Source organism: Papaver somniferum, chromosome 2 (assembly GCF_003573695.1).
Source record: "Papaver somniferum cultivar HN1 chromosome 2, ASM357369v1, whole genome shotgun sequence".
Classification (NCBI taxonomy): Eukaryota; Viridiplantae; Streptophyta; class Magnoliopsida; order Ranunculales; family Papaveraceae; genus Papaver; species Papaver somniferum.
In genome coordinates this window covers 148245440-148389618 of record NC_039359.1, presented here as the reverse complement: position 1 = coordinate 148389618, position 144179 = coordinate 148245440, and the positions used below count along the sequence as shown (strand labels likewise).

The window sequence follows — 144179 nt, the reverse complement described above, 5'->3', positions numbered from 1 at the left end:
TTAGATGTCCAAGGTTACGATTGTTTTGGAGTATGCTTACAGGAAAGTATACGAGCTCATTTACATTTTTTAATTCAAGACTTGTGAGAGAGGTCTGGTTTCTCCCAACTGAGTTTACCACCTGATGACCAATATTAATTAACCTCAACGACTTCAGACAAGGAATCAGATGAATTTCTGCCAATTTTCTACCGTCTTCGATGTATAGATTCTGAAATCTTGGACAAGGATCGGAAGTACAACACATATCTTCTAGCGAGGGTATACGAGAAAGATAGAGATCCTTTGAAGAAGGAAATCCGCCGATATCCAAACTCTTTAATTGTTCTAATCCTCCAAGTTCAACCAACGTAAGATGTTGGAGTTGCCCAATAGCTGCTGGAAGTTGCTGCATTCCATTGCAGTTTTGAAGTATCAAAGATTTCAGACGAGGAAGAGCATGCATCCAAGTTGGTAGATTAGACCCTATGAAGTTGATGATTTCCAAGTGCCTCAGACCAGAATGAGGCTGGAGAGGCACTTGTACCTGGAAACCACATGAATTCTTCTGTTCCGACATCATGTCGGATGATGACTCTTCTTGTACGTGTCTCCAGCTCCAACATAGTCTCAACATAAGAAGGCTACGTTTTCCCATCATATTTGCTCTCTTAGCATCTGTTGGGTCTTTGACGTTCTGAAGATTCATAATGCTTAGATCCTCAAGCCTGTTCAGGTTTCGTAACTCTTCGACACCCTCAGTGCCGTTCGCTAGTTTTTCCCTCACTCCGTACATCAATTCTTCAAGGCAAACTAGTTTCCCCAGACCCATTGGTGTTTCCGTCTTATACTTGTCAAATCTTCTCACCTTGGTCCAGTTACTTACCTCTTTGGGAACCTCACAATCAAAAAGATGCACGAACTCAAGATTGATGAGTTTAGTACAAGAATCTGGTAATACTTTGATGCCTGTACCACCTAAGCTAAGATATCTTAACTGAGTTAATGCGCCAAAATCTTCTGGTAATTCTTCTGGCAATGGGCAGTCATCGAAATCAAACATCTTCAAATTATCAAGATCTTTCACAGACTCGGGTAGAGATTTTAGTTTCATACAGTTATTGACATCTAAGGTCTGCAAACTGCCAAGTTTAGTGATGAAACCAGGTGGTTCTTCAATAGGGTTATGAGAAACATCAAGAAATCTTAGCTTCTTCAAACTTGTGACTGATTCAGGTAAAGATTTTAATCTGCAATGATTGATATCCAACGTTTGCAAATTACAAAGACTTGTAATAGAATCAGGTAGCTCTTCCATTTCGGTCTATGAGATGCTGTTGAGAGATATATATATTTAAAAACATAGTTTTGTAATATTATATCAAACTTAGAGAAATAGTGTGGTGGTATTATTTTGGGCTCCCACACTATAGACTTGTGTTCAAGTCTCACCCCTTGCATTTGACTAGGTATATTATTTATATCTATATTATTTATCAAAAGTCCGGGAGAGCGGGTCCTTGGGAGGTCTGGTGACTTATTTTCATTAAACTTAATTGATTCTCTTAAGTTGTTATAAGGCTGATTTTCTGAAAAGAGAAAGTGATTTGTTTTTGTGATTCTGAGCAAGTGTTAGAAAGAGTATTGTGATTCGATTTCTCATAGTGCAGAGAAATCGAACAAGAGAGTATCAGTTGTTTTATCCCATAAGTTTTCGACAATTTTTAACTGTTAGCACAATCAAAGAGGCAGAGTCGCGAAATACCTTAAAGATAGCGACCTAATCCCCGACTCAGCTGTTTGAGATTCAGTTTCATTATTTGTTCACTGTTTCCAACGGATGCTAAGATATCTTAATTTTTTCAAAGATTGAATGTTTCTGGCAAGATTTTGAAGACTACCTTTGATGTTATTCAATTGTAAAGTTTATTGATGGACGGATCACTCACTACTTGGCTAAGATCAAGACATGTAAGATGGAGGTACCTTAAGTGCCTCAGTTTAGAACTCAAACAAGGCATCTTTCGAAAAGTCCAATCCGGTGAACGACCTACATGGAGCAGGGCCGGCCCTGGCATTTTGATGCCCTAAAGCTTACCCAAAAATGTTTCCCCTTACATACAACAAACTACAGTCAGGAGCATAAGGTGGTGTACAAACTATGTTAGCCTCATTCTCTGTCATATTTAAGCATATAAATACATATATTAAGTTCCCAAATGTTTCCACAAGATTGTCAAATATCTCAATGGAACATATATTCAAAAACCAATAATAATAAAAGTTCATTCGATTCGAATAATAACACAGATTACCATCTATTCGAAAATGACCCTTCTTACATTCCTGGATGCGAAATCAGAAAGTACAATTTTAAAATCAACTTGCATAGCCATGTCATTTTCAATTGCTAACATAGATAATCCTACTAGTCTTTCCTGCGACATAGTTGATCGAAGATACGAGAAAATCAACTTTAGCTTAGAAAAACTTCTTTCCGCGGAGGCGACTGTGACTGGAATCGTAAGCAATATCCTATAAGCAATCCATGCATTAGGGTAACAACCACCCATTCTTAGTAAAAATTGTAAGACATCGATTGGCTTACTACACGAACTAGGTAGTACAATTCGCATGATGATTAGTTCCATACATAATTCCCTGCCATCAATATCACTAGATCTACCATGCTTCAAATAAGCTTCAAGTGCAACACATGCACTCATCAATTCATCCTCACTCATATATTTCAACTTGTTCAAGTCATAAAAAAACCCAAATATTTCTTCGTACATTTGAAATTGTTCAAATCTGGTTCGGAATAAAGACATAGCACTGTCTACTATATATAATAAGTAATTTTTTTCTAAAAAACTCCTCACCTGATGTTGGTTCGGTAGTACGGGTGGTACGAACTTCACAAAATGTAGGTTCAGTTCCCATCGCTCTTGCAATCTCCTTAGCTTCATCCATTTCCTTTTGAAACCCATTTACTCTAAAGTCTTTAAAAAACTCAATAAGACCTTTCATTTGTTGTATAGCAACACCGATGTCCATATCTTTAGATTACAATGACTTACTCACAGTATTAAAAACAAAAATAAGTCTATACCAGATAGTCAAGCTAAGATAAAATTCAAAATTATGCAAGTCAAAACTTACTAAGCTGTCGGCAGTGCTGACTTCTTGAGAGATAGGGGATGAATCTCGCAATCTCTCTAAAGCATTTCGAATTTTTGGAGCTTGGTATCTTATTGCTTTGACACTTACGACACAGATTTCCCACCGTGTGTCTGACAAAAGTTTAAGTGTCCATCCCTTCTTTCCAATCTCCTCTTTAAATACATCCCACTGGTTGGTTGAAGCTGAAAAAAGTGTATAAATACGTTGTATGGATCCAAAAAAAGAACTTGCTTTAGGACAATACTTGGTCATATCTAAAAGTATGAGATTAAGACTATGACAAGCACATGGTGTGTATAAAGCTCTTGGATTGATCTCGAGTAATCTTGCCTGCACACCTTTATGTTTTTCTTTCATGTTTGCTCCATTGTCATACCCTTGTCCTCTTATATCATCAATGTTTAACCCAAGATTGATTAATGCATCTTCAAGTTCAAAAAATAAACCTTCTCCTGTTTTATCTTCCACTCGCAAAAACCCAAGATAATACTCTTCGATTATTGCTGTTGAAACATCTACGCATCAGATGATAATAGACATTTGTTCCCTGCGAGAAACATCAGGAGTACAATCAAGAATAACTGAAAAGTAGTTGGCTTCGTGGATTTTCTTGACAATAAGCTTTCTCGTTGCATCGGCAAGCATTGAAATAAGTTCGTCTTGAATCTTGTGGCTGAGATAATGAGTACGCATTTCATTCTTTTCAATGCTCTCCAGATGATACTTTAACACGGGATCATATTTTCCAAGTGTCTATATGAAGCTTAAGAAGTTACCATTGTTTTTTGTATAAGATTTCTCATTATAGCCACGAAATGCTAAACCATTCTTCGCTAGAAACAACGCTCCATCCTTCATCCTCTCCGATACTTCTTTATAATGTTTTCTCTCTTTGTTGATCTGTTTTTGTATTCTTTTGTCGATAGTTTTTTCCTTTCTCAATCTTAATTCCAACTCAAGCCAATCATACATAAAACGATGATGCACTCCACAGTTTTCATGACTTGCGAGTCTTCCACTTAGGTTATTCCAATCATTAAACTCAGTACTGCACAACTGATAATTACTTTCCCTTTTCATGAACAGTTTACAACAAAAACAGAATACCTTGTCCAAAGTTTTCTAATATACTAACCATCTTCTATCTTGTTTCTCAAAATTGCTCAATTTTCGAAAGTAATGATAGCTAGAGAAACAATCGTTCTTGTCATCTCTAGGGAATATGATATTGTCAACTCTTACCGGACCCTTCTCTACCAAAAAATCAACAAGTTTTTTATCAATTGTTTCCCAATTACCTGGATCAAGCATGTCTCTATCTGTTAACTTATCACCAGAATTTCCAACTTCATTATTTTTTGTTGTTGTGTTTAAATCATCCTCATTTATATCTCTATTATCACCATCATCACCTTCATTCTCATTATTCACCTCATAGCCACCATCATTCATACCGTTAGTAGCACTTTCATAATTCTCATTGTCATTAACACCATTATCAGCAACACCAACATTCACATTCCCATTAATCCCCTCATTAACACCATTATTAGCAACACCAACATTCACATTATCCTCCTCAATCCCATTATCAGCAGCCTCATCACTTACATTCCCCTCATTCATGCCATTATCAGCAATACCATTGTTCTCATTCCCCTCATTCACACCCTTATCAGCTGTAGCATCATCTTCATTGGTGGCGTTCCCAACTATTGGTTGATTCCTAATCAAAAACTTATCAAAAGAACCTGCAAGAGATTTAGTAGATACCAATCTCTTTTTTTGGTTCTTCCTATTTTGACATCCAGATGATTGTTTTCTTTTCAGAGGCATACCTGCCATTGATTCAACAAAGAAAAATTCTCAGCAAACAAGAACAACAAACAAAAAAATTTCACTAAAAATTGGGGGTTCAATTAAAAAAAAATTGCCATAAAATATACAATTAAGTAATGCTAACTGAGAATCAAAAGATAACATTTAAAATCAATCATAGAACATACATGATAATCTATTCTTATGATTGAACTGGGGGTTTAAAACTTTTTGCCCTAAAAATACTCTTAAGTTATACTAACTGAAAACCAAAGATTAGATGCAAAATCAATTATAATATATAAATGTCAATCTATCTTATGCTTCATGATTGAATTGGGGTTTTGATTCTACTTACCGAGGAGATGGTGGTGTCGCAAAAATGGCTCAAGTGAAAGAGCCAGAGGAGCAGGGAAGGAAATAAGGAAGAAGACGAGATTTTGATAAAAAAATCGAGAGAAAAAAATCTATCTGTAATATATGATATTTATTATATATTTAGCAATAAGCCTTTAAAGTAAGTCCTTGTTCATAATATGCCCCCACTTTTCTTTATATACATTCTTTTTACTTTCTGTACTCACATTTCAAACCTTCATTTTCATTTTTTTTATCACAAACCCCCTAGATAAAATTCTATTTTTGCTGCCCCTTTCGCTGCTGCCTCAAAGTCAATCTTCGTTGACTTTGCCTCAGTGCCGGCCCTGACATGGAGTATACGTAAGTGCTTATATCCTAACAATATAATATCAGGGTAGAGATTTGAACCTTCAGGAATATCCGCAACTTCTTTGCGGTGGTTAAGCTTTTCAGAAATGTCGATGATAAATCTACTTCCATATCAACCGTAAACGGCGTATTTCAGAAGTATCTTTAAGCTCACTCACCTTGAGAGACGCCAGTTCGTGATCCCCAGCGGCAATTTGTGCAAGATCGTGCACAAGATCATGCATTTTGCAGGTCCTTATGTCATCCAATACACTCTTTTGCACAACATCCAAAAATGAACTCCATGCCAAACTCTCAAAGTAATCATCCCCAACGTCTTCAATCGATCTTCCATTTCCCACGTTAAAAGTGTCGATAAATCCTTCTGCTATCCACAGCTGAACTAGTGTTACTCTATCAATCTCCCAACCTTTTGGAAATATAGAGCAGTAAAAGAAACACTGTTTCAACTGGGGCGACAAGTTATCGTAGCTCAGTTTTAGTATTGCTATGACTTTGTTTTGACTTTCCGGTGTGTTCCAAATATCATTTTCTTGAATGGACAACCAATCGACTTCTTGATTTCGTGTGCGCATTAGACTACCGAGGAATTTTGCTGCAAGTGGTAAACCATAACATTTTTTTGCTATTTCCGATCCAATGATTATCGTCTTTCTTGTCTTTTGCGCTCCACCGGAGAAAATGCTTTCTTCTCAATAATGGACCAACATTCGTTATCCTGTAATTTGCCCAATTTGTAAAGAGGAATATGCCCCTTGACAACATCTGCAACCTGGGTTTTACGAGTAGTGATTAAGATTTTACTCCCTTGAGCACCGACAAGCAATGGACTGCAGAGTCTCTCCCATTGCTCATCACTCTCATTCCATAAATCGTCAAGCACTAGCAAATATTTCTTCCCGTTTAATTGTTCTCGAACTTTACTTGCCAGTACATCGAAGTTTGATAAAGAATCAAACGTACTTTGAGTTGCGGACTCCATAATTTTTGTTAAGAGCTTTTCCACATCAAAATATTCGGATACATGAACCCACATTTTCAGGTTGAACTGCTCATTTACCAACTTATCATTGTAGACGAGTTGGGCTAGGGTTGTTTTTCCCAGTCCCCCCATTCCCACCATGGAAACGACGGAGACCTTTTCAGATGATGGGATTAACAAATTTATTATTTTTTCTTTATCATCCTCCCGTCCCATAATGCTGGATTCATCTATAGATGACTCGGTTTGTCGGCTCCGTTGCTCAGTGCTACTTTCACCATAAGAAATACTAGTATTGCTAGAGGCGTAATTTGCAACTGAAACCTACTCATATCTTTGGTAATTTCATCCAACCTCTGGTTGATATGTTTGATCTCTCTGGCCATCTTGAAGCGAAATACAAGTGGGTTGGAAGATGAAAGAAAATCACAGACCTTTTTTTTCATGTTGTTCCCCCTTACGGACCGACGCATGGTTTCGTAAGAAAACTCATCCATCATATCATCCGCATCATAAGAAAGTTCTTTAAGCCTTCTTAACCAAAGCCCTACAGCTTCTTCAGTCACTTGTCTCCTCCCGGCGTCCGATATGACGGCAAGAATCATCTCTAAAGTGTCTTGAAGCTTTTTCAGTTCATCTTTTACTCCCCATGCCAAATTAATCTCCTGAGCAACAACATGAACCAGTTTATTTAATGTTTCTGTTGCACCATTAGTAAGGATCCCTTCACCAGTCGACATAGCTAGTAAGTATATTTGCTGAAGATTTAGAAATAACTATTAGCACAAGTTTCAGAACAGTGTATATATATCTAATGAGTGACCTGAAAGGAATACAAGGCCTGCTATATAAGAAATACTTGGTCGTACGTAATTCAATCAAGACTCATTGGTGGAATATTTACTTTTACTTTACAGCAATAAAGTAAAATCTTTAATCGAAAACACTTGGGATATATGCTGCGAGGAGATATATATGGTCTCAATCTTACGCTCAGAATCCACATGACATTGCTAAAGTTGGTTACAGCAATAACGATGCTTAAAGTTAGTGATTAAACAGGCTCAAGTTCTTGACTCGACTACCACTCAAGAATCACTTAACTAGTTGGTGTAATAGTTTCAACGAGTATCGGCTGCAAGCAGATGAGATGAGTATCAGTGGATTTGTCTTGTCTCAAGAAAATATAATAACTTTTTTCGGGATTTTAGTGGGTATGAATTGTGATTAAGAGCTATGTTGTGGACGGCGAGCGCCTACGCGCACGAGTCGCTCAAGAGGAGTAAAAAAGATAAAGCGCTAGCCGCAAAACTGTTAACAAATTATTATTTTTTTAAATTTTTTTCCTGGGCGCCTTAGGTACTACGCGAGGCGAGGGTCAAGACCCTGGCCTCGCGCCTAACACAACATAGATTAAGAGTAACTTAAGGCGTATTTTAGAACCTCTTATGATAGTATTTTAGAGTGTTGCTTTGTTTTGTTTAGTATGATTACCTTGCATTTTAGGGGCGACCTTGAAAGAATTAGGGACGAGTAATAAGACAAAAACAGGTCATCCAAACTTAAAATGAAGCCACCCTTTTATTTCTGAATTTTTGAATGGCTAATATGCCCTTCAATAATTGGTAGGAAATGAAAATAATCGGTAGATAATATTATAATCGGTATTAATGTATATATAATGTTTGGAATTTTTCAGGAGGAGGACTATTTTTTTTTTTAAACCAACAAAAAACATGGATGGGTATGAAGAAGAAGGGGAAGAATTTAATGTTGAAGGTTCACTACCATTTAGAGAAGACGATTTTGAATATTTGTTGAATGATCCAAAATTTTGTGGAGAGGAAGCCCTAGACGACGATTTCATGGAAGAAAACGAAGAATCACATGAAATCGAAGTTAATAATGGATCAAATATACATGTATTGTGTTAAGAAACTCTAATACCCATGTTGTGTGCGTTTGTATGCGTTTTTAAACGACAAAATTCGATTTCTGCATGCATTGAATGCCATGAACTTCCCATAATCGGTAGATAATGGAGTACCATATCTACCGATTATAAGATACTGCATCCAAAATATCTACAATCGGTAATTTTGTGGATGTATAAAACTACCGATTATGAAAAACCCTCAAATTGAAAGTTTTAATTTTTCATAATCGGTAGTTGTTAAAATTACTTAACTACCGATTGTCACAATTGCCCCAAAAATGAATTTCTCCTAAATAATAAAACTTCAGTTTGTTTCATCTTTTACAATCGGTAGTTCAGAAAAATGATTTACCTTCCGATTACAGTTGTCGCCCCAAAATGAAATTTCTCCAAACTTATAATACTTGGTTCGTTTCATCTTTTACAATCGGTAGATCAGGAAAAAAAATTAACCTCCGATTATGTTAGTCACCCCAAAAGCAAGTTTCTCCAAAATTTAAAAATTTATAATTCTTCATATTTCATAATCGGTAGTAGATAAATTCATTTATCCCCTGATTATAGTTGTCACCCCAGAAAAATATTTACTTAAAATTTTTGATTTGGACAACCTATAATCGGTTCTACTGTATTCATATTTATCTATCGATTTGTTTGTAATCGGGTGTTGGGGAACGAATAATACCTCTGATTATTCAAGTTTTATATACAGAATCCAGTGAACTTTTCTATATTAAAATCGGTAGTCTAGGGTCGTATATTATTACCGATTATGTCGTAATCAGTTGTCTGGGGTCGTATTTTATTACTGATTATATAACAATCGCTAGTAAACATTGTATATCATTCTTCCGATTATTGTTGCCTAGCTTGTTGTTATCGTATGTTGTCCGTTATAGCGTTTGATGATGATTTTTATTTGAGGCTTGATACTTCCCTACACTATGCAAACGATTTGGTATACTCATGACTACTCTTTTCATTTCTTCAAATAATGTATGTTTAATGCTTATGCTTATGAGGTTTGTTTTGTTATATTCGCATTTAGTCATTTGGAAGTAAGGTGGTGGCAAAGGAATGACTCATCAACAAGGAAAAAGAGAAGATGTGTGTGGTAGTTCAGAACCGTTGCGTTAAGCCCATTCGGTTTGAAATGATCTGTGAACGAGGTGGGGAGAAAGAGTCACGACGGAAAGGATCATAAGTACGTAAGGAAGACGAATATGAAATACCGAAGCCATACAAAAAAGATTTGATGCCCATTTAAGGTTGTCTTCTATAAGCCCGGCGGTAGGGAAGGTAAAGAGCGGAAAATGTTTAAAGTTGCTAATGGTTGTCAGAACCACGATGATCCGAAAAGTCTTGTCGGGCATGTAATGGTTGCAAAGTTAAAACCACATCAAATGGATTTGGTGAGGTCTATGAGGATTTGTAAAGCGAGTTGATGAGTGCCAAATATTGTATATATTTATCCCTTTTTGTTGGCATTTAACTCATCTTTTGATCATTAATTCTACATTTTATCCCATATTCTGTATTTTCATTGTTTTCAAGAATAAATATTTTTCTTACTTAATTTTGCATTTTTAGGTAATAAATAAAGTCTGGATGACTTGCAGAGCGGAAAAGAGCAGAAAAGTAGTGAAAAGCCGGGAGAAATCACGCAAGGAAGCCGCGAAGAATGGTGCGCACAACCTCATTTTCTACACACAAAAACGCCTTCGTTCTCAGCCATCAGATCAGTTCTCAGAAGCATCCGATGGTCGCTCCTTCATAGAGCATCAAAATCTGAAGTCTCTGCCAAGCACCACAGCGCTGAAATTCCAAGCCTTCAGATTAGATGGTAGTTGAATCCAACGGTTGCTCCCTTGCTGTTCATCAAAGTTTGATATCTCCGCCTTACACTACAGCACCTAACCCCATCTGGATCCGTCTATTTAGTTGTACCAAAAAAATCCTACGGTCGCTTCCATCCCCTTCCTTAAAGCCGTTCGATTCCATCTGAATTTAATGATCCGATGGCCCAGCTCGTGAAACATCATCTCTTGATGAACCCGACTCACACCAGAACATCCCATACCCTAAAAAAACCCATCGAGAACTACCCATTCCATTTCTCTTCTTCTCTTTCTTCTTCTTCCCATCTTCACCGACAGTTGCAGAGCTGCAACTGCAACTCCTGCCTCCACCGTACCAGCCTTCACTTCACCTCCATTTCCACTGCCAAACCACCCTCTTCCCCGACATCACAGACGCCACCATCTCTCCTAACTGTCAAGTTAGTTCATCCATTTCACGCCTCTCACTGATGGCATGTGAACTCGAGGAACTAGGTTGATAGCTATGATTCGACGCATCAGAAGAATGGAGAGGAGCATAGGGAACAATTGCAGAGCATGGGTCAGCGTCGAATTGGGTAATTTTTAATTGGGTGAAAACCCTAATTTGTAATTTGGGGGAAACCCTAATTTTAATGCTTTTGTATAAATAGAAGAGATGGGTATGGTGTAGAAGTTGTTCTTGGACTAGCCAAGTTACCAATTAGGTTTAATTTCATTTTTTGGTTCCAATTTTAATTGCACTGTTAATTTTTAGGGTTCTCGTTTGGCAATTTTAATTCTCTGTTTAGTAGTTCAAATGTTTGTTATGTTCTTGTTAATTTCATGTTTTAATTTCCTGTTTAATGTGTTCCTGTTTAATTTTAATTTGTCATGTTAGTGCCATGTCTAGCTCAACTGTTGTTTTTAATTCACTGTTAGTTTGATGGAATGCTAGGCTAGATGCCTTTGAAGCACTGAATTGATTGAGTAATGGAAGAAATCAGTGCTCATAGCAAGCTGATTATCTTGCCATTCCATTTTTGTATGCTTAGGATGCAATGTGTTGATTGAGCATTGTGAGAAATTAGTGCTCATAGCAAGCTAATTCTCTTCCCATTCTATTTGTTTGCCTGTATTCTTCCCTTGGCCTTGCATTGTCACCATTTTAGCTTCACCATCTCCCTTGCCCTTGGCTTAGGCCTTGGTTCACTTGCACTGCTCTCTGATTGTTGTTGTTTAGTTTCTTCATTGTTTTATTGCCTTGTTTTCCCACTGTTTGCTTCCCCTACTGCTGTTTTCTTCCTTGCTTGTGCTATTGCTGCTACTTCTTTTCTTGTTACTTCCCTTGGCTTGCTGCAACTCTGTTGCTGCTGCTGTTTTCTTGGCCTTGCTGTGCACTTGCCTCTGCCTTGCTGTTCTTGTGCTGCTACTACTTGCATTGCCTTGTGCTGCTGCCACTTCTTCTCCTGCATCTGAGTTTCTGCAGCTGTTGCTGCCACTCCACTTCCCTTGCAGCTGTCTGCTACCCTGCTGCTGCTGCTTCCTCTCCAAAGCCCAGCCACAGTTCACTAAGCCCAAAGGCCTAGCTAAACCAAGCCAACTGAGCCCAAAGCTCACTTCAAAAGCTGAGCCCAATTCAGTTCATTGAAACCAAAGGTTTAAAGCCCAAGGCCCAGTGTAATTCCAAAGGTACAAAGCCCAAGGTTTAGTTCACAACCAAAGGCCCAGAAATAGGTTCAGAACAAGAAAAGGCCTAGCTCCCAAAAGCCTGTGAGGCCCAGTTCAGCCCAAGCCTAAGTTTAAGGCCAAAGCCTAGTGTACTGATAGGCTAAAGCTAAAGCCCAGTTCATTCCCAAAGAACTCAAAGGCCCAAAGCACAATCATAACCCTTTGGTTACCAAAATCCATTCCTATCCAAAGCCCAACAATAGCAATTTAGAACCCAAAATAGCTAGAAACTACAAAACACACCCAGTCTCTATGGATCGACCCGTACTTGCACGAGCTACAACTGACGACCGTGCACTTGCGGTATTACTGTAGGCCCCCGTTTTTATTGCGCTTAATTTTATACATATCTCAGGGCCCACCAAGTTTTTGGCCGGGGATAATTTTTAGGACCTTTTAGAAGCCTACCACGAGTGTGATCTTAAGTAAGATAAATGCGGACGACCCTAACAACTTGTCCTCTTTTGCTACGATCAAGTCGGTACTAGATATGATCAAAAGGACGGAATGGGATGATATAATGGTTACGAAACAATCAGAGTGGTTAGCGGAATTAAATGACTACACGTTGCAAAAGAAAGAAAAGGATGGTAAAGTGGCTCGTATTTTCTTGGCACATCCTTATATGATCTAATTGGCACAATGCTTTCATCAAATTTTGTTGATAGATGCTATAGAATGCAATCAACGAATGAACTTTTCTTATCAAGGAAGACCAATTCCTCAAAACATCCATGTTATATTAGCTTCAACTGATGCTCTTGGTGAGAATCCTTGCTACTGTGATTCAGGAGCAACAACTCATATTACCTCAGATCTTCAAGAATTTCATTCCTATACTTGTATTGAGAAGATAACAACTGCAAATGGTGAAGGTATGCAAATTTTTGACTTATGTACATCTACTAATTTCTTGATGACAAATACTATTAATTTGCCTAAAATTTTCATGTTCCAACTGCTTCTCATAAACTGCTGTCAGTCCATAAGTTTATTAGAGAAAATAATTTCAGTATAAAATTTGAGGGTGCTAATTACTTTGTGAAGGATCTCAAATCTGGGAAGAACGTTTTCCAAGGTAATAGTAACAATGGTTTATATCCACTACATCTAGCATCTACACCAACAACTACTTCAGAAGCTACTTCTTCAATTACTACTACTTTGTCATCTATGGAAATTACACCACTTCTACTTCATAAGAGGCTTGGATATCCATCATATCAATCTATGAAAAGATTTTAGGTTATTTATTATCTTTCAAAAATATGTTATCTCATCATTCTTTTGGTTGTAGGGATTGTTAGTTAGGAAGAGCTCATAAGCTTCCTTTCTCTTTCTATTTTTGTATCAAATAAACCACTGCAACTTTTGTATAGATTTATGGGGACCATCTCTTGTTAATTCTTGTAATGGTTTCACTTACTACTGTAATATCATTGATGACTACAGTAAGAATCGTTAGATATTTTCTTTAATAATAAAATCAGATTTCATTTCGATATTCAACTCTTTTAAGTTGCAAGTTCAGAACTATTTTGATCTGAAGATTAAGGTAATAAGAACCGATGGAGGAGGAGAATTTATTAATAATGAACTAGGAAAATTATTATCTACAATGGAGTTATATATCAATACAGTTATGCATATACACCTGAGCCGAATGGTGTAGCTTAGAGTAAACAGAAACACCTAATTGGATTGTGCGAAATATTACTAATTCAGGAAAATCTAGCAGATTGTTATTGGGTAGATGTTTTACAGACAACTAACAACTTAGTCAACGGATTACTACAACCTATATTTCTTAATGTCACCTTATGCGAAGTTATATGGCATCTCTCCTAACTATACTTCTTTAAGAATGTTTGATTTTGCATGATATCTACGGCTCAAACCATATACTCACTCTAAACTAGAGCCAAGAAGTAAAGTCTGTATTTTTCTTGGTTACTCATCTTCTCAAAAGGGTTACTGACGCCGTGAACCTTGTTCAGGCAGAATGTTCATCTCCAGATATGTCACATTTCATGAAGACCAATTTCCTGCATTGACATTCAAGCTTGATCAGTTTTCCAACGCTGCATCTCAGTTATCTAAGCTACATTCTTCACAGTTGGATTCTTCTCCAGATTCTACAACAATCTCTGCCTATACTTCTGATACATCTTCTGTCATTAATGCTTCAACACCTGTTTCAGTTACTTCTCCGTCAATAATCCCTGCTGCTCAACTGATTCTTCAGTTCCATTATCAGTCATGGATCCTGAAAATGCGGGAGTCTAGCAACCACACCCAACAATTCATTTGGCAATCTGAGAGGACTTACTCCAATATACTTTCTAGAGAATCAACTAGACAGTCAGACTCAATCTATGGAAAAGTATATCATCGAGTTTAATATCTCTGTTTCACAATGTAATCAGCAAATCAAAAAGATAGAAATCCGCGAGCCTGATTATTATGTGAAACAACTTGAACGGTACCAAAGACCAATGTTCAAGTGTCAATCAATTTAAACCAACAACCAAAGGTTGGATTATCTAATTAATTGATCTTAACGCACAACCTGTGATATTTCCATTATATAACAAAATATTATGCGGAAAAGAAATAACACAGACACCATAATTTTGTTAACGAGGAAAATCGCAAATGCAGAAAAACCCCGGGACCTAGTCCAGTTTGAAAACCACATTGTATTAAGACGCTACATACACTAGTCTACTACCAATGAACTTCGGAATGGACTTTAGTTGAACCCTAATTAATCTCTCATTGATTCAAGGTACAATTGTGTTCCTTACGTCTCTGATCCCAGCAGGATAATACACACTTGATTCCCTTAGCTGATCTCACCCACAACCAAGAGTTTCTACGACCCAGAGTCGAAGACTTGATAAACAAATCTGTCTCACACGGAAAAGCCTATAAATTGAATAAATCTGTCTCCCACAGAAATACCCAAGAGTTTTTGTTCCGTCTTTTGATAAATCAAGGTGAACAAGAACCAATTGATAAACCGGACTTATATTCCCGAAGAACATCCTAGTATTATCAATAACCTCACAATAATCTTAATCGACTAGTGAAACAAGATGTTGTGGAATCACAAACGATGAGACGAAGATGTTTGTGATTACTTTTATCTTCCCTATTGGATATATTAATCTCGAGATAATTATTTCAATTGTACTCAACACGATAGAATCGGGCAAGATCAGAACACGCAAATACAAAGAAAATAGTTGGGTCTGGCTTCACAATCCCAAAGAAGTCTTTGAAGTCGTTAACCTACAAGATCTCGGTAGAAACCTAAGGTTAAAGGAGAATCGTCTCTAGTTGATGCAACTAGTAACACACAGGAGGTGTGGGGATTAGGTTTCCCAGTTGCTAGAGTTCTCCTTTATATAGTTTTCAAATCAGGGTTTGCAATCCAAGTTACCTTGGTAACAAATCATTCAATATTCATCGTTAGATGAAAAACCTGATTCGACAAAGCTAATATCTTTCAACCGTTATATCGAACTTAGCTTGTTACACACAAATGAAATGTACCCTCATTTAGGTTTATGTAATCGTACCCAAACGTGTACACCATGTTGGCTCACAAATAGTTAACCGAAGTTAGCCATATGATTACTCTCATATCAACCTTATTCATCTTAACCATAACTAGTTCAAATGACTCAAATGAAACTAGTTAAAGAGCCATTCAATTGCTATATTCTCATGGAAGTATAAAAGAACACAATTGAAACAAAATCGGTTTGATTCACTCGAATCAATACGTGAACATTATAGCCACGGTTTGCAAACATTGCATTCCTTATTTTATAAATGTTTAAGTTCATGTACACAACCGATTTTAGAAAGTAACGAACTCACGTATGTAAACGGGTACGCATACTTAAGTAGCCGGACCGAGTTTGGTTACACCAGTACGCGTACGGGTGCAGATACCAACTTACATTCCAAACTCCAGCAGAAATTCACGGAGGTGATACTTCCACCAGTATGCGTACGGGTACGCATACTTGCCCAGGCATCCAACAACCTCCAGTACGCGTACGGGTACGCATACTTCAGGTTCCCGGTTTTGGACTTATACATAAATGTGATAGCACACTATGTTTATATCCAAACATGGTTACATGATTCTAAACTCTTTATTTCAATCATTGAAACTTTCTTAGAGGATGAGAATATCCGTTTTCACACACTATTAGCATCAAAGAAATTTTCAAGATATTGAAATAATCATAACGAAACATTCCAAGTCTACACCAAATGATTGTATCACACAAACCATGTAAGATGTTACTCGAAAATTTTCACATGATATAAGATGAACTTAGTCGAAGCGAAAGCTTGCCAACACATATTTCGAGAAATATGTAAGCGAGATAAACTCAGCTCGAAATCTCAAATGTGTATATAGAAAATTATATCGTAATACGACTTATGTCTCAATATAGGAGATAGAGGAGAAATAGACTTTCTAAGTGATAGATGAGTTTAGTTTCCACATACCTTTTGTCGATGAAGTTCCACAAGCTTCTCTTAGTAGTTCTTCGTCTTCAAATGATGAACGTCGTGAAATCTAATGCTCAAGTACACAATCTATGTCCTAGTCCAAGACATATATAAATAGGCTAGAAATCAAGACTTATAGTTTTGATCACTAACATTGAAAAACATGCTTGAGATAGCAACGCATGCGAGTTCGACCGAGCAGTGCTCTAACAGATCCTCCAACTACTCCAGTCAACAATGCTCATTCAATGAACACAAGGAGTAAAATGGGCATTTTTAAGACTAAACCACCTAAAGATCTCTTCTGCACTAAATATACCATTTCAGCAGCTCTTCTAGCCTCAATTGAAGACACTATTACTAAATCTATTGCTCAAGCTAAGAAGAATCCTAAATGGGTTATTTCTCTAGTTAATGAATGCTCTTCTCCCAAGTCATCTGTCACTTGGTCACTTGAGCCGCCCCATCCTCACAAAATTTATTTGGCTGCAAATGGTTTTTTTTTAAAATCAAGCATAACCCAAATGGGAGTATTAAAATATATAAATCAAGACTGGTAGCCAAAGACTATCCCTAACAAGTGCGTATAAACTATCAAGAAGCTTTCATTCATGTTGCTAAACCTTCTAACATAAGAATAGTTTTTCTCTTGCAGTTCATCATAATTGGCCTGTCAAGCAGCTTGACACCATTAATGCCTTTCTTCATGGTGATCTTATATAGAATGTTTTCATGACTCAACCTCCAGGATTTGAGGATCCTGACAAGCCTTATTATGTTTGTAGATTACACAAATCTATTTATGGACTCAAGCAAGCTCCTAGAGCCTGGTTTGAAAAGCTTATGAAGTCTTTACTTTTTCTTGGCTTTGAGGCCTCTGAAGCTGATACTTCCTTGTTTACATTCAAAAATGGTTTCATCATCATTATTATACTCATATATATAGATGATATTCTTATCACAGGATCTTCATTATCAGCTTGTGATCAGGTAATCATTCAACTCTCTACCATATTTATTGTCAAAGATTTAGGGCCAATTCATTACTTTTTTGGACTAAAAATGAAGAGAAATAACACAGCTATGCACCTCTCTCAAACCATGTACATTCTTGATGAAAAAGACAAATATGCATGGTGGATACCAAACCATGTACTTCTCCAGCTATTACAGATTCCAAGATGAGAAACTTGGTGGTGAGTTACTAGCTGATGTCTCATGCTATATATCACTTGTTGGAACTCTTCAGTATGTTACATGGACTAGAACCGACATCTATTATGCTGACAAACAAGTTTGTCAACATATGAGCAATCCTACTTCTGTTCACTTAGTTGTTGCTAAAAGAATTTTGATGTATTTAAAAGGCACTCTGGATTATGGCATTATTATTCTGCTACAAGGTTCTCACTCAGAATGGGCAGAAAATCCAAATGATAGACGTTCTACTAGTGGTTACTGTGTCTTTTTTGGTCCTAATCCTATTTTTTGGTCTTCTAAAATGCAACCCACTATTGCTATAAGATCTACAGAAGTTGAGTACAGATCATTAGCACATATTGTAGATGAAGTTTTATGGGTTTGTCAGATTCTCAAAGATCTCAATGTGTTTCTTTGTTCTTCTTTTATGTTGGATTGTGACAAAAGAAGTTCCATTTATGTTGCTTCTAATCTTACTCTTCCTGGTAGAATGAAACATGTATCCATCGACTTCCACTTCATGAGAGAATTGATACAATCAAAGGTGCTCCATTTTTTACTATGTGTCCACTGATTCTCTTGTGGCAGATGTCTTCACCAAAGGTCTCTATGCATCAAGATTTAAATTTTTGCGTGACAAGTTGAAAGTTCAACCACTTCAGCTTGACGGGGGATAATACAAGTGTACCAATCACTCAATGTCTGCTTCTATCTTCTCTGTGTGTGTTATTAGTTAGTCTGTTTACAGTTGACAGTTTCTGTTAGTGTCCATATGTTTCTTTCCTTTCCGTTATCTACAACAGCTGGCTATGACAACCTGTCTCTGTAACAAACTCAGCCTTCTTTATAAGGCTTGTAATCTTGTTGTTTTATTTGTGTGAAATCAATTCATTCCTCTCCACTCATTTCTCTACTGGGTTCAAAGTATAGATCATCGTTCTGCCAAGGCAAACAATTGTCTTGTGGTGTTAATACTTTCAATATTATTAATGTAAATCAGGCATTACACAAGTAGGATTTCTATGAGAATCTACAATGCTTGTGGTCAAGGTTATCATATGTGGAGGTCTTATTAACACCTTCTTTTAGTGGGTCATTGCTAAAAGAAATGAATAAATAAATTAAAGATAAAAAAATTCGCCTGAAGTTCATCTCCAATCATCAAGGTATTATCTAACAAACTTAGTTTAAATTCAAAAACGAATGATATTGTGGACTTAAAACCCAAGGTCATAATGATCTTTAGTATCATTAATATTCAGACTAAAATAATTTGATCAATTGGAACAAACTTTGAAGATTGAGGTAGCAACAAGCTAAGAATTTCATGATAAAGTTGTCTAATTTCCTTCCCAAGTGTTAGATAAACGTGCAAGATTCATTAGAAACAAGGTTTTCAAGTGATTGCAATTCTTTGAAGTACAGGTTTCTCAAAAGAATGCGAAATAAGTATTGGGAATGAAGATCTTCGTAGTGTTATCAGTACCGTGAACATTACAAGTGGTAATGAGAATTTTGCGAAAAATTTTGAACTCAAAGATGTTATTGTGGCAAAAAAAAATGAAGAACGCCTTATGTGAGATAGGTAAAAGGGTGTCTCATCGTAGCAAGCATTTGCCTCCTATGTGAGATTGGTGTAAGATTAAAGTAAATCCGAAGGAGGTGGCGCTAGTTAAGATGCCACTTAAATAAAAGGTATCTCCAGGTAATGATATCTATAATCTTAATTCGAAATCTAAATGCACTCTATTTTCAACTGACGCGTTTCAAGAATTGATTCATGGGTGGCGAACTACCGATAATGTTTTTGAATGAGACGTTGAGTTATGGTATGGTCCTAACTCGAGTTCATTATCATCGACCAAAAGTCTCAATTAAGGTTAGCACATACTTTAGAGTTTAGATGTAACTAAATAACGTCATAACACTACTTTTGTGGACAATGTAACATGTTGCATTTCTTTAGACATACTTCCCTCACTTCATAGACCTGGGTCGTATGTATATAGTCTATGGATATGTCTTGAACCAACTAACAATGTTGTGACCACAAAACCGTGTAGTAGTAAGTAGTTGTTGAATAGAATAGAAGGAAATTCAAACTCTACTACTTGGCAAGACATTGTTCACACAGTTTCAAAACACTTATCCAAAACCTTTGAATGATTCTAAAGAACCGGTTAGAAATCAAATTGGGCAACTATGTCTTGATGATCGAAAAGACATACTTACGCGTTATGCCTAACCAAGAACACTAAGAACGCCAACATTGTGTACCGGCCCTGCACGACATCATGGTGGAGTCATCTAATAGTCTTCTGCTGAAGGAGTAGTTACAAAGCCTGGAGGGCCGGAGGGAGAGTTTGATGATATTTTTTTTGATTCAGCCAATGACTAAGCGAAGTTGATGAAGTCGATTTTGTATTTGAGTCGATTCCGAAGTTGGTTGCATCTCCAAAATTCACATTATGTTATGATGCACTTCATGGAGTTGCAGGAGCTTATGCAAACTGCATTTCTTGTTCAAGAGCTTGGTACCCAAGGAAGACCCATGACCTCTCTGTCTACTCTGGACTCTAACCTAAGTTGAAAAAGACCTCGCTTAGAGATCGTGCACAGTTGCACACGCAACCTGCATGGAAATGTGGAACTTAACATTTAATCCCATTTTTCCTGGGTTTTGGACGCTCCAGTCCTATCTCTTCCATCCCAGTATTCTTTAGTCCAAAATTCACCCGTCTTAGACAATTTGGTCGAAATTTAAACGAGTTAATCCAAACTCTCATCGATTCAAAAATTCCCTAACTTTCTCACTACCAAATTTACCCTTAAGAGTCATAATCATTCTGAATTCATTTGATTGTGGATCTCAGATTTCTGGAGAGCGAGAGCGATAGAGAGAGATCGAGAGAAATTCTTCTTTTCTTCCTTCAATTTTCTTTAATTATCCATTCTTTTCTTTGATGCAGGTACTGCAACTCATGCATGATAACTATGAAAACATATGGTGAATTAGATGAATAGAGGAAGGTATTGTTAGTTCCGTTGATTTGTTTGGGTTAGGGCTTCTGGAGAAAAGGTGAAACAGAATCAGAGTTAGGGTTTCCTGATTTGAAATCTAAGTGGAGCGGGTGATGATTTGATTTCTTAGAGTTGTGATGAAGAATTAGATCGTGGTGATGTTGCTGATAGATGAAAACTATCTTAACATTTTTTACGTCTTTGATCGGAACAGGTAAACACAAATCATATCTAATCTCTTATTGATTGTATTTAGCTTGATCTTTGTGTGTATTTTAGTTTCTTTTCAAGATTAATTCGTCATCCAATTGATTAGTTTGATTCATTTGATTGTTGTTGTTCTGCGATTGGTGAGCATTGCTGAGCTATCATAAGTTTACTTAGGTTCTGCTTGTGTATTTTCACGTTTATGATTTATGTGCTGCTGCCTCTTACTAACTCAACGAGCTTTCATATTGAATCCTTGTTTTGTGCTCACAAGTCAGATTCTGTTATCTACATTCTATGAATAGTATTGTACTTATGTATTACATTGAACTGGTATTTGTAGAATTTGGAGACTGGAATGCTAAATTAAATTGTACCAGGAGATGCAAATCTTTCTACAACGGCCTTCGCAATAAAAGCTAAACACGAGTGAAAGCTTTCTAAACATGAGAAAGCATTAAAAATACCAGATACAACTAGAAGCAAAAGTGGTACAAGATCTGGTACATGACAAGCTATAATCCTCAAGAAGCTAGGCTTGGTAAAATCTGGGTACTATTTATCTTCCATGTGAACAACCAAATCTTTCTACAACAGCCTGCAAAAACCTTCGCAATACTATGCATGTCATTCCAGGAACAATCGATTTTTTTTTTTTGCTAGATAACATAATACTATTGGGTGTCTATTTACATTTCAGCAAATCACATGTCATATAGAATTCACACAACAGTTTAGGCTAAATTAAATATTGTGGAAGTTTTGGTAAGTGGAGTAATCTCAGTGGGTGGACATGTTAAAACAAGATGATTGTCATTTTGATTTTTGGTGTTAATTATGTGAACCCAGTGGGAAGACAAATCAAACAAAATAGTTTTCGTTGTGATTAGGCTGTAAACTTTAGAACTTGTCTATAACCCCATACGAACATTACCAGTTCATTTTTTGTCGGCAAATTACATAGATTGGTAACACCTCATGGAAGGCAACAAGCCAACAACAAAAAATAAAACATAGTCTCTCATTTGGGGGTTGTGATATCAGATATAACTTCATACATAGATGCACATATTATGTTTACATATACTATATATGTTCATGTTGTTTCCTCTGTTTGATCTTTGTATTATTTTTGGTATATCTAGTATTTATATTCTGTGACAGAAGTATATTGGGAAATTTCGTCATAGTTGTTATGAATTGTGGTATTTCAGGTGGACTATGTGTGTACCCAGCAGTATTTTCAATCAAGTGGAACAGTAAACAGAGTGACTATTTTGACCGACAAGGCTCTGCTTTTTAAATGAATCGGAGTTGCATGGGCGTCAACTGAAGGTGCCTCATTTTCGGATGACGTTAGAGGATGTTTTGGAGAAGAAAGTATTGTAGTTAGAGAGTGAAAAAAATTATTGGCTTCAGAAGGAGGTAATGTCTTCTGTTTCAGAAGTTTCATTTTGTTTTTGAATTATTAATGTGTACATATTTAGAGAGATTTATCAAATGTTAAGGAGACCACTAGTCCAAGTTTTTTTCTGGCTCTCTACAATCCATGGATGCTTTAAAAACTTGTTGTACTAGGTTGTACACATTTTGTTTTTGAATTATTAATGTGTACATATTTGTACGCATGTTAATTATTTAGGTGTACATAGTTGTACACATGTTATTCATTTTGAAGTCTAAAAAATGAGGGAACACACTAGTGTACATAGTTGTACACACATATTATATTAATATTAGGAAAAGCACCAATGTGTAAGGGTGTTGGATTTTTTATAGGTGTGTACATAGTCGTACACCATTGTGTTATCTATACAATATATGCATGTTTTGGGTCTAGGTGATGGATTTAATGTGCACATAGTTGTACACCAAGTAACTGATTCTTTGACTGAGTATTTTATTGAAAATATCTGTTTGATGACGGCATCTAACTTATCTTATTGTAGGATAACCGGAAAAACTTGCTAATAGGATCATACTTGGCCTCTTAGTGTTATGATCTTTGCTCGTTCTATTGCTATGGTCACAAAGCCTATTTCTTAATAACTGCATTTTACCTTTGCTTTTACGGATTACCTTTTGATTGTCTCTTGAATAGCAGGCAATTGCTAAAAGGTTGGCAGAGCTAAATGGAAAGGGAATGATAATAATAATCATCGCAGCGGTAGAAAAAGCTGGTTTTGTTGACAAAAAGGTATACATGCTGGTTTTTAATGTGTATATAATTGTACACCTGTTTATTTTTAATGTGTACATAATTGTACACCTGTTAATTGTTAATGTACACGTAGTTGTTATGATTTATTGTTGTAATGATTTTGCAGGGTTTAGACGAGGTGCAGCGGTATGTTACTGTTTAAAGGACTGTAGGCGAGGGAATATTCAAATGATATTAAAGCACAAGAACTTCTTCATTTGGTTAGTAATTTCATTCCGAACTTCAGTTGATTTTTGTAGGTGTGTACATAGTTGTGTACCATGGTAATTACTAGAAAAACTTCCGAAATGTCACATGTATACTCTGTTTGACAACATCCCTCATGTCACAAGAAGGAAAAACCACATATTTATGTCCGATTTATAAATAATGACTATATGCCTTTATAAATTGTTAGTTATGCACAATACACACTTTAGAATCGTGAGTGCCTGAAGTAGTAGATTATTAGATTCAAGAGTAAGCAATTTGTTAGAATCGTGAGTGCCTGAAATAGTAGGTTATTAGATTCAGGGGGTGTTGGACAGTGTCTGCTAAAAGTTAATTTTGGCATAAAACATCTTAATTATCGATATTACCTTATTTTACTTTTGTTTCATATGATATCTAGCAAAATCATTTGTACATTATCGTACACTGCAATTGTCCTTGGTAATTGTTTATGGGCACATAGTTGTACACATATTGGTTGATAATGTCCTTGGATATGGACTTGTACATATGGGTATACATGTTTTTGGTACACATGTTATTTGTTATTGTGGGCATGTTGATTCTTTTTATTGTTTATGTTTAAGGACTCATAAGCTTAAAATGGTAGAGCGCCCAAGCCTATCACAAGGTTTGCGGAGGTTGATGGTTCAAATCCATTTGAGTTTCCATGTTATGTTTATTTAATATGGATAGCGTTATTGGTGCTTAGATGGACGATTCAAGTTATCTGTGGTGTACAAACTAGTGCACCTTTGCACCTTGTCTTGTCTTTTCGATTTTCTGGATTTTTGTAGATGTGTACATGTTTGTACACCAATGTAAATCTAGATTTTTAAAAAATGAGAATTATATAGTCATATCGGTACTCTTTTTGTAACTCTCGGAAAAAGCTTTCCGAAAATATAAAATTTGTGAATTTTGGAGTAACGATTCGAAAGATAAATTGTTTTTAATTTTTCATATATTATTTAAAATTGCTGACATCATCATGAGTCATTTTGGACTAAATTGCAAATATTTGGACTGAATTGTAAATAAGGACGGTTATATGTATATTTTTCATATTTTAAATAACTTTTGGACTAAATTGTACCTAATTAACTCGGGATGGACTAATCAGTATTTTTTGACGCGTTTTTGGACTAAACCGTTTTTTTCCCCCATGAAAATTGCATTCTAAACGGCAGTCCACTTATCCATTTGCCACAGGGATGCCTTTGTCATGACTTTTGGATCCCATTTTGCTTGCACTTTTTATAGTGCACAAGGTGACCTACAGATCATTTTTGCAACTGAAGTTTGGTATACACCAGTAGATGATAAATTTTATTCTTTTTATAAAAGAGAAAATGAGCCACAAGAAGGGTGGGTGAGCAATTAACTAGCTTCCAAGCCCAATTTTGCTTATTTTGTAAGTGGAATTGGTTTATATCCTGCGATTGTTATTTATAGATGTAGGTACACATTTTATCTTCCGCCACGTGTCTACAAAGACACACGTGGAGGACATGCGGCTGAGAACATCAAGATATGATATCACACGTGGACAACCAAGAGACGCGCCATATCAAGATAGCGTCGCCACCCACCAGATCCAACGGTAGAGGATCGAAGAAGACGGACATTGAGAAGCACTGAAGGATAACCCAAAATTCACTTTATCCTATCCCCAGAAAGATCTAAGATCTACGGCTGAGGATAGTCAGACTGACGCAGACAAGACAGGGGCAGAGGACAACTGTCTACCGCGGACAGACATCTCAACTACCCGCATTAAATACCCTCAAACAACATATGTGTCAGTCAGCATGTGGAGGAAGCGCAGATAGCACTGAATATTCAAACGGAACACGCAGAGAAGACCAATAACACGAAGACCTCTGCGTAAGCGGCACAAGACACAAGAGGATAAGGTTATAACGGGCCTCAGAAGTGGACCCCATGTAACCACCCTAGATATACCCCTCTCTCCTAAGTGAAGGGGGGGGGGGGGGGGAAGAAACATTGAGAAGAGAATAGGAGAGAGACAGAGAAATAGAGAAAGTGTAAGTGAGGTTCCTCCTGCTACGCAGGCTTATATTGGTCTCAAAGTCATTCGACTATTTCTGTAACCCTCACACATATAATGAAAAATCCAGTCCCGGAGACAGAGATCTGAGTGAGAATCATATAAGTTAATCGTTTCGTCTGTGTTCATACATCTATACTTTATATATTCAATTCGTTACTTATGGAATATCATGTTCGTACATTTTCCACTATTTATCTTATTGTATGAGCCAAGGACAATGATTGTAGTTGATGAGACGAGGAAGAGTATTATAACTCTGAGTCAAGGATTCGACATAACCAATCCATTCCCTTCAGGCGCAGCCTATTTACTGTATTATCATGAGTCTGCGCGCATTGTTTGTGAATACTCAGAAGACATTAATCTGCGTGTTCACAATCTGGCGCTAGAAACAGGGACATTCATCCCGGTAAAAGATTTATCTTCTCTTGTGACTTGTTTCAGGCTTCGTTTTCTGAAAATAACGATGTATGGAACACTACGGTTTTTTCCGTTCATGATTTCAAAAACCAAAATTATGAACAGATTCGTGTTTATCTAAGTAGATCTGATTTTTCATGCATTTTCTAAGTTTTCACACCTTTGAAAACTAAATTTATGAACAGATCCGCGTTTATCTAAGTGGATCTTATTTTTCATGCATTTTCTAAGTTTTCACACCTTTGAAAACTAAAATTATGAACAAATCCGCGTTTATCTAAGTAGATTTGATTTTTCAAGCATTTTCTAAGTTTTCACGTCCTTGAAAATCAAAACTTCGAACAGATCTGCGGTGATCTACATAGATGGGTGCCTTTCGTATCTTCAAGATCTTACACCTTTGAGAACTCAAAACGCTAATAAACATCACGTGGGACCCATTGTCTTCGTGATTTTTTCTCTATTTTTCAGGAAAATATTAAAAGATGGAGAAAAACAAAGATATCGGGAAGGCAAAAGCTTCGTCAAAAGAGATGCCAAGGACAACCCCAGTGATAACTAGGAGTAAGCAGAGAGGTGAAAAGCTGAAGGCAGCGGATAGGGCGCAGGATAATGCGGAAAGCATGGCCCCCATCAATGCCAACATCATCGCAGCAAATGCAGTAAATGCCGCGGCAGCCAAAGCAGGAGCTTCAAGAGCCGGCGGATCCAAGGTTTGAGCTCCAAGAATAACCAATGCTCAACTACATGAACATCAGGAAGTCGTAGCAGAGTCAGGAATACAACAACCCCTCTATGTGATGCCCCTAACCAATGAACAGAACATACCTTTCCCGACCAAGCAACCGCTTCTAATAGCAGGTCAACCCTCACAACAACCGTCGGGGTCCCAGGGTGCACGGTTAGATTCACCAGGGCCAGTAATACAAATCGTGGATGAGGAACAGACCATAGCCGCCGATGAGCGATTACGGGCAGGAACACCAAATCAAGGGTCAAATCATTCCGCTCAGATGATGGCCGAGCTGGCAGAATTAAGGAAGAACCAGAAGGCATACGCAGATGCTGTGGCGATATTAGCACAAGAGAACCAAACACTCAAGGAAAGAATCATTCATAGCGCAGAGATAGAAAACCAACGCGACGAAGCTAACTCCAAGGATGTAGCACCTAATCAAGATAGAAGAATGGTGACAACAAACCACCCGATTCCATTGAACCGAAGAGGAGCAAGGAGCAGCCAAAGATCAGACCCTGAGTACAATCCCGATAACTCGGACTACTACGACGGTACCACCCTCCTAAGAGAAAAATCTACCATTCGTGAAGAGCACCAGATCGCAATGGAAAATATGCGTGCTGAGATGCTGGCAGAAATCAAGGAGCTAAAAACTAGGCAGGGAGACAGAAGACTAGAGCAAGTGATGAAGGAAGCAAACACTACCCCGCTGACGCCACACTTGGCCAGGGCTTCCATACCGCAGAAATGTTCGGTTCCTGCTTTCGATTGCTATGACGGGTCAGCTGATCCTGCGGCTCATCTTCGATATTATAATCGAATGATGTCCCGTTGGGATAATGAAGACTCCATACTGTGCAGATACTTCCCATCAAGTCTAAAAGGGTCCGCGTTATCATGGTTCGATAACCTGCCGTCAAACTCCATCGATTCCTACGACCAACTCACAGAAAAATTTCTGGAAACATACATGTACAACAAGGTTGTCAATACTGGCATGGACAAGCTATTCTCGCTGGAGATGAAATACAAAGAGACCATCAGAGAATACACTGATAGATGACACAAGATTTGCCAAGCTATTGGCAACGTAGATCCTATGGTTAGTATCAACTGCTACAAATGGGGGATGGACATGATGAGTCCTTTGTTTGTGGATATCCACGGGACCATCCCTACCATCGAATAAGATCTCCGGATAATCATAGAAAAGCATGAAAGGTTAGAGGAAATTCAGCGTGAAAATCCCAGAGCTCATACTCAACGTCCCACACGCACAAATTCCTTGGATCAAGCCAGCGGGTCCAAAAGAGGAACCACAGAAGAGCATTCCAACACAGAAAGGAAAGAACGAAGGGATAATAGACGAAGAGATGATCGAAAATTTGAAGATCAAGTCTATACCAAGCTGAATACCAGTTATTCGCGCATCCTGAGAGAGATCAAAGGGAGGGAAAACTTCGATTGGCCATGGTCCAAGGGAAAGCATCCTCCTAGATCAGAAAAATCCAAGGAATACTGTGAATACCACTGTTTCAACGGTCATCAAATAGAAAAGTGCAAAAATCTCAAGATAATGATTCAAAAACTAATCGACGCAGGAGACCTGAAGCAATATATACAAAAGATTGATAACGAAGATAGAACCAAGAGAGGCAAGCAGGTTCAATTACCGAAAGGCAACCGCACCCTCAACACGATTTCACGTTCAGATATTCAAGGACCATCTCTAACCGCCAAGATTGGGAAGAGATTGAGAAAACAATTCGAAGATTATTGTAAGCTTTATAAGATCGATGGGAAAGAGGTAAATGAGAACGAACAATGGATGGACGCCCCCATGACCTTCGACGCAGACGATGTGGAAGAAGACATGGAAGACCATAATGATCCTCTAGTCCTCACACTCCCAATAGAAGGATGCAATGTCAATAAAATTCTCATCGATGGAGGAAGCTCAGTCAACGTCCTGTTCTATGACACGTTCAAACGTATGGAACTCAACAACGAGCAACTGCTGTCATCTTACTACACCATCTACGGATTCAACGGCGCAACTACAAATCCCCTAGGGGACATTATCTTACAAGTAGACGCAGGGCCCATGAAAGTGGACACTCGATTCAGCGTCGTAGATGCACCTTCACCTTACAACGCCATCATCGGAAGAAGATGGGTTCACAAGCTCAAAGGAGTAGCTGCAACTTACCATCAATATCTCAGATTCCCAACACCCCAGGGAGTCATGGAAATTAAAGGAGACCAAGTAACTGCGCGGGAATGTCAGACCTTACAGAATCAGATCAATAACGAGCGGGAAGAAAACCACCAGTCCCGAAGAGCCAAAAATAAGGAAATAACCATAGATACATATCTGGAAGAAATCTCCGGAAAAACCTTCTGAACGTGAGCACCACTGGCAGCGCAGAAGCCAGCACCTCCGCGACAAAAGAACGGAGAGCACACCAAATAGCAATCAAAGAATGTTCCTCTCTTGGGGGAACCAAAACCCACGTTTACGCCTGTCGAAGCAGCTAAAGAAATCAACATAGGTACTGAGGGAAATCCGAAGATTATCAGAATAGGCACCTTGATGGATGAAGAAAGAGAAGCCGCGCTAATCAAACTTCTAAAGGAATACGCGGACATCTTTGCTTGGAAATTAGGGGACATGCCGGGAATTGACCCAAAGTTAGTTCATCACGAACTTCGAATAAAACCAGGTACCCCCCCCCTTTTAGGCAGAAGGTGCGCAAAGTAGCTCCAGAATACCATCGAGCAGTTGAAGTGGAACTCCGCAAACTACTGGACGCAGGATTCATCAAAGAAGTTAAGTACCCAACATGGATCTCTAACATGGTCATCGTACCGAAGAAAAATGGCGGAGTAAGGATATGCATCGACTTCACCAACCTCAATAAGGCTTGCCCTAAAGATAGCTATCCACTGCCAAGCATTGACCAACTTGTTGAGGCAGTTGAAGGATACGAAGAAATGTCATTCATGGATGGATACTCTGGATACAATCAATTATTCCTAGCAGAAGAAGATCAACAACATACAATTCTATACACCACACGACCTCTATTGCTACGTAAGAATGCCCTTTGGATTGCGAAACGCAGGGGAACCTACCAAAGAATGGTGGATGCAATTTTCAAACCATGGATTGGAAGTACGCTGGAAGTATATGTGGATGATATGCTCGTTAAAAGCAAGCTGCGCAAAGATCATCACCAAGACCTAAAAGATATTTTCCAAGCAATGAGTGCACAACATGAAGGTAAACCCAGAGAAGTGCACTTTTGGTGTCACTTCCGGAAAGTTCCTCGGATATTTGGTGACGAAGAGGGGCATTGAAGTCGATCCCGCTAAAATTGAAGCCATCGTAAGAATGCCATCCCCAAAGATTTAAAAGAGGTTCAGAAACTCAATGGTTCGCTGGCTGCGCTGGGGAGGTTCATATCCAGGTCCTCGGACAGATGTAAGCACTTTTTTTCATTCTCGGAAGCAAATTCGAATGGACGGCAGAGTGCGAGGAAGCTTTTCGAAATATCAAAGAATACCTGGCTGAGATCCCTATATTACAAAAACCAGACCCTGATGAAGTGTTGGCACTATACATAGCAGCAACAGAAGATGCAGTCAGCGCAGTATTGGTTAAAACCAACACGAAGATAGAGCAGCCCATCTATTACATCAGCAAGACTCTGAACGCAGCAGAAAGAAACTACACGAAGATCGAGCAGCTCATCTTGGCGTTAGTATGGGCAACCCTGAAACTCAGAACTTACTTTTTGACTCACTACGTCCGCGTCCCATGCAAAGCTCCGCTAGAAGCAGTCCTTAAAAACGCAGGAAAAGTAGGCAGAATTGCAAAATGGAATACTCACCTAGATCAATTCAATATCATCCATGAACTACAACACTCTCAGAAGTCACAAGTATTAGCAGATTTCCTAGCAGACTTACCATTGGATAACTGCGAAGAAGTCATCATCGAAGGACGAAAGGCAGCAGGACTACCAGAAATGGACGAAGGTAAAGACCCTATAGACATCTTGGAACCAAAAAATCCTAGGCAATGGGAAGTCTTCGTAGATGGGTCGAAAAATAAAGAAGGGGCGGGGATAGGCATCGTAATCACCACCCCAACAGGAGACAGGATCATACATGCTTTCAGGTTAGAATTCAAGGGGCATACCAACAACATAGTTGAATATGAAGCAGTGGTGCATGCCCTTCAGTTGATAATAGAAATGGGCATAACTGACGTGCGTCTGACAAGCGATTCACAGCTGGTCATCCGACAAATAGGGTTGCAATATAATGTTTATGACAGAACATTGTCAGCATACATGGAATTGGTGCAAACACTGGCATCACAAATCCCAAACATCAAATTCCGACACCTGGCAAGGAAGGAACTCAGGCACGCGGATGCCCTGGCCTACATATCATCGATGCTCAGAAACGAGGACGTCAAAGCAATCAAAGTAACCAGGATTTACGAGCCTTCAATTGATATTCAAGAACTCTGCGCTGCACAGCAGAGGAACCACGCAGAAGAAGATATTGCAGATGATGACGTGGGAGAATTCATCGCGGATGATTTCCAAGAAGACGACATCATGGCTAAGGCAGATCAAGATGAAGACTTCAGCAAAGAAGAAGATTGGAGATCTGAGATTCATCTTTTCCTAAAAGAAAGAATTCTACCCTCAGATCTAAAGCAAGCCAGAAAAATACAGTCAAAGGCAGGAAGATATGATCTGAGAAAAGAAATTTTGTACAAAAAATCTTTTCTCGGACCATTATTACGTTGCCTATCCAGATCCGAAGGACATTTGATTTTGAAAGACATACACCGCGGCGACGCAGGCAATCACAGCGGAATGAGATCCCTAGCAGATAAGGCGAAAACTCAAGGATATTACTGGCCAACAATGATACGAGACGCTGCAAGAATGTCACGAAGATGCGAAGAATGCCAGCGTTTCGCCAAAAAAATCCACGCACCCGCAACAATGTTAAACCCAGTAGACAGCCCTTGGCCATTCTCAAAATGGGGCATAGACATCGTGGGTCCCCTAATCGAAGGATCAGGGAAGAGAAGATTCTTGATAGTGGCCACACTATTTCAGCAAATGGGTAGAGGCTAAAGCCCTGGCAAGGATTCGAGACGCAGATGTCTTCACATTCATTTTTCAAAACATCATTTGCAGGTTTGGCATACCAGCTGAGATTGTATCTGACAATGGCAAGCAATTCCAGGGAAAAAACATCGACTTACTCTTCGATACTTTCAAAATTCGAAAGAACAAGTCAACACCAATTTACCCTCAAAGCAATGGTCAGGCAGAAGCCACAAACAAAACCCTCGCACTCATCCTCAAAAAGCAGTTGGACGAATACAAGAAGCGTTGGTGTGAGCAACTACACAACGTTTTGTGGGCTTATAGGACAACTCGAAGATCAGCCACGGGAGAATCCCCATTCTTACTCACCTATGGAGCCGAAGCTATTATCCCAACAGAAATAATCATGCCAACTACGAAGACTGAAGCATGGGAAAAGAACCTCACAGCGGACATGATGTTGGAAAGGTTGGATGATCTAGAAGAGAGGAGGGAGGCAGCACTACAAAAAATGGAAAACTATCAAAGGAAACTAGCAAGGGAGTATAATAAGAGGGTTAAGCTTAGAAATTTCGTAGAAGGGCAGTATGTGCTGAGGACCATTCCCCAATACCAACGAGAAAAGAAGTGGGGCAAATTAGCACCAACATGGGGGGACCCTTCGTCATACATGATGTTGCAGGAAATGGGTCTTATTATCTGCGCAACCTAAAAGGGGAGATCCTCAAACACCCATGGAATGCAAAATATCTCAAGCCATACTACCCGTAGAGGGCAACGCAGACCTGCATCTACGTGAAGAGCGCCAGAAGAAGAAAACGACGCTTGCGATCGACATGTTTCTATCTCTGAGAGAGGAATAGCAAACCTCAACCTATCAATCAAGCAAACTTTTGGCAAAAAATAGTCAATACATGGAGCAACATAGTAACAAGACGACTGCGTGTAAATATAACACCTCACGAGAACCCTACACCTGTAAATACAGCCTCCGCGTCAATACTTCATCCTCCTGTTTTTTACTATTTGCTACCTCAGAGGTTCCATCAATGGAATTCTTTAAATGTAACTCAACAAACTGAATAGACACTTTAACCCTCTTTCACCCGTGGACGTAGACACTCTGCTGTCGAACCACGTAAACACTGGTGTTAATTGTTTTCTATTTTACTTGGGGAAAGTAGTCACCTACAATCTCTCGGGACTCCCCTATCAGCGTCTATAAGTGTAGGACCATGGGGAAGGCATCCAGCAGAAAGAGATACCCAACCAATCTTATGGCAGCGGGTTGACGGAATGAACGTACATTCCAAACAACTCATATCCTAGAACGCTGCCCCGACCCCACCGTCTGGGAATCCTCTGGCCCAGGATTAGCCAGCGGGGTGACAGGTCTCAAGACGTTCACGAAGATACACATATCTTCGGGTTCGCACTCAAACACTTCACTTACACTTATGGCAGCGGTCGGCGGAATGAACGTACACATTCCAAACAACTCATATCCTAGAACGCTGCCCCGACCCCCACCGTCTGGGAATCCTCTGCCCAGGATTAGCCAGCGGGGTGACAGGTCTCAAGACGTTCACGAAGATACACATCTTCGGGTTCGCACCCAAACACTTCACTATCCCTGATTACAGTCAGTTATATTCCAAATTAACTATAACAGTTATCAATTCATTAAAAGTTGATTACAGGCTTGGCAATGGTACGCGGAAACAAGAAAATACAAAAGGAATCTCACGAAGCCTCATAATCAACAAAGATCAACTCTCTACAAAAATCTACTTGGATGGTTCAACCCCACCAGCAGGTTTAGCAATCTTCCCCTTCTGCGTTGAAGGTACGCTCCCACCCGAGGAAGGGCCTGAAGAACCAGATGTAGGGGGAGGGGGTTTCTCACGGCGCGGATAGCTCCTGATAAGTCCATGCTCGGTCTTCAGATCATACTCAATGCTATCCAGAATTTTGTTGGTCTCTTCCACTAGTTGACACCGAGCCTTGTACGCAATAACAGTATTCATCATCTCAGCCTTTGACAACAACGAGGAAAGGCGACTCACTTCCTTCGAAGCGGCTTGGGCAGCCTCGTCCCTTGCTGTAGCTAAACCTTTATGATAATTAATCTGACTTTCCTGATGCACTAATTGAGATTGAGCCTCCGCAAGCTCTTCATTTGCAGTACGAAGCTGTCCCTGGAGCTCTGCAAGGAAAAGAAAAACGCAGATGGTTAGGTCCAGGAAATTGCAGAATCACACTCGATAATAAGCATATACCTTCGACTCTCGCCGAAGCTATTTCATATTCGTTAACAGCAGCATCACGGGCTTCACCAAGAAAATCATACTCATCTGACAACTTCTTATAATCCGCTTGAAGGGTTGAAAGGGCGTACTGACTCGCATCTAATTCTACCTGTTTCATTGAATCCAAGTGACGAAGATGATTGACCTCATTGTTTAAACCCTCCAGACCCTTGTTGAGCCGATACATATTTACTTCAAGATTCCTCTCAGCCTCAGCTTGGCGTACCACATCAGCCCTAGACGCAGCTAAAGCTTTGCTAGAGCACCAGCCTCAGCCCTAGCGTCATCTCTCTCCCTAGCAAGACGCTGAAGGTAATCTTTAACATCAGAAGACTGAGAAGAACGAGCTTGACGCAATTCTTCTTCCAAGAGATTGATTTTAGCTTCCAATGATGAGACCTGTTCTCGGGATTCACGAAGATTATCACGCGTCCACAACAACGTTCCATCAAACAAACGACGATCATTGTTATATTGGTTCTGCAAATCAATCATTTGGACTCGTCTGACCCGCCACTTCTCTGCCAGAGCATTATGTTCATCGGCACGAGCATTCCACTTATCAGCCTCGCTCTTTATCTTCTCTACCAACTCTGCGATGCGAGATTTCTGACGCTGCCGCTCTTTCCGAAGCCATACTAACTCAGGAACTCCACCCACTGAAGATAGGGTGGGGGAGGGAGACTCAGACAGAACACTAATTACGGTAAAGGACAACAGCAAGGAAGAGAACAGATAATCAAACCTGTAACAGCCGAAGAATTCTTCTTGGCCTCCTCCAACTCACTACGAACCATAGCAAGATCCATACGAAGCTTCTCCTCCTCCTCCTTGTTGCTCCTTAGCCTTGAGGAGACTCTTCAACTCACATATCTCCCTATCCCTATCAGCGATGACAGTCTCAGCCGCAGTAAGCTCCTCTTCCCGAAGACGAAGCTTAGCCTCCAACTTAAGGGATTTGGCCTTAAAAAACTGGTACAACATGTGATTGCAATGCTCACTCCTCATCATCTGCGAATCAGAAGATTAGAACACCCTGACTCTAAAAATTGCTAAAAATGATACCAGGCAAAATGATAAGAGAACTCACCTCTAACATCCGTTGTTGGGGAAATCCATACTGATACCCATCAGCCAACGCCATCATATCGCAACAGTCGAGGGAGCGTCGACTACTAGAGCAGCCTCCGAGGCCCGAAGATTCTTATCCCACGCTACTGCAACCTGGTCCTCGGGAGACAATTGCATCATCTTACGGGTATAGGCATCAGATTTCTTCTCACCCTCCACCACAGGAGCTGGATTGGGTACGAACATCAAGTTCTTCTTCTTAAACCAAGCTAAGATGGCATCATCACCCTCCAGGATCAGTGACTGAGGAAAATCATCTCCAGAAGACCCAACCGAGGCCTTACCCATCCGTGAATTTAGCACCCGAAGAGTTCGAGGCTACTCTTGCGTCCAAATCTGGAAGGTCTCTAGCACCGCTCCCCTCTGGAACATCACTAGCATCCACGACTCCCTTACCCTTCCCGTCCACCTTGTTAGAATTACCAAGCACATCCCAATCATCGTTGGGGGAAAGCAGGTTGAACTCAGAAGCCAGGCCCAGGGCAGCGTTTATGTCAAAACCATCCTCCGCAGAATAAATCCGACCAAAGGAAAACTCCTGAGACATAGCAGGAATTTCACACCACAGCACCCTCATCACCAAGGCCAGTGCTATCATCACCCATCACTGCAACCCGCAGGATTAGCTTCGGCACCAGCATCATACACCCTGCGGGATTAATCTCACCACCAATACCGCTGCCACCACGGTAGTATTCCCTTCAACAAATTCATCATCATCATGACCGGGAGGGGATGTATCAGTACGCTCTTCTATGTCAGACACATCTTCATCCTCGCCAAGCTCAGTCACAGGACTGTTAACTTCTTCATAAACCTCCGCCTCCTCGATTGTTGCGGTGGTGGACTGCTTGGGATTTATCCTCCTCTTCTTCGTCGCCTAAAAACAAGGCACAAGAATAAAATCCCTGACTTTGAAAAGAATTAAAACTGCCTCAACTAAAGGACAAGGCATATAAAATCTTACCTTGACAACCGCAGCATTCTTCGCCTGAAGATCAGCATCGGAACTCTCTTCGTCATCTCCATCAACAACATCGAGGGCATATTGGAAATTCATGCCCTCAAAATTCAAATGCCAAGGACGGAAATTCCCATAACGAGCAGGAGGAGCCGTACGTATCTGGCTATCTGCGGTAGGACGCCATCCTTGCGGACCTGGAACCCACCCCCAAGCCCAGGGACCAACAACCTCAATAACAGTTGTGCCATTCATAGTCATGATCACGCTTGATCCGCTCACGAGTAGGAAACACCAGTTTGTTAGTAGAATTCTCTGTACCCGGGACGTACTTCACCTTAGCACCACTTACTTCACTCAGAAGGCGGATCTCACCACGAGGAGCGGCAATATTCCGAAGACTCACACTCCACGGTTTACGATTCCTACTGTTAACATAGTCACCGAAAGACTTGTTAAAATTCTCAGGCGTATACCACTCCCTTTCCTCAGGGTTGGGAACATAAAGATCATCATTGTCTCTCCTTTGCTCCGAAGATAACACTCCCTCAGTGCACGAAGATAATTCCCATGAAGTTGGGAAATAGAGCGACATGTGTGTTCTTCGAAGAACCCTCTCGACCAGCCAGCACATCATAATAAAAAGAATCCCCAGACTTGTACAAAGGCAACATAAGACCCGCTTCAAAGGCCCCCACCGTGGTCAGCAGATGAAATTCATCAAACTTATACGTCGATATCATCTCATAAGTAATATCATCATCAGCAGCGTAAAAACGAACATCGAATAGTTGAAGACCATGTTTTTCCTTGAAAACCTCCAGATCAATATGTTTGAAGGTCACTTTCTTCTCCCCAACAGCGACGCTGCGTATCTCCTGAGAAATATCCTCCTCCTCCACGGGATCAGGCGCAGAATCCTTCGAAGGGTTTCTATCGGAAGCTTTTCTCTTAGGCTGAACCTTAGATGCATCAGTCTTCGAAATCACTTCTTTCGAAGACCTCCCCTTGGGTTGAGACACTGGAGGGGAGGTAGAGGATGTTGGTGAGACGCGGAAGGAGGCGCCACTGACCGAAGAGGTAGGACATCCCGCGTTCTCTTAGGATCATCACGCGGATTAGCTGAGGGACGAGAAACAGCATACCGGGAGCCAGGAGTCTCTTTTGGCCGGTCCCCCTTCTGCGTATTCCCTCTATGCGACTCACTCCTCTTAGAAGTTAAGCGCCTCTGACCAGAAGAAGACGAAACCCTATGAACGCGGGCATCACCTTGGGAAGATTTAGACGAACCTCCACCAGGCGGAGAAACATCAGGATCCCTACGCGGAGGAGATCTACGCGGACTAGGCGGTGGAGTTTGATAAGAAACCCGCGGATGATCAGCCATGTCTGCGTAGTACACAAACAAGTTTCAGATTTCCGCGGATACAAAACGAAAATCAAAAAACCAATTTATCCAGTTCTTCATAATCATGAACCAGATGGAAAATAAGAACAAAACCTAAATAAAAAGAGGAAATAACAAATAGGGGCAACCATGCACGAAGGACGATATCATTACTGTTTATAATGACGAACAGGGCAATCATACACACATCTATATACATGTTCTTCATCACAAACATATAGCAGCAACAGAAAACGAATATTTTTCAAAAGATAATCAACACAGTAGAACCACTTACCTATAAAGGAAAAATCAGGGTCGTAAAGAAAGCTTCGAGGAACAACAACAACAACAACAGAAAAGCTCCGAGGAACGACAACAGCAGCAGCAACAAAGACAAAAACAACAGCAGCAGCAACAATTAATAACAAGGAAACAAAAGTTCTGAGGAAAGAAAGGAATGAAATTTATGACTAGAGAATTTCATATTCCTTCTCATATATATATACAAAGAGAAATAAAACCGCCCCACTACCCAAGAAGAAGTTATTGCAAATAGTGGGGAACGTGCCCTAAAATCTAGGAAATAATAAAGAGAAGATGAAGAGAGTAACACGTTTTTTTCCCACTTCGACTAACCGCCCAGTAGGATGAAAAGGGGAAATTGTAGGTACACATTTCATCTTCCGCCACGTGTCCACAAAGACACACGTGGAGGACATGCGGCTGAGAACATCAAGATATGATATCACACGTGGACAGCCAAGAGCCTTATCAAGATAGCGTCGCCACCCACCAGATCCAACGGTAGAGGATCGAGGAAGACGGAAGCACTAGAACACTGCGAAGCACTGAAGGATAACCCAGATTCACTTTATCCTATCCCCAGAAAATCTAAGATCTACGGCTGGGATAGTCAGACTGACGCAGACAAGACAGGGGCAGAGGACAACTGTCTACCGCGGACAGACATCTCAACTACCCGCATTAAATACCCTCAAACAGCATACGTGTCAGTCAGCCTGTGGAGGAAGCGCAGATAGCACTGAATATTCAAACGGAACACGCAGAGAAGACCAAGAACACGAAGACCTCTGCGTAAGCGGCACAAGACACAAGAGGATAAGGTTATAACGGGCTCAGAAGTGAACCCCATGTAACCACCCTATATACCCCTCTCTCCCAAGTGAAGGGGGGGGGGGGGGGAGAGAAGAAACATTGAGAAGAGAATAGGAGAGAGACAGAGAAATAGAGAAAGTGTAAGTGAGGTTCCTCCTGCTACGCAGGCTTATATTGGTCTCAAAGTCATTCGACTATTTCTGTAACCCTCACACATATAATGAAAAACCCAATCCCGGAGACAGAGATCTGAGTGAGAATCATATAAGTTAATCGTTTCGTCTGTGTTCATACATCTATACTTTATATATTCTATTCGTTATTTATGGCATATCGTGTTCGTACATTTTCCACTATTTATCTTATTGTATGAGCCAAGGACAATGATTGTAGTTGATGAGATGAGGAAGAGTATTAGAACTCTGAGTCAAGGATTCGACATAACCAATTCATTCCCTTCAGGCGCAGCCTATTTACTGTATTATCATGAGTCTGCGCGCATTGTTTGTGAATACTCAGATGACATTAATCTGCGTGTTCACAATAAAAAAGTTATTGAAGTGGTTGATCATCAAGGATCGTCAAGAAAGAAGTAGATGCGTGAGCAAAGAAGAAGATGTTCTCAACGGGGGTTACGCAGATCCTTGGTACGACAAGATTGAGTCTCTTGTTGTCTTGGGTATGCTAGATACGCGATTGGTGCGAATGGGGGTTACGCAGATCCTCTTGATTCGGACTGGTAAAAGACTTGGTGTAGAGAAGAGGTCAACAATCTGTAGGAGGACTAGCCAGTCAAAGTCAAACTAGTGATGTGAGGCCGGACCTTTTTTCCGTATTTTCTTTGTTTAGTCACCTAACCTGCTCTATCACAGGTTTTGCGCAATGCAGAAGGGTCGTCTATAGGAGGAGATTACAGTGTTTCCATCATTGGTTTGGGGGATGTGCCATCTGTTGATTTTGTTTGGCATCGGTACAATTAGTTAGGAATCTTTGTTGCTGTATTTTGGTTGTTTGATCTTTTACTGTAATCTCCATCAGTGCATTTAGCAAAGCTGAAGATTTTTCACGGTACGTAATGGATTTTTCGCGGAACTTAATTCAGAACGGGGTAATTAATGAACCTTTTAGTTAATAACGATCTTCATTGGTCTTTATAAGTCCAGATTCTTTGAGACTCCACATTTTTCTTTACTTCAAATTGTGCACTGCCATCTACAAATAGGCAAAAGAGATCAATAAATGGCCAAATTAAATAAATGGATATTTTTCACTACAGTTAGAATCATAAACCGCTGCCTGAAGGAGTCAGTCAAACTGTTCTTCATTAATTTTCACTATCGTGTGTGAAAAAGAAACAATGAATCAGAAATCCGAAAAAGAAACTCAAGGTTGAGGAACGTCTAAGTTATCTCCTAGATAATCTAAGGATCCAACGTCTAAGGTTTCTCTCATACAAACAAGGGAGTGCAACGGTCATCAAGAAGTGGTTTACACTTTACACATCATCACCGATCCGACTCAACAGCTAACACGGTTTTTGGGTCGTCTGGATAGTTAAAAGAGGAAATCTATGGATTTTAATGCATTTTTCTCACAATTATTAGGATAGATATTTCTCATAATGACTATATATTACAATGGATATTTTAGGTGAGCCTATATATTCGTGGGTATCGTTAGTAGGTAAATTATTTTAACATTGTAACCCATATTCTATATATAAATAAATTGTAATGGATATTCCCTCCGTCCCACTATTAAGTGACCTAATTTAAGTTTGCACAATTTTTAAGGCAAGCAAGGAAAAGAGTATATTTAAGCATTTTTTACAATTATACCATTATAGACAATAACTAGTGAAATTTTGAAATGATTTATCTCTCAAATTATACCACGGATGTTCGCAAACTTCATACCGTTGAAAAACATTTTAAAACACCTATGTAACGAATATAAACATGCCTATCAAATTATGCATATTTCTTATATTTCTTATAATCAATTAAAAGGATAATTTTAGAAATATTTTTTGTTTAGTGATATAGATCACTTAATGGTGGGACAAAATATAAAAGTAAATAGATCATTTAATGGTGGGAGGGAGGGAGTATTTTTTTTGTGAAGATACATATAGTGGGTAAATTATTTTACCGATATAAGAAAGGAAAATAATTAATACTCCATATGTATTGGTAGTAATATGACATAATCGATGTCACCCATATAAATCCACCTCCCATGTCTTTTATGGAGCAGTTGAGTTTTTGTTGGTTTCGTCTACAATTATTAGACTAATAATGTCTAAATTCATGACCTCGATCTGTTGGTCACTCATTCTAGCAATATCGGTGTTTCTGGGGTTAGTTTCAAAAGAATTAGTCGATGGAAGAATAGTTTCAGATGTCATGAACAGATCAATAATCAAATCCATTCTGGTAAAATAGTTCACATTCGTTTTCACAATAATCTCATGTTTCTTGACACACTCATCATTGATTGATTCTTATGGTGTAGGTTGATAAAGATGAAATCATCGATTGTTATGATATCTACAAACAACCTTCGCTTAATCATCATTTGCTTCGTAATCATACAATACAGGTTTAGTAATACCTTTTCACATAATTACGTGATTTTTCTTACTTGAAGCTCTAAAGAGAATTACTTTGTATTTATTGATATATATTGAACAGGTTAAACCTAGTATGAGCCCGACGAATATGAAATTAGATAATTTGGGGACACTTCAGATTACACAGACTTGGCATAAGTATGGAAGATGTCCACAAGGAACTATCCCTATACGTAGGAATATAAAAAATTCTCGTCCAATACTTTCGCACAAATATCGTCGTCCGAAATTTTCTCATTATAAGATGCCTATTACAGTACATTCAAACGGTGATAGGAGCGGCCGTGATAAGAGCGGCCATGAGGTATATTTATAATTATCTTTTTATGAAAAGTTTTATTAGTTTTTTTCGTATTGGTTGTACTAATTTGAAAAACATGTTTTCTAGTACGCGGTAATCAGGGTGTTCGGGAATTTTCTAGGAGCACAAGCAAAAATAAATCTTTGGAATCCGGTTGTGGAAACACCACTTGAGATAAGTGTATCTCAAATATGGGTTAGAGCCGGTGAAAATGATGACCTCAATACTATTGAAGCTGGATGGGAAGTGAGTTGTCCATCCAAGGTTATACTTACATAGTTCAAATTTTTTTCCGTGTGCCACAAAATTTTAATTTATTTTTTTAACAGGTGTATATGGTGATAACCAGACCAGATTCTTTATAATGTGGACAGTAAGTGTTACTACTGTGCAGGATGCCGTCTGATATTCTTTTATTTTAAACATTAAACCATTATTATAATATGTTAAACTTCCTGGACTAGGACGAATATTAGTTACACGTTCCCCGTAAGATTTTTTGTATTTTGAATCGACTGTAATTTAGTATGATTCGATGTTTTTGTTTTGTATCGTCTAATTTTTATTAATTTTTTGTTAGCCCGATAATTACAGAACTGGTTGCTACAACCTCAACTGTGAAGGTTTTGTGCATACATCCTCAGATATCGCCATTGGTTGCAATTTCACAGAACTTTCCGCTTTCAAAGGAGATCAAAAAGATGTCACCTTTAGTATACACAAGGTAGTAAAATAAAAGTAATTAATATCTTAAATTTTTTCGCCAATTTTGCCGTGAAGATTTGACACTAAATTAATTTGCAGGACCAAAATAGTGGAAATTGGTGGGTGCAAGTACAAGGTATTCCTGTGGGATATTATCCAAGTTCTCTTTTTACCCAATTATCAAAGACAGCCACAGGAATAGATTTCGGTGGAGAAATCTTTAATCAAAGATGGAAAAATCGACATACTACGACTCAGATGGGTAGCGGTCATTTCCCTTCAGAAGGAGGTTTAGGAATATCCAGTTATTTTAATTATGTCCAAGTAGTCGATGAAAACAACGAAGCCAGAAACCCCAAAGATGTTATGTCGGTTGTATCGAATCCAAATTGCTATGATTTAAAAATTGATGAAAACCATAAAAACGGTTACGGTTTCTATTATGGAGGTTCTGGTAATAATGATAATTGTCAGTAATAAAGTCCGGATGTATCTCTTAGCTATCCCTTAAAACTTATGAGAACTATTCTTGCTTCTGGTTGTTAAGTTATTTAGTATTATTGGGCACGCCAAGCAATAATATAGCTATGGAATTATGGTGTTACACTACTTGTAGCCATGGAATATTATTATGGTGTTAGACTATTGATTAGTTGTTTGGATCTTGTGTCGTTTGGTAAGTTTTGTTTTCTTTCGGATCCTACTCTTTGTCTTCGTGAAATCTTTTTATTTCAAAAAGAGAATAAAAAAAAATAAGGAAATTATGAAAGAAATGTCCCAGCCAATTAATGATGAAACCAAAATTAATAAAATTATGAAAAAGAGAAATTTCAGTAATCAATTCCATCTCTAAAAGTGTCAAACAGGCCGGCCTAGCGTGGCCCGGTTTGTGTTTTGTCAGCCTAGCCTGGCATGTGGCCTAGCCTGGGTTGGCGTGTTATATAAGAATGCCTGGCCTGAAAAGCCTATAAGGGAGCCCAGCCTGGGCCTGTGCCAGGCCTGCGTTAAACTGGGCCTTACCAGGCCCCGCCGGGCTAGCCTGCGATAGATACTGTCAGTTATTTTTGAAGTGTGAAAAGGTGCTATAACAAAGACTCGAACAAATAATATAAACTTGTTCTGTCGATGTACAGAATCTATCAAAAAGATTAAGAATATTTGGTTATTAATGCGAGAATATTTTATTCCGAATTTCAATTAGGGACATTCAACCTCGACTGTAAATATGTAAAGTTATGAGCGATCCATGCTTTTTATAAATAAGTTAATGAAAGATAAATAATATAAATTTGTGTCAAACTTATACGGTCAAATTTGTGTTGTGATCGGGGGTGAGCATGGGCAGGTACGGATCGGTTTTCGTTTGTTTCGCATCCAATCCATTGCACTACGGATTTCAAATTTGGCATCCCATCCAATCCAGATCCAATGGATGCACGGACAGACGGATTTGATGCGGATAATCAATGGATTTGTTTTAGTTAAAATTTATAGTAAAGAAAAAAAATCGAACACAAATGACTCCTTATAAAACCAACATATCCTATATATGTATACAAATATAAAAATATCATCTACAACACCCCAAGCAAACACCTTATAAATTCCTAGATGATCCGTAATATTTTCTGGAACCATATAAATCCCCTTAATTTAACGGATATGGATGTCAAACGGATTTTCTAGATTGAATCCGGACACGATCCGTAATGTTAGATTTCAAAAATCCATCCGCATCCAACCCATTAACAAACGGTCCGGGCATCCATCCGCAAAAGAACGGGTGGTCCCGGTTAAATCTGCGGATTACAGGCCAAATGCTCACCCCTAGTTGTGACCATATATACTTTAAAAGCTAAACAGCTAGCACAATCTGGAAGATCTAATCTGGTTCAACATACTTTAAAAGCTTCTTCCAACTATCACATGAATTCTTTTCTCCTTCCAGACACCATTATTGACAAAATGGAGCAGTCTCAAAGGGACTTTGGTGGGGTAAGAATGGTCATAGGGGTTATTATTTTAAGAAGTGGGAAAAAGTGTGTACCCATAAATTACAGGGAGGTTTAGGATTTAGAAATATGAAAAAAATGAACTTAGCTCTATTAACTAAAACTGCCTGGCTTTTAATCCATTCCCCCAATGATCTGTGGGTTCAAATTCTTAGGTGCAAGTACTTTAAGGACTGTCATCCTCTTCACTATAAAAAGCCTTGGTATATGTCTTGGGTTTGGTCTAGTATGTGTCATGGTCTAGAAATCTTAAAACAACATGCTATTTGGGACATTAGAGATGGTAGTGTTGCTAATGTTTTTTCTGATAACTGGATCTTAAATCCTTCTCAACCTTTGTGTGTTAGCTATCCTAATCCTAACTACAAAGTCTCTGAATTCATAAACCATGACTCCAAGACCTGGAATGTAGCTTTAATTGAGGATTTCTTCACTAGGGAAAACTGTCAAAAGATTTGCAGCATGAGAATTCCAATTTCATGTTGTGATACTTTAATTTGGACTTATAATAGAAATGGTATCTTAACTGTCAAATCTGTCTTAAACTGCTAGCATATGAACTACCTCATAATTCTATACAAAACCCTGACTTGGAAATTCACAAGGCTCTATGGAAGTCCCCATTGTTGCCCAAAACTCAACTTTTTGTTTGGAAGTGTGTTGAGAATATTCTACCAACTGGTAGTAAATTAGCTAGATTCAACCATACTCATGATGACAGGTGTAAATCGTGCAACTCTGGTGCTAGTGAAACTCCATAGCATATGATACTTCACTGTCCATTTGTTAAAAATGTCTGGTCCAATATATCTGTTGTCAGTCACTCTGTTTTTCAGGATTCAGATACCAATATCAGTATCAAGGACTGGGTCTCCAAATGGCTCACTTCAAAACCCCTCCAAGACAAATCAGCTATTGTTCTTACTACTGCTTGGTGCATTTGGAAAGAAAGATGCTCTAAAGTTTTTGATAACAAATCTTTAAACCCACAGAGTACAACTAGTAATGTTCTAAGAATAGTTGATGAAACTAGAAATTCTTTAGCCACTACACCTGTCACTTGTGTCTCTCATGCTGCTTCTACTAATGAGTCTAATTTTCTTGAAATTGTCCCACAAGATAGTCTTCTTATTTTATGTGATGCTTCCTTTGACAAAGACACTAACAATTCTGGTGTCGGCATTGTGGCTATAAAATCTGCAGGTGAATTCCAGGGATGCAAATTAGTCTCAGGAAGAAATGGAAGTCCTGAAGGAGCTGAAAGTGCAGCAATTCTGGAGGCTGCAATTTGGATTAGACAGAAGAATTTTCAGGACCTTTACCTTATAAGTGATGCCAAGAATGTTATGGATTATCTCAATAATAACAGGGGCCAAACTAGTTGGAGCTCATGCTCGGTTTTAGATGATTGCTTATTCCTTTTAAAAGATATTCATGCTATTAGATTTATTCATCTCAAAAGAGAGTTAAATGGCATAGCATACATAGCTGCTAAACACAGCAAAACTTTAAATGTAACATGAGAATGGGATGAAACCAACTTTCCCTATTTTCTCCAAAATGCTGTAATCTCTCATTAATTAATGAATTCTTTTTTCCTAGCAAAAAAAAGTTGTGACCATATGTACAGGCCATGGAAGGCTAGCCAGGCAGGCTTATACAGGCCCAGGCTAAAGCAGGCCTGGGCATAACAGGCCAACATGTTGAAAAATTGAGCCTAGCCTGGCCTATTTTGAGCCTGGGCATGGCCAGATTTATCTACTTCCGGGCCAGACCAGGCTTTGGCCTGCTAATACAGGCCTGGCCAGACCAGGCTTGGGCCGACCTGACCTTTTTGACACCTCTACGTCTATCTTGAAATCTTTGTGGCTTCAAGATGTAGGGTACGAAGGAGCGTCATTCACATGGCAAAAAAACAGAGAAGGTGATGCCAATATATGTGAAAACATTGACAGAGCTTTAACATCCTCCCAATGAGCATAGAAATTTCCGGACACAAAGATGAGTCATCTGCATAGAGTTGGTTTTGATCATTCTCTGCTCCTTCTTGGTTCAAATCCAGAAAAACAAGAATTACAAAAACCATTTAGATGCATTAGATCTTGGGTGTCTCATCCTACTTTAGCTTAGATAGTTGCCAACTCTTAGAATTTTCACTCCAGCACTACCCAGGATAGGAACATCTATTCGAAGCTCAAACTATTATCCTAGGATTTATCTCAATGGAATTCAGATGTGTTTGGAAACATCCATAAAAATATTAAATCCCTAAATAATAGGATTGAAAGCCTTCTTTGATCTGGGAATTTCGCCGAGATAAAATTAGAAAACTCCAAGCGGAATTAGACAAATGGTACAAAATCAAAAATAATAACTATCATCAAATTTCAAGAGATAATTTTTTAAGGAATATGACCAAAACACAGAATACTATCATGCTATAACTTTCAATAGAAAAAGAATCCATTCCATAAACTCTCTTAGAGAACCACCATGCCTTTGGTTTACATACATAGACACATCGCAAAACGTCCATAGGTTATCATTTTCGGAGATTCTTTAGCCACATGGGCCGTGCATTGGTTCTTTTATCAACAGCTAAGCCAACACGTCGCATCGGGGGCAGATTAGCCGAAATTTTATTCAAGTAACCAAATCTGCCACCTAACCTCAGGCGATGCATCCATGTGCCAGAAACGCGTCCGAAGCAGCCAGACACGCAACTCTTACAAGGAAACAAACACCGATAAACTTCAACAGTTCTTCTGAACTACCATCCACGAGGGAGAAGTTCAACTACGGATCAAGGTATTCAACTATAGAAACCCGAACTTTTAATTTCTGTAATCCATCATATCATTTTTCGTTTCCATTTTTAGATTGAAATCACTATTTGGGTTTTTGCAGGAGAAATGGAGAACAAGGGGCTATTGCAAAGTAAAGAATTGTATCAGGTATTGGTTTTTTCACATTTGATTTTGGTTCTTTACATCATTTTGATGATTGGGTTTGGGTATTTTGTTCTGTAATGCTTTATTGATGTCTATTTGAATTTGGTATTCTGAAATCATGGTTTAGTTCTAATTTCAAGAACACTTTTTTTTGTTAGTATATCTTGAATACTAGTGTGTACCCACGAGAATCAGAGTTTCTCAAGGAGTTGAGAGATGCTACTGCGGATTATCCAGGGTAATTCATTTCATCTTCTCCGCTTTCGTTGTTAAGCCTGTCTATATTAAGCTTGTACTGATCGAACTTAATAATCTAGGGCTTTGATGGGTACTGCACCAGATGCGGGTCAGTTAATGACATTGCTTCTGGGTCTTGTTAATGCAAAGAAGACAATTGAAATTGGGGTTTTCACAGGATACTCTCTCCTCCTAACTGCTCTTGCGATACCTGATGATGGGAAGGTTTGTTCGTTCGTCCATCTGCTTCCTTTTATCGATTCATGTCTCTCATTGTCTTCCTAACCAATCATGGTGACCGTGCACAATGACGCAGATTACATCTATCGATGTTAGTCGGAAAGCATATGATGACATAGGATTACCAATTATGCAAAAGGCTGGCGTTGAACATAAAATTGATTTTGTCGAGTCTCCTGCTCTTCCTGTACTTGACAAACTGTTGGATAATGTAAGTACTAACAACACTGAGACAGATTAAAGGAAATAAATCACTGTGACAATGACTTGTAGGTTGTTCTTATGTTAAACAATGTCCTCTATTCATATATTATTGTTGCCAATATGTTGCAGGCAGAGAATGAAGGGACCTTTGACTTTGCTTATGTCGACCCAGAATTATCATGAGAAATTGTTGAAACTGTTGAGAATTGGCGGCATCATAGTTTACGATAACACATTATGGGGAGGATCAGTGGCTATGAGCGATGAATCTTTGGTTCCAGAGCACTACAGAGCTTCTAGGCGTCACTCAATCGAGTTTAACAAGCTTATAGCAGCTGATTCTCGCATTCGGATATCACAGGTCCCAGTTGGTGATGGTAGCACTGTATGCATTCGTCTTCATTAGTTGCTTGTAGTTTCTTTTATGGTGACAAGCTCCAATCAGGAATCAACTGTAGTGTTGACTGTCTTTGTTAGTGACTGATTACTGAGAATAGATTTGGATTATGAAAAGCAGGAATAAATGGAGATTTGTTTATTTTTAGGGTGGGAGTGAGAGTCATTTTAGGCAGGAGTGAGTGAGTGCCTGTAGGTGTATGACGTCATTCTCATTTTCCAGATTTCCCGGCTTGAGGACAAGCCTTGTTTGAAGGAGAGTGGGATGTAAGAACACCAGCACTACTGTGTTGTCTAAACTAGTTCTTTCTTAAATATTTTTATTTTGCAACTGTTAGATGTTTTCCTTAATTAGTTGTGTTGCCTCATTGTAGAAATCTATTCCTAAGTACCTCCTGTAGAACTATTTTTTCGTTCATTCACCCTAAGTATTTCAAGGTGGTCAATCCTCGACTAGAGGAATTTTGATTGTTATTTTCAGTTAAAGAAGGCATCATATAAACTAATCCAATCGATGGCAGAAACCAAGAACATCTTGATTGAGAAAGAAGGCAGAAGTATTCAAGCAACCACATAACCTGGCAGAATTTTTGTTCAAGCAACACTCCAAGGAGTCCCAGCTAATCAAGTGAATGGTGCTACAAATTGTTGTATCTGGTGATGGTCGTTACTGGTTGAACGCTGCTATTCAGATTATCATTAAGATGGCAGCTGCAAATGGAGTAAGAATTGTTTGTGTTGGACTAAATGGATTGACGTCAACTCCTGCTATATCTGCTGTTATATGGGAACAAATCCGCGCATCTGGATCTAACGCATCAGGAGCTTTCAAATTGACAGCAAGTCACAACCCTGGTGGTGCAGGAAAATGTGGACCTGCTCCTGAGAGAGTCATGGATAAGATCTAGCAGAACACAATAACAATGAAAGAATACCACATTGCAGTAGAATTTTGATGTTGATATTTTTGGTTCAGCTAATGATTGAAGCTGCTGAAGTAGATTCTGATTTCGAGTCTTTTCAGAAGTTAGTTGCATCTCCAAATTTCATTCTCTGTAATGACGCACTTAATGGATACTGGAATGTGTTCAGTTCGGAACTGGTTCAGACCATATTCGTGAGAAGGATAGAATCATATTATTGTTGAGGATAATAGTCCCACATAGACCAAACCCCGAGCTAGGACCCTTCATATGGTTGTATGGCCATTCCACTCATTGTCAATTGGTTTTGAGTTGGATGTCCATGTTCTATCATGGTTTCAGAGCTAGTCCGTGTGCGAGTAAGCCCAATGGCTACCCACACTTTGCCCGTGACGGGAGATACCCATGCAAAGGGTCAACGTTGTTGTAGAGGCTCCAAACTCCGCCCTACATGTTGAGGATAATAGTCCCACATAGATCAAACCCCTAGTTAGGATCCTCCATATAGTTTTATGGACCACTCCACTCATTGCCAATTAGTTTTGAGTTGGATGTCCATGTTCTATCAATTATATATGGGCAGTTTTAGGCTGGCTGTCGATCCATTTGCCTACAATAGTAGTAAAGATAGTCTTCGATAAGATCAATTCCTCTCTGTTGAATATATATTTCGTCACTTGTGGTTGGCAGTCCAACGCTACACGTCTCTATTGGCTTGATTCTTCTAATACTGAACCTAGCGGTGTGTCAGTTAGGGGTGAGCATTTGGATCGTAATCCGCGGATTTAACCGGGACCAACCGTTCATTTACGGATGAATGTTCGGACCGTTCGTTAATGAGTTGGATGCGGATGAAATTTTTGAAATTCAACGGATCGGACCCGGATGCAACCTTGAAAATCCGTTGGACATCCACATCCGTTAAATTAAGAGAATTTATATAGTTCTAGAAAATACTATGGATGATTTAGGAATTTTTAAGATTTTTGCTTGGGGTGTTGTACATGACATATTTATATTTGTATACATATATAAGATATGTAGGTTTTATAAGGAGTCATTTGTGTCAGCTTATTTTCTTTACTATAAATTTCAACTAAAACAAATCCATTGGATTATCTGCATCCAATCCGTCCATCCGTGCATCTACTGGATGCAAAATCCGTTGGATATGGATTGGATGCGGATGCCAAATTTGAAATTCGTAGTGCAATGGATTGGATGCGGACGAAGCGAAAACCGGTCCATACCGGCCCATGCTCACCCCTAGTGTCAGTAGTAAAGAAGTAAAAATACTACTAACATTTTAATGGGCCTTTTTAGCTAAGTTTTCTGTTGGGCTTTGTTGTATAAGATATTGTTGGGCCACGCACATTTTGTATATGGTACATGTGGTTAGGGATGTGCAACGGACAGACGGATGCGGATTAGGAGTCACCCTCGTCCAATCCGTCAAAGTTGCGGATTTGGAAAATCCAACCGTGTCCGACCCAATCACCCGCAGATTTTTCATCTGCGGATCAACGGATGATACGGTCCGGATGCGGATTAACCGTGAATTTAGCCAATGATTTTCAATAGTGGGAAAGGGAAAAAAAAATGGCTGCAGCGGTGATCAATGAAGCAAATTTGAGGTGTTCGATCGTTAGTTTGTTTTTTGGTTTCAAGCTTATTATTTCTCTGTCGAGTATATCTTTAGTTATGTGTGAATCTGTTTTCATGGTAACACCCATCGTTTTGTTTTCTTCTTTTCATAAACAAAACTAAGCCAAAAGAATACTTGTCTGTAGCATTAACTAGTGGTGTCTTATTATTTTGTCCCAAACTTGAATGTGAGATTCTTCTGGTGGCACGCACATCTGCCTTTCAAAAGCAAAATTGTTCAAGATTCAAGGTTCATGATCAGTCATTAGCTCCAGCAAGATTGTGATCATACCTAAACAGGGTACTCAGTCTACCAATTCCAGGGTCGGTGATGCAGAATTGAAAGGTGATGTATATGTGAACAAGAGAAGGTAATCTTACCATTCATGTATACTTCAAATTATAGATCTCAATACTAACATAGGGAGAAAATGAAACTGTCTTTCATTTTGCAGAATGTGATGTGTTTTGTTCTTCCATTTCTTGCTGTAAAACACACTTGGAACAACTTTTTGTTTTTCAGTAAGTAAGATAACTGAAATGCATGAAGAAATGAAAAAGGGTAAGTTTTGGTTGAGACATTCATGTGTCTGCATGTAGATAAGAAGATAAAAGAAGTTTACTTCCCTACGGTGCGAAAGTCCAACCACAACCAAATCGCTAAAAGTGCGGATTTGGATAATCCAACCGTGTCCGCTCCATAAATCTTGCGGATTGGGTTTCACACGCATTTTTACGGATGGATACGGATGAAATCCGCGGTTCCGGACTTTTTGCTCACCCCTACATGTGGTCCATCTTTTGAAACTTATTTTGAGGCATCCTGAATTTTTTTGAGGCATACTAAATAATGCCACAATAGGGTCACTAAATAAAAAACAACATCACCCCTTATTCACTCTTTTTGATAATGGCATAACTACCCTTACATAATTGGTGTTAATGATTATGATTAGATTTGATTAGTTAGGAATTTTAAGGATTAATTAAAAATTAAATTATAAGTGGTGAATTAGTAGATAAATCAAATTTATGTGAGAGAGTATGGATTTTGAGAGGAAGAAGACGAAGTGAAAAAAACTTGGGTTTTGAATATTGAGATTTTAGTGATTAGAAGTGACCAAAATGCGTGATTGAAATCATAGGTGTCTACACGAGGTTTAATTTCTTTTTATAAGTTGAATATGTCAAAAAATTGAATTTTTAAAACCCAGATCTACTGACTAGATGAACAGTTCGGCGGATAACTTTGCAGCCGAACCTCCATTTTTTGAAAATACACAGGGGTTCGGCTGACAAGTTATCATCCGAACCTAGGTATATTTTCAAAAAACTGAGGTTCGACTGAAAAGTTATCAGCCGAACTTCGCTCTGTAACTGACGAATTTTGGTCCGGCTGATTCGAACGAAATCTAGCAAAGTCGCATTAGCCGAACATAATGTTTCTCTAAATCATACACTAGGTTTGGGCTCAAAATTGATACTCCAAAATCAGCCGAACTCATCTTCTGAATACCTAATTTCATCTTTGAAATCATACTCTATCGATCAAACAAAATAAAATCAATCAAAAACAAGATGTATTTGTTACATATACATTCTAAAATACATCTAAGAGCAATTGAGATTTGGATTTCGCACTCCAACATCGCTCATTTCGATTCGTGTTTGCTTTGCTTGATCAATTTCTTGATTGAACTAGAGTCCAAGATGTTTGAGTTTAAAGTTTATTTTGATTTTTGATTTTAGGTTTTTGAGGATAAGGGCACTCTAGTAATTTAAATTGTTTAAGGATATATAGATAATTGCACTACCTTTAGACACCCCTTATAAATCCACTCTAGATGGTATAAAATGAGTATGCTTCAAAAAAAATGAGTATGCCTCAAAAAAGGTTTTCATCTTTTATATTGAAACCTGATTTGAGGCATATTAATTTTTTTTGAGGCATACTAAATAATGCCAAATAGGGTCACTAAATAGAAAACAACATCGCCCCTTATCCACCCTTTTTAATAATGACATAACTACCCTTATATAATTAGTGTTTACGATTATGATTAGATTTGATTAATTAGAAATTTTAAGGATTGATTAAAAATTAAATTTATGGTAGTAAATTAGTAAAGAAATCAAACTTATGTGAGAGAGTTTGGATTTTTTAGAGGAAGAAGAAGAAGAAGCGAAAAAAAACTTGGATTTTGAGATTTTAGTGATTAAATTATTATTATTAATGGATAAAGAGTATTACATTAACTAGTTGGAAGCCTAACATGCTAAGCTCCAACAACACACTACTACATTAATTGAACAGGTTGCGGTACTAACTAGCCTACCAACGAGCGTCATGGGTAACCTAGCCAAGGGAGCCGAAGCAGATGGGGGGGGAAAGTCGCATCAGCCGAACACAGCGTTTCGGGAACCTAGCTCAGCTGGTCATCCCCGTTTCCCGATTAGTGATTCAAATTGACCAAATGTGTGATTCAAATCAGGAGTAGACTTCTATACGAGGTTTAATGTCCTTTTTATAAGTTGAATCTGCCAAAAAAATTTGAATTTTTAAAACCCATATCTACTGACCAGATGAACGGTTCGGCTGATAACTTGTCAGCCGAACTTCACTCTGTAACTAACGAATTTTAGGTTGGTTGATTCCAACAAAATCTAGCAAAGTCGCATCAGTCGAACACAAAGTTTCTCTTAATCATATACTAGGTTCGGCTCAAAATTGGTATTCCAAGATCAGCCGAACCGATCTTCTGAAAACCTTAATTTCATCTTTGAAATCATACTCTATCGATCAAACAAAATAAAATCAATCAAAAACAAGATGGGTTTGTCACAAATACATTCTAAAATACATCTGAGAGCAATTGAGATTTGAATTTCGCACTCCAACATTGCTCACTTCGATTCGTGTTCCTTTGCTTGATTCATTGCTTGATTAATTGCTTGATTGATTGCTTGATTGGTTGCTTGATAGAATTGGAGTCCAAGATGTTTAAGGTTAAATGTTATTTTGATTTTTGATTTTAGATTATTGAGGATAAGGACACTCTAGTAATTTAAATTGTTTAAGAATATATAAATAATTGCACTACTTTTAGACATTCCTTATGAATCCACCCTAGATGGGATAATGAATGAGTATGCCTCAAAAAAAAATCAATATGCTTCAAAACTGGTTTCTATATATTTTTGACATTTTGACATGATGCATGCCCATTCCAAATCCTAAGTATATAACTGCTTTTCTTTTCGAGAAAGTTAACAATAAAGATAAAGAAAAACAGTTAGGTAATATAACTGTTTTTGAAAAAAAAATAAAATTTACTTCATTAAACGTGTTAACATGAAAAGTATGCGCCACATATTTCAAGTAGAATTGTTATTTTGCTTTCAGGTAGAATTGTTAATTTTCTCTTGTGCCAAGCATACCCAAATATCCCTATGAAAGATATTTATAGCCTAATTTTTCTTTTTGGTATATTTGTGAAGAGAAAAGGCTCTTATTTAAGATTCCACAGAAATTTTCACAAGAAACGCTATGAAGACAACATGCGCAAATAATAAATTCTCCATTTTATGCATAGACTTATGGTCAGGCCTAATGATTTTTATAATTGATAAAAAAAATTGGGAAAAAATGGTTCTTTGCTAATTATAGAGCTTAAATAAAAGGAGAAAAACTCCATCGTCGAGATGAGATAGACAACGTACACAACATTTTTAAGTCTTAATCGGCTTTAATCACGTAAAGGAGCTGTATTGTTTGATCTTATGACCTTTCCCACTCTCAGAGGGTCCGAAATATGATGGTTAGAATTCCTTTGGAGGAGGTGTATTGCCCGCATGCTCTTTCCCTCTCTTAGAAGGTCCAAAGTACAGTCTGAATCTATTCCTTTGCACTCCGTCCCCATCTGCATGATGTTTGAACGGCCCCGAAGGTGGTAGTACTGCGCTTGCAGATTCCGACCCTTTAACATGTTCATGAAGTCCTCCAATATAGAATGCACGATCCTCTGACGAAAGGATTCTTGATGAACAAGAAGAACCGGAAAATACCACTAATAATATCATTGCCAGTAACTTCAAACATATTATGATTAACAACAAAAAAAAAACTCAACATTGTTCTTAACTAGTTTAGTTTTCTCAAAGATTAATAGTTGCTTCTTATCAAAGGACATCTTAAATAGGGATGTGAAAAGTATGTTCCTAATAAATAAAGTCTACGAAATCGATACTAATCTAGAAAATTTATTTTCATTATATTATACTAGGAGATATTTCATTATTATAAAGGTAAAATAATACAAGAGACCCTACTTTAAATGTGGTAAATATTATCATCCCATGAAAATTTAAGATTTCGAATGACCCGTCGGATATTTTTTCTTTTTTTTCTTTTGAGAATCCCGAAGAATTTGCTAAGGCAGTAATGACAAATGCATCTGTAGAGGGTGAGATATTATCAGGGAAAAAATAGACCAGGTTAGACATTCAGCTCTTAATTTTAACAAGTATATATCTTGGGCTGTCTTCAAGTTCACTAGTTTCATATTTGATAGAGTTTACATGGCGAGAAAAGTGGCTAAGCAGCTGGGTGAGGTATTGATGATGATTGGTCCACATGATGGAGCGGTGCAGCTACGATGTTAAATTTTCATATGCATGAGATACGCAGGTAGCTGAAACTCTACATATCTAATTACGTACTCGAAACCCTTTTGTCTTATAGCGATTGGAAATTTAACATATGTACTTTCTTTTTCGACTACCATCAATTGTGTCTAATTCATGCCCATCTGCATTTTACATTCTGGACTACTCGCTCGATAGGCATCTCAATGTTATTTCATAGTAAGCTTCTCTCTCTTGTAATCTCCTTGACCACTTCTACCTATCAACCACATTTAACCCAATATGTTGATATAAGGTAGCACTGTTATTAATCCCAAAACCGTAACAAACTCCAATATCGCAATCACACCGTAAGATTGATATGATGTCAAGGGAAAATTTTGACTAAATTAAACAGTAGGACTATCTTAGGCATTTATACAAACAACAGAAGTTCAGAGCCTTCAACTTGGTTAAATCCTTATACTACCACAAAACTACTCCACCAAAAATGAAAAGAGAAACTGAAGTTGACAATAAATCAACAGACAAATGAGGTTTACAAATAATATCAACGAACAACTGAGGTTTACAGAATCTAAAAATAAAATTCATCAAATACAATGGTTTCACTGAAAGCAAGTGTAGTTACAAAGCAATTGTTCCTGAATTTTACTAACAACACTCAATTTATATGGTTTGAAACTAACTGAAAAGTGGAACCCAAATTAAGAATCACCAAAAACAGTTGAGTAAACTGAATTTCAATTTTGGTACCCGATTTATATGGTTTGAAAATCGGTGACTGTTCCCAAATTTGAATAAAGTAGGAATTTAACTAACCTGAGTTGGAAAGTGATGTTAAGGCCTCAGGTGTTCCGTAGCATAAGGAATGGAAAGCAATTGCAATGGTTGCTGAAATAAGAAGCCAAAAATTAGGTCAAAAATCGGTGATTCAAATTGTCAAAATTAAAGAAGAATAAGATTAACAATCGAATAACCTGGGTTGAAATCTGCTGTTAGGTCTCATTTGTCGTAGCTGTTGTTCTTCTTTCATGGTGGAGGTGTTGCAGAAACCATGGCGGAGGTTTCAGACGAAAGCAGTTGGAGACGGAACGAAGAGAAAACAAAACTCCTTTTCTATTGTGAAGTCAAGATACTATTTTACCCTTTCTTGCATAATTGCGATGCGAGAAATCAGCGAGGGTAATTTTGTAAAAGAGGGTGGACAAGGTCCAAAAAGACCCTCTTTTCTTTATAGTAAGTATACAGAGATAAGATATATATCACAATTGTTAGGATAGATATTTCTCATAATGACTATATATTACAATGGATATTTTAGGTGAGAATATATACATATTCGTTGGTAGGTAAATAATTTTACCGATATAAGAAAGGAAAATAATTAATACTCCGTATGTATTGGTAGTAATATGACATAATCGATGTCACCCATATAAATCCACCTCCCATGTCTTTTATGGAGCAGTTGAATTTTTGTTGGTTTCGTCTACAATTATTAGACTAATAATGTCTAAATTCATGACCTCGATCTGTTGGTCACTCATTCTAGCAATATCGGTGTTTCTGGGGTTAGTTTCAAAAGAATTAGTCGATGGAAGAATAGTTTCAGATGTCATGAACAGATCAATAATCAAATCCATTCTGGTAAAATAGTTCACATTCGTTTTCACAATAATCTCATGTTTCTTGACGCACTCATCATTGATTGATTCTTATGGTGTAGGTTGATAAAGATGAAATCATCGATTGTTATGATATCTACAAACAACCTTCGCTTAATCATCATTTGCTTCGTAATCATACAATACAGGTTTAGTAATACCTTTCCTCATAATTACTTGATTTTTCTTATTTGAAGCTCTAAAGAGAATTGCTTATTGATATATATTAAACAGGTTAAACCTAGTATGAGCCCGACGAATATGAAATTAGATAATTTCGGGACACTTCAGATTACACAGGCCTGGCATAAGTATGGAAAATGTCCACAAGGAACTATCCCTATACGTAGGAATATAAAAGATTCCCGTTCAATACTTTCGCACAAATATCGTCGTCAGAAATTTTCTCATTATAAAATGCCTAGTACAGTACATTCAAACGGTGATAGGAGCGGCCGTGATAAGAGCGGCCATGAGGTATATTTATAATTATCTTTTTATGAAAAGTTTTATTAGTTTTTTTCGTATTGGTTGTGCTAATTTGAAAAATATGTTTTCTAGTATGCGGTAATCAGGGTGTTCGGGAATTTTCTAGGAGCACAAGCAAAAATAAATCTTTGGAATCCCGTTGTGGAAACACCACTTGAGATAAGTGTATCTCAAATATGGGTTGTAGCCGGTGAAAATGATGACATCAATACTATTGAAGCTGGATGGGAAGTGAGTTTTCCATCCAAGGTTATGTTTCCATAGTTCAAATTTTTTCCCTGCGCTACAGAATTTTAATTTATTTTTTTAACAGGTGTCAGAAAATATATATGGTGATAACCAGACCAGATTTTTTATATTGTGGACGGTAAGTGTTATTACGGTGAAGGATGCCGTCTGATATTTTATTATTTTCAACATTAAACCATTATTACAATATGTTAAACTTCCTGGACTAGGAAGAATATTAGTTAGACATTCCCCATAAGATTTTTTTTTTTTTGAATCCATTGTTATGTAGGATGGTTCGATGTTTTTTTTCTTTTTTTTTTGTATCGTCTAATTTTATAATTTTTTGTTAGCCGGATGACTACAAAACTGGTTGCTACAACCTCATGTGTGAAGGTTTTGTGCATACATCCTCAAATATCGCCATTGGTTGCACTTTCACAGAATTGTCCGCTTTCAAAGGAGATCAAAAAGATGCCACCTTTAGTATACACAAGGTAGTAAAATAAAAGTATTAATGTCTTAATTTTTTTGCCAATTTTGTCGTAAAGATTGACATTAAATCAATTTGCAGGACCAAAATAGTGGAAATTGGTGGGTGCAAGTACAAGGTATTCCTGTGGGATATTATCCAAGTTCGCTTTTTACCCAATTATCAAAGACAGCCACAGAAGTAGATTTCGGTGGAGAAATCTTTAATCAAAGATGGAAAAACCGACATACTACGACTCAGATGGGTAGCGGTCATTTCCCTTCAGAAGGAGGTTTAGGAATATCTAGTTATTTTAATTATGTCCAAGTAGTCGATGAAAACAACGAAGCCAGAGACCCCAAAGATGTTATGACGGTTGTATCGAAACCAAATTGCTATGATTTAAAAATTGATGAAAAACATAAAAACGGTTACGGTTTCTATTATGGAGGTCCTGGTAATAATGAAAATTGTCAATAATACAGTCTGGATGTATTTCTTAGCTATCCCTTAAGACTTGTGAGAACTTTTCTTGCTTCTGGTTGTTAAGTTATTTAGTATTATTGGGCACGCTAAGCAATATAATATAGCTATGGAATTATGGTGTTACACTACTTGTAGCCATTGAATATTATTATGATGTTAGACTATTAATTAGTTGTTTGGGTCTTGCATCGTTTAGTAAGTTTTGTTTCCTTTCGGATCCTATTCTTTGCCTTCGTGAAATCTTTTTATATCAAAAAGAAAAATAAAAAAAAATAAGGAAACTATGATAAAAGTGTCCCTGCCAATTATTGATGAAACCAAACTTAATAAAATTTATGAAAATAGAGAAACTTCGGCAATCAATTCCGTCTATCTTGAATTTTTTGGGGCTTCAAGATGTAAGGTACGAAGGAGCGCCATTCATATGGTCTAATAGAAGTGTCCCTGCCAATTATTGATGAAACCAAACTTAATAAAATTTATGAAAAAAGAAAAACTTCGGCAATCAATTCGTCTATCTTGAATCTTTTGGGGCTTCAAGATGTAGGGTACGAAGGATCCCATTCACATGGTCTAATAACAGAGAAAGTGATGCCAATATATGTGAAAGAAATGACAGAGCTTTAACATCCTCCCAATGGACGCAGAAATTTCCAGACACAAAGGTGAGTCATTTGCCTAGAGTTGGTTCTGATCATTCGCCGCTCCTTCTTGATTCAAATCCAGAAAAGCAAAAATTACAAAAACCATTTAGATGCATTAGATTTTGGCTGTCGCATCCAACTTTAGCTTCGATAGTTGCCAACTCTTAGAATTTTCACTCCGGCACTACCCAGGACAGGAACATCTATCTGAAGCTCAAACTATTATCCTAGGATTTATCTCAATGGAAATTAGATGTGTTTGGAAACATCCATAAAAATATTAAATCCCTAAATAATAGGATTGAAAGCCTTCTTTGATCTGGAAATTTCGCCGAAAATCTAGATAAAATTAGAAAACCTTAATTATTGACAATCTTTTATTGGTGTGTTATTTAGTTGAATTATCACTCTTAGGTCTTAACATTATACAATTACAAGGATGCAGACACTATTAGACAGGGTCGTAGTTGACAAACTTGATTTGAAAGTCAATAAAAATGGATGAATCATTTCTAGCTATATACCTATTTGACTAGGTTCCAATTTATGGATAATTCTGGAAAATGCATATTCCTTTTCTTAGTGTACATTTTTTTTATTTGGTTTCACTCGTGCAAACGTTTTGTTTTTGGTTTCTTAATGTATATTTTTTGTTTGGTTTCACTCGTACACACAACTGTTCCAAAGTATCTAATATAAAGATCCAAATTTCTTTTGTGCAACTCGTTGTACATTGATTTCCATTTAAGTATCTTTTAATGTTGGATAGATTGTGGGATGTAAAAATAGGAGAGTAGGTTGTAGACCAGTGTCATAACTTGCTCTACCCATCATGTCTTTTTGTATGACCGAGGCTAATTGCTTCATTTTAGTTCCATTGTTTTCATACCAAATAAACATTTTTTTATATGATAACAGGTTCATTGTTCCAATTGTTATTTAACTTGACAATATATGTATATAATTAAGTACCACATTGTTCTCTAGTCTATACTATTAATCATTTCGTCATCATTGTTGGTCATAATTATTGATCAGTAGCTGGAACTTAGGAAAGGATAATTTTCTACCATATCAGCAAGTGTTTTAAGTAGTCATTTTTTATAGAAAATGTGACTATAATATGCCCTTCTTAGCCAGCAGTAAGCTAGCCATTGGCTTGAAAATTCTTTGTTCCCGGTTCTGTTTCTTTTGAGATCAAGATTAGGTGCTATAAAAAAGGATGTGTTATAACATCTGAGTTGTATATATTCAGTTAATGATACCACATAACAAAGGGATACTGTGAAAAATTAATTTAATTTATTCTCGGAAATGACTTTAGTCACCATCGACGTGACATACTAGAGCTGGTAGACTTTGTTCTTGTATCCACCTTTTAACTGATTCTTAGAGTTACAGAAAGAGCTGTCATGTTAGAAGGTTTTGATTGAGAGCCAGTTACTAATCTTAGGCTTTCTTGTTATGTGTGGTTCCTCTTCTTGTTTTGAACTTACTACCTATGTTATTTGGATTTGTAGCCTTTAGTCACTTCAAGAATACTAGGGGTTAGGGTTTTGTGGCCTAGTTGAGTATATAATGCACTCCATGGAACCCAAACTTTTTCCTGCTGCTGTTGATGTTTCCTACTGTCTGCAAGTGATGTTTATGTATTATTTGGTGTGTTATGTATTGAGATACTATTGGTTGAACAACTCCTTTACACTTTTGTGTCTGGTATTGAAAGGTGTTTGTTTCAGCAGTTGTCAAATTCGTCACCTTTTAATTTTTAGTTCAATATTTAAACTTGCACATGTGAGTAAACAAGTATTGTATTTCATTTATAAATCCGAAAATCTTGCTTTTGTGTGTTGTGAATGAAGAATCTACTCTAATTTTATTGATTGTTAACGTGTACATAGTTGTACACATGTTGATTGTTAATGTGTGCATAGTTATACACCTGTTGATTGTTAATGTGTAAATGATTGTACACATGCTCATAATTAATGGTACAAAACCGTATTATGCCATGATGTATTACTATTGATTTTGATACATCCAATCATGTGTGTACGGGTGGTAGATCTTGCTGATTTTGACATGGAAAACATCTGATTTTGATGGACAAAAGTATGTGACTGACCTCGTAATCAAGCATAACTTGGTGATGCATACTGTTCTGGTGTACGACTTTAATTGTATTTCCTTTTCTCATATTCCCTGTATACTACTTTTAGTTATGTTATTCAAGATATCATGAGGCAAATATCTAAGATATGTTAATTTTATTTTCATTATGTTAACAGACAAGTATTGATTAAAGTTGGATTCTCTCTCGATTTTGCTGCTTCCTACATAGCCTGTGAGGTAAAGCTTTAATCTAGTGTCTACCCTCCATAACAACTTTTAACTTATCATTTCCAGTCAGTCGTGTACGAATATTTTTGTATGACTAGAAATATTCCCTTGGGCCCATGTAATAATCTTGGTAATCTAGATTATTGCTATACTTATATTCGGTTTTCTTTATGGGATTATATTCCTAATATCTCTTCTTTGATGGACGGTCGAGATTTAATATCAATACTAAACCCTAGAACTTGGTCCTCCTTCTACCTATAAAAGGAACACAATAGTCATCAGTATTGGGTTCGAGAATTTTACCATTCATAATGTATGAGGTCAAGAAGGAGAAACCAAGAACTCCACAAGGTATTATGGCTACAGTAAGATGATCGGTGTTGTACCATGGATTACCTTTACCAGGTATTTTGCATAAACTCTAATTGTATATTAATGTGTGATAATCATGAATTTCAACGATCTTAAATTAATGATCTATAAATCAAAACTTATAGTTGGCATCTAGAGCTTGTGTTTAGCACTCATGATCTTCCATATAACTATATGCAATATTGAAATTATCGTCTATGTCTCTTGAGAAGTTCTTGGTTACACATAATGTTCTTTCCTTCCAACCGTTTATGACAACAATTCATGAAAGTAATATGCTGGAACTAAAATTATGTATCGTTCCCGCCGCAACATAAATTAGGGTTACATCTTAATCTTCCTCTTTGTTAAAAGAATACAGTATTTTGAATCATTAACGGGCTTAAATTGGCAGTGACGGGCTTAAGACATTTATAACGGGCCTGTGAAATTTATGAGATTCAGACGTTCTTCAGAAACCATTTGAAACATTCATCTTCCTTTCACATTTTATTAATGATGGTTAATAAACGTTTTTTCTCCACTCACCAAAACCATTTTAACATTCATTTTCCTTTCACGTTTTATTAATGAGGGTTCATAACGTTTTGTTTCCACTCTCCATTAAGAAGATTAATGCACCATAAATTTACTAAATTAATTTCTCAGGATTTTAGTATTGGACTTTAGTGGATACATAAACGCACCAGTTGTTTCACATTAAGTTGGACTTTAAGATACAAATAAATGACGCCCATATTACGTTAAAATTTGGTCGTATTGATTGAAAATGTAACTGATTCAAAATAGCATGCTCGACCTTATCTCGTAAAATGTCATTTTCTCTCATGTGATTAAACTTGAAAGTTGAAACTTCAGAAATGGGTTTGTCATGTTTTAATGTTAATGCTTGATTTGTATACCATGCCAAATGTTGTTCGGTTTTTTAATGGGTCTGAACTGAACTGGTTTTAATTTTTCATGGTTAAAATTTGATCATATGTAGAGTTTGTTCATTATATAACTAATTCATAAAGAAAAACAATTTTTAACTAAAACCAAATTTCCAATGTATGTTAAGAAATTATGAAGTGGATTTTACTAACGAAATATGATCATATTATTTTACTTCCGCTTTATCGAAAATTAATGCACCAATTGAAACAATTTCTTACCAAGAATTCAGTATGAAATTTATAATTGAACCATTTTACGCTAATTAATTTTTATGTGTGTTATGATATGGTTTTCTTTGAGATTGTGCATTTGAGGTAGAATTTCTCTCTAAATGTTGAATTTTTAATTGTGTAAGATTACCGTGCTTAAGATTATTATGTCAGGATTATTTAGCTATCACCACAGTGATACTAGAATATTGTTTTTATCTTACCGATAAGCATAATGTTATTATAAGCACGAATTCGCCAAATCGTTACGGTAAGATTTAGCGATTATCGGATTATTATGATAATGGTATTATTGTTAAATTGTTTGGCAATCACCACAGTGATTTCAAATAATTTTTTAACCCTTAACCATTATATTATTAAGTGCTTATGATATTATTTTGCTTAAATATATTAGAACAACAATTACCCACAAGTGATCTGAGTTCACATGTTTAAGAAAAATATTGAAAGATATGATCTTTATTTGATCATACATTATGGACCTGAATCACTTTATGTTTTAATAAGTGTATAATGTCATTTCTCTTCATTTTCATACTTGCGTGCCAGTTTTGACTGCATTAGACATTAAAATTAAGATCAAGACTAAGTAAATTCTACATAATTTTTAATTATTTTGTATAAAATGCATAAAAGAAAATTTACTTAAATTAAACCATTATTGAGTTGAGTAATCCACTACACTATTTTCATGAAAATTGTTATTATGTGTATAATATCCAAAATTTATTGCATTCTCTAAAACAATTAAGGTTTTATTTTTTGGATACATTCTCAAATATTTGTGAAATGACATTCATTTCCTATTCTAAACGTATCCATACTATAACCCCTATTTAATATGATCATTAAGCTTGTATCGGGATTTAAATTAGTAATGCATCAAAGAATTTTCTTTCACGAAATTTGATTATTGAATTATACTCCTAGACTTGCTTAATGCTCGATTTTGTTTTACGAAAAGTTCATTATGTTTGATATTTTTCAATTAAAGGGTGTTGTTATTTTTACAATTTATATATGATGACATACTTTTGAGTAAATGACTAATGTTTTAGGTTTACTCATAATTGTTTATAATCGACTAAATTTATGATCAGATCAAGTATGTCCATATCGTTGAGTGGGACTATGCAATATCACAAGAAAACTTATTGTAATATTTCCAATTGTACATGTTTCCTAGATAGTTTAGTTATCACCACAGTGATACTAAACTCTTATCTTGTAAGTATTGTATATTTTGAGTTCTTTTAGTTTGACTTAACGATCAATGCTGCTCACAAGTAGTTTTGGTTCACAAGTTTAAACAAGCTTTAAGTTTATCTAAATGTTTCATATTCATGTAAAATAATAGCTACCCACAGGTGACTATTATTCCGGTGTATTAGGTTGAGCATTAGAATTATTTGAGTTTGTTAATACATGATAGGACGAGATTCTCCCACAGGTGATTCTAGTTGTGGTATTAAATAAAAATAATGTTGTGTGTATGAGAAGGTAAAATATGTACTGATGTTTTTCATGTCTCACATTGTTCCTTGATAAGGTTTTACCCACAGGAGAATCTTATCGAAGGTATGAAACTATTGTAAGATTAACTGTCATTTATCTCTATTATAAATTTCAGCTTTCGTTCTTATTAATTGTTGATTATGATTATTTTGTAGACTTTCAATGGTCCATTTTTGGAAGATATAATTGTTTATCACCTGATGATTTTTTTGCTTTACTGTGTACATCTATCAATTTCATTATGAATCTCAATTCGTGGATGTTTTCTTGAACATTCATTATTGAAATTGAGAGGCAATTATAGAGAAAGTGAAAATCATAAAGTCTGATAAAGGTGGTGAATATTGTGAAACGTATGACAAAACATGATAATATCCTAAATCTTTTACGTAGTATCTCCAAAAGTTTGGATTTGTTGCTCAATACACAAGGGAAACTTATCCTTGGCATAATGGCGTATAACAAAAAGCAAAATCATACTTTTATGAAAATGGTTAGAAACATGACGAGTTATGCATGATGACCACATATCAGTGAATGTATGTTCTTTCAACAACTGTGTAATGTAAATAGATTTCCGAGTAAAGAAGTTTCAAAGACACACTTTGGAATATAATGGACGGAAACCTAGTTTAAATCACCTTTAAGTAATGGTTGTTCAGTTGGAGGTGAGGGCTTACATTCCATAGAATGAAAATTGGATTTGGAAACTATTATTGGTTCATTGGTTTTCCTAAATAATCCAAACGGTATTCTTTAATGTTCTAACCTTAGTATGAGATTTATTGAAACCGAAAATATAAATTCGTTAATGATGGCATAATCAGTGGGAGTACGTGGATATATCTATTCAGAATGTTAGATAATGAAAGACCACAAATTACTGATCCAATACTCCATAATATAACTACTGCCAATAAAGATTTTTTTTTGATAACAACATGAATCAACATTAAGAAGGTCTCAACAGAGATTGAAAGAAAGTTATTCATGTTGTTTCAGTGATTTTCTTACAAGAATTTATTACATTTTGATATGGAATGGAAAAGACACGGTTTTAGGTTCACAAATATTATGAATAATAATTTTGATTAATGGATTGATGCTATGTGAGAAAAAATCATTTATTGAAAGTCAATTCTCGGATATTGTTTAATTGCTCGAAAGACACAAATCAGTTGTATGAAAGTGGGTCTTTATGACCTGATATGACTGTAATAACAATTTTAAACGGTATAAAGAAAGAATTATTTCCAAAGATTTTACTCTGAAACGATGCATTGATTATAAATAAGTTTTTCTCACGTGTCAAAGAAAGACTTATTTAGAATTATCATAGTATTATTAGTAGCTCAGTATGACCTAAGAGTTACATTAATTAAATGTGAAAATAGCCTTTATTAATGATAAATTTTAGTCTACAAATTTTAGAAATCAAAGTATGAAATTTAAGCAGCCTCCCATAATGGTATATGAAATTCAACAAAACTATAAATGTTTCAAGTTTTGGATGAAATTATTACAGATTTATGCATATACCTCAAGATCAATGGGAGAAATTCATACTCTTGGTCTTGTATATTAAGACATACTACCTACGAGTAGTGATCTTGACTTTATGCATATCTATGTATTTTTTGAAATAAAGGATATCAATGAAGCTTACCATGTGGTGGTAAAATCATATGGATTACTAAAGCTCTCATATAAGGCATATATCAAATATTCAAGGAATTTTGAGATAATAACATATTTAACAGATTTTATTTCATGTTGGATAGAAGATATAAATTTAATCTTCATTACGTCTTAATTCTGATATGAAACTTATAACAAGTTATTGATATGTTAACTAAATGCCTAAAGAATCGAAGAACAAATTACAGGAAAGCTATCAAGAATTTTGAGATACTATTTTAACTTATGTCTTATAATTAGTTAGCAAACCCAGCAAGAGTTGATTGGGTTTTCAGACTTCAATTTTTGTGGATGTATGGATTCTATAAAGGAAGAATCCATTAATACTAGTCCACAATTGAGTTTGAATATTTATGACTGCGACACTTAGAGACTTAAGGAATTTGTTTCTACATTGCTGAAGTTTATCGTCTTAGCTTCGCAGAATTAAAGCACGATATGATACAATAGGAACAAAACACATGAACCTTGAGTATATATGCGTGAATCAAGCAATTCAGAAATAATAGTTTTTCATTTATCGATTAAGCACAATTGTATATGCATATGCACTTAATGAACAATTACCTTTTAGGACCTCTTAAGAAAAGATTAAATTCTTGGGTCTGTGGGAGTAATTGATTATTGAATTCAGCTAATTTATGTGCTTATTTTTGAACATTTATTGAGCTCTTATTAATGTCGTTCTGAATAATTTCTGTATCCATGTTTAGTATACACTTATGTGAATGGATGAATGTTAACAGAAATAGTCTTTCATTTAAAGACATCACTGGGCCATTATGATATCCCAAGTTAAGGCCTAGTTAAGTTAGTTATTTGTGTTGTAGTACATGGAAGGGAAAATGTTGATAACAATACAATGTGCAACCGCCATGACTCGCATGAATAGTTTGCTTGATCAAGGTATTATGTTCAACCATTAAATTTTGTTTAACAATCATGCGCACTAATGTTTCTATGATTATCCATTAGAAAGATTACCACATGGACCAGTAGGAGAATGTAAGAATATTTTTGTATGACTAGAAATATTCCCTTGATCCCATGTAATAATCTTGGTAATCTAGATTATTGCTATACTTATATCCGGTTTTCTTTATGAGATTATATTCCTAATATCTCTTCTTTGATGGACGGTCGAGATTTAATATCAATACTAAACCCTAGGAACTTGGTCCTCCTTCTACCTATAAAAGGAACACAATAGCCATCAGTATTGGGTTCGGGAATTTTACCATTCATAACGTATGAGGTCAAGAAGGAGAAACCAAGAACTCCACAAGGTATTATGGTTACAGTAAGATGATCGGTGTTGTACCATGGATTAGCTTTACCAGGTATTTTTCATAAACTCTAATTGTATATTATTGTGTGATAATCATGAAGTTCAACGATCTTAAATTAATGATCTATAAATCAAAACTTATAAGTCGGCGTAAGGAAAAACTTAAGGCATATGTAAGTCTTCATGAACTGCTTAGGAGTGGTCGTGCGATATGAACCACTATTTTTATTATAACCTCTTGAAGTTGATGATGTTTTACCATTTCAGAGCTTTGATAAAAACAGAGCTGGAAGATTTCGCCTGGACGGGTTCATATCACTTTCTATATTCTTGCAATTTTCTCGGTATATTCTCTAAAACTCAGTATGATGATCAAGATTGAATCCTACATATATAATTGGGAATGTGTTCATTGCTTCACTGGAGTGTCTATGTTGTATGTGTTTCACTAATTTTGATTCCTAATATTTTCTTCTACCTGGTTGTGTGAGTTTTAATGGCCAAGTGATGCTTCATCCCGAGTATTACAGGTTTAAGATTCATTGCATGCTAACGTGTATATAGATGTACACATGTTGATTTTTTGATGTGTACATAATTGTACACATGTTGACTAATATAGACATATTGACTCTTAAGGTGTACATAATTGTACACATGTTGATTTTTAATCTGCATATAATTATACACCTTTTGATCGTTAAATGTACATATGATTGTACACATGTTGATCGTATGTTCCATATTTTCATGTCACTGAGATTGTGCATGCAACTTAGAGCTTTTTTCTAATTATTGTACATTGTATCGGTCCAGCAATTTGAATTTTCTTAACATACAGTTGTACACATCTTTGTGAGCTTATGGGTCACCAGACTAGTTAGTTAGTGATGGCTTTGTAATACATTAAATTTCATTCTAATTAATTGGTTAGATAATGTATTTATTGTGTTCGAAACCGCAGGACACGTATATTGGAATAAAATTAGGCTGCATCTGAAACGAAACAAGTGCGACACTGATGAGAGGGCGCACAATACGATCAGATGCCATTACAGGGAGAAGGAAAGCTTGAGGATGCACCCGCAGTGTGCGTGCCACACTCCCTATGATTGTAAGCTAACTTTACAGGTATTAAATCCTACTTTTTTCCCTTTCTGCCTTGTAACATGTAGCATTATTTGGCTCATAACATTTAAAATTGTAAAAAAAGTATGCTAGACTTTCTTAAACTACTATCAATCAATGTTGATTGTTAATGTGTACATAGTTGTACGCATGCTGATTATTGATGGTACATAATTGTATCCAGCTTTTTTTCTTTTATTTCATATATTAAATTTAAGGACACATAAGCTCAAAATGGTAGAGGGCCAAACCTATTATATGGTTTGCAGAGGTTGATGGTTCAAATCCATATAATGTTATGTTTATTCAATGTGGATAGTGTTATTGGTGCTTAGGTAGTCGATTCAAGTTGTATGTGTGTAAAAGCTGGTGCACCTTGCCTTGTCTCATGAATATATGGCTTGCTTTGTGAGTATAAATGTTGGAATTTCTGGATTTTGTATACGTGTACATAGTTGTACACCATTGTCCTGTCTCATGAATATATGTCATGTTTAGTTGGTATGAATGTTGGATTTTCTGGATTTTTGTAGATGTGTACATAGTTGTATACTATATATCGTCCCAACTCACTGATATGTTGCCTGTTTTGCAGGTGTGGATATTGGATTTTTTGGAGTTTGTAGATGTGTACATGGTAGTAAATCAATATCTCATCTCATGGATGTATCGCCTAGTTTGGATTTTTTGGATTTTTGCAGATGTGTACATAGTTGTACACCAATTTAAATTTAAAAAAATTAAAATTAAAAATTATATAGTCATAAAGTTTGTGAATTTTAAAAGAACGGTTCGAAAGATAAATTGTTTTTTAATTGATTTTATGTTATTTAAAATTGTTGACACCATCATAAATCACTTTGGACTAAACTGCAAATATTTGGAATAAATTGTAAATGATAAGGGTTATTAATGTACTTTCCATATTTCAAATAAATAAAGGACTAATTTGTACGTAGTTGAATGGGCGTGGACTAAATAGTATATTTGGATGAGATTTTGGACTAAATGGTATTTTTCCGAATCAACACCTAAGCCAACACGTCGCATTGGGGGCAGATTAGCTGAAAATTTATTCAAGTAACCAAATCTGCCACCTAACCTCAGGCGATGCATCCATGTTCCAGAAACGCGTCCGAAGCAGCCAGAAACGCGTCCGAAGCAGCCAGACACGCAACTCTTACAAGGAAACAAACGCCGATAAACTTCAACAATTCTTCTGAACTACGATCCACGAGGGAGAAGTTCAACTACCGATCAACGTATTCAACTCTAGAAACCCGAACTTTTAATTTCTGTAATCCATCATATCATTTTTCGTTTCCATTTTTAGATTGAAATCACTATTTGGGTTTTTGTAGGAGAAATGGAGAACAAGGGGCTATTGCAAAGTAAAGAATTGTATCAGGTATTGGTTTTTTCACATTTGATTTTGGTTCTTTACATCATTTTGATGATTGGGTTTGGGTATTTTGTTCTGTAATGCTTTATTGATGTCTATTTGAATTTGGTATTCTGAAATCATGGTTTAGTTCTAATTTCAAGAACACTTTTTTTTGTTAGTATATCTTGAATACTAGTGTGTACCCACGAGAATCAGAGTTTCTCAAGGAGTTGAGAGATGCTACTGGGGATTATCCAGGGTAATTCATTTCATCTTCTCCGCTTTCGTTGTTAAGCCTGTCTATATTAAGCTTGTACTGATCGAACTTAATAATCTAGGGCTTTTATGGGTACTGCACCAGATGCGGGTCAGTTAATGACATTGCTTCTGGGTCTTGTTAATGCAAAAAAGACGATTGAAATTGGGGTTTTCACAGGATACTCTCTACTCCTCACTGCTCTAGCGATACCTGAAGATGGGAAGGTTTGTTTGTACATTCGTCCATCTACTTCCTTTTATCAATTCATGTCTTTCATTCTATTCCTTACTAAGAATGGACTTTGTGCACAATGATGCAGATTACAGCTATTGCTGTTAGTCGGAAAGCATATGATGACATAGGATTACCAATTATGCAAAAGGCTGGCGTTGAACATAAAATTGATTTTGTAGTCTCCTGCTCTTCCTGTACTTGACAAACTGTTGGATAATGTAAGTACTAACAACACTGAGACAGATTAAAGGAAATAAATCACTGTGACAATGACTTGTAGGTTGTTCTTATGTTAAACAATGTCCTCTATTCATATATTATTGTTGCCAATATGTTGCAGGCAGAGAATGAAGGGACCTTTGACTTTGCTTATGTCGACCCAGAATTATCATGAGAAATTGTTGAAACTGTTGAGAATTGGCGGCATCATAGTTTACGATAACACATTATGGGGAGGATCAGTGGCTATGAGCGATGAATCTTTGGTTCCAGAGCACTACAGAGCTTCTAGGCGTCACTCAATCGAGTTTAACAAGCTTATAGCAGCTGATTCTCGCATTCGGATATCACAGGTCCCAGTTGGTGATGGTAGCACTGTATGCATTCGTCTTCATTAGTTGCTTGTAGTTTCTTTTATGGTGACAAGCTCCAATCAGGAATCAACTGTAGTGTTGACTGTCTTTGTTAGTGACTGATTACTGAGAATAGATTTGGATTATGAAAAGCAGGAATAAATGGAGATTTGTTTATTTTTAGGGTGGGAGTGAGAGTCATTTTAGGCAGGAGTGAGTGAGTGCCTGTAGGTGTATGACGTCATTCTCATTTTCCAGATTTCCCGGCTTGAGGACAAGCCTTGTTTGAAGGAGAGTGGGATGTAAGAACACCAGCACTACTGTGTTGTCTAAACTAGTTCTTTCTTAAATATTTTTATTTTGCAACTGTTAGATGTTTTCCTTAATTAGTTGTGTTGCCTCATTGTAGAAATCTATTCCTAAGTACCTCCTGTAGAACTATTTTTTCGTTCATTCACCCTAAGTATTTCAAGGTGGTCAATCCTCGACTAGAGGAATTTTGATTGTTATTTTCAGTTAAAGAAGGCATCATATAAACTAATCCAATCGATGGCAGAAACCAAGAACATCTTGATTGAGAAAGAAGGCAGAAGTATTCAAGCAACCACATAACCTGGCAGAATTTTTGTTCAAGCAACACTCCAAGGAGTCCCAGCTAATCAAGTGAATGGTGCTACAAATTGTTGTATCTGGTGATGGTCGTTACTGGTTGAACGCTGCTATTCAGATTATCATTAAGATGGCAGCTGCAAATGGAGTAAGAATTGTTTGTGTTGGACTAAATGGATTGACGTCAACTCCTGCTATATCTGCTGTTATATGGGAACAAATCCGCGCATCTGGATCTAACGCATCAGGAGCTTTCAAATTGACAGCAAGTCACAACCCTGGTGGTGCAGGAAAATGTGGACCTGCTCCTGAGAGAGTCATGGATAAGATCTAGCAGAACACAATAACAATGAAAGAATACCACATCCTGAGAGATGCTACTGCGGATTATCCAGGGTAATTCATTTCATCTTCTCCGCTTTCGTTGTTAAGCCTGTCTATATTAAGCTTGTACTGATCGAACTTAATAATCTAGGGCTTTTATGGGTACTGCACCAGATGCGGGTCAGTTAATGACATTGCTTCTGGGTCTTGTTAATGCAAAAAAGACGATTGAAATTGGGGTTTTCACAGGATACTCTCTACTCCTCACTGCTTTAGCGATACCTGAAGATGGGAAGGTTTGTCACTTATCCAGCTGCTTCCTTTTGTCGGTTCATGTCTCTTATTCTCTTCCTAACCACTCGTGGTTTTGGTCTTTGTGTACAATGATGCAGATTACAGCTATTGATGTTATTCGGAATGCATATGATGACATAGGATTACCAATTATGCAAAAGGCTGGCGTTGAACATAAAATCTATTTTGTTGAGTCTCCTGTTCTTCCTGTACTTGACAAACTGTTGGAAAATGTAAGTTACTAAGAATCATTGAAAGAGATAAAAGGAAATGAATCACTATGACAATGACTTGTAGGTAGTTCTTATCTTTAACAATGTCTTCTATTCATATATTATTGTTGCCAATATGTTGCAGGCAGAGAATAAAGGAACGTTTGACTTTGCTTATGTCGACGCAGAATTATCATGAGAAATTGTTGAAACTGTTGAGAATTGGCGGCGTCATAGTTTGCGATAACACATTGTGGGGAGGATCAGTAGTTATGAGCGATGAGTGTTTGGTTCCAGAGTACTACAGAGCCTCTAGGCGTCTGACAATCGAGTTTAACAAGCTTATAGCAGCTGATTCTCGCATTCGGTTGTCACAGGTCCCAGTTGGTGATGGCAGCACTGTGTGCGTACCTCTTCATTAGTTGCTTGTAGTTTCTTATATGGTGACAAGATCCAATCAATAATAAACTGTAGTGTTGACCGTCTTTGTTAATGACTGGTTACCTAGAATAGATTTAAATAATGAGAAGCAGGAATGTAAAATGGAATAAATGGAGATTTGTTTATTTCTAGAGTGGGAGTGAGAGTCATTGTAGACAGGATGAGTGTGTGTATGTGTATGACGTACTTCTCCATTTTCTGGATACTTCTCCATTTTATGGATTTTCCAGCTCGAGGGCAGGCCTTGTGATGTAAGAACAGCGGCACTACTTTGTTGTCTAAACTAGTTCTTTCTTAAGTATTTTTATTCTGCAACTGTTAGATGTTTTCCTTGATTACTGTTGTTGCCTTATTTTAGAAATCTAATCCTAAGTACCAGCTGTAGAGCTATTTTTACGTTCATTCACTGTAAGTATTTCAAGGTGGTTAATCCCCAGTCGGAGGATTAACAAATCTGCGCAGATGGATCAAGGGCACCAGGAGCTTTCAACTTGACAGCAAGTCACAACCCTGGTGGTCCTCAAGAGGATTTTTGATTCAAGTACATCATGAAAAATGTGAACCTACTCCTGAGGAGTCATGGATAAGATCTAGCAGAACACAACAACAATAAAAGAATGCTACATTGCAGAAGATCTCCCAGATATAGATCTTTCTGCTGAAGGAATAACAAAGTTTGGGAGAGCCCGGGGGAGAGTTTTGATGTTGTTGTATCAGCCAATGGCTGTGAAGCTGCTGAAGTCGATTTTGATTTCGAGTCTATTCAGGAGTTGGTTGCATCTCCAAATTTCACTTTCCGTACTGACGCACTTAATGGACACCGTAACATGTTCAGTTCGGAACTGGTTCAGACCATATTCGTTAAAAGAATGGAATATAGGCACTTTTAGCATGGTTGTCGATTCATTTTCCTACGTTAGTAAAGATAGTCGACAGTCTCTGTCCAACAGTACGACGTCTCTGTTGCCTGGGTTCTTTAATACTGAACCAAGTGGCGTGTCAGTGGTAAGAGCAGTTCCTATGGAAAGAACAAATTTTGAGTTTGTTCATTTTGCTCCCGTTATGGATTCAACAAACATGAAAAATGGATGCTCAAACTCATTGAGTTTGAACATGTAACGCGCGCTTGATGAAAGAGAGGGCGAGCTTCGTACCAGCACTGGAGGTTCAGTAAATAACACTGGCGCTTGAGCCAAAGACGTTGGCGCCAGTCACCTGTTGTTACTTCAAACACCAACGGTTTTGCTTAAAGCGCCAACGGTTGAATCTGGGCGGCTGAAAACTTTTGTTATCTAACTGCTCTAATTTTTGAGTTCTATAAATACTCCTCATTTCAACTCTAAATTCACACATTCTTCGCTCTCGAATCATCTACAAAAATGCCTTCCAGAGTTCGTGGTGTTCGATACACTCAACAAGAGGATTTAACTATTTGCAGAGCAACGTTTTTTACACACATGATAATGTTGACGGTAGGAATGTATCCTAATCGGAGTTCTGGGAGAAAGTTTATGAAATGTTTGCCGCCAAAACGATGAACATTTATGGGAATGATTGTCACGGATTGGCGCATCGTTGTAGTGTAATGTATAGGAATTCGTCGCTCAACTAGTAGAGAATCACAGAAATAAGCTCAACGGTGAAGCCGAACATGAAGTGGAACCCAGAACTCTAGCGATGTGGCAGTATCTCACCGCGGTCGTTTTTTTGACTTCCATGCTTGTTTCCACATTCTTAGGGTGCTCAACAAATACAATCCCTACATCGCCCTAGGAACTCCAACACCCGCCAGAATTGACGCCGCCTATGTAGTAGTTGTTTTAGTCTGATGTATTTCTTTTATTCTCATGTATGATGTGGTTGTTCAATGCAGTATGCTTTTATTTATGAGATTGGTTTTAGATAATTGTAATAACACAAAATAAACAACAAACTAAATAACATAATACCATAGTGAATCGAATTGTTCTTCAACTTCAATCTTCCCACTCCACCAAAAAACACATAGGACCACTAGTGGAAAACAGAAGTTCCGCGACCGTCAGGACAAGTCATATATACGAGTTATACGACTAGTTTTAACCGTCTCTGTTGGGGTCTCTGATAAAGCGTCACTATTTTGGACGACCCTTATCCGTGAGTCTCCAAATAACGACTGATTTCAAGAGTAGCGAGGCACAGACCCTCAACCGTGAGTCTCAGATTTAAATTATAATATATAAAAAAAAATTAATTCAGATTTGTTGAAATGCCTGAATGGCTAAATCTGGAATAATGTAACTGCATCAAGGTCAAGTCAAGTCAAGGTCAAGTCAAATGGAACTCAAGTCAAAGTCAAGGCAAACTTAAGTCAAATGGAACTCAAACAAAATCAAGTTCAAGTCAAGTCAAATGAAACTCAAATTAAACTCAAATGAACCCAAAATGAAATTCAAATTTAATCTAAATGGAACTCAGATTAAACTCAAACTGAAATTCAAATTTAAACCCAAACTGAAATTCAAATTTAACTCAAACTTGAGAATTCCACATTCATTCATTCATTTTCCATTGGGTTTAAAATTACACAAAAAAGATGAAAATCTGGTTCAAGACAATACATGTCCAAGCTAGCCAGCTAGTAAGTTCTAACAACAAAATGCTAAACTAATAGATAATAAGCTGCCATGTTAAACAACAAAATGATAAGCTCCTCCAATGACGATGAACTTAGCCAATTCTTCATAAATGATATCAAGTAGAGCATCCATGTGTTGTGTCCCTGGTTCACATACGACAAATAACGTCGCTCATGCAAAGCAAATCAATAACAGCACAATGACTTCGTTCGGTTCATAATATACGATAGAACAAAATAAGTTACTAAAGTATACTTCATATTCTTTCTTTTAATGTTGGAAGCACGTGTGAGGTAATTTGAGAGATTAAACCTAAATCTAGGTCATGTAAACATCAGTTGGCTCATCAGTAGCAGGTATACAATCATGCAACCAGAGTGAAAATATGAATGAAGAAAGCAGGGAATTCAGGAAAAGAAAAGGACTATAAGAGAATTACTTTTGTGGAATGCTTTTGGTATGAAAATACTAATATCACAGGGGAATACTGTTCAAGATCGTATCAATAGCCAACATGTTATAACCCAAGATTCGGCATGCTATCTTGATAGTATTCAATGAATTGAATGTCTTTGATTATAGAAAGAAAGATATTTGAGTTTACAGAACAGGTGGGAATACATATAACTCGACTCTCTCATTCACTCTTACAGTTCTCACGTGCGATACACACTCTCATATGAAAACACACGCACAATTCACACACTGACAGAACTCTATTATATTATATCTTGCCCAAATAAGTAGCAAAATCAAATCACAAAGGAGGAGGGTATGTTTTCAACTCACATGTGCGCAGAGAGAGCTACATGATTTCCACCAATGGAATTATAAGGTGTTGGGCAAGTTCATTCACGTGTATCCCCATTTCTGGCCCCCTTGGAAAGATAACCAATTATACAAAATGAAATTAAAACGAAAGTATAAGAGCTAACATAAAAAATATCGAATCTATTAAGAACAGACATATGAAACCTTACCTGAGCTTCTCCATTCCAATACTCATCATCTCCAACAGTTGTCAAAATATATGGAGCTTCATTCGCATTTGCAATGAAGACAAATGGATCTTCCAAAGTATTCTTATTGGGGTCTGATCTTATTGGAAATTCCAAAGCCAAATTCCAGCGCTCCCTTGTCACATCTTTGCAGTAAAAAACTTGTCTAACTTGAGAAGCATGGATAAATGGCTCGTCAACTTCTTTTGAGCTTCTCATAAACTTTCTGAAGTTGACAAACCTCAACTCTGTATTCGTATCCACATATGATCCATGTACTTTTTCTTCGACTCTCACCCAATCATAGTTAAAAAGGCGAGGGTACCCAAATATACCTCAAGCTAAAAGTTTTCCTACCTATAAGTCCTTTCTCCGAAAGTGATTGTCTATGGACTGAGTCGAGACAATACAAATAATCGGTTCACACTTCGTGTGATCATCTATGGATACGACATCGAGACAATACAACAACGAAGTATGTTTACTTGATACAAAGGTTCAGACTTAACCAAACACAATAGGATTGCTTATCAATTAAATAAGAATTAACGTTTGTGTGATTTACTTTAATTATAATAAAACAATTATAATGCGGAAAATAAAAATAAATGACACAGCAAGATTTTGTTAACGAGGAAACCGCAAATGCAGAAAACCCCGGGACCTAGTCCAGAAGTGAATACTCTTAGGATTAATCCGCTACACAAAATTACACCTAACTTCGTATAGTTGAGACCAAGTAGCTAACCCTATAGTTCACTTAATTCCGTCTGTATTCCCACGCCTCCTAACTTATGAATAAGTCACGTACTTGGAACAATTCCTTTGATCCATATTCCAAACAGTAAAGGAACAACAAATCTGTTTGGTATTAACTCTATTCAACCAAGTGATATGAGTTAGACAAAGGCTCTTCCGTTTATCTTAACATAAACTCCTTCGTAAGGTCCTTAAGTCTATCTTATGTTCAATCACCCAAAGGTAATTGTTTAAGATTAAGCCAACAACACTTTAATCCGAAGAACTGTGTTGATGCCGATCTACTCAATTAATCAATCCAATTTACCACAAGGATAAATCGATTATTAATTGGATCCTCTATTACCGAAACAAGTATTGTGCACACCAAAGATTGTAAAACCCAAGTCAGATCTTCAATATCTTCTTTGTCTTCAAATCTTCTTAAATCTTCAATAAAAACCTGCACACAATCACTTGAATCTCTTGTGATCAGTCACGCACAGAAAGGAGTATGTTAACAATGGATTATCACAAGATCGTCTTTAGAACTAACAACAGTCTAAAGATCCCTGTCAAAACTCTGAACTAGTTTGAGTGAATCTTATATCAGAAGAGAAGATTCTCAAGAATAAACAAACTAGGTTCAATCAAATTTCAACCACCGTTATTCAATCAAATCAATCGAAAACAAATATAAACCGCAATTATCTAGTTTCCCACCAACGGGTCGCGCTAGAGCTTCTCGATCCCAAAGAATACTTTAAAACGAGCGGCCATTAGAGATTTCACCTAATTAGATTACTCTCCTCTCCGATAGGCGGCTACACCAGTAACAAAGACAAAAGAGGAAGTCTGTTGTTACGAAGGATTAGTTTGCTAGAAAGGCAAACTTCGTGCATTTATAGACTAGGAAGTTTGGACACCAAGGAATTTCCAAAACCTAAAATATTCTCAAGATATTCATAAAAGCACAAATTCGGTTTTAATACTTCTTAGAAATGCTCTATCCAAAAATGACGATCGAAAACTCTCGGAAAATCTAATTAGTAAATGCATATTACTAGTTCTGTAATTTCCCTACAAAATGAAATTAATAACCTTAATTAAAAGATTTTTAACTTACTTATGTTTCGATCCTGGGATTCTCTTCCCTTAACCATTAAGGAATATCTTTGAACAATTATAGAAATAAACATTTATAGAACGTGTTCAAAGTTTGTTGACATCTTAACTTTGTAAGTTCTCTCTCACACTTACAACCTTGAAACCGATTTTCCACACTTCCAAACAAGTTTAGAATTGGTTCATCTGACTTTCAAGAACTATGTGATTGATCAAAAAAATATTCAATCACAATCATGGGTTTACGGTTCTACCAAAACAAGTTTCGGTTCTACTTCCATGTGAGTACTGTGCATAGTCACACTAGCTTCCCAAAAGTTCGGTTGACTAGGTACTAGGATCGGTTCCTCACATATATTGGTATCAACTTATATGTGTTGCACATGTCCATATGATCGGTTCCCCTTTCTGTTATAAACCTTGTTGCACCCCATAGAAGGATCGGTTCCCTTTGATGTACTGCACCCCTTACTAGGATCGGTTCCCTTTCCTTTACTAGGATCGTTTCCCTTTCCCTTACAAGGATCAGTTGCCTTTCCCTTACAAGGTCAGACATACAAAATCCTATCATACCTCAGGTAATTACTTAAGATCGGTTTTAATAATAAAAGTTATACCAATACATATGTTAGGCCTTTGTGAACAGTTCTGCCAAGAACACGACAAGTTGTGAGCGGTTATACTCTATCACACATATTGGTTGTTCATAAGATAAGCAATGAATAACAAAACCAATAACACATGGAAATTTCCTTTTCGGTTCACAAACAAGTTTATGAACTTACTTCCTTAGAACACATGTAAACATTGTTCCCTAGGATGAAATCCTCACCTCATACCCTTCCATAATCACAATAGAATTCAAATGATTATGGCGATGTCTTATCTACAAAGTTTAATGGTTAAGCAATAAACCTCGTATTGTATTCCTTAATACTATGTCTATATAGAGTTCAAATATGCTTCGTAGTTATGTTTTCAATATGCACGACTTGAAAGATACGTTAGGGAAAGAAACAGTTCAAGTCAAATATCACTAACCTCGAGTTGAAGGATGATTGTTGTCGTTGTAGCTCCTTGATTCTTCACATCTTAAAGTCTTCGCAATACTTGTAATGTCTCATATCCTAATACTTTCAATATAACCTATACGAAGTTTAACTCTAGTACATAATCAAGCGACTCTTAACATGAGTTTTGATTCACTAGAATATGACAACCAAACTTGACATACCAATGCTTGTTGGGTTCAACCGAGCCATGCTCTAACAATCTCCCCCTTTGTCAATTTTAGTGACAAAACTCTTACATCATATGGATAAACAAATTACAATAATTCATTACAATCCGCTTAATTCCCGATTCAACAACACAGTGAAACTGCTTACATCCAATCCTTGAAAATGTCGTTGTTGACATTATAATAATAAAGCTATTACTCCCCCTAAGGAAGATAGGTAGATATTCAATCCACACGTCTTTGTTATGCCAATCATATGACATGTTACTCCCCCTTATTCTGTGCTTTCATTCTTTCGTTAGATAAAAATATTCAAGTACCAATGTTCTTTTCCCTAGTGATGCCAATCAATATAAAACATCAATGCCAGAATCACTTGTTTACTCCATATATTTCTCCCCCTTTTTGTCACAAAAATGACAAAGAAACGAAAAAATAAAGGACAACACGAAAAGAATCTTACAAATCTCAGAATACACTTGCAAACATGTAGAGTTAGGCACGAGGGTTCCACAAATCATGTTCTGATAACCAATATCAAAACCGAAACTACAAGTAGCCTTATTGTGATATGTTACCAAGGAAACAATTGACCGAAATAATTTTTCCAATTTAATTTAGAAAACCAAAAACAACTAAGCATATTAGTTCCTTTGCTAAACCGATTGTTCAAAAACAACTGTTTAATTCGATAAGACCAAAATAAAGAATAAACTCCATTTTTCTCATCATGCTCTAATTATCCATAAACTTAGACCTTTCAATTTTAAACAAGACAACTACTAGGTTAGTTAACTAGCATTTCTTGTTTAGGCATTCAATTAGACTTGAATAACCGAAACCTCACTTCGATAAGTCTAACTAAGTTCAGAATTAACTTAGTTTCTTATCTGGAATCGAATTGGACTAAACAACTAATCCCGTACACATATTATTTCGTTAAGCCATAAATAATTCATACAAACCAAAATAAATTCAACTTGCATAATTATTCACCTCAACCGGAAGCAATTGAAACAACATAGACATTATAAGCACCGCAATTGCACCGTAATTTTGTAAGCCTAAACGATTGATACCATACAATAGCAAGATAACAATAGGTTTTCTTAACCGGAACCAATTGAATCACACACACACACGTCAATTTTACCGAAATTTTGTAAGTGTAAACAATTGGTACCACACAATAAAAGCAAGATAACAATAGTTTTTCTTAGCCGGAACACATCCACACACACATCATGGAATAAATATCAATTGAACCGAAATTTTGTTAAGCAAATGCAACAAATATATATAATATAAACTCAGGATTTTCTTAAATAGGAAAACAATTAACTAACAAGATTGTTACCTCAAATTTCGCATCCACTTCTCCAATATGATTTCATCTTAGTCCATGGAGAATTGATATCGAAATATCACCACGTTGTCATCCTTATGCGTGAACAAAAGAATAATAATACACCTCAACCTTTACCAGAGAAAGGTTGAAAACCAGTTTTAACAATTGCAAGCAAAAGTTGAAAACTGTCGAAACACATATGCTTTTATGCTAAACCAAAACCGATTCAACATATTGTGACTTTTTCACATACTGTTTCTATTAGAACCCCTCATAATCCTTTGAAAAAGCCTACCTACTAGGGCTAGAACTTAATCCCGCTAAATCAAAAAGTCACCCAAACCATGAGGGTTCACAATATATGAAATCGAATATTAAGGTAGTAAAACTGAAATCAAACATCCCATAAACATACATAGCAATAAGGTAAAAGCAATTAAGCACATGCTATGTAAACCGAAAACTATCACAAGAAAAATTACTAATCAAATAATTTGATTCATAATAGACCAATAAAATCAATGAAAGAAATAAAATATTGATGTCTATTTAACTAGATTTTTCATAAAGTATCCTAGTTTCAAATAAGAATCTAATCTCATCATTGCATTGCATGCCTTACTGGAGAACTCTTTTAGAAGAACCTCAATTTTTGTTTCTTCTTCTTTAGTGAAATCTAAATTTCTTCTAAATTCTCCAAGGTCTTCAGGCCATCTATATTTTGCAATAGATTCTTTGTATCCACCGATACTTATTTTAGCATAAAAAAGATCATCCTTGAGAAGATATCTTCTTCCAATGAGTTCCATTGTTCCCCCAAACAAATTTTGAGCAAAAATTGTTGAGAGTGTAGTCTTGATAGGAAAGGAACAATAATCGGAAAAGATTCCATATATTATTTTCTCATAATATGTGCAACTACACCCAAGAGTCCTTTCAATATTTTCCACACAAAAATCACAGACAACATCATACCGTTCTTTTCCTTCTACCATGAAAAGGATCATGTAAAGAATTTTTGAGCGAGGTAAGGTAATACAAGAGCTAATTATTTCCTCAACTTCTTCTGTCAAGTCCTCCTTATTTTCTTCAAACGGCGAAAGCATTGTAATACTATATTACAAAGTGGCCAAAATCGGACCTACTTATATTCCTTGTTTTTTAGACCAAAAAGGAAAGTTTTTTTTTTTTAAAAAAAACTCAATTCCTAAGAATAACACTTTCCTTACAGAAGTGAGGAAACAATTATTTTAGAACCCTGTTCGGCCCCTCCCTTGTTTTTCTACTTTGTAGTAAATCATCAAAAGATGTTTTCACATTGATATCACTGGATATCTCTAGATCCTGTTTGAGTCTAACTACTAGACTTTCATAGTCATCTTTGTTTAGGATTAATACAAGATTGTCCCTTTTTGACTTTGTTTTAGATGACTTTCCTTTTGATACCTTCTCAGATTTTGGTATCAATTTGTAGGTAGACTTTGAATGTATGTTCTTCATTTCTAGAGACATTGCATCTTTCCACCTTGAAACATTAGATCTCATATCCTTATTGAAGAAGGTATTACCCTTTACATTATTTCTCCTTTTAGGGTTGTTTCCCTTTGGACATGTTTTTGAATTTTTGTAAAAATTCGTTTGTCTCATGGACGGTGGTGATCTGAGAGTTTTTTCAAAAAGAAGTTATCCAACTATTTTGAGACATATGATAGAGCATTATGTATCTTTCGAATCATACACTCCCTTTGCTTATGACCTTTTTCTCTACAATAAAAACAATGCTTATTGAAAGGTGTGTAGTTTTTAGGCTTACCTTTATGAGAATTTCGGTCAACATACTGCTTATTAGTTGGACTCTTCTTCTGTTTGTATTCAGAGACCTTTTCTGGTGGAATCTCACTTGAGCACTTGGGTGAATCATGTAAGCATACTTTTACCGATGAATCTTCAGTAGTTTGTACCGGTGGATCTTCAGGAGTAGGCAGACATACCCCCTTTACGAATTTTACTTCTTTGTTGATCGATGAAGTATCAATTCCGTCATATCATAATCCTCGTTTTTCGCCATGACATCTACCTGCGTCTAACATGGAAGATAAGTTAATTGTGCTTTCATTAAGTCTTCTCAGCCTCACAACTTCTTCATCTAGCATCTTGATTTTTTCAAGAGCTTCAGCTAGTTGATCTTCAAGAGGATTTCCTTTCACAGAATCAGACTTCTACTGAACATTACTTGTTGAATGTTTATAATTAATCAAAGCTTCTGTCTCAAAAACTTTTTTATTCAACAAGAAATGTTTCCTGTTTAGATTCTCAAATTCAAGGGTTTTTTAGTAAGACTTTCTTTGTAGTCTTTAAGAAGATATCTAGAGGTCTGATATCCATGGAAAAGGCCAGAAAAGACTTCTCAATTTTCTGTTTTCTCTGCTACTAGGAGCAAGAAGTCCAATCACATCTGAAGAAGATAGTTTCTTTGTAGAGACAACCTCTAGTAATGAAGAGTATTCATACAAATCTTCTTCAACATCTTAATCAATTTCTGAATCACCATCTTCAGAAATCTCATCAAGTTCTTTTTGAAGGAAAGTTTTCCAATCACTTGAGTCTACATTGTAGAGATCAGATTGATCAGTAGATTCACACAGGGTGTTATCTTCAAGACCGGACTTATCATCTTGACTTACGTTAACTGAATCATCATTTGGATTCATTCTTATAGGTTGGATCGCACCAAACACAGATTGTTAAATCTTTTCGTGTTTGCCTGCTCTGATACCAATTGAAAAGGCAAGGGTACCCAAATATACCTCAAGCTAAAACTTTTCCTACCTATAAGTCCTTTCTCCGAAAGTGATTGTCTATGGACTGAGTCGAGACAATACAACTAATCGGTTCACACTTCGTGTAATCGTCTATGGATACAAGATCGAGACAATACAACAACGAAGTATGTTTACTTGATACAAAGGTTCGGACTTAACCAAACACAATAGGATTGATTATCAAGTAAATATGAATTAACATTTGTGTGATTTACTTTAATTATAATAAAACAATTATAATGCGGAAAATAAAAATAAATGACACAGCAAGATTTTGTTAAAGAGGAAGCCGCAAATGCAGAAAAACCCCGGTACCTAGTACAGAATTGAATACTCTCATGATTAAGCCGCTGCACAAAATTACACCTAACTTCGTATAGTTGATACCAAGTAACTAACCCTATAGTTCACTTAGTTCCATCTGTATTCCCACGCCTCCTGACTTATGAATAAGTCACGTACTTGGAACAATTCCTTTGGTTCGTATTCCAAACAGTAAAGGAACAAAAAATATGTTTGGTATAAACTCTATTCAACCAAGTGATATGAGTTGGACAAAGGCTCTTCCGTTTATCTTAACATAAACTCCTTCGCCAGGTCCTTAAATCTATCTTATGTTCAATCACCCAAAGGTAATTGTTTAAGATTAAGCCAAGAACACCTTTAATCCGAAGAACCGTGTTGATACCGATCCACTCTATTAATCAATCCAATCTACCACAAGGATAAACCGATTATTAATTGGATCCTCTTTTACCGAAACAAGTATTGTACACACCAAAGATTATAAAATCCAAGTCAGATCTTCAATATCTTCTTTGTCTTCAAATCTTCTTAAATCTTCAATAAAAACCTGCACACAATCACTTGAATATCTTGTGATCAATCACGCACAGAAAGGAGTCTGTTAACAATGGATTATCACAAGATCTTCTTTAGAACTAACAACAGTGTAAAGATCCCTGTCGAAACTCTGAACTAGTTTGAGTGAATCTTATATCAGAAGAGAAGATTCTCAAGAATAAACAAACTAGGTGCAATCAGATTTCAATCACCGTTAGTCAATCAAATCAATCGAAAATAAAGATAAATCACAATTATCTAGTTTCCCACCAACGGGTCGCGCTAGAGCTTCTCAATCCCAAAGAAGACTTTAAAACGAGCGACCGTAAAAGATTTCACCTAATTATATTACTCTCCTCTCTGATAGGCGGCTACACCAGTAACAAAGACAAAAGAGGAAGTCTGTTGTTACGAAGGATTAGTTTGCTAGAAAGGCAAACTTCGTGCATTTATAGACAAGGAATTTTGGACACCAAGGAATTTCCAAAACCGAAAATATTCTCAAGATATTCATAAAATCACAGATTCGGTTTTCATAATTCCTGGAAATGGTATGTCCAAAAATAACGAACGAAATCTCTCGGAAAATCTAATTGATAAATGCACATTACTAATTCTGTAATTTCCCTACAAAATGAAATTAATAACCTTAATTAAAAGATTCTTAACTTACTTATGTTTCGATCCTGGGATTCTCTTCCCTTAGCCTTTAAGGAATATCTTTGAACAATTATAGAAATAAACATTCATAGCACTTGTTCAAAGTTTGTCGACATCTTAACTTTGTAAGTTCTCTTTCACACTTACAACCTTGAAATCGATCTGCCACACTTCCAAACAAGTTTAGAATTGGTTCATATGAGTTTCAAGAACTATGTGATTGATCAAACCAACATTCAATCACAATCATGGGTTTACGGTTCTACCAAAACAAGTTTCAGTTCTACCTCCATGTGAGTACTATGCATAGTCATGCTAGCTTCCCAAAAGTTCGATTGACTGGGTACTAGGATCGGTTCCTCACATATATTGGTATCTAACTTATATATGTTGCACATGTCCATAGGATCGGTTCCTCTTTCTGCTATAAACCTTGTTGCACCCCATACAAGGATCGGTTCCCTTTGATGTACTGCACCCCTTACTATGACCGGTTCCGGTTCCCTTTCCCTTACAAGGACCGGTTCCCTTTCCCTTACAAGGTCATACATACAAAATCCTATCATACCACAGGTGATTACTTAAGATCGGTTTTACTAATAAAAGTTATACCAATACATAAGTTAGGGATTTGTGAACAGTTCTACCAAGAAAACGACAAGTTGTGAGCGGTTATACTCTATCACACATATTGGTTGTTCATAAGATAAGCAATGAATAACAAAACCAATAACACCTGGCAATTTCATTTTCTGTACACAAACAAGTTTATGAACTTACTTCCTTAGAACACATGTAAACATTGTTCCCTAGGATGAAATCCTCACCTCATACCCATATATATTCACAATAGCATTCAAATGATTACGGCGATGTCTTATCTACAAAGTTTAATGGTTAAGCAATAAACCTCGTATTGTATTCCTTAATACTATGTCTATCTAGAGATCAAAATGTGCTTCACAGTTATGTTTTCAATATGCACGACTTGAAAGATACGTTAGGGAAAGAAACAGTTCAAGTCAAATATCATTAAGCTCAAGTGGAAGGATGATTGTTGTCGTTGTAGCTCCTTGCTTCTTCACATCTTCAAGTCTTCGCAATACTTGTAATGTCTCATATCCTAATACTTTCAAGCTAACCTATACGAAGTTTAACTCTAGTACATAATCAAGCGAATCTTAACATGAGTTTTGATTCACTAAAATATGACAACCAAACTTGACATACCAACGCTTGGTGGGTTCAACCGAGCTATGCTCTAACAGGAGGCGCAGTAATACTGAGGAAACTAGGTGAACTATAGGTTTAGTTGCTTGGTCTCAACTATACGAAGTTGGTTTGATTTTGTATAGCGAGATTATTCAATTCTGGACAAGGTCCCAGGGTTTTTCTTCATTTGCGGTTTCCTCGTTAACAAAATCATGATTTGTCATTTACTTTTATTTTCCGCAATTATAATTATGTTTATTATAATTTAAAGTAAATCGCACAAACATTAATTCCTATTTTACTTGATGGACAATCCTATACAGTTTGGTTAAGTCCGAACCCATTATCAAATAAACATACTTCGATGTTGTATTTTCTCGATCTTGTATCCATAGACGATCACATGAAGTGTGAACAGATTAGTTGTATGGTCTCGACTCAGTCCATAGATAATCACTTTTGGAAAAGGACTTATAGGTGGAAAAGTTTTAGATTGAGGTATATTAAGGTACCCCCATCTTTTCACAATACTTACCGCATTTCTACATCCTTAAAGAGTTATATCGCACTCGTAGACCTGAATATTAGTATCCTTGTAAGTCGCATGAATGAATGAGTTGTAATGTCATTTATATTTGTAATGGTTGTATTGTTGGTTTAGTAATGAACATGGTTTAATGGTTTTAAATGACTTATATTTGGTTGATCTTATTTTCCATTGTTAGTTACGGTTGGTAACTAGATTATCGTAACCAACCGTAAATGACAATGGAAGTTAAAATTAGTTTTTGAATATACTTACGGTTCGTAATGGAATTCTTGTTACCAACCGTAAATAACCCTGAGACCTGGTATTCAACTCAAATTAGCTCAACCTACTCGTATTTCTACTCAAAATACTTCATTCATAATGTGAATCAAATAGATATGATATTGTCACTTTTAATCACATTACATTTAGTCAAAATACCAAAATACAAAATATAAAATTATTCCACCACCCTTCACAACATTTACGCATCTTCATCATCAGTCATAACTATGAATTGGGATGGCATCGAAAATATTATGGCCTTCTGTAATTCGATCCGCGGATATCAAAGTCCAACCGCAATCAAACCGCTAAAAAGTGCGGATTTGAGAATCTCACCCGCATTCGGCCCATAAATCTTGTGGATTGGGTTTCATCCGCAATTTTGCGGACGGATACTGATGAAATCCGCGGTTCTGGACTTTTTGCTCACCCCTAGTTTTAACCCGTACCCAGATTTCCACACACCAAAAGAATCAGCTACCACCCATTTTACAAAAACCATCAGGGCCCAGTTTATCTGCCGAGACAACTAATCCACCATGTCCGAGCCCAAAAAAAAATTTTTCCATCTACTACTCATCTCCGCAGTTCAGATACCACCGCCCAAGTTTCTGTAATCACAACACCACCTCTTTTCCCAATTTATGCCTCAACGAAATCTAAATCTTCAGAAAAAACCCTAGGTCCTGTTTCAAAAAAAAAAAAAAAGGGTGGGAAAGAGTTGCGAGGGAATCAAAGAATAATAATAATGGTGGTTCAGTTCCTCTCTCCGGCTGTAAGAGATCTCCATCACCAATGGATTGTGATCCCCCAAATAAGGTATTCTGCAATTCAATTTTTATCTCTATAAAGGATTTGGCGGCTATCCTTGAAAAGCTGCAAGGATCATGTTAGTGATGTCATGGAACTGTCACGGTATGGGGAATGACATGACAGTTTCAACCCTGAGTTCATTCCTCAGAGCTTCCAAACCTTCAATACTTTTTCTTTCTGAAACCAAACTGAACAAAAGGAACAGTATGAATTTTTGTAATTCTCTTAACTTTCGTCACCATCATTTTGTCCCGTCGATTGGAAAAAGTGGAGGTCTAGCTTTGTTTTGGCAAGATGTTGATCTTACTGTGTTAAGTGTTGATTCCAAATATTGTTAGATGTCTCATTGATAAACAGTATTCCATTCCTCAATCGGAACTTCTGTGTATCTATGGCCCTCCTAGACAGAATTTAAGGAATGACTTTTGGCTAGGCATTTCAACTATGATTGCTGGTATATATAAACCATGGTGTTTAATTGGAGATTTAAACGTGATAGCTGGCAAATCTGAAAAGTATGGTGGCGCCTCAAGCTCTACTTCCAACTGCAAAGAATTTACCAACTTAATACAAGACAGAGATGTTATTGAGTTGAAGTTCTCAGGTCCGGCTCTCACATGGTGCAGATATTCAAGATTTAATTCTCCAATTTTCGAAAGGCTCGACAGGGCCCTTTGTAGTGCTTCGTGGAGAATTTTGTTTGAGGATGCAACAGTTCTTCATCTTCTAAGGATCAGTAGTGACCACACGCCTATCTTACCAAGCACTTCTAGAAAAGGGCCAAAAAGGAAGAAGCAGTTCAAAGTTGAATTCCATTGGACGGACCATCCACAATTTCTTCATCTAATTGAAAATAACTGGAAATCTTTGAGTGGAAGTGTCACCAACAAGCTTGAACTCCTAGGCATACTGTTGACCAAGTGGAGCAATAATACCTTCGGAAATATTCATAGAGAACTGGAAGTTGAAAGGCAAAAGCTTTCTGATTTGCAATCAAGAGCACATATAACAGACATTAGAGAGGAGGAAAGAATAATTCTGGAAAATATTGAAGTTCTAATGAAAAGAGAAAGAATGTTTTGGGAACAAAGAAACAAATCCATTTGGATACCTAGTAATGACAAAAACACCCATATTTTTCACTTGTCAGTCCTCCATAGAAGGAACAAAAATAGAATTATCACCCTAAAGAACGAGTGTGGAGAGTGGATATCTGATCATGAAAAGATCAGAGATTTGCTCGTTTCTCACTTCCAACAAGTTTTTACTGCTGATAATTCAGTTTCTCCGAATTTGTTTTCTCTGGATAACTCTAATGCTCTTTCCGAGTCAGAATGCAGGTTGCTTGGTGTTGTCCCATCAGCTAAAGAAATTATCTCTGTTATAAAACACATGAAGCCTAAGCCCGGGACCAGATGGCTATCCTGCTCTATTTTACAAGAAAAGTTGGCATATCATTGGTGATGAGGTAATTCATCTCATACAAGACTGTTTCAGATTTTCATCCCTACCTCTAGGTCTTAATCACACATACTTGGCCTTAATCCCAAAGGTTAAACACCCTACATGCCCATCTGATTACAAACCCATCTCCTTGTGTAATGTCCTTTACAAAGTGGTAACCAAGATAATAACTAAGAGACTCAGCCCTTTTCTTGACGAACTGATTGAGAAAAACCAATCTGTTTTCATTCCGGGAAGGCAGATAATTGATAATATTGTTGCAGTTAAAGAGCTTGTTCACTCAATGAACAACTCTGATTCGGTTCTTGGTTCTTTTTCCCTCAAGCTTGATATGAGCATATCTTACGACAGGGTTCACTGGGGTTTCTTGAGTATGGTCTTGCATAGTTTTGGCATTACTGGTTCTATTCACTCATTAATAATGAATTCTGTGCAAACTACTTCTTTTTCGGTCTTGCTGAATGGTCAACCAGAAGGATTTTTTCGAGGTGAAAGAAGTATCAGGCAGGGATGTGCCCTTTCGCCTTACTTATTTATATTCTGATCACAAAGTCTTTCTAGTATTATTATGAGAATGGAGATGGATGGGCTGTATTCTGGTTACAGACTAAATAGACGGGCACCTCCTGTGTCCCATCTAATGTTCGCAGATGATGTTATGCTCTTCGGGATTATGAATGAGCGAACAATAGCCGCTATTTCCAGAATTCTTCATGACTATACTGCTTGATCTGGTCAACAAGTGAACCTAAACAAATCCGCTATTATCTTTAGCACATCTGTTTCTGTTGATAGGCAGAGCGAAGTTATCATAAGTTTGGGTGTTCAAAAGATGGAAATCGAGGACAAATATTTGGGTATTAAAATTCTGAAGTGTGGCAATAGGGTAAACTCTTATGATTTTCTAATTGAGAAATTTGATGCTAAGTTGTGTGGCTGGAAAAAACATTTTCTATCTCATGCTGGGAGGACTACTCTTATCCAATCAGTGCTTTCTCTGATTCCACTATACTACATGGCTACTAATTTGGTTCCTAAAGCGGTACTTCACAAGCTGAATCAAACAATGAGAAATTTTTGGTGGGGGCACTCAAGAAAAGAAAGGAAAATGCATTATATAAATTGGAATTGGTTCACTATTAGCAAAGAACAAGGAGGACTTGGGCTGAGGTCTCTTGAACATCTTAATATGGCGCTTGTGGCGAAGTTGGCGTAGAGATTCTTATCCGTACCTGACACTCTTTGGGGGAAATTATTGCAAGCAAAATATCTAAGAGGGAATTCTTTCTGGATTGTTAACAAACCTCAGAAGTGTTCATCCACTTGGTCAGCGCTTCTTGAATGCAGGAAGTACCTCAAAAATGGATGTCTATGGCTTATTGGTGATGGTTCTTCAATCAAAGTTTGGTCTGATCCATGGATTGCTTCCGTTCCAGGACATACTCCTCCGATTCCCACTAACGGCACTCTACAGGTTATCACTGTTAAAGATTTGATTATCGAAATAGATAAAAGTTGGAACATGGACCTGGTTAACCAACTGTTTGATCCTTTCATTGCTGCACAAATTGGTTCCATTCCTCTCTGCAGAGCTGCATCCGAAGATAAACTCATATGGAGTCTCACCAACCATGGTATGTACACTGCCAAATCATTTCAAAAATTATTGGCTGATTGCAATGCGGAATTTTCGTTCCTTAGTGATAATTCTTTCCCATGGAAAAATTTTTGTTGACCAGCTAGCTCCAAAAATAAAATTCTTGTATGGAGGATTATTCACCAAAGTGTGGGTACTCTACACAAACTTGGGAAGGTTATCGGAGGTATGCCAACAGAATGTCAGTTCTGTGGAAATAATCAGAAACGATTGACCACTTATTCCTTAACTGTCAACTCTCCAAAGCAATCTTGTTTGGATCCCCTCTCACCTACAGAACTGTTGACGACGACTCTTTTACTGTCAAGCAATGCCTGTCACGATGGTTGAACATTCAGGATAATGGGTACACTTTTTGTTTAAGAGCGTGCCTATTCTGGGCTATTCGGAGGGCTCGAAACAAGCTACACTTTGAGCATATCATACCCCAAATCCAGACGGTCATTAGCGATGCTTCATATTGGTTCAATACATGCTTTCGAATGGATGACACCAGTGATTCCGCAAATATCATTGATGTAATTAGCGATACAGTGCAGCTGGAAATTTTGGCTTGGTGCCCTCCACCTGAGAACTTCATCAAGATTAATGTTGACGCGGCCATCCTCTTGGGGAAATCTGCAGCTGCTGCTATTGCACGAGATCACAATGGTAACATTGTCGCCGTTTCTACTGCTATCTACAACCAAACTTTCCCTCAGGTGGCAGAAGCATATGGTTTTTTATTAGCTGTGGAGCTGGGACACAAACTGCATCTTCAAAGTATAATTGTTGAAGGCGATTGCCAAACTGTGGTGAAGGTATTGAATGGTGAAGCTGGTCATACTCCTTGGAGAATTCTGGGAACAATTGAATGTATTACTTTCTTGGCTGATCAGTTTTCGTCTATTTCGTATAACTTTGTAAAGAGAAGAGCTAATTCTGCTGCTCATAATCTTGCATCTTATGCTGTGAAGCATAATGTCCAGAACTGTTGGACATCTGCCCAAATCCCTTCTTTTATTCTGGATAGTCTTTCTACTGACGCTGTCCTGATCTAGTTCAGTTTTCTTTTTCTTCTTGTTTGGGTTTTGTTGTCAACTACCAAAAAGAAAAAGAAAAAAAAAAAAAAAACCATATCCACTCCAAAAAGTTCAAAACAATTAACACTAGCAGTAATTAACAAAGATTTGGTCTACATCTCCTGCAATTCTTCTTCAAAGAATGACCAGTGATGCGGTCTATCTTCTGATCATGCCTTCATGTTTTTTTTTTCAAGTGTTTGACAGTTGACAGGTGTGGAATTCTCATTTTTGTTTGGCTTTGATATACGTGGTTCTGCTAGGGGGTGTAAAATTATTTCTAGAGGGGTGCAGGAAATCTAAAATTTATATTTGGGCTTGGAAAAACTGATACCCAGTGAAAGAGTCAGGCAACAAGGGTGCTTAGAGCAATTCGTATGGGATGAATTTGATCCCACTATGGGATGAACAAACCAAGAAAATGGATGTTCAAATGAACAGATCTGTTCATTTGAACATCGAGTCGCACCATCAGACGCGCGTCTGTTGCAAGGAAGCGCGCCTTCACCAACAACTCGGGCGACAACCATCATGACGCCAGCGTTTTCTATGGAAACGCGCGATTTTAGTGATGACGCCAGCGCTTTGAGTGATGTCGCCACCTGGTATTCCCATCCCACCATCAGTCCCTCCCTTCCCCTATAAATTCAGTTCGTCTGGAGACTTATACTCGCACCTTCCTCAACATTACACAATTTCCATACCGTCTCTAACTTTTCTTTTTCTTTTCAAAGAAAACTATTCATATCAATTCAACCTTTCAGAAAAATTTCATCTTTAACAAATATGTCATCCTCACAACAACGATCACAACAACAAACACTACAACGATCACAACAACAAACACAACAATCACAGCAAAGGAACACAAGAATTTGTGCTCCGAAGTATACAATGGATGAAGACGAGTCACCTTGCAGAAGCTATGTATTATATAAATTAGATGATATTAATGGTTGTCGTCAAGAAAAAAAAAATTTTATAGTAAGATTTTACAAAACATTTGTGAAGAAACCGGTAACAAACATGGTCGTGATGTCGATGGGTTGTCTCATCGTTTTTGCACAATTGCAGCAGCCGTTAGTGAATATGTATCTATATCACTCTAATGTGGAACAACAAAAGAAGTGGTGAAATGGAACCGGATAAGGAAAGAAGATGTCGGGAAGAGTGGCAAAGATCCCACAAAGGTTCAAGCTTCCAACGTGAAAGTTGTTTCGCCATTTTGAAGGTGGTTAACAAGTTTAACCCATACTTGCTGGAAGGTCATCAAGTGCCTGGAAGATCACCACATGGTCCAATCTCGCAGGATTTTCAGAATGGAGGGCCTGCTTCCTCGCCTGATGGAACTCCAGGTAGTCAGGATCAACACAATAGTAATCTAGACGTTAACATCAACTGCAAGAGAAGATGAGGTGGTGTGAAAGTTGCAAAAGCGGCGAGAGACGCAGCCCAACGAGCAGCAGAAGGAGGTTCAAGCGAGTTCAAATATGTTGATCACAAGCAAATGAAAATGCAGATGGAGGCAGATAGAGTCAAAGAACGTGCCATTGCTTTAGAAAATCAACAGAAAAGTCGTCTTTCGCGAGAACAACACTACAGGGATTGTAAGCTAAACAAGTTACTCTCCTTGGATACCGACAAAATGAATGAACGAAAATATGCTATATGGAATGCGCAAATGGATCAAGTCCAGGCCGAACAAGTCCGGGCCGATCAAGTCCCCCACCAACAAAGTGGAGTCCCCCACCAACAAACTAGTCAATTTGTGAATGTGGAAGACGAAGATGATGCCTCAGAAGAAAACGAAGAGGAATTCAGTCTTGATAATGCATGAAGAGGAATTGACGGTTGGACCAAAATGCTCGACTATTGTTTCGCAAAACAGTTTGAGATACCTAAAGCCGGTTTTTCCCTAATACGAATGTAATCGTCCGTGGAATCCGCTGGTACCCGTAACATAGTATACGGAGGGCCACATTGACCTTTTGTTCGGGACTAAAGCCTCGTATATGTCGTGCATCATACTGATAATTAAACAAAGGTTGTACCTGACAAAGCTCGGCAATAATCCTTTGCGTCAAGTTGCGGCCCAGGCGGAATCGACGCTGAAAATCCAAATCGGAATACACACAGTCATGATTAAAATAATCATGCATCATTTTTCGTGGTAAAAATGTCGGTCTCTCCACGTCCATCTTCTTGCCGCAACTTCATATGGATCTAAAGGCTTAGGTATGATCCCGGTTTGTAATTGCAACATAAAATTTCGTCTTCTTCTTTCTTGATATGCATCTTCATCCATTTGATGCAAAAACTCCATACACATTTCTTCATCTTCTTCATACAACATGTCATCCATCTTCATATCCTCCTCACAAGAATCAGAATTCATGATTGGAACTTGAGAGTAATCGAAATTAAGAAAATATTGATCGGATGAAAGATTGTTGTGTATTTGTGAGATCAAATTCGAGCCTATTTATAAAAGTAGAAACTAGCCGTTCCGGTGACCGTTGCAAAACTTGCCGTTGCCGATTGTGTTTCAAGCGCTGGCGTTCATGGTCCTGTCGCAGGCAGCATCAATGACAATTCCAGCGTTTGCCTGTCGAGCGCCAGCGTCATTGTTGAAGACGCACGTCTACTATTCTGTTGCTCACTGGTTTTCCATAGTGGAAAATCCTGTTTGACCATCAACGTGGCTCAACAAACAAATGTATTTGAACATTACCATAGGAATTGCTCTTAGTGTTTGTTTTTATTTACATCAACACAAAGCGCATATAAAAAGACATACCAATCAACAAAGCGCATATGCTTTACACATCACAAGTTTGATTTTATGTTTAGATCAAAAGATTATCGTCTTCTCCGTTTGTTTCAGAATCTATACTTATATATCTGTCTTATCCGATATACCATTGACTTGTTCTAAAATTTAAAACATTTTTTTTTGTTTTTTTTTTTGTTGTTTTTGCTTCAAAAAAGAAAACAACAAAAAAATCTTTAAAATTTTAGAACAAGTCAATGGTATATCGGATAAGACAGATATACGACAGATATATAAAATATAGATTCTGAAACAAATGTAGAAGACGATAAATTTTTGATCTAAATGTAAAATCAAACTTGTGATGTGTAAAGCATATGTCGCAGTCGATCATTACTAAGCATATTAACAAAGGTTCAACTTTTTCTTTATTTCCTCGGCTTATTTTTCCAAGGTTGAACTTTAATGGAGAACCACATTATTAGATAAACAGTATTGCTATATAAGTACGTTTCCTTATCAAACACTCTTACATCCGTAGTCATTTTAGGTTCCAAGTCGCATCTGCTTTTGCTTTTATTTGTTCCTTCAACGAAATACCACTGGAATTGACATAAAGAAGAAAAGAAAGGACCACCACACAAAGAAATGAATATAAGCCGGAAACAAGAAAATTAGAGAAGAGAAAAAGACAACAGAAAGAGGGAGAAAATAATGGCCAGGACAATTAAACAAACATTTTTAGCATGCATGGAGCAAGTAGGGTAGGAGGTAGGAGTATGACAACCATTCTGCCAAACTCGACGTCGAAATGGAGAGATGGCAATCAATTCATTTTTTTTTGTTGAAAGCGATATCAATATCCGGCAAAAGCGAAGAAAATGTTGTTCCGATTCTTTCTCTTGGGAATTACACATAGGACAGTCTGTGTTTATGTCTGAATTATGCGCCCCAAGTCTTGAGTTAGTTGGAAGTGTTTTTTGAGCTAATTTCCAGACGAATAATTTTATTCTTGGGATTACTTGGATTTTTCATATTTTTTTCCAAGGAAAAGTGAAAAAGCGGGGGTTTAACAACACCACCCAATATTTCTCTTAGCAATCTGTATGGACTAACTCCGAAACACTTACTAGAGAATCAAGTAGACAGTCAGACTCAATCTAGATAAAAGTATCTCAAGGAGTTAATATCTCTCTCTTGTTTTGATTCACTCAAGCTAATAGAAATCAGCGAGTCTATAATCAAACACAAGGAATAATTTGGACGGTACCAAAGACCAATGTCCAAGGGTCAATCAATATCAATCAACAACCAAAGGTCAGATTTCTAATTGATTGATTCAAACGCACAACCTGTATTATTTCACTTATATAAACAAAAATAATGCGGAAATAGAAATATCATAGACACCAGAATTTTGTTAACGAGGAAACCGCAAAAGCAGAAAAACCCCATGACCTAGTCCAGATTGAAAACACACTGTATTAAGTCGCTACAGACACTAGCCTACTCCAAGTTAACTTCGGACTGGAATATAGTTGAACCCCAATCAGTCTCCCACTGATCCAAGGTACAGTTGTACTCCCTACGCCTCTGATCCCAGCAGGATACTGCGCACTTGATTCCCTTAACTGATCTCACCCACAACTAAGAGTTGCTACGATCCAAAATCGCAGGCTTTAACAATATACAAATCTGTCTCACACAGACAAGTATATCAAAGGATCAATCTGTCTCCCATAGAAAAACCCTAAAAGTTTTTGTTCCGTCTTTTGATAATAATCAAGGTGAACAGGAACCAATTGATAATCCGGTCTTATACTCCCGAAGAACAACCTAGATTAATCAATCACCTCACAACAATCTTAATCGTATGGAAGAGAAACAAGATGTTGTGGAATCACAAACAATGAGACGAAGGTGTTTGTGATTACTTTTTATATCTTGCCTGTCGGAGAACTCTCACGATCTCAAGCCAATCAATATGATTGTACTGTTACGATAGAAGATGCAAGATCAGATCACACAACTACGATAAAGTAGTATCGGTCTGGATTCACAATCCCAATGAAGTCTTTAAGTCGTTAACCTGGTTTTAGAAGAAGAAAACCAAAGGTTAAAGGAGAAACGACTCTAGCACGCAAACTAGTATCACACGTAAGGTGTGGGGATTAGTTTTGCACAATACTAGATTTCTCTTTTATATATCCTTTCAAATCAGGGTTTTTCCTTAGTTACAAAGCAATCAATATTCACCGTTAGATGAAAACTTGATTTAGATTCAAGCTAATATTTCTCAACCATTAGATCGAAAACTTAGCTTGTCATACACAACTGACAGTACGCTTCTAGGTTTATTAACCTTAGATTGAAACATTCTTAGAGGAAGTTATACAGTTATTACACTATTTCTCGTCAAAGCAATTTTCAAAGTGATTGAAACATTCATGACTTTCGTCACTAGGTAAAGATAAACTTGATTGAAGCGAAAAGCTTACCAACACATATTTCGAGATATAAATAGGCGAGGTATACTCGGCTCGAAATACCAAATATGTATGATCTAGTCTATATATATAGCATACGACTTTTGTCTCAAAGATTAGGAGATAGAATAGATAGACTTTTGAGTGACAGATAAGTTCAAGTCTCCACATACCTTTTTGTCGAGAAGTTCCACCGGTTCCTTGAGTAGATCTTCTACTTATATGATGAATCTCCATGAAGTCCTTGAGCTCAACTACACTTACTATCCTAGTCCGAGACTTATCTATAAGAGACTAGAAATCAAGACTTATAGTTTTGATCACTAACATTGACAAACATGCTTGAGATAGCAACGCATGCGAGTTTGACCGAGCAGTCCTCTAACAAAAGGAGGTTAATGAATTATTCTCTTGATCTTGGTTTATGAGAAAGTTATCAACCTTTTTTTTCCGAAAAGATTCTTGAAGGATGATGTTGCCATCTGACTTTGTCTTGTTCCTATCTTTTTGAGTAATAGCTAGGATTTTTTCTTTTATTTCTGGATCAAAATAAGTATCAAGTTTTTCTTGATCCCATGTATCTTCGGAAGTGATCAACTCATTTACCCTCTATGGAACCGACTATTGATTATTAATGGGCTTCTGAATGATATCTTTGCTAGGAATCCATTTGTCTTCCCAAATTTTTGTGGAAGCTCCATTTTTTACTTGCCAGATAAAATTTCCTTTAATGATATCCAAACCTTTTTTTATACTAGTCCAAATCCAAGAGAATTTGGAAGATCTAGAGAATTCCAGAGGATGAGAGTTTGAGAAATATTTAGCTTTCAGAAGTTGAGCCTAAAGTTGATCTTGCTCTGAGATGAGACGACTAGCTAGTTTAGTAAGGAGAGATATGTTAAACTGGTGCGGATTCTTGATTCCAAGACCTCCTTGGGAAATAGGCTTGCAGATGCTGATCCAAGCCCTAATATATCCTCATTTGATTTTGGGCTTGTCTTTTTTCCACCAGAAATCTCTTTGGATTTTGTCCATCTGATCTAACGTTTCTTCAGGAAGAGAGAAATTGGATAACCTTGAAGAATGGATTTTATTAGAACTGTTCTGCCAGCTTGAGAGAGAAATTTAGATTTCCAACCTTCAAGAGTGGCATAGCATTTTTATAGCAGAGGTTCAAAGTTTTCTTTTCTATTTTTATCGAAGAAGCCACTAGAATTTATCAACTAACCCTATTTTTCACCGCTTAATTGGGGCCCCTGAAAAGTAATTGTGGGCCTTCCACTACAGGACAAAAAAGATCTGTAAAATCTAATTTTAGTTGCCCCTTATCCAAAGTTTTTTTAATGGTTAAACTGTCCTTCAATGATTAATGTTAATAGTTAATTAAATTAAGTTAATTAATGTGGTTAGATTAAGATAATATTTTAGAATTAAAATTTGAAAAAAATTGCGGAGAGACGAAGAGATGTCGTCATCTGGAAAGTCGTCAATTAATTGATATCATTGACGATTCAAACCTACAAGTTTTTCAGGTTATGAAAAATCACCATGAAAATATGATAAATCCTAACGACCTTTTAAGATCTGAAAAATCATCATGATAATATGGTAAATCCTGAAGACTCTAATAAGGGTCATCACCAAAAAAAAATTACACTCAAGCGATCTTCAAATTTTAAATGACGATTCTATCATAACTGATAACGACCCTCAAGTTAGAAATGATGACTCATTTATTTAAAGACCAATTCCAAACACAATAGTTAAGCTTCAAAAGTTTGGTAGTCAACAGTTAAAATCTACATAATGCACAACCATCTCAACATTTTCCTGACATAATCGATCAGTTTCAATCAAAGTTCAAACTAGTTAAATGGGACCCTCTTTTTTTATTGTTCTGGAAATTCTTGTTCTTTCAAGTAATTATAAGCCATGTATGGGAGGAGAGTGCTGGATTAAGAGGACGAAGAGCAATGGTGGAGCCAAACCTTTTTTAGAATCGTCAACTTTTAAAAGGATAAGTTGACGACCCTTTTAAGAGAGTGCTGGAGTTAACGGCCCTTGAAATTTTCTGTGATAAGTAACGACCATTACAATTTTTCTGTGATAGTTAACGATCCTTATAGTTTTTTTTTTTGTGACAGAGAGGCTGTTTGTCTTTCACATAGAGTCGTTAACTTTTAAAAAAGGGTCGTTCGCAAAGAATTGTCATATGTTTCTATAGCATGGCAACGACTCTAATCTAAAACAAACAAAAAAAAATGAAAAACCAGAATTTGGGTCGTTATCTTCCTCCTCATAACCCTAACGATTTTTCATAGTCTTTACATACAAATAAGAATCGTTAGGTTTCAGGATTTTCGAGTTGACGACCCTTTAACTGTAACTAATTTTTGTTTTTTCGTGTCGTTAATGGAAGAGAAGATAGTTGAGAGAGGGAGAGGGGAGGAGATCACTCTGATTTTCTTGTTAAAAGATGGAAATGAAATGGACGTTTAGGGTAAAGGGTGAATAGAATTTTAAGTTTTATTATTAATGTAGAGTAAAATTGTACTTTCACTACATCTTGGAATCCCCTTAAAATAAATGGAGTTGGTATAAATTCGGTGAAGCCCCCAATTATTTTCCGGGACCCCAGTTAAGCGGTGATAATTTTGTACACAACACAAAATTATTACGGGATATAAAATTATAACTATGGTTTTAACACTAATTTTTCATCTTCACGTGCACAATGCACATGTGCAATGTAAAACGAAGTGTATATCCATCATCCATCCCACTGCCAAGGAAAAATAGACTGCAAGGCATAAAATAACCCACAGAGAAGTGAGAAGACTTGGATAAAGAAGCGAAATAATAACGCAAATCTTTGAAGAGATTGGTCCAAAGTCCTAACTAACAGGGTACACCCACCAGATCCATGTGAAATTAAATGATGGACTTGCAAGACTAAGATTCTCTATGCATTGCAAGGATGCATTCGGGGCTCATCTTGTAATCATTCTTAATATGAACGATTTTTGGGACCATGGTTTTCTTTCGGGACCATGATTTTATTAGGCCACCTTCCTATAATGATAAGGGGTGTCCTAAAACGTTGAAATGACTAACCTACCTTTAACCTAGTTTAATTTAAAACCAACCTAATAACCACCTATATATATATATAATCACCACCTCCTCCCACCACTACCGCCCACCACCGCCGATTACCACCACCACCACCTCCGATTATCACCACCACCTCCTCCCACCGATTACCACCACCACCTCCTCCCACCACCACCACCACCGCCTATTTAAGAAATGTAACAACATCAATGCAATCACAATTAAGTTCTGTTACATGATAATTTTATCGAGTATAAAAGACGCCAGCCGCAGCCTGATTCTGCCATGGGACCACTCCGGAGGTATTTTCCAACAAACCCTTCACTTTAGTTTGATTTTGATTGCTTCAATCGAATAGAAATCATCAAAATAAGGTTTTAGTAGGAGTTACAGACCCATGTTCGGTTAGGCCGATTTTCCAAAAAACCCTAGTTTACTAACCGAACTTCTTGAAAATGAAGAACACGAAGAACAGTTCGGTTCTATTGGATTTAAAACTAAGTCACCGAACTCTTTGTTCGGTTGTTTCGCAAAAAATTTTAAAACTACAAAGTAACCGAACTCCACCCTTAGAACCGAAAAAAAAACAAATCCGTTCTAACCGAACTGTGTTGTTGTGGCCACTATCTTGAGTTCCAAATAACCGAACTTAGCCAATAGAGTTCGGTTTTTTCGCAAAAAAATTTAAAACTACAAAGTAACCGAACTTAGCCAATAGAGTTCGGTTGATTCGCAAAAAATACTTTTAACCGAACTCCTTGTATTAGAACAACAGAAGTCCATAAGTTCGGTTCCTTCGCAAAATAAGGATATCACCGAACTTTAGTTTACGAAAATAATGAGAAGTCCACAAGTTCGGTCCGTTCGCAAAAATGTTAAGTTTTCTTTGTAACCGAACTCTACCTTTGAAACTTCGTAACCGAACTCTACCTAATTCGCCAAGAAATAAATTTCGTAGTAACCGAACGTTTGCCTAATTACATATATGCATATATAAGCCCAGTTCGGTTGATCCACAAAATATGTTGAAGTTTGCGAACCAACCGAACTTCTAATACTAGGTTACTTTTAACCTGCAGTTCGGTTGGGAACTTGGTTGCGTTGAAGTTTGCGAACTAACCGAACACACAAGATGTACCTAAATAAATTGTTAAGTTTAAAGTTCGGTTACCTACCATTTTATCCTAGGTAACCGAACATTACACTGTACGACCAAAACCTCCATTAACGAGCGAGTTCGGTAACCTGCGTGTTTGGAAAACGTAACCAAACTACACTTTCAGGTGTGTTCGGTTACATGTTCTTGACATATAGTAACCGAACTGACCCAAATCTACATAAAAAATTTAATTTTTTTTTGAAAGTTTGGAGCAATTCAACCAACATTATCTAAGTTTGAAGCACACCTGGGTACCCAAATACCCTTCCTCCGGTTGTGGTTGGTAAAATCCATCGTTTTTCATGTTTTCCTTCTTCATCTTCTCTAACTTTACTCTCTCAATAATTCTACTTCTTTAAAAAAAACATCTGATTTTTTAATCTCACTAATTATCTTTAACTTAATCATCTCACTAATCATTACACTAACTATTATTAACACTAACTAATCATCACCCAAAATTAATCAGGAGGGTAATTTAGGTATTAATATAAATATCCAGATAAGGGGTGACTTAGATTTACTTCTAATGTCTTTACCCAAAATAAAACCATGGTCCCCCCAAAAAAACCATGGTCCCCAAAAAATCATTCCTTAATATGCACTCAGGTAGTTTTGTCGATTAAAGAAAGGGAAAATTAGGGTAAAGCCCAATCCATGGATAACCCATAATATGAGGCCCTTAATTAAAAGAAGTTTAAATATAGGCCCCAAATTATTAAAAGACCTTGATACCCTTATGCATATTGTCAAACCCATAATTAAATAAAATTTAAATCTAGACCCAACATTATTAAAATATCATGTGATAATATTCCCACCACCGCCAACCATCTCCGACCACCACCTCCAACCACCACCACCGCCTCCGACAACCGCCACCGCCGCCGACCACCACCACCGACCGACCACCGCTTACCACCACCCCCTACGACGACGACCACCACCACCTCCGACCACATGTATCTTGCAAGTGTATCTGGAAGTTACACATGCATAAATATTACACATTCATGTCGTGTATCTGGAAGTGTGTAACTAAAAGTTACACATGCATACTGCATGTGTATCCAAAAATTATACATGCATAAAAGTTACACATCCATATGACATGTGTAATAAGAAGTTACACATGCATATGACATGTGTATCCACAAGTTACACATTCATATATGCATGTGTATCCATAAGTTACACATGCATAGTCAACAATTACACATCAGAAGAAAAAAAAATACATGTATTGCGTTGACATTCATTTACAATGATTTCTGTGTTTATCTATTAATTAGCTGTTATTGAATACAATAAACGAGTTGGAACACTAGATATGTAAAACGAAATCCTAGAAATGATCCACGAAATCCTCTAATCAAGATTGTTCCTTCCCTTCTTGTCTTCCTCTTTACAAAATGCTTCCATATCTGCAACAAAATAAGAATCCATGAGATTAAATTGGATGAACTATTATAGAACAATTACAAGGAGAATAACAAGTATCACAAGTCACAAAAAGGAACTTGATAACTTATGTTATCCTGTGTAACTAGGAGTTACACATTCATATGACTAGTGTAACTTGGAGTTACACATGCGTCTCATTAGTGTAACTAGGAGTTACACATGGGTTTGACTGGTACAAATGAGAGTGACACATTCCTAACCTTTATATCCCATCAATTAGCATGTGTAACTAGAAACTAAACATCTCATTAGCATGTGTAACTGGTAGTTACATATATGATTAACATGTGTAATTACTAGTTACACATGCATCTAACTTATCTAATTAAGAGTTACACATGTGCCAATAGGGGAAATACCAATGGAGGAAGTATAAAATAATGCTAATGGAAATTGTTACCTATTCATAGCATAATCAACACCTGCAATATCCGCTCCATCGAAGTTGAATCCGCTGGGTCCATAACCTGTAGCTTCAACTCTCTCTTTGTCATGGTCGACATCGAGCATTGTGTCATAAAGTCCTGCGGTAAAACAAAACAACTACAAATATTAAGAAGAAACTGTAAGAAAAAAACACATAGTGAACTTGTACCCCCTTTCTCAAGGGACGAAAAGGAAAAGGCGCAACACACAAAACTAAATCTGTAAAATTATAATTTACACGCCTCCTGTTTGTACGAACAATGGGTACTGAATCATACCTCATTGTAGTAAGTTGAGTTAGCCCATAAATTGATTGATGGCACTAGAAATCTGACTCGCGCACATTAACACTCAAATATGCGAGGTCTACTTAATGAATGAGATCAAATGACACGAACAGTTCATGGAAATCAAACTCCATCTTAAAATATGTAATTTGGAGTTACACATGCATATTGCAGTTACACATGTCATATCAGGGTATTTTTCGTTTATTCTCATACTAACCATCGAAGTTGCAGTTAGATGAATATCTAAATCGAATATTTGGTCTGATTTGTTCCCTTCAGCATACCCATTGAACACTTTGTAAGCAAAAGAAAGCATGGTCTACACCATGACCTAAATGATTCCAAGACATAGGCTTGTCCTTACTAAAATCATGTTAAGAAAACCATAATTCACATTTGAATTAGCAATTTATAGAGAAAGAACTGTTCAAACTAGCAATTTATAGAAAACTGACGCACTTCAATGTGGCAAGTTCAAAGAAGAAAGCAACTCAACAAAATAAAAAGATGAAACAACCATTAGATTTTAACATTTCAGATCAATATAAAGCTCAAGTTTTTAGCACTTCTAAGGTATTTAGTGAACCTGGAGTGATCCATTAGGTATATTAACCTTCCTCTACTGCCTTTTTAAGTTCATAAGATTCAGTATTGAGATTCTTTGATGCTGCATTTAGCTAATAGTTACACATCTAAAAAAGGTCAGATATAGACACTTGATAACGAATATTAGCACGTGTAACTAGGAGTTACACACGCATTTTTCTATTGTAATCTGGAGTTACACATGCATTTATATGTGTAGTGTACCTGGCATGTAGATACTAACTATATAATATTTCAGCTACTGATGAAAAATTTACACATATGCCAATCTATTAGAATTGAGAATTACACATGCATATAGCATGTGTAATTAAGAGTTTCACTTTCAAATATCTTGCAGTAAGTAAGAGGCTGTCTCCATCATAAGCATTTGTTATTCTTTCATACAGGAAGACATGGCAAAACAAAAAGTTTCTCTTGCATGTTCTGAAAGATGGCACCACAAATCAACTAGATAACTATTATGTACCTTAACAAGGTTGGCATGTTTAAATCTAGACATCACAGACTAAACTTCCTTCAACTCAGGTGCATCTCGTTTTTCTTTATTATTCCCAGAACTAAGAACTTTGAATGCAATAATTTGATTACCAAACATACACAACAACAACAGTTGATAAATAACAAATCAGAACACACACATAACAAACAATACTAGTATTTACATTTAATTACTTTCAATTTAACCATCATGCACAGGGAGTTACTTATAATTATGCAACATACAATGCACATCATAACTCCAACACCACCACCAGCTCCAAAACCTGCACCTATACCACCACCGCCACTTATTAACTACAGGAGATCCTTCATAAAAAGAATTTCACGAACACAAAGATAAACAAAATTGCTACTCAAGATGAACACGTAGGGTTTCATGGTGCTTAGCAGATACACATGTAATGGCTTGTGTAAACGTCAATTACCCATGCTATGGCTTGTGTAATCTCCAGTTACACATCCATATGTCTTGTGTAATCTCAGTTACACATCCATATGCTTGTGTACTCAGAGCATATAAATTATCTTCCTCAGCGCTAGAAATAGATATATCATATAGAGCTACTCAATAAATAAGATAAAATGACACTTACAAACATATGATGTATCTCAGCTGCAGTTTTCTCCTCCCCACCTGCAACATTACATCCAATCCACAAATAACACAACCACATCTCCATCTATAACTCACAATAACATATCTATTCAAATCCAATGCTAGCCTGCATTTTTGTCTCAGTCACCATCATATCTTCACTCCCTTCTTCTGCAAAATTCATTTACAACCAACCATATCACCACCACTAATTTCCAATAAATAATACTAGTGTAACAAATTCGATTTCGTTGATAGAGATACATCAAACTACATAGAATCAGAAGTAAAGTACACAAGATTAAGCAATTCAATCAAGGTTTATAAAATTCACAACAAATACATGGGTAATAGAGATGATGATTCGCTTATTTTGAATCTGAACACCGATTTTCAGTCAAGTTTTAAGATAAACAGATCGATTGATATTCAGTAAGGAAACCTAGAAAAAAAATTTATAATATCTTTAAATATTTTCATCTTAAAATGCTAAAAAAAGATTAAACTGTAATAGATCTGAACTTTGATCATGAGTTCATAGATAAAATTCAGTTGAAATCATAACTTCGAAGATTTCGAGAGAAAAAATTCAAAATCAATAACATATAACTTCAATTGAATTAAGAGATAATGAAAAATGAAGCTTATCAACACGTCGATTTGATTCCGTAGATGAATCTTCAGATGCAGGATTAATCTTCTTTGGCTAATTATCGCATTAAACAAATCATCTTCATCTTCCATAAGATCTATCTTTTGTTCAGATGCAATCGATCTTTGACATAACTGAAATTAAAGAGGCATATAAGGAGAAGATGCAATCGATCGTTGTTTCAATCGAAGATTTGGATGAAGACGGAGAAAAATGAATCTCAGAAACCCTAGAAACTATTTTTCTACAACAGAGAGAGATAAAGATGAGAGAGAAAGAGAATAGAGAAATGAAAAGAATCTTCTGATATTCCTCTCGTTTTTATAGAAAAGGGTAATGTTGCCATTATTAAAATTCATAATAATTAATTATGGGTTAGATCTGAAGAAAATTTGATATTTTGGGCCTAGTAATATCTATTTATGAAAATATGGAGTTGACAATGTATGATCCATTTAGCGGGGCTTCTATATATTGAACCCATATAGTAGGGGAGTTCTAGTATTTTTCACAATAGTTAAATTAGACAAAGTTGTAAGTACACGTTTCATCTCTTGCCACGTGTCTGCAAAGAAACACGTGGAAGACATGTATCCCAAGACATCAAGATATGATGCCACGCAAGAGTAGCCCAGATACATGCCCCCTCAACACAAGTCCATCATCTGGCCCATCCGACGACCATGAACCAGGGAGTACTGAAGATAAGGACTACCGCAAAACACTGAGGCAGATCCAAGAAGTCACTTTATCCCATCCCAAGAAAGATCCAAGATCAACGGCTAGGGTTAGTCCAACTGACATGGATAAGACAGGGACAGTAGACAACTGTCTGCCGCATGCAGGCAACCCAACCACCCGCATTAAATACCCTAGGATAGGGTACGTATCGACCAACCTGTGGAAGAGGCAACGATGGCTCTTCGGAATCAAGCATAGAGCGCACGGGGCATCGAAGAAGACGAATACATCTGCGGGATTGGCACAAAACACAATACGATAAGGTTTCAACGGTCTTCAGAGGTGGATCCCACAAGATAACCCTACAAATACCCCCTTCTCTATGATAGGAGGGACAACTAAATCGAGAACAACTAGAGGAGAATAGGAGAGAGAAAACTAGGAAGAGTAAGTAAAGTACTTATCCCGCAGACTCAATGTATACCTTAAATTCATTCGCCTACTCTTGTAATCAGTAAATACATAGTGAAACACCAACCCCGTGGATGTAGGCCTTAGTGCTGAACCACATAAATCATCGTCTCATTACATTCCGTTCTTTACATTACGCACTTTACATTATGTACTCTTCTTGCAGGCTTTGATCTTTGTTTATCTTGTTGTATAAATCTCATCAGTGATAGTAATGATAAGACAAGGATGAGCCCGAAGTCTTTGAGTCGATGAATTAATACAATCACCATCCTTTGTATTTATCGAACATATTTTATATTGTTAACTGCATACGAGCATTGTTTGTGAACACGTGGGTGCCATCGTGATTCTCGTGTTCACAATATGGCGCTAGAAACAGGGACTTTTTCCCGGTAAAAGATTTATCTTATCTTGTGATATTTATACGTGTCTTTTGTTCTTAGCACCACTCGCTGAAAATAATGATGCTTAGAACGCTTTTATGTTTCAACATCCATTATCTTTCTTTCCCGATAAAACAAGTCACACACAAATCTATGTCTTTTTCGAAGTTTACGAACGGATCTGTGTCTTTTTCAAAGTTTACGAACGGATCTGTGTCTTTTTCAAAGTTTACGAACGGATCTGTGTCTTTTTCAAAGTTTACGAACAGATCTACGTCCTTTTCGATAGAATTGCACTATAATTCGTGTGTTCAAACTTTTATCTTCGAAAATAAAGAATTATTTACAGTTCTATGTATTTCTCTAGTAGATCTGCTCTGTGGCCGCAGATTTTTAAGTTTTATCCTTGAAAATGAGAATTTAAGCGACCGACCCATGTACTTCCCAATAGGATGGATTCACATCACCCTTTGAAAAATAGTCTTATTACTATCAACTTATAAAACAGGCCTGAATATTCAAGAGATCTGATACCTTTGAAGAAAGGAATAATAGCCGGATAATCTCCTTTTGCCTTCAGTGTCTAGATTTCAAAACTCTACTAACAAATCCTCCACTGACTCCTCTTCTTCTTGTCTACTCGATGTTTCTTTTGCAGACGATATCAGAGATGGAAAAAGACAAGGATACAGGAAAAACGAAGGCTTCATCAAAAGAAGCACCCAGGACCACGCCAGTCATGACAAGGAGTAAGCAGAAAGGTGAAAAGCTCAAGGCAACTGATAAGAATCAAAACAGAGCTGAGAGCACGATGCCTTTAGCTGCCAGCGCTATTGCAGCGGACGCACTAAAGGCCGCTGCTGCTAAAGCCGGGACCACAAAGACTGTAAATCCTGGGATTGGGGTTTCAAGAGAAGAAACTACTTCCCGACCACATGAACAACCCGAAGGTGTGACAGAATCTGTAATACAACAACCTATCTACGGAATGCCGCTCACCAATGAGCAGAATCTGCCACTTCGAATTAATCAACCACTTCTAATGGAAAGACAGCCCGCGCAGCAACATGCGAAGTTCCAAAACCCACCGGAACCCGTGATACAAATTATTGATGAAGGCCATATGGTAGCAGACGGAGGTCAGGTGCAAACAGGGACGCCAAATCAAGGGTCGAACCACTCTGCTCAAATGATGGCCGAACTGGAGGAATTGAGAAAGAACCAAAAGACGTACGCCGACGCTGCAGCTCTGCTAGCTCAGGAAAACCAACAACTCAGGGAGAGAATCGCCTTTAGCGCAGATGTGGAAAATCATCACGACGAAGCCAACTCTAGGGCGCCAATAAAAAATCTAGACTGAAGAATGGTAGTTGCCGACAACCCAGCGCCTTTAAACCGAAGAGAGGACAGGGGAAATCGAAGATCCGATCCAGACTATAACCCAGATGGCTCAGACTACTTTGATGATGACACTACTAGGCCCGGAGGACCTGCTATTCACGAAGAAGATCGGCGTGCAATGGATGATCTTCGTGCAGATATGATGACGGAAATCAAGCATATTAAGGCTAAACAAGGGGGCGGGAGATTGGATCAAGTTATGAAGGAGGAAAATATTAATACCTTGGCGCAACGATTAGCCAAAGCTCTCATTCCCCAGAAATGTTCGGTCCCATCCTTCAACTGTTATGATGGATCCGGCGATCCCGCAGCCCACCTGCGGTATTATAATCGAATGATGGCCATGTGGGATTACGAAGAGGCCATACTTTGCACATACTTACCTTCAAGTATGAAAGGATCCGCATTGTCTTGGTTCGATAACCTAACACCAGATTCCATCGATTCATATGACCAGCTTACTGAGAATTTCCTGGCCACTTACATGTACAACAAGGTCGTCAGCACAGGAATGGACAAGCTCTTCTCATTTGCAATATACAAGGAGACCATCAGGGAATACACTGATAGGTGGCACAGGATATGTCAAGCCATAGGGAATGTGGATCCAGTAGTAATTATCAACTGCTACAAGTGGGGGTTGGACAAGATGATCCCCTTGTTTGTTGAGATCCACGGTACCATCCCTGCCACAGAAGGAGATCTTCGAGTAATCATAGAAAAACATGCAATACTAGAGGAAATTCAACGAGAGAACCCCAGAGATCAGGCTCAACGACCTCCACATACAAACTCTGTAGAGCAGGCAAGCAGTTCCAAAAGAGGAAACTCAGATGAACGACCCAACGAGGGCAGAAGGGAACGTAGAGATGATCGCAGAAGGGATGATCGAAAGTTCGAAGACCAAGTCTACACGAAGCTAAATGTCAGCTATTCCCGCATCTTGAAGGAGATCAAGGGTCGGGAAAACCTTGATTGGCCATGGTCCAAGGGAAAGCAGCCCCCAAGATCAGAAAAGTCTAGAGAATACTGTGAATATCACTGTTTCAATGGCCACCAAACGGAGAAATGCAAAAATCTCAAAGTAATAATTCAAAAGCTAATTGACACAGGGGATCTTAATCAGTATGTGAAGAAGGCTGATGCCGAAGATAGGGAAAAACGAAGAAAGCAAGTTCAACTACCCGAAGGGAACCGCACACTTAACACCATCTCATGTTCTGAGAACACGGGACCATCTCTAACTTCCCAAATAGGGAAAAGATTGAGAAAGCAATTCGAAGACTACTGCAAGTTGTACAAAATCGATGGGGAAGAAGTAGACGAACACGAACATTGGATGGACCCGCCCATAGTTTTTGATGTTGAGGATGTCGAAGAAGATATGGAGGATCACAACGATCCTTTATTCCTCACGTTACCAGTAGCCGGGTGCAATATCAAGAAAATCCTCATCGATGGAGGGAGCTCGGTCAATGTTTTATTATATGATACATTCAAACGAATGGAAATCAACGACGAACAGCTGCTATCTTCGTATCATACTATCTACGGGTTCAACGGGGCAGCCACGAAGCCACTTGGAGACATTGTCTTGCAAGTGGACGCATGACCAATGAAAGTCGATACACGATTTAGTGTGGTAGATGCACCATCACCCTACAACGCCATAATTGGCCGAAGATGGGTGCACAAGCTCAAAGGAGTGGCAGCTACCTATCACCAATACCTCAGGTTTCCTATTCCCCAAGGGGTAATGGAAATAAAAGGAGATCAAGTCACTGCACGAGAATGCCAAGCTTTACAGAACCATCTCAACAACGAGCAAGACGAGCAGCAAAGATCCCGAATATCTCGAAACAAAGAAGCCGCGAAGGAAAACGATGTCGACACTTATCTAGAGGAGATCTCTGAGAGGAGCCTTTCGAAGGAAAATATCGTTGGAAATAGGGAGGCAAATACTTCAAATACAGAAGCTAAGGAGCCTACAAAATAGCAATTAAAGAATGTTCCCCTCCTTGGGGAGCCAAATCCCACGTTCACCTCCTTGGAACCCGTAAAAGAAGTTAACATAGGGACCGAAGAAAACCCAAGGATGATCAAGATAAGAACTTTGATGGACAAAGAAAGGGAGGCATCGTTAATTAAGCTACTCAAGGAGTACGCAGACATCTTCGCATGGAAACTGTCTGACATGCCAGGAATCGATCCACAGATAATCCAACACGAGCTTCGTATAAAGTCGGGCACTCCACCCGTGAGGCAAAAAGTACGGAAAGTAGCCACTTACTATCACAAAGCCGTCGAAATAGAGCTGCGCAAGCTGCTGGAAGCAGGGTTCATCAAGGAAGTCAAGTATCCAACATGGATCTCGAACATGGTCATCGTACCAAAAAAGAATGGAGGGGTTAGAATATGCATCGACTTTACCAACCTCAACAAAGCGTGTCCTAAAGATAGCTATCCGCTACCCAACATCGACCAATTGGTTGAAGCGGTAGGAGGATACGAGGAACTATCGTTCATGGATGGATATTCCGGATACAACCAATTATTCCTAGCAGAAGAAGACGAACAACACATGACGTTTTATACACCACACGACCTCTACTGCTATGTAAGGATGCCCTTTGGACTTCGAAACGCGGGGGCTACATACCAAAGAATGGTCGATGCCATATTTAAATCATGGATTGGGAATACTCTGGAAGTATACGTAGGTGACATGCTCGTCAAAAGCAAGCTGTGCAAAGATCACCATCAATATCTAAGGGATATCTTCGAAGGAATGAGGAAGCATAACATGAAAGTAAATCCAGAGAAGTGTACCTTCGGCGTCACTTCTGGAAAGTTCATCAGATACTTGGTAACAAATAGGGGCATTGAAGTGGACCCTGTGAAGATTTAAGCCATTGTAGGTATGCCATCCAAAAGGAATCTGAAGGAAGTTTAGAAGCTTGATGGATCCCTAGCAGCGCTAGGAAGGTTCATATCCATATCATCGAATAAATGTAAGCATTTCTTCAACATACTCAAAAAAGGGAGCAAGTTCGAATGGACAGAAGAATGTGAGGAAGCTTTCCAAAGCATCAAGGAATATCTTGTCGAGATCCGGATCTTGCAAAAACCCGACCCCGACGAGGTCCTGGCCTTATACATAGCAGCAACCGAAGATGCTGTCAGCGCAGTGCTGGTCAAGACAAACACGAAGATATAACAACCCATATACTACGTCAACAAAACTCTCAAATCAGCAGAGAGAAACTATACGAAAATTGAGCAACTCATCTTGGCATTGGTTTGGGCCTCCTTGAAATTAAGGACCTACTTCTTGACCCGCTATATCCGCGTCCCATGCGAAGCTCCGTTGGAAGCCATTCTTAAAAGTTCAGGGAAAGTAGAAATAATTGAAAAGTGGAGCACACACCTCAACTAATTCAACATTATCCATGAACTCCAACACTCCCAGAAGTCGCAAGTCCTGGAAGATTTCCTGGCAGACCTACCACTGGATAACAGCGAAGAAATCCTCATAGAAGGGTTAAAAGCCGCGGGGATGCCGGAGATCGACAAAGGTAAAGATCCAGACAATATTATCGAACCATCAAACCCAAGACAATGGGAAGTCTTCGTCGATGGGTCAAAAAATAGAGAAGGTGCGGGAATTGATGTTGTGATCACCACTCCTACACGGGATAGGATCTTGCACGCATTCAGGTTGGAATTCAAGGGGAACACCAACAACATTGTCGAATACGAAGCTGTGGTGCATGCCCTTCGTCTGATAATAGAGATGGGCATAACCGACGTGCGCCTGACAAGTGATTCGCAACTGGTCATACGACAAATAGGGTTTGAATACAATGTGTACGATGCCACTCTGATGGCATACATGGACCTAGTCCAGACATTGGCATCCCAAATACCGAACATTAAGTTTCGACACTTGTGCAGGAAAGAACTCAGACATGCTGATGCCTTGGCCTACATATCATCCATGCTTGTGAACGAAGATATCAAGGCAATAAAAATAACCAGAGTGTACGAGCCCTCTGCCGGTCATCAAGAGATCTGCGTAGCCAATCAAGATGATAATATGGAGGAAGATATTACTGATGATGATGTGGAAGAGGACATTGTCGAGGATTTCCAGGAAGACGATATCATGATCAGAGCTAACGAAGATGAAGATTTCATCAAGGAAGAAGACTGGAGGTCTGAGATTCACCTCTTTCTCGAAGAAGGAACATTGCCTACTGATCTGAAGCAGGCTAGGAAAATACAGTCAAAAGCAGGGAGGTACGACCTAAGAGACGGAATCTTGTACAAGAAATATTTCCTAGGACCGTTGTTACGATGCTTGTCTAGATCCGAAGGCCACCTGATTCTGAAAGATATACACCGCGGAGACGCGAGGAACCACAGTGGGATGAGATCTCTAGCAGATAAAGCAAAAACCCAAGGGTACTAATGGCCAACAATGATACGAGGCGCAACAAGAATGACGAGAAGATGTGAAAAATGTCAGCGTTTTTCCAAAAGAATCCACGCACCAACAACGACATTGAACTATATGGATAGTCCGTGGCCATTCTCAAAATGGGGCATAAATATCGTGGGACCCCTAATCGAAGGATCCGGGAAAAGAAGATTTTTAATAGTAGCCACAGACTATTTTAGCAAATGGGTAGAGGTTAAGGCTCTAGCAAGGATCCGCGACGCAGATGTCTTCACATTCATCTTTCAAAACATTATTTGCAGTTTTGGCGTCCCAACAGAAATTATCTCCGACAATGGAAAGCAACTACAAGGAAAAAACATTGACATGCTCTTAGATACCTTCAAAATCCGGAAGAACAAGTCAACGCCCATATACCCTCAAAGGAACGGCCAAGCAGAAGCCACGAACAAAACACTTGCTCTAACTATCAAGAAAAAGCTTGACGAACATAAAGGACGATGGTGTGAGCAATTACACAACACTCTATGGGCTTACAGAACAACCCGAAGATCAGCCACCGGAGAATCTCCGTTCCTACTCACGTACGGAGTCGAAGCGGTCATCCCCACGGAGATCATCATGCCAACTACGAAGACTGAAGCATGGGAAAAGAACCTCACAGCGGATATGATGTTGGAAAGACTAGATGATCTCGAATAAAGGAGAGAAGTAGCATTACTAAAGATGGAGAATCATCAACGAAGATTAGCAAGAGAGTACAATAAAAAGGTTAAACTTAGAAATCTTGTAGAAGGACAATATGTGCTGAGAACTATACCCCAATACCAACGAGAAAAGAAGTGGGGCAAGTTAGCACCAACATGGGGGGGACCTTTTGTTATACATGACATCGCGGGAAATGGATCTTATTACTTGCGCAACCTAAAAGGGGAAGTCCTCAGACACCCATGGAATGCAAAATATCTCAAGCCGTACTATCCATAGAAAGCAGCGCATCTATGCATCTGCGTAAAGAATACCAGAAGAAGAAGATGACGCATTTGTTCAACATGTTTCTATCTCTGTACGAGGAATAACGGACCTCAACTCATCAATAAACAAACTTTTAGCATAAATCCATATTTCAGAACACTTGTAAATACGACGCACCACAAGAACACGGTGCATGTACATACAAATTTTTTTCAGTATTGGGGAAAGTAGTCACCTACGATCTCTCGGGACTCCCATATCAGTGTCTATAAGTGTAGGACCATGGGGAAGGCATCCAGCAGAAATAGATACCCAACCAATATTAAGGCAGCGGGTCAACGGAATGGGTGTATGTAAATATTCTGAATAAACATCCCATATCCTAGAACGCTTCCTCGGCCCCCACCGTCTGGGAATCCTCTAGCCCAGGATTAGCTAGCAGGGTGACAGGTCTCAAGATGATCACGAAGGTACATACCTTCGGCATCGCAATCAAACACTCCCATATATTTTAAACATAGTAACTTATATTTTCATGAAAGTTATGTTGATTTAGTATGGTACATATTTAAGAACAAAAGTACACAATGCAGGTATACCAAAACGATGATCCATTCCATGAAAGTTGATTACAAGTTCAACAAAACAAACAAGAACAAGAAACATAGTAAAAAATGGCCTGAAGCCCCATAATCAACAAAGATCAACTTTCTATAATCGATAAAGCTCCATAACTACTTGGATGATGCAGCTTGATCAGCTGGATCTTTTGTTTGAGACGAAGGCACGCTCCCTCCAGAGGAAGGCCCCGAGGAACTATTCAAGGGCGCGGGTTTAGGACGACGAGGATACTCCTTGATGATGTCGTGCTCCGCCTTAAGGTCATGTTCGATCTTATCCAGAATCTTATGAGTCTCTTCGACTAACTGAAGGCGAGCCTTGTACCCAATCATGGTACATTTTATCTCAGACTGTGATAACAAGGAGGATAAACGGCTCATCCTTTGGAGGCTGCATCCGCTGCTTCACCACGAGACGCAGCCAGACCCTTGTAGTAGTTGGTTTGACCTTCCTGCTGCACTAACGCAGTCTGAGCTTTTTCAAATTTTTCATTTGCAGTGCGAAGCTGTCCCTCGAGCTCTGCGAAGAAAAGAAAGCGAAAAGGGGTTAGAATGATGAAGATAAAAATCCACACTCGACGGAGCAAATATATACCTTCGACCCTAGCCGAAGCTATTTCATACTTATCAACAACGACATCTCGTGCTTCGTCAAGAAAGTCATACTCATCGGATATTTTCTTATAATCCGTCCGCAGAGTTGTAAGGGAAAATTGACAAGCATCTAAATCTACCTACTTCATGGAATCCAGATGACGAAGATGATTGACTTCGTTATTCATTCCTTATATCCCCTTGTTAAGTCTGTACATATTCACCTCAAGATTCCTCTCAGACTCAACTAAATGGGCAACGTCGGCCCGAGACGCAGCTAAGGATTTTCTAAGGGCACCGGCCTCAGCCCTGACATCGTCTCTTTCTCTAGCAAGACGTTGTATATAATCTCTTACTTCGGAATCTTGAGAAGAACGAGCTTGCCGTAACTCTCCTTCTAGAAGGGTTATTTTGGCTTCCAAAGACGAAGCATGCTCTCGAGCCTCACGAAGATTATCACGCGTCCATAGCAGAGCTCCATCAAACTGACGACGATCAGCATTGTACTTATTCTGCATGTCAACCATCATAGTATGCTTCAGATGCCACACCTCAGCCTTTGAATTCCATTTGTCGTCCTCGCTCTTTATTTGTTCTACTAAATCCTTGATGCGGGATTTTTGACGCTCCCTTTCGTTTCGTAGCCATATCAACTCTGGGACACCACCCACTGAAGATAGGGTGGGGATACTCAGACAGAACACTAAGTGCTAGAAAAGAGCGACGACGAGCAAAATAGAGAAGAACAAACCTGTAAAAGATGAAGCGTTTTTACGAGCCTCCTCCAATTCACTACGGACCATAGCAAGCTCCGGACGAAGTTTTTCCTCTTGGTTGCCTAATTGTTCCTTCCCCTTGAGGCGACTCTTCAACTCGCTTATCTCTTTATCTCTAGCGGAGATAACAGCTTCATCAGCAGATAACTCCTCCTCTCTGTGACGGAGCTTTCCCTCTAATTTGAGAGACTTAACCTTGAAGAACTGGTACAAGGTCTGGTTACAATGTTCACTCCTCATCATCTGCGGTCCGGAAAAAATAACATCGTCACATCAAGATTCCACACATTTTCTAAAAGGAAATAAGCATAATAAAATTACAACTGACCTCTAGCATCCGCTGCTGAGGGAATCCATACTAGTACCCATCAGCCATGGCCATCATATCAACAATCGTGGAGGGAGGGTCGACTACAAGGTTAGATTCCAAGCCCCTCAGATTCTTATCCCATACCTCCGCAACCTGGTCTTCGGAAGACAATTGCATCATCCGACGAGTATAGGCGTCGGAATTCTTCTCACCATCAATCACCAGAGCAGTATTTGGGACGAACTTCAAATTCTTCTTCCTGAGCAAAGTCAAAATGGCGTCATCACCTTCAAGCATCAAAGACTGCGGGAAATCTTCCAGGGAAGACTCAACAGAAGCTTCTCCAACAACAGCAGCCTTCCCGGCCGCTGATTTCTTTCTTGACTCCGCCTCTTTGTGCGCAAGGGTCTCGGCATCCTCACCTTTAGAACTATCATATACATCAACAGTCTTTGGACCTTCAACACCCCCCTTTCTAGAGTTATGGAGAACATCATAATCATTGTTTGGAGAAAGCAGTGAGAACTCCGAAGCAAGGCCCATGGAAGTGTCCATATCGAAGGTCTCTCCCGCGGAATAAATCCTGCCGAAGGAAAACTCTTGGACGACAAGAGGGGGACCACTGGTATTGTTGCCACCAGGGGCAATCTCCTCTTCACCAGCACCATTACCACCTGCGGTTATATTTTCTTCACCAATATATTCGCTGCATGGAACACTTCCTTTCCCACCAGTACCAATCTCCTCCTCAGAAAAACCACTACCATCTTCGTGGTTGGGGGGAGAAGTATCGATACCCTCCTCCCCGTAGGAATTGTCCTCATCCTCAAAAAATTCCTCGTTCACAGGGCTGGTAACCTCTTCGTGAACCCCTGCTTCGTCAGTCACAGCGGTAGAAGAATGCTTAGAACCAATTTTCTTCTTCTTCGGTACCTACAAAACCACAAGGAATTTCATTCAAGAATATTTCCTCCTTCGTTCAAAGGAGTCGAACCCTTCAACCTAAGGAGAAAAGGGTCAAGTATAAGAATAAGACATACCCTGGCAGTTGCAGCACTCTTTGGAGGAAGGGTAGCATCGGAACTCTCCTATTCGTCTCCATCGACAACATCTAGGGCATAAGGAAAATTCATGCCTTCGAAATTCAAACGTCAGGGGCAAAAATTCCCATAACGAGCAGGAGCAGTTTCACGAGGTTGTCTATTAATAGTAGGACGCCATCCGCCACGAGGACCGGGAATCCAACCATAAGCCCAAGGGCCTACAACCTCGATCACGGTAGCATGCCAATCATAGTCGTGATCACGCTTGATCTTCTCACGAGGAGGAAATATTTTCTTATTTGAAGATCCTTCCGTACCAGGAACAAATTTCAGCTTGGCATCGCTCACTTCACTCATGAGACAAATCTCACCATGAGAAGCAACGATATTACGAAGACCGACATTCCACGACTTTCGGTTCTTCCTATTAACATAATCCCCGAAGGAAGCGTTGAAATTCTGGGGAGTATACCACTCTCTCTTGGCAGGGTCAGGAACGTAGCAGGTCATTGTCGTCTCTCCTTTACTCCGAATATAACGTTCCTTCAATGCGCGGAGATAATTCCCAGTCAACTGTGACACATAACGACAGTGGGTATTTGTAGAAGAACCCTCGCGACCGTCCAATACATCGTAGTAAAAAGAATCACCTGATTTGTACAGAGGTAACATGAGACCTGCCTCGAATGCTCCCGCGGTCGTCAGCAAATGATACTCATCAAACTGATAATTCGAAATGAGCTCATAAGTGATATCTTCATCGGCAGCGTAAAAGCGTACATCAAAAGCTTTAAGATCATGTTTCTCCTTAAAGTAATCAAGATCAATATGCTTGAACGCGACTGTCTTCCTACCAACCGAGACGCTTCGTATTTCTGGGATAACGTCCTCTTCCTCAACAGCATCTGGTGTAGAATCCTTCGTAGGACTCATATCTGAAGCCTTCCTTTTACTAGGAAGATTCTTCGGCGGATCAGTCTTCGTAATGGTACCCTTGGAAGATTTCCCTTTGAAAGGAATCGAGGGAGGAGGAGGCAAAGGATTTCGCTGGGGCATCGAAGGTGGAACCACAGAACGAAGAGGTGGGATATTTAGTGCTTCGTTACGAGGAGGAGGAGGCTGCGTGTCCCTTGGATCACCACGCGGACGAGAAGAAGGATTGCGACCAACTGCATATCTAGAGCCAGGGGGATCCTTCGGAGGATCTCCCCTATTTATGGATGAAATTCTTTGACCAGAAGAAGAGAAGGCCTTCTGAGGGCGAGGATCTACTTTCGAATACTTGGTTGAACCGCCTCCTGGTGGAGAGATGTCAGGATCTCTACGTGGGGGAGATCTACGCGGACTATGCGGCAGGGTCTGATAAGGAACTCGCCGATCAGCCATGTCTGCGGAAAAGCACAAAAGCGAGAAGATAACATCAGCAAAAGAATAAATAAAGATCAAAATCCAATAAATCGCCAAAACCTCTATCAGTTCATCATAAACATATGACGAAAACCCTAAAACTAACCCCATCCTCAACTGACGCTTCAGTAAGAAGAAAAAGGGGAGAATACCACTACCATGGGTCTGCAGATATCAGTCTATAAGCTATGTGATGAAGAACATGGGCAAGTATATGAACTTTATATATTTGTTCTTCATCACAGAATCAAGAACAACAGCAGCAAAAAATCAATCGTGGGTTAAAATCAAGAGTGAAATCTCATACCTATATCAAGAAATTTATGTAAGTAGAAACGAACAGCCAAGAATCGAGACCAAATCAGACTCAGAACGAAGGTAGTAGCAGTTAATGGCTAAAGAAAAATAATGAAGAACAAAAAAGGAATGAAGGACTGACAGAGAAGAATGAAATTTATTTTAAATTTTCAACATTCTCTTTCTTACTTATAAACATTAAAGGGGAGAGAAACCATCCCATCACCCTAGAAGGAGTTATTGCAAGGAGTGGGGAACGTGCCCTAAAATCTAGGGGAAGTTAAAGAAGAGAGATGAAGAAAAAGAGATCGGTTTTCCTCCAACTTCAACTGACGTCTTAGTCGGAAGAAAAGGGGCAAATTGTAAGTACACGTTTCATCTCTCTCCACGTGTCTGCAAAGAAACACGTGGAAGACATGTATCCCAAGACATCAAGATATCATGCCACGCAGGAGTATCTAAGATATATGCCCCCTCAACACAAGTCCATCATCTGGCCCATCCGACGACCAGGAACCAGGGAGTACTGAAGATAAGGACTACCGCAAAACACTGATGCAGGTCCAAGAAGTCACTTTATCCCATCCCAAGAAAGATCCAAGATCAGCGGCTAGGGTTAGTCCAACTGACATGGACAAGACAGAGACAATAGACAACTGTCTGCCGCATGCAGGCAACCCAACCACCCGCATTAAATACCCTAGGATAGGGTATGTATCGACCAACCTTTGGAAGAGGCAACAATGACTCTTCGGAATCAAGCATAGAGCGCAGGGGGCATCGAAGAAGACGAAGACATCTGCGGGATTGGCACAAAACACAAGACGATAAGGTTTCAACGGTCTTCAGAGGTGGATCCCACAAGATAACCCTATAAATACCCCCCTTCACTCTGAGAGGAGGGACAACTAAATCGAGAACAACTAGAGGTGAATAGGAGAGAGAAAACTAGGAAGAGTAAGTAAAGTCCTTATCCCGCAGACTCAATGTATATCTTAAAGTCATTCGACCACTCTTGTAATTAGTAAATACATAGTGAAACACCAACCCCGTGGATGTAGGACTTAGTGTCGAACCACGTAAATCATCGTCACATTACATTCCGTTCTTTACATTCCACACTTTACATTATGTACTCTTCTTGCAGGCTTCGGTCTTTGTTTATCTTGGTGTATAAATCTCATCAGTGATAGTAATGATAAGACAAGGATGATCCCGAAGGCTTTGAGTCGATGAATCAATACAATCACCATCCTTTGTATTTATCGAACATATTTTATACTGTTAATTACATACGAGCATTGTTTTTGAACATGTGGGTGCCATTGTGATTCTCGTGTTCACAAAAGTCCAAAGAAATCCTCATAGAAGAATTGAAATGGGACAACATGTCAGAGGTTTTGGGTTTGTTGAACCGATATTATCTCCTCAAAGAAATCCTCAGCAAGAAGCTCAGCTCTTTCTGCAACATGGTTCTCAAAGATGTAATAGGTTGAGACCACCAGTAACTCAAGAACAGCCTCGACCCTTTGATGGTACGAGAATTTCTCTTTTTTAGGCCACTGATTCTAATTCTAGAGCTTCCTCATCTCGCAACAATCAGTTTCAGCCTTCTACATCATTTAGACCTTCTTCGACTGTGATAAGTGATGGAGCTAATACTAGTGAAGTTAAAAAAAGATATCGACGTGCACCAACTTTGGTTGTTACTTCTGAGCCCCATGCTGATATTGTCAACTTGAATACCTAAATTATCGTTGTCCTGGAAAATGAGACTGAGTCTTCTCGTGATGAAAACCTGGATGTTGATCATAATGATGTATGGGACATTGTTGCAGCTAATGCTTTCTGTTTTTACTCTCTTTCATTATTTATTTAATGTTTTTGTTTGTTTTAAAATTTTAACTTCAATGAAAATTCTCTCTTGGAATTGTCAGGGTATGGGTATAGGGAATCCCCATAGTATAGATTATCTTCGCTTTTGTATATCCACTATTGATCCTGATATTTAAAAAAAGTAAATGCTAGGGTTTCACGGGAAGGGAGCTCCGATTTTTTCTCCCTGTTTGTTCTTAGCTTTTCACGTTTGTTCCTCTTTGATTTCGCGTTACAATGGCGCAAAATCAATCAAAACCACCTGATCCATTGATCAAACACAATCACATCATTCTCGTGGTCGTTTCATGCAACCACCAAATCGATTCCGTTCAAAATCTAGAACTCGACAGGTTTACGTTCCAAAAACTGGAAACCCTAGTTCTAACAATCAAAGGAAACCAATTGATGATACAACCGGCACTGGAGATCAGTGAAAAGATGGTAATCGTTCATCTACGTCAGTTCTTAGGAAAATAACACATGTTATGTCGAAGATTGATGTTGATACTCTATCGCATCCCCCTGTCTGTACTTCTCATGGTGATGTTATTATTAATATTCCAAAGGAAACGCATATAAGAATCAAAGAGGTTTCGAAGTATAGTTTAGTTGGGCATTCAGATTTTAAAACTAACTTTCGAAGATGCTAAACGTGATTTATTACAACAATGGAAGCTGTCGGGTTTGGTTCAATTTATTCCATGGGTCAAAGGATATTTTGTTATCAAACTAGACAATGAAGATGATCGCAAGAGAGTTAGTTATGAAGGTCTATGGAAAGCTAAGCAGCAGCAGCATAAAATCTAACCATGGACGCCAATGTTCAATCCGAATGTTGACAGGGTAACTAGCGCAACTGTTTGGGTTCGGTTTACTAATCTCCCATGGTAATTTTGGGATGGAGAGACATTATTTAGGTTGGAAAGGGGTCTAGGAAAGCCTGTTGCTGTTGGTCCAAGAACTTTAAGACATGAATATGGTTATTTTGTCGCGGTTTTGATCGACCTTGATTTCTCACAGCCTTTAGAAAACATTGTTGTTGGTGGTGAAGATAATATTGAAGGTTTTTATGCGGAGTATGAGATTTTAAATCAACCGAGTTTCTGTGAACACTGTAAACCTATTGGCCACGAGGAGAAAGAATGTAGAATAAAACAGCGTAAAGAATTGGAAGAGAAAGAAAAAACTGAGAAGGATCCGGAGGTAAAGAAGAAGCTCCAAGCTGAGATTAATGAACTTAAGAACTTCTGGCAACCCCGCAAATATGATAAGAATAAGAATGATCCGCCAAAAAAAAAAATCCTCCACCGGAAGATGATGTGGTGAAGCCAATTCCACCATTTCAGACAGAGAAGCCAACAACTGAAGTGAAGAAGCCATTAACTGAGATGTTTGATGGACAACATACATACTTGGCTAGTCCGTTAATTAGTACTGCAGCTAGTGGCTCTAGTTTATTGCGTACGAATAGCGCGCCAAACTTATGCATTGATGGTGTACTAGTCAAAGACGCTAAAACTGATAGTGTTACATCAGCTTTGCAACAGAGTGAAGCGGAAGTTCGTGGAGCTACATCGCCTCATATTAATAGTGATGAAAGTAGGGATATGGAAGACAGTGAAGAGCTTGATGCTATAAAGGAGTATGAAGAATTGAAGAAGAGGGCGAGAGATTTAGACAAGGCTGCTGATGCGGCAAAAATAAAAGAGGATGCAACAAAGGAAAAGGTAGAAAACTTGAGAAGATTAGCTTTGGAGAGGCGAAAACAAAAGGAAGTTGAACCAGCTACAAGTTCAATTGGGATAACGGAGAAGATTGCCACTAGTACGCTCCCAACAAATTTTGTTCTGGAAAAAGTTGTGGATGATGGTTTTAGTCCAACTACTAGAACAACGAGAATATCTTCGCCAGGTAACCCTTTGATTCCATTGAGACATCTAACATGTTTGACACTGGCATTGATGATTTAGAGGATGAAGGTGAGGAGGTTTTTTCTGAAAAGCCGCCTGATATGACGCAACCTATGGCTACATCGTATCCATTAGAGGATGAAACAAAAAAATTGGAATGGGGCGCTATGAAGGATCAAGAGAAACGTGAGAAGAAGGAGTTAGCTGAACAAAAGAAGCTTGAGAATGCGGCAAAAAAGTATGGCGGGGCTAAGCCTAAAATTTCTAAAAAAGGTGCTACTAATATTGCTAAGCCAGTGGAGGTTGGCCAGATGAAAACTAGATGTGGAAGTAGATCACGTCAGGGTTCGGCAATCCCTTCACGAGGAGTTAATTAATGTGTGTCTTCTACTGGAACGCTCAAGGCTTGGATAAAGATGGTTCAAAGGCCAAGTTGACTGAGCTATATCATTTGCACAAACCTGACATTATTTGTATTGCGGAACCAAAGGTTTTCTTTACTACACATTTCGTTAGGATCTTGAGACTCGATGATTTTTGTGAAGATGTCATTACAAATGAAGGTGGAGGTGAAAAGGTAATATTTGGGTTTTGTGGAAGAATTCTTCGGCAAGGCCAGATATTTTATCTTCCTCTAAACAAGCAATTTCTTTGAATTTTAATGGTGATTACATTACGGTTGTTCATGCTTCCTTTAATCCGGTGCAAAGGAAACTACTTTGGCGTCAATTGGGGTTGGGTTTTTTATCTATTCCTTGGTTGGTGTTGGGTGATTTTAATTATGTTTTACGATTGGAAGAAAAGAAGGGTGTCATGCCAATTAAAGATGTTTATATGAACGAATTTAGGAGTTGGATCTCGAATAATGGACTTGTGGAGGCTGATGCCATTGGGAAAAAATATATTTGGTCCAATTATCAGAGTGGAATATGCAGAATTGTTTCTAGGCATGATAGAGCAATTGTCAATGACGCTTGGCTCTATAAATATGCGAATTGGAGGTGTAAGGTTTTGCCTAGGATTTGTTCAGATCATTCCCCACTTTTTGGGTTTGCTTTTGAAAACCCGAGGCCAGCTAGGGCGCATTTTAGAATTCAAAAGATGTGTCTATCTCATTCAGGATTCATGAGTTTGGTAGAAGATAATTGGAAATTGAGTCTTGATGGTGCGCCTCCATTTGTTTTTATTAGCAATTAAAAAGATTAAAGGAGGCTTTGAAGATATGGAATAGAACGGTTTTTGGTGATGTGCAGTATCGTTTGAAGCAAGATGAACTTAAACTTGAAACTTGTAGGATCAGAATCTCGCAATGACAATGTTTCAGCGAAATTATCAATGACACAGCACAACAGCGTCGCAGAAAAATTTCAAAAATGATAAAATAAATGACGTCAGCTAAGATCATGAGAAAGATATGATAGTCCTGCGAAAATTAGAGAGTTTGCGAAAATAATATTTGTAAGGTTGTGAGAATGTCGCAGACCATACCCGAAAATAAAGGACAGATTAGCTGTCATCCACTATGTATTTCCTTATAAATAGTCGTTCGAGTTGTAAAGAGAAGGACAGATCTTTTTTGAGGAAGAAACAAGTATATAGGAGAGAGAAAGTCTAGAGCAGAGATCATTCTTGATTTCTTCATCTTTTCTTGTAAGAACATTCAAAGACTGATCAATAAAATTAAGAGTGTAAACCTAAAAATGAGTTGATTAATAATGAAATCATATGAGGGTTGTAGTGTAGGATTTCCTGCAACTACATAATGGCGCTAAAAACAGGGAGGTGTTGAAGATTATTCTAGAAAAAGCTGAAGATTGATATTGAGATTTGTGAAAATTCAGAGTGATTGATTAAGAATTTCCCATAATTTCTTGCAATATTGTTAACATTGAAGAAATGGCTAGAAGAAGAAATACATCCGAACAACCGACTACTGTGAGAAGAAGCAAAAGAATTGCTGGAAGAGAAAGAAGTGAAATGGGAGAATCTACTAGAATGAGAAGTAATAGAGAAAATCAAATTCAACCACCAATTCAACAAACACTAGTTCAAGGGAGGAATACAGATTATGATAGGGTGAGCGTACACACTTGGCAATCAAATTCGGCAGAAGAAGTAGAAGAAGAGCAACAAAACAGAAATTATAGACAGGAAGAGAGAAATCAAGAAGAAGATGAAGGAATAATTCATGGAGATGAGGAAATTGGAGCGTTAAAAACGTTGAGACGAAGAGTACATGAAGAAAGAAGAGCTGAGGCAGAAGAACATGCAAATTTAATAAGGAAAAATCACGAATTAAGGATGGAGAATATAAGACTACAGAATAGAAGATCGAGAAGTATTACAAAATCATATTCAAGATCGACTAGAAGAGAAATGAGGCGAAACTCACCCACAATCAATGCTGGAAACAATATTCAAGAAAAAATATAAAATCCTAATGAAGAATATGGCGAAAATAGAGAAAGAGCTGATGATCGTTATGTTCCACAAAATGAAACTTTTGATGATGGGAAAAATGATGGAAATCAAGAGAATGGACAACATCAGGGACGAAATGACCAAGATGGCGAAGGAAATCGAGAGGAAGGAAGAAGAATTTTACATGTGAGAGAAACTCAAAGAAATCAACAGACAATTGAAGAAGAAATTGAAAGACATTATGCTAAACAAGCACATTTAATCTGCGAACGTGAAAGATTGAGAGCGGAAATGGAAGAACAAGAGCTTCGGGAGACAATTCGCCAGAATAATCATGACAATCGAGAAAGAAGGCGTAAACAAAACCGGAATAATGGTAATCTCAATGAGGAGTATGATAAAGTAAAGAGGATGGCTGAAAGACAACGAATTAAATTGATAAGAAATGAACAAAATCATGGAGGGGAAAATGAAAGTCATCATCATATGCGAATTCAAGATAGAGATGAGGAAGAGAATCGCAGAAGAAGACGAGATGAGGATAATGAAGAAGAAATGCAAAATTTCGCGAGAGAAGATAGACATGAACGCAGAAGAAGAGAGACAAAATTAAAAAGACCAATGGATCAAGATTCAGGGGTAAATAAACAAATCTTGAAAGAATTAGAAGAAATGAGAGCAATGCTAAATAATAGAGGAGAAGTAGGTAGAAGACAATTGGATGAAGCAATAGAAGAAGCTGCGAAAACTCCATTTACAAGGGAAGTACAATTAGGAGGAATACCACCGAAATGCAATTTGCCCGCATTAACCAGCATTTTTGATGGAACAACTTGTGCAATTCAACACATTAAAGCCTATGTGAGGTGCATGTTACAATGGGAAAATCATGATGCCGTATTGTGCAAATATTTCGCATCCAGCTTAACAGGAGAGGCGTTAAAATGGTTTGAAGGTCTACCAAAGAACACAATAACCTCCTTCAATCATTTGCAGACTACATTCTTGGGGGCATATATAAGTAATAATTCCTCGCGACCTGGTATAGAAGATGTGTTTGGATTGGCGAAAGTTTGAAACACCTGAATAAAAGATGGAGAACTATGTGTAGCGAAATGGCTGGCCGTGTAGATGAGAGATATCTTATATTATCATTTATCAATGCTATGTTTGCAACAAACCTATTGTATGTCCAAATTTTCAGAGTCAAGAATACGATCACAACGACTGAATTGCGAGAACTTCAAGAAGAATACATTGCTCTAGAGGAAAGGCAAAATGAAATGGAATCATATCCAGTTGCGAACACCATCTCACAAACAGCGAATGCAAGCTTATTACCCAAGCTAATAAACACAGTGGCGAATACTTCGCAAGTACAACAAGAGAAGGTGACAAGTAACAATCAACAGAAACTGGTAGCTATGGGAATCCGAGATCAAGAAGAGTATGAAATAGAAAGAAATTTCTACAATCGTGGAGGAAATAACAAGATTCAAAGACTCTATCAACCGCAAGAAACTTATGGAGGTCAAAGACAAAACTATAATAGAGGACAAGGAGGTCACAAGGTAGTATGGGAAGAAATCAAGATGCCACTTCTAAATGCAAGTGTGGAGAAGATATGGGAAGCTATAATCTTGATGGAGAATATACCAACACCATGGTACATGGGAACGGAACCACCTCCAAACCACAGAAGTCATGAGTTTTGTTCTTATCATCATTTCCATGGACATACCACAAATGATTGCAGAAATGTAAAAAGAATTAGTTTGATAATGATAGATCAAGGAAAACTAAACGACTTTCTGGTAGGGCATCCACAATCTCAACCACTGCCACCACCACCAGAACATCACAAAGTGAATACGATGAAAAAGAAAGAAATATTCTTCATAGAAGTTGGTGCAAAAGCAAAAAATCTATTCTGTCACTCTATCGTACATTCATATAAGACAATTGAAGATTTTCATGATAATGTTTTGAGTAGATTGTTCGCAAGAGATAATGATGGAAGAGAAATTATGAATATTGCGAAAATCTCGCCACTAGAGGAATGGCAGAAACAGATCATTTCTTTTAACGCAGAAGAAATTCCCGAAGGAGAAGAGGTGCATGACAATCTATTGGTAGTAAAATTAGAAATTAATCCAAAACCGAAAGAAGATTAGGATGATGAAGCTGAAGATTCATGGGCAATCAATAGAATTTTAATCGATACTGGAAGCTCTGTGAATATCTTATTTTATCATACTTATTTTAACAAGCCTAAAGGGGAGGTTACTATGCGAATTCCATTGAAGGGAATATCTTCTGAAATCTTATTCTGTGTCGTCGATATAGAATCACCCTACAATGCGTTAATTGGTCGACCTTGGATACATGGGATTCTAGGTGTAGCTTCAACTTTCCACCAGTGCATCAATTTCCCTCACCCCAGTGGTGTAGGAATCATAAAGGGAGATTGGGTTGAAGGAAAGAGGTGTTACGAAACTGAGATAGAATCTTGCAAAGGAAGAGCAAACAAGAAGGAAAACTGGCGACACAAAATCAAAGATACACAAAGAAGTGAGAGGTTGATGGTGGATGTAATCGAAAGGAAAGGAGAAGAGATGTTGCGAAACTAATGCTAGCTCAGAATAAAAATAATGAACATACCACTACTAAGGAAGCAGTAGCAGAAAATAATAAAGAAGCAGAGGATGACAAAGATAATAAAAACAAGAAATGTATGAATGATTAAGTTGCTGCGATACTCTCGCAATAAGCAAAATTCTCAAAAATATATTTGATTGAATGGAAAAATTGAGATTGCGAAATTCAGATACAATATGATGATTTGCGAGACTCTCGCAGAGATAATGAATTTTACAGAAAGTAATCAGAGAAAAATGACAAAAGAGAAAGAGGCGAACCTTTATGGCGTACACCCTAGTTCGCGAATACAATTTCGCAAGAGGAAAATGTAAGACCTAAAATACGTCATATAAGGGGGTACCTGTTGCATGGCTCAGGGAAAGGCTACACCGCTACCGGAACCTGAGTCATGGAGATTTGGGGTCACTGAAGCCCATCCGGGAGAGGCACCTTGGATTCGCAGCTTAAGCATATGACTTAGGCTGGGCGACTAAGGTAATAAGGACTCTCCCAAGGAGTGAAGATCTGATCAAGGCGCTGAGGTACACGGTTGAGTCAAGAGTGCCAGAGACGTTTGAAGCGTACTTTGCCATTCTTGACAAGTCTTGGCTTATACTGCACTCGGCCTGAAGAAAACCCCACTTAGGGTGCAGTCTCTTAACCATAAGCCTTATAGGTAAAAGGGATAAGAGGCTGCGAAAACAGCTGGTTGTTGTTAAGACTGGATGGGAGGAGCTAACCTTTTATGGTAGAAGTACGCCTCCTTGAAGGGGCAACCAGGGGGAGATAAGGGCGGCACCCTCCATTAGGGAGCTGATAAGTGTCTTAAGACGCAAATGTCATGAGGATTATTATTCGCAAGGATAATTAAGGCTTGTCATATTTGTGCAACATTCCTGAAGATCCAATAATACAAAAGAAAAAGATAAGATGAGATCAATGGGTTTTCGCATGAAAGTGCGAAGACGTCCTGCGATTTCATCGCAAGACGACAATGTCATGGGGCTTTATTTTCGCAAGAATATTTCGGCCTGTCATATTTTCGCAACATTCCTGAAGAGGCCATAATACAAAATAAAAAGTTAAGGCAAGATTAATGGGTTTTTGCATGAAAAGTGCAAGGACGTCCTGCGATTTTGTCGCAATGACAAGAGGTGGCATAATAAGACCTTTAATTAGGAAGGAAAAATAAGACCACACAACAATGAGATTTTGAAAAAGAACAAAATTCACTTCTCATAAGATTGCGAAGTTATACAAAAAGAATTTTTTTATGAAATCTCTCATTTGGATTCAAATAACATAGGCAAGTATGGGAATATATGAAATTAGAAAATGTTTTTTGTCTCCATATGATAGATTTACTCAAAGATTCAAGAATTAATGATTATATTGATTAATTGTATTGCAAAGAAGAATTGTTTTAATTAATGCAGGTCAAAGTGAAAGAAACACAAATATACAGAAAGAAGAAATATATGTACAAGTATTACAAAGAATCAAAGAAAGAAATAAAGACTACTTCTTAGTTAATCCTTCATTATCTTCATCAGACTTGTTCCCTTCTTCATCTGTGTTAGAATATTCATCACCATCAGAACTTCCATCACTATCAGATTCTTCATCGTCAGCTTCACTATCAGAGATAATCAAACTAGGAGTATTATGTGGGATTTCTTCCAAGAGACAAGGATAATCAGAATGTGGGATATTATGATCGTCACAAACCATTTGGATAGTTTGATTGCGAAAATGCATAGCATCATTCTTAAAATTCGCAACAGTGATCTTGATTTGATTCTTCAATCTAGAATACTTGTCGTTGCGAGAAGAAAGATTCTTTGCGAGTTCCTCTTTTTCAGCTTCGAGTTCTTCAATCTTTTCACGATATCTATTTTCAGAATATGCGAGCAAAATACAATCAATTATTAACTTGATGAGAATTCATAAGAAGCAAAAGATTAGTAAAAAAGAGCAGTTAGTAACCTTCTCTGTCAGAAATCATATCTCTAACCAAGGCTGTATGCTCAACTTGGAGACTAACATTTACACCTAAATCTTTTCTAGCATCATCTAAGATTTTCGCATCCCAAATAAATTCATCCTCACTACTTATAAGAAGACGAGAACGAATTTGATTTTCCCTTTCGCGGAGTTCGATATTCTTGCGGTTAGCTTCATCTCGTTCAAGTTGAACTTCAAGAAGAGCCTCTTGGAACTTTGCCAAAGCCTTGACACCTTGATCAGAGATGCGATATTTATCATCTATGAGGCCGCTAATTTTGGTTCTTAACTCATTGGTTTTCTCTTTAGAATCAAGAAGAAGACGCTTAAATCGATTGGCTAAGCCTAAACTAGATCTATGATCAATTTCTAAGAGGCGAAATTTTGATCTAAGCTCATTTAGAGAAAGAGATGAAATTCGATCATTTGAGAAGCTATTTAAGGAATTGTTAAGACGCTCAAGAAGGGTATCATTATCCAAGGAATTAGGAAAAGAACGAAGAAGGGTAGCTTCATCAGAAAGACCATAAATGTCTGCAAAAAGGATCATTTAAATAAGATAAAACAACAAGATGAATGAATAAAGGTAAAAGAGAAAATTAACATACCATAAAGTTGATTATTAGCTTGCTGAAGACTAGAGATTTTTTTCTTATACGAAGAAGAATCAATTTCTAATTGTCTATTTTTCTCGCGAAGACCTTTAACTTCAGCTTCCAATTCTTCGTTCTTTTTGCGAAATTGAAGATTCTTCTTTTCAAGATTTTCACGTCCTCTCTAGATCTGAGGCAACAATAAAAGAAGCTTTTCCAGCCTGCGAAAGAATATATAAAATATTAATATAGAAATAAATTTTGAGTTATAACAATGAAGAAGTAAAAAGATAAAAGTATACCAGACTATTGAGAGAATGCAAGAAGTCGGGAGTCACTGATCTAGAAACTCCACGAAGAGAGCTATCACCATCCAGTAAAGGGACATCGCAAAGGGTAGCGAGAGATTTGCAGGTATTTTCGAATTGGCTATCTCCCATTCCTTGTAGAGAATCAGAAAAGAGGCCAGAGAGTTTAGCCATAGAAGATTCAGGTGAAGAATCTTCACTTGCAGCAAGATCATCGTTGTCCTCATCACCCTTGTCACTTTCGGAATTTTCGTGAGGAGGAATATTTGAAGGAGAAGAAGAACGAACTTTCCTTTTCTTTGGAGGAGGACCAATTGATTTTTCCCTGCGAAGAGCACCTTTACCTTTATCACCAATCTTCGCAACATCGGCAGATTCTTCTACTTCAGCAATAATCTTCACATACAGATAGAAATAAGAAATGGAAGCATGGAAGTAATAGTATACTGTTTAAAATCATAAGATACAATTAAATAAAATTTAAAATTATAAGAGAAAATTTCTTACCTCATCTGTGTATGAGCGAAGAGCTAACATAGTACTAGATTTCCCAGTCCTGTTATAACTATCTTTTAGTTTTTGGATCTGCGGAATGTCACAAGAGTTAGCGAACAGAATAATAAAAATCAATAAAGAAATATAAAGTGAGTTAAATGGGAAGAAACATACCTCTTTCTCCTTATCGATCCAAGAGAAAACCCAAGGTTGATAAGCAGCGAGATTCGCAGGAAGAACATTTGACCCAGCAATGTAGGGTCGTTTTAGCATTAAAGGAAAAACACACCATTTATCATCTTTAGATTGGCGAGGAGTTGTGTTTTTAACAGAATTCCAGTCGATATCTTGCATCAGAATTTTGGCTTCATCAATGTTATCTTTCCTTTTTAAGCGAATACCCCAGCGAGTATTCTCTTTCTTCATGGAGATAAGTTCATAGTTCTCAAAGAAATTCGCTACTGTGTATTTCTCAACAACTATATCTAGGTTTGCGAATTTAGGATCCCTAAGTTCTTTGGAGTAAAGCGATCCTCTGCCACCATCACGATTAGCGAACTCTAGCATCAAACGGATGCAGTCCCCACTCAGTTGGAAGATAGCTCGCGAAAATCCCGAGTGAGCGAGAATTTCATAAAATAAAGGAAGATCTGGGTTATAAAGAGGAATAGGGAGACCTACGAGAATTTTACCTAGAGAAATTATGATTGATTGATCATCACAATACTGATTAGAGAAAAGTTTGACAGAAAAAATTGATTTGGAATTTTCACCAGGAATAGTGGAGAGTGTGAAACCTTTATCAGCAAGATCTTTTTGGACATCTTGTAAATTCTTTTCATATCTATGACCACTTCGAGCCATGTTTGAATATAGAGTATGGGAATGAATAAAAAGTAAGAGGATTGAAGGAGGAAAAAATTACAGTAACAGAACTTGCAGAAGAATAACAGAGTTGCAGAGATGAGAGAATAAAAATAAAAGAGAAAGTAAAAAGAAAAATGGAAAGAAGAGTATTTAAATGAGATTTTTTTTACTCGAAGAAATAAACACCATTAAGACGAAGATACGTGAGTGGTTGAAAAGTAGCGGTTACAGAAAACGTGTCAAGAAACAAATGGATGAAAGAATACGTGCGATAAATGCAGAATATGAAAAGATAAACAGCTGCGGCATTTCTCACATCATTCTCTACTTTGCAGAGAAGATATGAGAAGAGGCAAGATATAGGATCAGAATCTCGCAATCACAATGTTTCAGCGAAATTATCAATGACACAGCACAACAGTGTCGCAGAACAATTTCAGAAATGATAAAATAAATGAGGTCAGCTAAGATCATGAGAAAGATATAATAGTCCTGCGAAAATTAGAGAGTTTGCGAAAATAATATTTTTAAGGTTGCGAGAATGTCGCAGACCATACCCGAAAATAAAGGACAGATTAGTTGTCATCCACTATGTATTTCCTTATAAATAGTTGTTCGAGTTGTAAAGAGAAGGAGATATCTTTTTTGAGGAAGAAACAAGTAAATAGGAGATAGAAAGTCTAGAGCAGAGATCATTCTTGATTTCTTCATCTTTTCTGGTAAGAACATTCAAAGACTGATCAATAAAATTAAGAGTGTAAACCTAAAAATGAGTTGATTAATAATGAAATCATATGAGGGGTGTAATGTAGGATTTCCTGCAACTACAAAACTGAAAATGATCTTCTTGATTATGATCCGGCGGATGAGTTTCAGTTCACTAAGGTGGCGGATGCTAGAAAGGTTGTTGACGATGTGCGAGCAGAATTAACAATTATGCTTAAGATAAAATCGAGAGTAACTTGGTTGGAGGATGGTGATCAAAATACTAGATTTTTTCACAATAACATTAGTATGCGGAGGAGCCAAAACACAATCTCAGAACTGAAGGTTTCAACTAACACTACTTTGTTTTTGCAGGATGAAATCAAGGAGTATACTGTAAGCCATTACAAAGACACATTAAATGGTGGTGCAGTTAGCATTGATCCGAAGCTGTTTGATATTGATCATGAAAGTATCACGCCCACTGAGTGTGCTTTTATGGATTCCATGCCGACTTTGGAGGAGATTAAGATAGTTGTTTTTCATTTGGGGGCCGACTCTGCACCTGGTCCAGATGGCTTTACGGGTTCCTTTTACAGGCAATGTTGGAGTATTATTGCAGACGATCTTTTTAATGCCATTACAAATTGTTGGACAATGCGAAAAATTCCTAAAGCTTTATTGTGCTCATTCCGAAAAATAATAAATCTGATGCTATTAATGATTATAGGCCAATCGGGTTGAGTAATTTTTTCTTCAAATCATTACAAAGATTTTGGCTACCAGGCTTGGTACGGTTTTGAATAGATTGATTTCTGAAGAACAAGTGGCGTTTATGAAGGGAAGAATATTCACGAGAATATGGCTATGGCATCTGAACTAATTAATGAGATCAGCACAACAAGGAAGTTTGGTAATGTTGGCCATAAACTAGACATTGCTCAAGCTTTTGATACGGTTAGTTGGGAATTTATAACTGAGGTTTTTCGCCAATATGGTTTTTCTGATCATTGGTGTTCATGGATTCTAAATATTCCAAATTCAGCTCGGATTTCTGTTATGGTTAATGGAAGTCCTGAAGGTTTCTTTAGTATTACTAGGGGATTGCGCCAAGGTGACCCTCTTTCACCTTTGATTTTTGTGCTTATTGAAGATGTTTTAAGACGTAATTTCTCTAAGTTGTTTGCAAAACGAAGTATGCACACTATGGTTAGTAAGAAAGGTGTTGAACCTATACACCTTCTCTTTGCGGATGATATCCTTGTTTTCTGCAAAGGTAATCTTCTTAGTTTACAAAATTTGAATATTTGCTCAGTATGTATCAAATGGCCTCGGGCCAATGTGTGAATTTTTCCAAGAGTAAATTTTATTATGGAGGTGATAGAGGCTCCCGAGGTATTTCCATCTCAAATTATTTGGGCATGGAAATAGCTTTATTCCCGGATAGATATTTGGGGGTTCAATTGAAGCCTGGTATTGTTCGTCACATTCATGTTCGACAAGTGGTGAAAAAAGTTATGGATAAGTTGGTCGGATGGAATGGTAAGCTTCTCTTCTTTCAGGCTAGACTTGTGCTGATTAGATCGGTGATTTCTAGTTATGTTATTCATTATATGGGAGTATACAAATGGCCATGCACTATTATTAAGCAGGTGGAAAGGGCCATGAGAAATTTTCTTTGGTCTGGCGATGCGGAGAAGCGTAAATATTTTACGGTTCTCTATGATAATCTGTGTTGTGCAAGGCGTGAAGGTGGCCTTGGCCTCAAAAGGCTCTCGGATGTTAACAAAGCGATGCTGATGAAAATGTGAGTGACTATAGGTGACTCTAGCAAGACCTGGGATAGATTTTTAAGGGAGAAATATTTTAAAGTGAATGGTAATTTGATTGATTATAAATTGGGTTCTACGGTTTTTTCTGGAATCAGATGGATTTACGATTTTGTGCGACAACATACAAGGTCGATTATAGGTGATGGTGCTAGTACTTCCTTATTCTTTGATAATTGGTGTAGGGATTTCTCAATTTCGAAGAGATTAGGTATTACTTCCAATGGCCCTAATGATTTTAAGGCTAAGGTTAGTGATATCATTGTTGATAGTGCTTGGGTTATACCTCGTGATACGAGGGATTTGATGATTCAGTGTAACATTGATGTGGAAAATTTTCCTGTTATTGCTGGTGGGGAGGATTATAAGATTTGGGATTTGGACAATAAAGGTGTTTTTTCAGTTAAGTCTGCAAAGGCTGCTATTAAGACGCCCGCGGAAGTTAATCTCAGTGTTGTTTTATTTACAAGATCAGTTGTGCACCTTACTTTGAGTTTTCAATATTGGAAGATTTGGGATAAACAGTGCTGTGCTACGGATGATAATATCATTAAGAAGACTGGTAGGAGCATGCCTACCATGTGCCTTCTGTGTAGAATGGATTCAGAAACGCTAAGCCATATCACTTGGCACTGCAGATTTGCAAGGAGAATTTGGACTTGGGAAGCACGCATTTTTAATCTGCGGCCTAATGAAGATTTGGTGGCTTCGTATAAATCTGCCAAAGGACGAAGCAGGATGGTAAAGGATTTGTGGTTGGTTGTTAATTTAGCAATAGTTACAGAATTATGGAAGCTAAGAAACAAGGTATATTTTGAAGATGTGGCTGTGCAGTGGCTAGGATTTAAAGGTCGAGTTTATCAGGTAATTCGCGATAACTCAATCAGGATGAAGGGCCACATGTATAACAATATGGAGGATTTACGCATCTTAAACTATTTTAAGGTGCAACATCGATCGTGTAGAATTTTTACTCCAAAAGAGGTTAGTTGGGTTCCTCCTAATCAGGATGAAATAATGATTTGTTGTGATGGTGCTTCGCTTGGAAATCCAGGCCATGCCGGTGATGGGGTTGCTTTTCGTGATGCCAATGCGGCTGTGCTTGGTGCTCTTTGTGTTGGACTTGGTTGGCAGACCAATTATTATGCAGAAGTGTGCGCTGTTATATACGGTGTGATGTTGGCCAAGAGGTGGAATATTAAAAATATTTGTGTTCAATCGGATTCGATGAGTTGCATTCGAGCTTTCCAGAAAGATGAATTGCCGTGGCAACTAATGCAAAAGTGGAAAATGGCGAGGAATTTTTACAAAAATATTCGTTACGCACAGAAATATACGGAATTTAATTTTTCAGCTGATGCTTTGGCCAAGCAAGCCTGTTTGCTGGCTGAAGATAATTTTAAGTTTTATGAGGGGAGGCCAATTTTTCTACTTTATGTAGAATGGTCGGGTGAAGTTTATTTCCGTTTTAAATACGCTAGTATTACATGGCCTCACGGCTAGCTAATACGTAGTCTTGACCCTGTACAGTTTTTGTTTTTTAATATATTCATTGACCCATTGACCGAGTAAAAAAAATAGTGACCTTGATATTTTTTTTTGGATAATCATCCTAATCACTACCCGAGTAATTAAAATTGTGCAAGTACGGAGTATTTCATCATCAAGTGTAGGGTGGTGTGGTCAAGGTATTGAGATGGCACGTCCATGGTTGGTGGCTAAATTCAAGTGATTGATGTGCCAACAATTTCAAGATTGCTAACAGGAGTATCAAATTGCTTGGGGGTGTATCAAAATACAAATAGGACAAAATAGCCATCGCATGTGGTACCCCATTAGCAGCCTTGAACAATTTGATATCTTTACCATCCATTCGTCCCTTTGGAAACCACATATTTCTTTTCTTTTTTATAAGAAAAGGAGTCAGAGCGTCTAGAAAGACAGCGCATTCGTGATTACATCCAGGATATTGCCGTGCTAGCTCTAGCAACAGGGATATCCCTCAAAATGACTCATGCATCCTCGGACAGGCTAAAGAATGTTTTCTCAAACTCCCAACCTTGATGTAACCAAATAAAAAGTTGGCAAATTCGGGATACATAGTCTAGGAATCACATTCCGGAAATGACGATGGCTAACCAAACACGCCGTATATGTTTAAAGGCTACCTTTTTTTGTTACGAATTGAATTGGCCTAAAATCAGTGAAAATTTGCGTGGGGATTTAAACTTGTAATTTGCGCTACTTGCTTTAATTTTTAGTGTGAGCTTTGTCCTCCCTTGAGATGAGATTTGCCATTTATTGATTTTACAGAAAATACATCGATACACTACAAAACAAAACCTTCCCTCTACTGTTGAATGTTGATCTCTGTGTTTTCTTTCAAAGTTTTCTTTAACAAAACACAGAACTTACAAAACAAGGACTTACTTGACACTCTAGAATTCTGCCAATCTCTGTGTTTTGAACTTTGAAGCTATGTTCTTCATCAATTCACGAATGCAAAAAAAAAAAAAAAAAACAGTACTACTGTTGTTCATCCATGAGAGTACTCTTCGTTTTACTATAGAAATGGAAGGATTACATCTGATGACCCCTGATGATCATCAAACTACCAATCTTAACATAAATTTCAAAACCCAGAAATCCTAGAAAGAAATTGTCAATAATTCTAGAAGACTATAACCCACCTTCCATTTCTGTGGCAACTAGTACTACTACTTATGCACTCCAACAACATTTTCTTCTTCTTACTTTTCTTCAACTTTGATTCTCAGAAGGTAAAACTTTGAAATGTCACCCTTAAGCTCATAATCAATTTTTCTAGTATCAAGAAAGATCAACAGTATTCATTATGTAGCTGCACTCCGATAGACACCAAAAAGAAATGAAAATAAATAAATATTAAAACTGATATAGAAATAAACTGAAATATTAGTAGCTGGAAAAAAGTTTCCAGTCAAATGATACATCCATCAATATCTGGGAATGTTTGAATAATTGTAGCACCGTCTTTAGTCTCACGTACCCTTCTTAGTAATTAAACAAACTGAACGATAAATATTACAAACACAAGGAACATGGCTGGTACTGGAAGTGGAGCACCGGCAGATTTAGGCCCGGAAACGAACTCGCCGGAGGTGATGTTGTGAAACTCCGCCGAGGTCGTGACGCGACAGACTGTCTCCTCCGTGCCAACTATCCTGTAACATGTGAGATTAGTGAGCGTGGCTGTCCAGTTAACAAGGATCTCCGTACTGGGGTCCACAGGTATAATACTGAATGGAGCCGGTGCAAATGCGAAACCTACAAGAGTAAAGAAATAACACAAATTAGAACTGTGTATAATCAACAAGTTGGATACCAGGAGGGTTGACTGAAAAGTGTAGCTGTTCTTTTGAGGTTTGAGGGACCATGGTCATACTCGTTAGATAATCTAGTAATGGATCATTATTATCCTTTTCAAACTGATTCCTTACTTTAATATAGGTAAGGATTATGAATCAAAACACATTAGAACCACAATCACATGAGGTGAAGTCAAGGAAGAACCCCAGAATCCTCTTTTACCAAGCACATATCTAGTAGAAAAAAAGACGTTTCATAGAAGCAAAAGAACAACAACTAATGAACATGCAAACAGAGATTTCTCATACTAGTATACTACTAATAACTCATCTCAACTACCATATCCATCATCATAATTGATTTATATCTATTAACATCAATAATGACCTAAACCCGTATATCACTTCATATCAGATGAAAATTTAGGACAACCCCCATTACAGACCCTCAGATGAAAACTCAATACTCAAGACAAGAACCCAAAACAAAAAATAAAAGTGCTGAAAATATGCTTAATCAAACCATCACAGTAGCTAAGAAAAGAGATAATCATCAACTGATATTTTCTTTTTGTGAAGGAACACAGCCAAAACCAACACAAATCAATGAAGAAGATGTTCAACTACATTAACATTTGCAGCATCTCTTTGTTTTTAGTTCAGATAATTAGACAATGTATGTCGCAAAATTATTGGTTCAACTAACATGAGATAAAGTGTAGTATGAAAAACAATAAAAAGAAAATTTTTATGGTCTTCATCACACAATAAACATTCCTAATTATCATGATCAAATTATTTAAGAATAGACTTCATAGTTTTGAGTTTTTACTAAGAAAATTCCCAAGTTAAAAAAAATATCACTTAATATGAGAAAGCCCCTTTCTTCTTATCCTGTTATTAGTTCTTATTTCCCGAAACCCCCATTAAATTAAGGAACACATAAAGCCACAGCCAAAACCAACACATATTTTCGAAAATCTGTACTAACCATTAATTTGTTCATCAGTAGTCCCATTGTAAAATTCTGCAGTTGAAGAAACAACACATAAAGCCACAGCCAAGATCAACACAATTTTTCGAACGAAACCCATTATAAGAGATTTTGCAAATAGGGGGAGATTACTAGAAGTTGAGAAAGAAAGCAGAAGAAAGAAGATTTTGTAAGGAGGGGTATTTCTGAAGAAGTTGAGAAAGAAAGCAGAAGAGAAGGAATAGGAAGTTGGAAATCAGTACCCCCCCCCCCCCCCCCCCCCCCCCCCCCTTATATAGCGTACCTGTGCATAGACTTAGTACTTAATTAACTATACTGATTAAAGTCTATGGTATTATTGATGGATAGTTCTAGGCTTATGAATGTAGATGATCCCCTTCTGAAACAGAAGTTATTTCTTATAGTGATCAGATGGAGGGTAATGCAGCTATGCAAGTGGGTTGAATTATTTTGCCAAGATTCCCTAACTAGGAGATGAAAACAGAGATCTGTAAAGTCCAAAAGAAATTTAAAACTTTCTCATTTTAAGGTTTTGTATCAGTGGAATAAATGATGCGCCCTATCATCCAATGGGACGAAAGCAGTAGTATGAAGCTGATATCTACCCACCAATGTTTAGAATTACCATGTGAAACCACTAGTGATATTAACCCATGCCATGGACCATAGTTTCAAGCATTGCTGAAAATGGAAAGTTTTCAACTATATAAAAGAAGCCAATTGAAGTAGTATTTAAGCCAAACTACTCTTCCTAGAAGCACATCAAAGCTTTAAGGCCAACCTAACACCCACTTTTCTCATAATGCAAAATCTGAATGCAAGAGAAGTTGTGGAAAATTGTAAGATTCTTCTCAAGTGCATGATTGCTAAAGGGAGTTACAGTTACTAGTGGGGAAACCAATAGAAAGATCTAGTGATGATCTTTAGGAAAGAAAAAGAAAAACGAAAAAAATCTAGTGGTCAGGATTATTTTGTATCCCCAATTAGTATCGGTACCTCTTTTACCGATAGTGCTTAAGTGTAGTTTAATATAAAAAATCCTAGCTAAATTATGGCTTATGCCCATTAGTTTGGGCCTACGACTACATGACCCACCTATGTACTCATTTCTATCATTTCGAAAAGAAATACTATGGCCAAATCTCTAAGTCCTGAACAGATTGATGAAAAGAAATGAGAATATTTTTAATCGTAGTCTGTCACTGCTTATACAATAGATAAGAAAAAAACTCTTAGACAGAGAAAAAAGGAAAAATCGCAAAAAATCATCAATTGGACAAAGATTCTCAAATTTGTTCCAAATATCTTGGTCATGGTCATCATATGTCTGTGTGTCCCAACGAGGATTATTGTGGAAAAACTAAAGCCTGGATGGAAACCTTAGACTATTGTCTTGAGGATGCACTACTCCGTTTTTTAAGGATTAGCAACGGCCCCTGGCAGTTGCTGACTGAGGTCGCACCGGCGAATTTCTGTTGCAAAACAGCGTGTTGCATTTTTTTGCAACGGCATAAGCTCCGTTGCGACTCTTGGTCAGCAACAGAGATTTGCAACGGCCGAACATGTTTAGTCGCAACTAAGGTCCGTCGTTGCTAAGCTGTTGCTAGTTACGGGAATACCCCAACCCGAAACTAAGTGTTATTGGTTATGGTTCTAATTTATTGGTTCTGGTTCTAATTTTACGTTACTAATTTTGCAACAGAGGAAAAAATGGCCAAGTCTTCATTGACCTGGTAAATCCCCCCCCTGCAGTTACTAGTTCCCCATATTCACCATTCCACGGATATACAAATTATGTCATTCATTCAATGGACATACACGGATATACAAATTATGACACATTCATTCAATTTCATTTCCACATTCACCATTATGAAAAAATGATTTTTTAGTTGAAGTTAATAAAAAGTACGAGTATTTGATACAAATGTATACCAAGTATCACAACAAACTGTGTTGTTCATTTAACGGACATACACATAAACATACTTAGTTCCTAAGTTCAGTTCTAGAAAGTTACGAAATTCCTAAGTTCTTCTAACTTAAATCTCTATAAGGAGATACTACATTAACTTACAAATTTTGCAGCTGCTAAGAGACCTAATGACTGCTGCTTTGCTGCTTTGTTATCCAACCTTTCTGGTCTCACAACAGAGCATCATTCAATTAACCTGCGAACAAAACATCACAAATTCTTCCAATCAGATATCCAGTATGCTTATAAATATTGAGTCGAAGACTACAGCTACGAAAAGGGATTTTTGAGCATTTAATCGAGACCATTGACCTGTTTCACTCGGGCGCTTACAAAGCTTGTCCATCAAACTATAGCTAGGAAAGAAAACAAGAGCACCACCTGGTACAATCTTGCAAATTTCCTCCAAAGAAGCACCAAGTTCATCCTTCAAAATTAAAATCAGTGAATATTAGGACTGTACATACTAGTTACGATAGCACTCTTAACATCTAATTGAGAATGTCGTTTATATAGGCCACCTTCTGGAACAAACAAGGTATCGTGCTCTACGTGCTTTGTGATACACACGTTTAACATTGACATGAATTATGAGATGCATAGTATCATTATACATGCACCTTGCAAAACAAGTTTCAGACACGTCGAAAATTGTATGAAACAGTTGGATACAGTTGAACTCAAAGTGCTTGGACGGCTGAGATGATTCCAATGGTAAACGAATATGAATCAAGCAAAATTTTTGACTAATCATAGATCCATGAAGCAATGATCTCTTACATTTGACGCATACTAATATTAATAACAGAGAAATTGAAAATGCTCGGTCAGTAGACAATATAGATTTGGAGGCTTACCCAGATGTAAGAATAATGGTCATGGAAACATCAGCAATTCCTCTGAAGACAACAGCGGGACTCAAGCACCATTTTATTCAAAGATACAGTATTAAGTATCAACCAGTACCACATGGATTTATATTGCACGAAGGAAACCATACATTTCAGACTTGCACTTTAGTGTTTTAAGAGCTAAAGGTGCAAGTGTTCATATGTCCCACCAAGATGAAGTGAACTCTAAACACGGGATTTTAATATTCTTTCGAGTGTTTACACAGAGTTCAAGCTAAAATCCACTGTTAGACATGGGTTTAGATCTAACAAGATGTACAACAACGTAGAGATATCATGATAAATGAGTACCACAGATAAACATTTCATAAACCCATAAGAATATATATTATAGAGCACCGAGCACTACCGGTGGCTTAACATGATGAGTTCATTCTTAAAATAATCTGAAAAGTTAAGAATATAAAGCACATCAATCATTATGCAGCTTCATAACCCAGAAAAACAATGATCCGTAGGTCAGAACATAATAAAATTTTAACCACACCATCACGACAATGACGAATACATTGTACATAAATAACCCAAATTAAACTGCACAGGCGAGATAGGAGAAAGTCCCCTACTTGGTGTGCTTACCATGACCCATTTGGTCTGAAATTTTTACTGAGTAATCATATCCCATGGCATTTGTGTGCTGCCACGTGGGACTTCATGTGTCATTTTAGAACACAATGTGTAGGCTATAAATAGCCTATAAATCCGATGTAGTGATGAAGAGCAGAACTAGTGATAAAATTTCAGTTCTCTTCTTTGTTTAGATATACAGCAACAAAGCATTCTCTTTTTGTCTTCTCATCCGCCCTATGCTAATTAAGTTAGCTGGTTTGTTTAGATG

General features: G+C 37.6%; 8 protein-coding genes, 2 long non-coding RNA genes and 3 pseudogenes across 13 annotated transcripts in view; 9 read left to right on the top strand and 4 right to left on the bottom strand.

Moving 5' to 3' along the window:
* LOC113354104 (putative disease resistance protein RGA3) overlaps positions 1–1333 on the bottom strand; it is a 2847-nt gene extending 1514 nt beyond the window's left edge. For both annotated transcript variants that reach the window (XM_026597539.1, XM_026597540.1), the window contains exon 1: positions 1–1333. This exon is cut by the window's left edge. In XM_026597539.1, coding sequence (XP_026453324.1) covers positions 1–1297 — 1297 coding nt within the window. In that variant the 5' untranslated portion in view covers positions 1298–1333.
* Positions 1334–6352: 5019 nt separating this feature from the next.
* LOC113352183 (putative disease resistance protein RGA3) lies at positions 6353–7431 on the bottom strand. The gene is made up of 2 exons (XM_026596033.1): positions 7126–7431; positions 6353–7015 (listed from the first exon to the last, which is right to left on the bottom strand). Exons 1-2 carry the CDS (start codon positions 7429–7431, stop codon positions 6353–6355), a joined length of 969 nt encoding a protein of 322 aa, XP_026451818.1.
* A 13197-nt stretch (positions 7432–20628) lies between these two features.
* On the top strand, positions 20629–24505 carry LOC113349405. 3 transcript variants are annotated; one of them, XR_003360132.1, is made up of 5 exons: positions 20629–21146; positions 21483–21642; positions 22354–22564; positions 23244–23336; positions 23467–24505. It is a non-coding gene; the product is annotated as an uncharacterized LOC113349405 (long non-coding RNA). The 3 variants fall into 3 exon arrangements; XR_003360130.1 differs by having other exon boundaries at positions 21483–21680; XR_003360131.1 differs by having other exon boundaries at positions 21483–21691.
* A 17613-nt stretch (positions 24506–42118) lies between these two features.
* Positions 42119–42963, top strand: LOC113352182. The gene is made up of 3 exons (XM_026596032.1): positions 42119–42154; positions 42362–42505; positions 42586–42963. Exons 1-3 carry the CDS (start codon positions 42146–42148, stop codon positions 42961–42963), a joined length of 531 nt encoding a protein of 176 aa, XP_026451817.1. The 5' UTR covers positions 42119–42145.
* A 4221-nt stretch (positions 42964–47184) lies between these two features.
* LOC113349399 lies at positions 47185–48858 on the top strand (annotated as a pseudogene).
* A 272-nt stretch (positions 48859–49130) lies between these two features.
* On the top strand, positions 49131–49439 carry LOC113349402 (phosphoglucomutase, cytoplasmic 2-like). Its single transcript, XM_026593375.1, has one exon. It carries the CDS (start codon positions 49159–49161, stop codon positions 49432–49434), a length of 276 nt encoding a protein of 91 aa, XP_026449160.1. The 5' UTR covers positions 49131–49158; the 3' UTR covers positions 49435–49439.
* Positions 49440–54697: 5258 nt separating this feature from the next.
* On the bottom strand, positions 54698–56839 carry LOC113349404. The gene is made up of 3 exons (XR_003360129.1): positions 56718–56839; positions 56560–56631; positions 54698–55129 (listed from the first exon to the last, which is right to left on the bottom strand). It is a non-coding gene; the product is annotated as an uncharacterized LOC113349404 (long non-coding RNA).
* LOC113349398 lies at positions 56694–59099 on the top strand. Its single transcript, XM_026593374.1, has 8 exons — positions 56694–56976; positions 57293–57387; positions 57467–57553; positions 57639–57881; positions 57966–58124; positions 58207–58260; positions 58475–58618; positions 58696–59099. Exons 1-8 carry the CDS (start codon positions 56772–56774, stop codon positions 59071–59073), a joined length of 1365 nt encoding a protein of 454 aa, XP_026449159.1. The 5' UTR covers positions 56694–56771; the 3' UTR covers positions 59074–59099.
* Positions 59100–70356: 11257 nt separating this feature from the next.
* Positions 70357–72379, top strand: LOC113349400 (annotated as a pseudogene).
* LOC113349401 lies at positions 72371–73880 on the top strand (annotated as a pseudogene).
* Positions 73881–90834: 16954 nt separating this feature from the next.
* LOC113352181 lies at positions 90835–93013 on the top strand. Its single transcript, XM_026596031.1, has 4 exons — positions 90835–90902; positions 91056–91302; positions 91477–91894; positions 92000–93013. The coding sequence occupies exons 1-4, from the start codon at positions 90835–90837 to the stop codon at positions 92245–92247; spliced, it is 981 nt and encodes a 326-aa protein (XP_026451816.1). The 3' UTR covers positions 92248–93013.
* A 16932-nt stretch (positions 93014–109945) lies between these two features.
* LOC113352180 lies at positions 109946–111595 on the top strand. Its single transcript, XM_026596030.1, has one exon. The coding sequence runs from the start codon at positions 109946–109948 to the stop codon at positions 111593–111595; it is 1650 nt and encodes a 549-aa protein (XP_026451815.1).
* Positions 111596–138987: 27392 nt separating this feature from the next.
* Positions 138988–140688, bottom strand: LOC113354103. Its single transcript, XM_026597538.1, has 2 exons — positions 140453–140688; positions 138988–139420 (listed from the first exon to the last, which is right to left on the bottom strand). Exons 1-2 carry the CDS (start codon positions 140553–140555, stop codon positions 139155–139157), a joined length of 369 nt encoding a protein of 122 aa, XP_026453323.1. The 5' UTR covers positions 140556–140688; the 3' UTR covers positions 138988–139154.
* Between the last annotated feature and the right edge of the window lie 3491 nt (positions 140689–144179).

Excerpts from the sequence above, each read along its gene's own strand:
- LOC113349402 (XM_026593375.1), top strand. The coding sequence starts at position 49,159 with ATGGTGCTACAAATTGTTGTATCTGGTGATGGTCGTTACTGGTTGAAC.
- LOC113352183 (XM_026596033.1), bottom strand. The coding sequence starts at position 7,431 with ATGTCGACTGGTGAAGGGATCCTTACTAATGGTGCAACAGAAACATTA. Across the intron at positions 7,016-7,125 it reads GGAACAACATGAAAAAAAAG|GTTTCAGTTGCAAATTACGC; the intron begins GTCTGTGATTTT and ends AGATATGAGTAG.
- LOC113352181 (XM_026596031.1), top strand. The coding sequence starts at position 90,835 with ATGGAGATGGATGGGCTGTATTCTGGTTACAGACTAAATAGACGGGCA. Across the intron at positions 90,903-91,055 it reads CCTCCTGTGTCCCATCTAAT|GCAGAGCGAAGTTATCATAA; the intron begins GTTCGCAGATGA and ends TTCTGTTGATAG. Across the intron at positions 91,895-91,999 it reads ATGGAGTCTCACCAACCATG|CTAGCTCCAAAAATAAAATT; the intron begins GTATGTACACTG and ends TTTGTTGACCAG.
- LOC113349398 (XM_026593374.1), top strand. The coding sequence starts at position 56,772 with ATGGTGGAGGTGTTGCAGAAACCATGGCGGAGGTTTCAGACGAAAGCA. Across the intron at positions 57,388-57,466 it reads CAATAATCAAATCCATTCTG|GTTGATAAAGATGAAATCAT; the intron begins GTAAAATAGTTC and ends CTTATGGTGTAG. Across the intron at positions 58,619-58,695 it reads CCACCTTTAGTATACACAAG|GACCAAAATAGTGGAAATTG; the intron begins GTAGTAAAATAA and ends ATCAATTTGCAG.
- LOC113352180 (XM_026596030.1), top strand. The coding sequence starts at position 109,946 with ATGGTAGTTGCCGACAACCCAGCGCCTTTAAACCGAAGAGAGGACAGG.
- LOC113352182 (XM_026596032.1), top strand. Across the intron at positions 42,506-42,585 it reads TCACCTTTAGTATACACAAG|GACCAAAATAGTGGAAATTG; the intron begins GTAGTAAAATAA and ends ATTAATTTGCAG.
- LOC113354103 (XM_026597538.1), bottom strand. The coding sequence starts at position 140,555 with ATGGGTTTCGTTCGAAAAATTGTGTTGATCTTGGCTGTGGCTTTATGT. Across the intron at positions 139,421-140,452 it reads TACTGATGAACAAATTAATG|GTTTCGCATTTGCACCGGCT; the intron begins GTTAGTACAGAT and ends TTACTCTTGTAG.